This window comes from Amia ocellicauda, chromosome 4 (genome assembly GCF_036373705.1).
Source record: "Amia ocellicauda isolate fAmiCal2 chromosome 4, fAmiCal2.hap1, whole genome shotgun sequence".
Classification (NCBI taxonomy): Eukaryota; Metazoa; Chordata; class Actinopteri; order Amiiformes; family Amiidae; genus Amia; species Amia ocellicauda.
In genome coordinates, this window is record NC_089853.1 from 10,493,325 (window position 1) to 10,615,220 (window position 121,896).

General features: G+C 39.7%; 8 protein-coding genes and 1 long non-coding RNA gene across 15 annotated transcripts in view; 3 read left to right on the forward strand and 6 right to left on the reverse strand.

Annotated features, from left to right (window-relative positions):
• The window catches only part of deaf1 (DEAF1 transcription factor), a 25,021-nt gene extending 271 nt beyond the window's left edge, over positions 1-24,750 (reverse strand). The window contains exons 1-13 of the mRNA XM_066700994.1: positions 24,296-24,750; positions 23,553-23,650; positions 22,541-22,670; positions 22,238-22,384; positions 21,620-21,759; positions 20,936-21,001; positions 20,221-20,262; positions 19,276-19,384; positions 16,689-16,817; positions 9,485-9,729; positions 5,881-5,946; positions 4,333-4,422; positions 1-2,426 (exon numbers count right to left, since the gene is read on the reverse strand). The exon at positions 1-2,426 is cut by the window's left edge and continues 271 nt beyond it. Of these exons, the coding sequence (XP_066557091.1) occupies positions 2,319-2,426; positions 4,333-4,422; positions 5,881-5,946; positions 9,485-9,729; positions 16,689-16,817; positions 19,276-19,384; positions 20,221-20,262; positions 20,936-21,001; positions 21,620-21,759; positions 22,238-22,384; positions 22,541-22,670; positions 23,553-23,650; positions 24,296-24,500 (1,575 nt within the window). The 5' untranslated portion in view covers positions 24,501-24,750 and the 3' untranslated portion in view covers positions 1-2,318. The remainder of the gene's footprint in view (positions 2,427-4,332; positions 4,423-5,880; positions 5,947-9,484; positions 9,730-16,688; positions 16,818-19,275; positions 19,385-20,220; positions 20,263-20,935; positions 21,002-21,619; positions 21,760-22,237; positions 22,385-22,540; positions 22,671-23,552; positions 23,651-24,295) is intronic.
• A 1,262-nt stretch (positions 24,751-26,012) lies between these two features.
• bet1l (Bet1 golgi vesicular membrane trafficking protein-like) lies at positions 26,013-28,553 on the reverse strand. Its single transcript, XM_066700995.1, has 4 exons — positions 28,491-28,553; positions 28,006-28,097; positions 27,619-27,675; positions 26,013-27,359 (listed from the first exon to the last, which is right to left on the reverse strand). The coding sequence occupies exons 1-4, from the start codon at positions 28,507-28,509 to the stop codon at positions 27,192-27,194; spliced, it is 336 nt and encodes a 111-aa protein (XP_066557092.1). The 5' UTR covers positions 28,510-28,553; the 3' UTR covers positions 26,013-27,191.
• Positions 28,554-29,969: 1,416 nt separating this feature from the next.
• ric8a (RIC8 guanine nucleotide exchange factor A) lies at positions 29,970-53,904 on the forward strand. Of its 2 annotated transcripts, XM_066700996.1 has the most exons (11): positions 29,970-30,201; positions 35,057-35,104; positions 35,506-35,523; positions 40,754-41,377; positions 42,105-42,199; positions 44,844-44,994; positions 46,190-46,285; positions 46,661-46,805; positions 47,505-47,649; positions 50,017-50,136; positions 52,584-53,904. In XM_066700996.1, the coding sequence occupies exons 1-11, from the start codon at positions 30,112-30,114 to the stop codon at positions 52,702-52,704; spliced, it is 1,653 nt and encodes a 550-aa protein (XP_066557093.1). In that variant the 5' UTR covers positions 29,970-30,111; the 3' UTR covers positions 52,705-53,904. The 2 variants fall into 2 exon arrangements, with proteins under 2 accessions (XP_066557093.1, XP_066557094.1); XM_066700997.1 differs by lacking the exon at positions 35,506-35,523.
• A 4,037-nt stretch (positions 53,905-57,941) lies between these two features.
• LOC136747789 (NAD-dependent protein deacetylase sirtuin-3) lies at positions 57,942-67,421 on the reverse strand. Of its 5 annotated transcripts, none has more exons than XM_066701002.1 (9): positions 67,184-67,421; positions 66,545-66,662; positions 65,784-65,957; positions 63,622-63,854; positions 62,904-63,004; positions 61,789-61,950; positions 60,173-60,385; positions 58,427-58,513; positions 57,942-58,251 (listed from the first exon to the last, which is right to left on the reverse strand). In XM_066701002.1, the coding sequence occupies exons 1-8, from the start codon at positions 67,269-67,271 to the stop codon at positions 58,472-58,474; spliced, it is 1,131 nt and encodes a 376-aa protein (XP_066557099.1). In that variant the 5' UTR covers positions 67,272-67,421; the 3' UTR covers positions 57,942-58,251; positions 58,427-58,471. The 5 variants fall into 5 exon arrangements, with proteins under 5 accessions (XP_066557099.1, XP_066557096.1, XP_066557097.1 ...); XM_066700999.1 differs by having other exon boundaries at positions 58,427-58,516; XM_066701000.1 differs by having other exon boundaries at positions 57,942-58,513.
• Positions 67,422-67,760: 339 nt separating this feature from the next.
• On the forward strand, positions 67,761-74,398 carry psmd13 (proteasome 26S subunit, non-ATPase 13). Its single transcript, XM_066701004.1, has 13 exons — positions 67,761-67,958; positions 69,039-69,117; positions 69,436-69,470; positions 69,963-70,018; positions 70,352-70,395; positions 70,592-70,678; positions 71,012-71,183; positions 71,545-71,624; positions 71,875-72,000; positions 72,429-72,491; positions 72,952-73,032; positions 73,247-73,363; positions 73,759-74,398. The coding sequence occupies exons 1-13, from the start codon at positions 67,858-67,860 to the stop codon at positions 73,852-73,854; spliced, it is 1,137 nt and encodes a 378-aa protein (XP_066557101.1). The 5' UTR covers positions 67,761-67,857; the 3' UTR covers positions 73,855-74,398.
• A 5,334-nt stretch (positions 74,399-79,732) lies between these two features.
• Positions 79,733-81,558, reverse strand: cox8b (cytochrome c oxidase subunit 8B). The gene is made up of 2 exons (XM_066701007.1): positions 81,298-81,558; positions 79,733-79,979 (listed from the first exon to the last, which is right to left on the reverse strand). The coding sequence occupies exons 1-2, from the start codon at positions 81,406-81,408 to the stop codon at positions 79,887-79,889; spliced, it is 204 nt and encodes a 67-aa protein (XP_066557104.1). The 5' UTR covers positions 81,409-81,558; the 3' UTR covers positions 79,733-79,886.
• A 1,813-nt stretch (positions 81,559-83,371) lies between these two features.
• Positions 83,372-100,515, reverse strand: tesmin (testis expressed metallothionein like protein). 2 transcript variants are annotated; one of them, XM_066701005.1, is made up of 17 exons: positions 100,426-100,515; positions 99,304-99,761; positions 97,953-98,099; positions 95,784-95,864; positions 95,292-95,469; positions 94,122-94,204; positions 93,351-93,479; positions 92,535-92,626; positions 92,362-92,433; positions 91,658-91,760; positions 90,846-90,983; positions 90,303-90,430; positions 86,724-89,708; positions 86,517-86,594; positions 86,357-86,414; positions 86,007-86,081; positions 83,372-83,840 (listed from the first exon to the last, which is right to left on the reverse strand). In XM_066701005.1, exons 2-13 carry the CDS (start codon positions 99,742-99,744, stop codon positions 89,519-89,521), a joined length of 1,782 nt encoding a protein of 593 aa, XP_066557102.1. In that variant the 5' UTR covers positions 99,745-99,761; positions 100,426-100,515; the 3' UTR covers positions 83,372-83,840; positions 86,007-86,081; positions 86,357-86,414; positions 86,517-86,594; positions 86,724-89,518. The 2 variants fall into 2 exon arrangements, with proteins under 2 accessions (XP_066557102.1, XP_066557103.1); XM_066701006.1 differs by lacking the exon at positions 95,784-95,864.
• Positions 100,516-104,203: 3,688 nt separating this feature from the next.
• Positions 104,204-111,858, reverse strand: LOC136747796 (C-signal). Its single transcript, XM_066701009.1, has 6 exons — positions 111,679-111,858; positions 109,978-110,029; positions 106,125-106,312; positions 105,721-105,876; positions 105,153-105,263; positions 104,204-104,404 (listed from the first exon to the last, which is right to left on the reverse strand). The coding sequence occupies exons 1-6, from the start codon at positions 111,823-111,825 to the stop codon at positions 104,291-104,293; spliced, it is 768 nt and encodes a 255-aa protein (XP_066557106.1). The 5' UTR covers positions 111,826-111,858; the 3' UTR covers positions 104,204-104,290.
• A 1,125-nt stretch (positions 111,859-112,983) lies between these two features.
• On the forward strand, positions 112,984-118,562 carry LOC136747793 (uncharacterized). Its single transcript, XR_010816541.1, has 3 exons — positions 112,984-113,623; positions 116,297-116,378; positions 116,918-118,562. It is a non-coding gene; the product is annotated as an uncharacterized LOC136747793 (long non-coding RNA).
• Positions 118,563-121,896: the final 3,334 nt, after the last annotated feature.

Consider the following 121,896-nt stretch of genomic DNA (forward strand, 5'->3'; position numbering starts at 1 on the left):
GTTGAACTCCCCACTATCACCCCTGTGCCAGCGGTTTTCAAACCGGTCCTGGAGTACCCCCTGCCCTGCTGGTTTTAGTTCCAACTGAGGTCTTAATTGCTTAATTGAATCCTTAATTGACCTGACAAAGCAATATACCATTAAATTAAGTAATTAAGAACTCGGTTGGAACAAAAACCAGCAGGGCAGGGGGTACTCCAGGACCGGTTTGAAAATCCATTCCCTGGGCAATTACTTTTTTTTTTTTTTTTCCAGACTGCAAACCCAGAGGACAAACGGCAAAACTAACACATCAGATGAATCTAACTGAAGCAGCTCTGATAAAACAGCTACTCCAAACCCAGATACAGTTTCCATTCCCATCATTCTTCTGTGTGACTCTGGTATACCAAGTCTGTGTAAGTGGCTGTTTCTGCTCAGATTATCTGTCAAACAGACAGCTTTGATGGCCTTGTTGTTTTGCTTGTTTTGTTGTAGGATGGCAAGTCACACAGAAACAACAGGGAATCAGACCACATACATACATAATAGTAGATGTAGCAATAGTAGCAAGGTAGAAACTAAATAAGATGGGCATCACCCACTACATTAAAAAAAATAAGAAAACCCTCTTAGAATGCACTGAATAAGAATCAAGCCATTAGCCAGGTTGGTTTTTAACAAATCTTTTTGCATTCAGAGACAATATTGTGTACACACACATTACTACAGGGTCTAGAAACAGACAGTAGCTGGCAGTGTAGAGGGGGAAAAACAGCTGTTAGGAAAATAACATTTCATTTTCACAAGAGACTAGTTGCTCAAACACTGCTTGTGTGAAAATCATTTCCTCTCACATCCCAGGTATTATCAGGAACATAATAGATGAGGATACTATGGATTCAGGAGCAGCAACAGCGTAAGGTATAAAGTTCAACTGCATTATTATACAACAGAAAAGAAAAGCCTTACACATTTTTGCTTACCGTTGGGATGAAAAAGAAAATTAAATCAACTCATGTTAAATCTTCAGGTAATTAATGATACAAAGCATCAAACCAGATAATAAAAACCTCCAACACTTATTTCTGCATTTCATAGTTTTATACAGAAAACATTTTCCTGTTTTTAAAATAATCAAAACCTCTAAAACAAAAACAGGGCCGGCTGAATGTTGAATTATGGCTTTAAAAGTTAACTACAGTGGACAGTAGTATTCATGTATATTAAGAACTGAGGATGTATACTGGATTTGTTTCACAATACTCATGTCAACAGTCATTAAAAAGCAAAAACAGGGATGGATCTTAAACTGTGGTCACTGAGATTCTCTCCATTTTGCTGCAGAATATGACTGACTTGCACATCTTCTAGGTATCAATCCATAACATTGAAGATTAAAAGAACAGCATCTGTACATGCATCGAAGTACATCAAATGAACTATTGTGAAAGATTAAGGTCCCTGCAAGTACTAACGTGGTCCCCGTCTACACAAAAACTGCCATGCTACCATGTGAAAGTACACAGTAATGAGGTTCTGAATTTGGATGTCAATTTTATTGGTGCAACATTCTTCATCAGGGCTGTGAGCTCAATGGAGTGCAGCCTGCTGAATGACTGACATAACAGAGACAAAGGTTTCTCAGAAACCAATGATCAGTAAATAATTAAATCAATAATTCAAATTCACTATTGACAGCAGGTCAGTATGTCTTTGAAATTAGATAAAATGGGACTGAAAGAACAAAACGCAGGTAAGATATTCACAGCTCATCTTGCTAGCTGCAAGAGCTTTAAAATCACAGCGCTAGCATTTCTTTGCATGTTCTGACAAATCCCCTCAGTGCGACACACAGCTTGATACTGCACCGCTTTATGTGCAGTAGGGTAAGTTGTGGCAGCATCATTTTATCTGTAAGCATCAGCGCATTCATTCATTTGCAAAGCTGACATGCGCTTTTCTCTTTTTCTAGTCTATTTTTAGTTTTAGTTTTTTTCTATGGAACTCCATCACAGTTTTAAAAACAAAGTACAAAACAGGAAAGTTTCAAGTATTTCTAAGGACTTCCTCTTTTCGATTTCAAAGCTAATATACATATTTTCCTTAAAAAAGCAAAAACGCATACAACATTTTAAAACAAAACATACATGTAAAAGGAGAAAACAACACAACGTATTAGCCAAGTCCCTACAAGGTAAACAATATCTTCAGGGGTGTCGCCAAGGAGACGAACAGGCCTGGTAAGTCTGAAGACCTTCAGAGAGACACCAGGCTGCATGTTGTAGCTTAAAACGAACACGAGTTGTTGCTCAGCTTCGTGTCAGACGACCTTGGTGCTAGACTTTTACTTTGTCCATGTCCATGTCAGCACTCTGAACCTCCTCGCTCTGAACAGAGACGGTTGTGGTTTGCTGACCACAGGTGTGCTGGTGGTCCTTCCAGTCCTGGTAAAGAGGGACAAGAGGGACAGCAAAAGATCAGCGCTTCTGCATTAACACAGGAAAGGGTAACACTGAAGGTGAAGGTTTAGTTTTTAAATACAATTATAATGAATAATAGCAATACAAGTAATTACATTTATAATACATTTAGTGATTAGGGCTCTGGACTCATAACTGGAAAGTTGTGGGTTCAAATCCCGTGTGGGGCAGTGTTGTTGTACCCTTGAGCAAGGTACTTTACTTAGATTGCTCCAGTAAAATGCCCAGCTGTATAAATGGGTACAAATGTAAGTTGCCCTGGATAAGAGCATCTGCTAAATGACAAATAATGTAATGTAATGTAATGTAAAAACAGTCATGAACATGTAATATTCACTTCCTTGGTCATACAAGTTAACATGGGATGGATCAGTAAATGTCTGCATTCATTCCATTAAACGAATGGCATTTGCCAATTGCATGTTCTTATTCGGCGGCCATGTTTGTGGTCAGCCAGCTGGCTCCCTTGGTTGTCGAGCTGTGAGGCGAAGGCAGGGGGAAATGGTGCAGATTAGGATTTTTCAGGCCTGACATTTAAATGACACTTGACCCCAGAACGAGCACAATTCTCTCACAGGGTAACTGGAATTAGCTTCCGCAGCCCCACACAGACTTCACTTATCATCCTCAGCGTCTCTCACTTTTGTATGTATATCTTTTCAATAATAAAACACACAGTACTGGTTTATTTAGTAGGCCAGCTTGTATCATGATACAGGGACCAGGGAAGTACATGGAGATATTGTGTTAGATACACGTACCAAAAAAGAAAAAAGATTCTGCAACCCCCCCCGCTAACCCAAAGTAATTATGTACATAAAACACACACATATAAACAATGAGTTCATGGATATGAATACACACATTATAAATGAATGACCTGAATCGAACATGTTTTTTTCTTCTCAAATAGGGTTAATTTAAAACAAGCATTGATTAAAATTCCCCAACATTTCAGATTATGGCATGTACAGTGCCTGGAAGTCTTGGGTATCTTTCACTGAATCTATTCACTTTAAAGCCCTTCATGAGAGAAACTTCAAACACACCTACAGTGAGGGAAAAAAGTATTTGATCCCCCACTGATTTTGTACGTTTGCCCACTGACAAAGAAATGATCAGTCTATAATTTTAATGGTAGTTGTATTTTAACAGTGAGAGACAGAATAACAACAAAAAAATCCAGAAAAACGCATTTCAAAAAAGTTATACATTGATTTGCATGTTAATGAGTGAAATAAGTATTTGACCCCTTCGACTTAGTACTTAGTGGCAAAACCCTTGTTGGCAATCACAGAGGTCATTTTCTTGTAGTTGGCCACCAGGTTTGCACACATCTCAGGAGGGATTTTGTCCCACTCCTCTTTGCAGATCCTCTCCAAGTCATTAAGGTTTCGAGGCTGACGTTTGGCAACTCGAACCTTCAGCTCCCTCCACAGATTTTCTATAGGATTAAGGTCTGGAGACTGGCTAGGCCACTGCAGGACCTTAATGTGCTTCTTCTTGAGCCACTCCTTTGTTGCCTTGGCTGTGTGTTTTGGGTCATTGTCATGCTGGAATACCCATCCACGACCCATTTTCAATGCCCTGGCTGAGGGAAGGAGGTTCTCACCCAAGATTTGATGGTACATGGCCACGTCCATCGTTCCTTTGATGCGGTGCAGTTGTCCTGTCCCCTTAGCAGAAAAACACCCCCAAAGCATAATGTTTCCAAAAACATGGGATCAAATACTTTTTTCCCTCACTGTACTAGCAGGTGAGGATGTGTGCTGTGTGTATGACTGCTGCTGCTGTCTGTTTGTAATAGCTGGGCTGAACACAACACAGGAGATGGGGAGATGTGAACCAGACCACCCTTCAGTTACTCTACCTTTCTCTGGCAGAACGTGGAGCAGTAATTGACCTTGTGGCATCCGGTGCACTCGTTCATGGCCTCCCGGCCGCAGTTTACACACATTTGCTGCAGAAAGAAAGAAAGAAATTTCAGCCTTCCTCTCACGCTAAAATGTTTCAATAAAAGACCCAGCTCAGTAGTAGAATTGCCATTCTCGCTTCAATGCCCCTCTGGCCCTCACTGAGCCATGCAACCCCAGTTAGCTCCCCAATGATTTCGATTTTATATTTTTGTGTCAGAAAGTCTTTTCAGATACAGTGTGGAGAATTCCAGTAGCTTGACCGATAGGTTTTCTTTTTGTTAACATACAATGTACAATAGGACAGATTATTGCATTTCTAATGTAAGAGGCATGCAGAACACTATGAAAATAGTTAAACCCACCATGATCCCAAAACAATACAGACAATTATTTCCATTGAGATCTTGGTAATAATAATAATAATAATAATAATAATAATAATAATAATAATAATAATAATAATAATACAAAATTAGTTTTAAGCTGAACGTGAAGTATAAGTATGAGTTAATCAAGTATATTATACAGACGACCAGGATTGGAGCATTAATTCGGCACATAACAGCTAATTTTCTGTTTCTTTGATTGACTGCATGCAGGAGGGGAGTGTTATCTAGTGTGCAAACCATTTAATAAAGAGTGCTTTGTGGCAAACGTGTGCAGGAAGAACCAGAGCAGAGAAATCGGTTTTGTGTAAATTAGTGTCCAATCAGTTTAAGGCTGCGGCAGAGTGCCTAGTCCAGAAAGCCTGAGAGGAGCCAGACCTCACGACGCTCATGTGCAGTGCATTACCAGCAACACTGAGGTGACGCAGGTTCGAATCAAATATGGCAATTCTAGTATTCACAACCCATACTTGCAGTAAATGAATAATCTTTAGCTAATAAAGATGTCACAGTATGGTTACCAGCCTGGGTCCATAGAGTCAGCGTAAGTTCTTCTATTTATTTATTTTGTTGTGAGACCAGGAATTTAGTTAGTAAGACTTAAACAGGGCTTCAAAACTAATTAAATAATTGGGACACTTTTGCCTTTTGCCCATTTATTTCCATACAGCATTGATGTTTTGTTTTTCAATTGGCGGTCAGTTTTCTCGAACCCCTGGGTTATGTGTAGCATGTTTTTCCAAAGTGACATTAAACATGATACAAGTAATAGCCACTTCCTGTAGTACTCAGACATGGTCCCTTTTGAATGGAGCTCACATAGCAGAGGACGACACCTGCCCCCAAGAAGGTAAAACAAATAGCTAACTGAGCTACTTCTTTTGCTCCTCTGGACTCGCATACATAATCATTCTGTGAATTGCAGTCCCCACAAGGGGACAAGGGAAACTCGGATATGTGGGCAGGCCAGACAATAGATATATTTTATTTATAAATCACAACGTCGAATTAATGAGATATAGATATGGGGATGAATAAGGATGGCACTTTAAACATAAATAAATAAAAAGGAAACAGAAAAGCCACTCTGTTGATACAAGCTCTACCCTGACTTGCCTTAATGATGATCTCAGTTTTTACGTCTGTATCCTCCGTGTGCTGAAATATTTGATTTTGAAACGGCTGCAATGAGAAAGAAGGGGGAGAAATCAAGGTGAGGGAGTGTAGACAAATTTGGCTATTTTAAGCGCAGTAAGAGGGACACACACTGACTGGAGAGCCCAATTAGAGAGTAGAAGCTCACTGTGAAATGAGAGTAAAGAGGGTTTATCTGCTCTCTGCCAGAATTAAAAGAAAAAAGAAATCCAATTTGAAGCTTACCGCGAGCTGCTTCGTCTTACCTGGTGTCAAGTCATGCTTTTTTTTTCCCTCTCCATCACTCACACAGCATTAAAAGGCTTTATGTAAGGCTTACATATGACCCCTTGAACTGCCCCAAGATGACAAATATGGCTAATTGGAACAAGGGTATAAACAATTCCACTGTCAGATTGTTTTTTATTTTTACTGTCAATTGTTCTTCAAACCCATAGACATGGTTTCCGTTTTCAAAGGCCTAGATGCCATACCAGCCTGCCCCTGAGGAGAGGAGATAATGCCTTCCCATGATACCCTGTCTCCTGCTAAACAGAACTGAAGACCAGGGGTGACTGGAATGTGAGACTTGGACATAACTCTGATCGACAGATAAAATCCCACTGCCATTAACATCAGTCACAGAAGGACTATCAGACATGTTTTTGTAATCAAGGCAAAAAACAAACCGAGAGGTTGAGATAAACAGATATATAGATATACAGAAAAGCAGGTAATGGGTTTTTGAGCTGGTAGTACAAACTCACCCAAGTTCTAAGGAAAAATAAGAGGCAGTAGGAATTACTTTAACATGGTCATATATAAATAGGTTTTGACAAAGAAACTATTAGCAAAATAATCTTTTTTTTTTTTTTATCCAAAACAAAAAACTCACAGAGGGGTATTTTGATAAATCCTCTCCATTTTCTTCTTCTAATCAGTTTGAATGTGCTACTATGGCACTGTTACTGAAACAGATTTATATCTCATTTCTTTTAAATTAGATATATTAAATTATTAATAACGATTCGAAGCCTTGGAAGACCTAAGCCAATGGCTGGGCTGTTAATCCAATTTTCAGTGCACACAATATACCCCAAAAAAATAGGTGATAAGAATCCAGTATATCAGCTTCCATTCATGTCTCAGAAGTAACCGCAGATTGTAACAGCGCCTCCCTTAATGCTGAAGATTACTGTGTAATTTAGTTATTCCAAATTCATTTTCCAAAAGCAGGCAAATAAAATAACCTAACCTAACATATTCTACTTCTACATTTATATTTAATCTGAAATTGAAGGCAATAAGGCAATTTAACATTTAGCTTTCAAATGAGGAATGAGCCTGTTGTTGTGAGATGACACTCTCCTGTACCTTAAAGAAAAGCAATGTCCACCTGTTTTTTCTCAAGGCAAATGCATTGACCATTGATTTCCAAAGAAAAATATATATATATTTTGATGTACGTACAGTTAATAAGACTCTTCTAGGGGAATGTGCAAACAGTGGTCAACATTAAGTGCACACCAAAGATCCAATAGAATAGCTTTAAAATATAACAAAAAAAACATTAAATTGACCTTAGATACACATTTGTTGACAATGAGTATCACTTCTTTCTTAAATGATTGTGTTTAGTTCCAAATATAACTGTGGTTCAATACCCCAAAAGAATCAGAGATTTACTAATGCAAACTCATCTGAACAGGTGTGTGTGGTTTGTGAGAGAGAGAGAAATGGTTAATGACAATTTAGTCTTGGATCTTTTAAAACCTGTCCTCTCATCGCAGCCCTTACCAGGGGAGATTGTACCATTAAGCATTCCACCCAAAGTCTCTGAAATAAATTATGAGAATAGGAGCTCCAGGTTACGGGTTAACAAAACGTATACTATCATATTCCTCCCACTTTTGAGACGTATACATCTCAATGGAGGCAGGAAAATAGGAGGTTAAAAGAGGAGCTAAATTAAACTGAAGGCACTCGCTTGGACATCTGCACGGCCACAGTGGAAATGACTGATTGTCAGGCAGCTGGGAGGGGGTGACAGATGTTAAACACAAATCTCTGCTCCGCTTACACAGACAGCAGAAAGCTTTGGAACCACTGGTGCTCGCAGGTGGAAACCAGAGTGAAATAATCAGCCCCATCACGGCTTTTCCCACAGCACACCCTGAGACAGGAGAGGAGAGCGCTGACCGCCGCCGTCAGTGGGCTTAAGTGGCCATCAAAGGCCCAGAGCTTTCGTCTTGCTGACGTTTCAGTAACTTCACTTCATAGCAACAGCAAACTAGATGACTAGCAGCACTTCTCAACCTTTGCCTATATCAGTGTTAGTATACACATCTATATCAAACCCATACAAATGTGTTGAGAATGTGTTCATTGCGGATTTGAGATTGCTGGTATTAATGTAAACTCTAACAGCTTATTGTTTTTAACACTTATTTTACCTGGTTTGTTTCACTTATTAATTCTGAACTGTAAAACATCCTCCCTTTTCCAAACTATAAAGGGATGCAATCTTGAGATTAGGTGTCAGAGGTTAGAATCAGGTTAGAATTTGCTAAGAAACAACTGAATCATTTTCTGAGCATGGTGACATGAGGCGCTCTTAATTTCTAACATCAGTTTGCTTTGGGTCTAACAGCCTTCAAAGCTTAACTACTGTTAGGCACATTGTATTCCTTTTCAAACTTGGTTCATATATATTAAAAGAAAAACTAGTTGAAGCTTTTGTTGATGTAGGTTAACTAAAATCCATTTTAGTCTATGGGCGGCGCCACTTTGGTGAAACATCCAAATGGTGTGAGGCTCACAAAGGGTTAAACTCATAGCCTGCATTAAGCAAACAAATGTAAAACCAGGAAGGGCTGGTATTCAAGCCAAGGGATAAAAAAAAAAAAACATGAACTGTACTATGATTAATAGCTTTCTTTCGCATTTTCATTAAGACACACTGCTGGTTCGCAAACAAGTCAGAAGGCAAGTTGCATAAACAAAAGAAAGACGATAAAGGGGCTGAATTATATGCCATGTTTTGATTGGGTTTGTTTACACTGAAATAAGATAAGATAAAATGTTATAGTCGTCACGTATCCAGCACTAATATATGACTAATATGATTTCATTATTAAGGATGCAAGGATGGAGTTCCTGGAGAAAGTGTTAGTCATTTCAGATGCACCCAAAACATAACTGCTGAAAATAAAAGCAGCGTAGATGATTGGTAAAAGACATCACGGTGTGTTGACACTTCTAGTTCTTGAGAGGCCAGGCTCCTACAGGGACCTCTCAACTGATTATAGAGTAAATAAACACGTGATTTGACTATTATCCTAATAATGACTCAAATAAAGTAAATGAATACCAGGAACTCCTCCAGCCCTCAAGGAATGGTTAGTATGTGAGTGTGCTCTTGAGAAGGGGTTCAAATTTCAAAGCTGGATCAGAATATTCTCCACCAGTGGATACAAACATGAAAACAAAATATATTTCAGTGCAGTGTGGTTATGTGCTGTGTGCTTACATAGTGCCATGGTGAGCCAGGAGTGAAGGCAGCAGGATTTCAGCATCAATTACTCACGTCTTTCCTCTCAGAGGGCGCTTTAACCTGTGACAGGGCTGCCTCTCGGTTAGCCAAGCTGGCCTGCTTGGCCTGCTCGATGAGGACCTTGAGCTGCTGTGCGGTGTTTATGAGGGAGCTGGCCATCTCCTCCAGGTAAAGCCAAGTCCTCTGCTCGCTCACCTCCAGACCATTGACCAGGCCCGGAGACACCGCTTTGGCCGGCAACGATTGACTCATTGCCAGGGCAGGAAGGGACGTCAACACTGTGGGGTGGACGAAAAAATATATATAACCAGTGTGTTTTTTAAAAACAGATATTCTAATTTCAATTCAACAGAATTCAGGACACACTTAAGAGTTGAAATTTTGTCAAGTATATCCCTTTTTTTTTTTCATTCATTCCAAGACAACGTTCTGAAATAACTTACAGTCTCTAATTAGTAATTCACCAAAATAGTGAGGATAGTCTTAATCCAGATATTAAGTACAGTTTATCCCATATATGTCCTCAGGAGTAGGTAGATCAGTCCTACAGGAATCATAAAACCATTCCTAACAATAAAAGGACAATTACAAGTTTATATATATATATATATATATACACACACACACACACACACACACACACACATTACTGTGCAAGAGTCTTAGGCAGGTGTGAAAAAATGCTGTAAAGTAAGAATGCTTTAAAAAATAGACATGTTAATGGATTATATTTATCAATTAACTAAATGCAAAGTGAGTGAACAGAAGAAAAATCTACATCAAATCCATATTTGGTGTGACCACCCTTTGCCTTCAAAACAGCATCAGTTCTTCTAGGTACACTTGCACAAAGTCTGGGATTTTGTAGGCATATAGTCAATTATAACAAACAAGTGCTAATGATCATCAATTCAATATGCAGGTTGAAACACAATCATTAACTGAAACAGAAACAGCTGTGTAGGAGGAATAAAACTGGGGGAGGAACAGCCAAACTCAGCTAACAAGTTGAGGTTGCTGAAGACAGTTTACTGTCAAAAGTCATGCACCATGGCAAGACTGAGCACAGCAACAAGACACAAGGTAGTTATACTGCATCAGCAAGGTCTCTCCCAGGCAGACAGGGTTTTCCAGATGTGCTGTCCAAGCTCTTGAAGAAGCACAAAGAAAAGGGCAACGTTGAGGACCGTAGACACAGTGGTCGGCCAAGGAAACTTACTGCAGCAGATGAAAGACACATCATGCTGTTTTGAAGGCAAAGGGTGGTCACACCAAATATGGATTTTATGTAGATTTTTCTTCTTTTCACTCACTTTGCATTTACTTAATTGATAATCTATTAACATGTTTATTACTGAAAGCATTCTTACTTTACAAGCATTTTCTCACACCTGCCTAAAACTTTTACACAGTACTGTGTATGTGTGTGTGTGTATATATATATATATATATATATATATATATATATATATATATATATAATGATAGATAGATAGATCTCAAGTGGCCTTTCTGCACATGCAGTGGATGATACCAATCTGAGCATGAATCAAGATTGTTCTTTAAAGAGTACCAAGTAAAATAAGCTCTTTTACATTGCCTCCAGCAATCATCCTGCTAAAATTGGTCTTCTTTTTCAGGAACGATTTATTGAGAAAATGAATCGCAGTAGGAAAGACCAATTGTGTGTGTGTGTGTGTGTGTGTGTGTGTGTGTGTGTGTGTGTTTTGGGGGTGGGGGGAGTAATTTTCAGTGGGCTTCCCAGAGGACAATAAACCAAGCTGTCATTCAATCGTTAAAACAGATTGGACACTTTGCCTCTAATAAAACCCATCTGCAGACAGGCCTTTTCTGATTAGCAGGTACACAATTTCAATCTGCTTTCCTAGGGTGCCTTCTAAATTAATTTGGTAATTATTAACAAACTCATTAAATACTTAAAAATAATTTAAACTAGTTGTTGAGAGGTTTTTCAAACTCTGTTAGTGTGTCGATAATTGCTTTTACCACGGACATAAATTATTTTACAGAAACTGGAATACATTCCTTAAAATTTTTTTTTTTTCCTGCTGAAATAATTGTATTATCTTTATTAACAAATGTATTTTCAGAATTATTTCAGTGATGGGGATTTTCTTTGTGTGGTTTTAAATAAACTTCTTAATTTTGGTGCTTTGGGAACTGGAGATTGCTCAGTCAGAATGTATTCAGTAAATACTGAGAGAAAGAAAAACAAAGTTTTCAAGGTCTGGCAATGCATCACGAGGACAAAATCTTCAAACCCTGTAAAGAGCATTCATTAGAGCATCAAGGTCTGTGTCAAAGCCAGCCGTGAATGTTACCAGGAAACCATACATGAAAAGCTTAAGAATAAGGCATTTTTCAAAATTACCAAGTAAATACAGTCCATTGCAGAAACTAAAATTATAGAAGAACATCAACATTTAGATAACATTTAGGATGTGTTTCCCCGTTTGTCTTAGTTTCATGCATGTCACTCACACCAAAACAACTGAACAGACAGTTGAATCCTTTTCATTTATTCAATAAAACTCACAGCAACTGGTCTCTCTTTGAGATGGGCCTTCCTGCTCTTTATCCTACAGTTCCTTATATTCAGAATTTCCTTTTGCAACTTTTTCCCTGTAACACAAGTAAAATGTATTTTTTGTTTGTTTGTTTTTTAGAGAAACTGTGCTGGGCCTGCTTAGTTTTCTTGTAGGATGCAGTGCTGAGGTGTCAAATTAGTCACTACAAATTGGGAATAGTGACTGATGGGAATATAAGATACAAGCTGTACCTAAATACACTAAAGCCGATATAAAGACTATGATCAGGTTGTTGTCAGTTGTCTGTCCCCCCGGTTTCATAAAGCAATGTTTAGTGAAGGAAAAAGATTAAGAGTCTTCCCTGACAGTTGGTTTACCTCAAAGTATAGAATCAGGAAAGGGAGGCTTTAAAGACATAAATCAGCTCCCATTCACATCATCTTCACAGAGTTCAAACAAGAAAATCAGCAAGCTTTAGGTCACACTGACATTCTTATACTTAAAAGGTAAATAAAATAAATAGATACAGAAATTTGGATCATGTTGGAGCTCTTCAGAGAGAAGAACTGAACTGGCCCTTGACTGATCATTTATGCAGCAAAAGGACAGCGATCTGACTTCAAAAAGGAAATTCCCACTGTGTGCCGAGGCGTCCATCATCATAATCAGCTGTGATCTAGGCATGAGACGGACTCAGACAGCTTCAGTCCACAGAGTCTATGAATCACTTTTCACAGCAGCAGTAACATCCACGTTAGACACCTGGGAGCCCGTTCATCTTCTTGCTATTGGTACAGATATATTGAGCTTCTTCAATTCCCTTTTCTAAAATAATTATGACCAGCAAGGCAAACAGATGTTCTTCTCTCATCATTCAAAGTGACAAATGAGAGGAGGGAAAAAAAAGAAACGGAAGACATTCAAAAGACCAGAGAAGTTTCAAAAGTTTTACACAGCAATAAATCAAAGGTTCCATAGTTTCAAACATTTCAACTCCTTCTAGTAACGAAAAGAGGAAAAAGCATTGTTGTAATTGCTGTGTCCATTTTCAGTTGTAACCAACTGCATATGGGGCTGAGCTTTCAAGTCACTATCAATGTCACATCAGTCTGTGTTCAGAATAATGTAGACACCTCACTTTCCATGGCCAACTGAGAATTACCCATCTTCCATATTGTGCGTTACAGAATGGCACTTGAAACAGGAAGTCATTTTGCTGACTTTAAATAAGGAGAATGATTTCCTATACAGCCCTAATCGACTAACCCTGGCAGTGCACCCGACCTCACAATATAGAAAAATACCAACACAAGAAGGACAATTAAAGTTCTCTTTGTCATTCACTTTCCAACAACTAAAAGGTCCCAGAATTTAATTCAGCTTCATCTTTAATGAACTAAGCAAGTGAGTCAGCTTCCAACTACCAACTTCCAAGTTTTATTTTCTGCTCTTTGTGGAAATAAGTGCTTCCTATTTTCAGGTCTATGTGCACTTCTTCCAGACTTTCAAAGTAAGGAACTTTGTAAGGAGCTACTACATTGCACCGTACGCAAGCAGGATCTCAGTGTGACTTGTCTGATTGTACACATCCCAGCTCCCACACGTTCACCGATACTCCAGCTTTTTCACAACTTCACTGACCTTCATCTTATCCAAGGGTTAGTATGGGGTATCTTAGAATCACAAGAACACTAAGGAGGAGAAGAATCAGTGCAGAAAAACTACAAAAATATTTTGGGAGAAATGCTCTATGGTTCTCAAACATGATGTGCTGTTTACAGGACACATTCACCTCAATATTTTCTCCCCAAAAATATTTGGGTGAATTAGAGTGAAAAGGTAGGTATGTGGAGGCAAACAATATATATTGTGGACATTTTTAATGTTGGTAATGAAGCATTCCTGTAAACACTGGGGATGTTTAAACCCCTTAAAATGAAAACACAGTGGTTGCTTCTGCCTGGAAATAACTGCTTTGTATTACTATGCATGTGCTCTCTCTCTCTCTCTCTCACAGTGTTTAGAAATGCATACACCAAATACATCAAAATATCTATAAACACAGTGTCCAGGGTGAACATGCCTTCAAAAGAAACAACATTGTTGCCTCATGGGCCACTTAACCTCACTAACAGACCCTTTGAAAAACATGTCTGTGTTTATCTGTGGCTTTACCCCTCAGAGCTGATTGAAACTAATAGCTCCTATGCCCCTGTCTAACACAATGTGTGCATCCCTCGCTATCTCATTAAAGTCTGGCTAAAACTTGTCATACCCCTTCCACCTTCAATCCCTTCTCTTACATTCAGTAAATTAACTGAAGCTGAGCACGTTTCTCCTCTGACCTTAATGAACACAGCTGCTTGCGGTCACAGACAGCATGCACATACAGGGTTCTTGCAGTTGCTTTGCTGCCACTACTCAACATCAAAAGGAAGCATGTATGAGGGTTGTTTGTTGGCACCAGTGATGTGTGCCACTTTCCTGAAGTGCTCAAAACAACAGTTCATTTCATTTCCACCTGGTGACACTGTATTAACATTGAGGCTTTCGAAAATGAGCTGCCCTTTGTGGCATTCAGAACAGTCAAATCATGATGAAATCTGTGTTAATGACATTGTGTTGGACTAGTCATCCACAAACCGATTTCAGCTCAGAAATCCAAGTCAATCCAGTACCTGGCCGAGACAAACCTATTCAAAAACATCCACCCCAGAGAGTACAATTAAGCTCGCAGTGGGATGAAGAATTTAAAAGGCAGTTTAAAATGCTGTCAGCGTGTGGCCTAGCTATAAATCCAATGTGCCTGCCTGTTTACCATACACCTCGGTGAGGGAAAAATTGAATAACCGAGTGCCAACGCAAAAAAAAAAACAACCTTAAAAACAGACATAGAAAAAAAAAAAAAAAGTATATTTCTTTGGTTATGAAAATCTTTAAGCCCCATTCATCATTTTGAGACGTACCCTTCCTGGAATATTTAAGAAACGCACACAATGTACAAAAACACCTTTGACAGAGAGACGTGTCTGTGAAGGGCTCCGAGAGGAGGTCATTAGATGAGGTAAGTGAAACTGCACTGCATCCCTGTGAGCAGATAAGCTGATCTAAACACAAAAACCAATACAGCATTACATGGAGCGGGCTGTGTGATAAATGGAGGCTTCACACACGCATGTCACATGAGACCGCAGCCGCTGGGTTGATCTACCCAGTGGCACAAAAGCTGCAGAAAGAAACATATCATCTCGACCTCGCCGGTTTCTCAAAACTTGTGTGGGCTTCAGTACAAGAAATGTCTGAGGTAAGAAACTTTCACTGTGCCAAACATGTACAGACGTTGAATGGGCCCGATGTACCTAAGGGACAGTGATCCTCCTAAAACAGGGATATGCAAGCCCATTGATTATATGATTACGGCCCATGTTTTACTTTCATTTCACTCAGGGTTTTGTATTTTAGAAAGAACGTAATGTGCAATAAAGGACACAGAAAATGTAAATACGATACAAGATCGTACAGAAAATAAATGTACACAGATACAACATAGTACTTCATGGTACAAGATACAAATACAAACAAAATGATTTAGGTGCCAGGAAATACAGGAACAACAAGAAAGTACAACTGTCACAGACGTCAGTACAACGTGATTCATGTGCTAACAGCAGTACCAGTAGAAATGTGAAGCTGCAGCACAAATCCTGTCAGTGTCTGCATCCACATACACATGTGTATCAACATGTTGTATATCTGCAATGGGGAGGATTAAAACTAAACTGTGTGATCCCATATAACTGACAAGCATTTGGAGTCAGAGCCGAGATCATCTGTTTCTTCACTTCTTCCTGATTTTGACACAATCACTAGAAATGCTAATGCCCAGCAGTCCCACTGAGCCACAGCAAGTCAATTTCTAACTTGCTTGGTCTTACTGTGCTTTGAGAGTGTTTACAATAAAAGTGAATTCTGATTAAATGTCATGTGTAGCTGAATACAAATACTTTTTAACTATATGGGCCCCGTTTTAAGAAATTGTTAAATCAATATTTTGGATATGCAACCCCTGATAATAGGGGAGTTGCACACCTTTGTCCTAAAACCACCCACTCACCAACTTAAAGGCCTCGAAAGCAGAAGATATGGATATTATTTTATTTTTTTGTAATTAATTCGTTCTCATGATTAACTTGGATTGATTTCCCATAGAAGTTCCTAAATTATGGGTGAGAACACATTCTATAACTTTCATGTATGTGTTAGTAACCTCACTGAGTCATCTTTGTTCTCTAGTCTCCCAAAGGACTACTGCAGTTCCCTCCACATAAATCACCAGGGGTCTCAAGTGGAATTGAGATCACGGCATGTGAAGAACCAAACACAGTAGGAAAGGAAACTGGTGGAATGGAATTCTGGGATTAGTTGGTAATGAAAACAAACATTTAAGCAAGACGGCAAAATGGCCTCCTTTAATTGCAATCTTTGCAATGTTCTACAAATAATCTTTGCAGCTTTCCTTGGTGCTTGCTGACACAGATGGGCAGTCATTTCAGTTGTTTTCCAGCACCACAAGTACAAGCACACATCTAGACTACATCTGTAGCACAGATCGCCATGACAGGCAAAGGTAGGCTACCTAAACACAGGCCCTCCTTAGAGAAGCAGTCCTCCTATTGCTCCAGTCTCACCTGTTGCCCCAGTGAAGACGGCTGCCTGCGGTGGGCTCTCTGAAATGATTGTCGCGGTGTCACCTGTGGATGTCCTGTCGAAGGTCAGTGTCCCTGAGGTGGTGATCTGCCCAGAGGGTGACACTGTAACTAAAGACCAAAAACAAATCATTATTCCAGCTGGAAGGTGGAGTGCACGCATCTGTGACATTTCATAGCGTCTAGGTGAGTCGAATTCTGCCATCAAAATGGGAAGAACCCACACAAGCCCGAGACCTCTTCAGAGAAAACACATTATACTTTACAAAATTAATCACCTGAATAATCAGCAAATTTGTACTTTTCAAATGTATTTATTTTTCACCCAATTACAAATAAATCCATCAAATCAGGATTTAGGTTGAAAGAAATTCTCTTAAAACTAAAAATAAGAAATAATAGTGTGTATCAGTGAAATGGGCTGGATGGCTGATGTTTAGAAGCTAACTGTCAAACTAAACTGCAGTTTGAGGAGGAGGATGATGTAGGGAAGCAGAGAACCAGAAAGTAATTGAAATAGAGCCGCAATTGAATTGTGGTTCTTGGGCCATTGATCCAACAACTCTCATCTGTGGACTTGAACCACATGCTGGATCATCCCAGAGAGCCAGCAGACCTTTTCTGATAATTCCTTCCTTCTTTCCTTTTCGACAGGTCATTATGGGAAGAGCAGTGTGGGCTGCGTTTCTTTCCCCCCTTTTCGACACTCACCTATAAACTGCGTTTGAAAAGGGCAAGAGTGTCGTTAAATTAAATCAGCTGCTTGGTTCAGCAACCCCGCACAGCGGCACTTTCCCGTTGCCATTATTCACTTTAAAACCCAAGAAATGATTTCCAGTGAAAAGGGCAGTTGTGGTGAGAAACAAAAGGACAAGTTTTCAAATCCAAGGCATGCAAGATTGGATGGCATACAATGAATGTTGTATTTCAATAGTTTTTTGAATTTTTATTTATTGGGGGTTATTGATTTGTTTTTAATGGAAAAGCAACTCAGATTAAAAGGGCAGGTCTATGTGATCTCACTGAATGAGCCCATAAGAGTAAGTAGAAGCAGCACGGGCTCAGAAGCCAAAGTTCTGCTTCATTCAAGCCTAATCGAATTGTTCTCAAACATGTTCACAGAGAACCTGAATCACGGGAGAAATCACCATGATGCCCACAATAAACAGCTTAATTTAACAAAACACAATAAGCATAAATCACTGTTAAAAAACACAAACTTTCAATTCTACATTTTAAGTTGTGACATATTTGACACCAACATGAACTGTGGAAAGAACTACACGAGCTGTATATCTTTTACCAGCCAAAACTAGGGAATGGACCACTATTAGCTGTACTTCTACCTTATTCTCCTAATTCCTAATTTTATACAAATGTTTAAAAGCAGAGCATAATTTGGTTAGACAGGAAGATTGGAGGTCAACAGTTACTGACCATGAAATAATCACTGTCATTGCAATAAAGATCACAAACTTGTTCTCTTTCAAACACACATACCAACAAATAGACCTATGAATAATTTACTATGGTGGACAATAGGCGGTAACCCATTTATCATTATGAATTTCATCACGTTGAACATTAAAAGAGAAATAGTAGTATACAAAAATGTTTTAGCACTTAGTGTACTGTGGTTCTTGTACAACTCATTTAAACTCAGCATTTTATCAGGTTGAAGGCTCTTGCAAAATAATTAAATTAACCGAACAAAACATTAACAAATAAATGATTAGATGTTACAATGAGTCAATAGTCTCCAAAGCTTCAGACAAAGGGTCTTTTCTGCTGAGGTCCTATAGTGAAGGGACGCCTGGCGCTAGCTCTCTGGGAGATGCACAGAGTTAGTGACAAGCTGCACAGTGAGTATGTGGAGCAGGGAAGTAGATTAGAAACCACAAACACTTTCTTTCAGATAAAAAATGATGTCAAAAGAGACTTCACACTTGAAGTTAAATTTAACACAGTTCCCATACTTTTTATTTTTTTTAACACACTATGTTGCGCATCCTCAATTAAATGCATGGAGCAGTGCTGAGCAAAGGGCTATAAGCCACACAGTGACAGACACTTATGCTAACTGATTCTTGTTGGCACAGACAACCTGGTTTCTAATACACTTCCAAACATCAGCAGGAGATGTTCAGTGCTTGGTGACATCTGGAGCACATCTTGCCGTCACGGGCATTTATGGATAAACAAATGTCTACAGAGATGCTGTAAAATGGCTGACACCCTTCAGCGGAGACCGTTGCATATTGGGTTAATGGACCAGACAAGCGACACCGCATAAAATGGATCCCAAAACAACAATCACCACCTGCTGCTCACAACAGCAACAGTGACATTTCAAGGAACATAAAAATAACACTTGAATGGAAAAAGCAAAAGAAATGCAGGTTCTTATAGTTATGGCATCTGGCTTCTAACAGTTTCAAGTAGTATGGTAGCATTTGTATTGAAGTTATGTGTTTTTTAAGAGACATTATGCAGGTGTGGTGAAAAATGAATCTGTGATAAAGCAGTATGTTATTGTGCCATGGCACTGACAGCAGGTCACTTCACTCACAGGTTGTGATGTTTTTTGGCGACTGAGATTCTTTTTTCTCGGGCGTAGTTGGCTGCTCGTTGTCTTTCTTTCGCCTTTTGTATGGGACAAACAGTCTTACAGGACCAGTCTGGTAATAAAATAAATAAATAAAAGAAGCTGAACAAATTAAATTTAGCCACAGATTTACCTTCTTGCCAAGACACAAGATGCAGCAAGTCATCACATGACAAAGCAAACTCCTTGGCCACCTTGGTCAACTTGTGAAAGTAATTCCCACAGGCAGGGTGGAGTACATCAGAAGAATCTCTTCCTGATATACTGCTCCCCTAGGAGCTCACCAGTAACACAAAGTAACATATTTATGTATAATTCAAAACACTGCATTTTTCCAAAGTGACAGAGCAATTGAAAACATACAGACACTGACATTGGGCCATTGGAGACTTAACAAAAAAACATCTGCATTCATATTCATTACAGCATTATATAAATTGGTTTTGGACAAGGAAATAAAATAAAACTTGTTTTATCTATTGTTTATGTCTGAAATGTTTGTATTTGTCACATAAGTTACAGTGCCCAAAAGCTATCTACAAACAGTTTGTTTGTTTGTTTTTCTTGATTTTTGGGAACAACTCTTGCAATTAGAACCCAGTTTTCCCATTCTTCCCCAACTTCACAGCAGCATCCCAATTTCTAGTTCTGTGCTCACTTCCACCAAACATTTTTAATGAAAAAGGGATGAACCCATGTGTCTCCTCTCAATTGCTCTGTTCTCCATAACTTAAAAAGACCAATATGGAGGCAGGGAATACATCCAGCCTGCAAATTGCATTCAAGTGTAATTAACTGGAAAAGAATACAAGTTTTAAGACTTGATCGAGTGGCCGACACACCTTGCATTTAATCTAATCTATACATACATATATGAGTATCATTTTAATTCTGGGAGTATACAATTACCATATTTATGTTCTCCCCTCTGAAAGATGCCCCTTCCCCATTCTTGGTGCACTGAAAGGCAAGACAAGACAAAGAACTCAGAACTCAGAAAGAATGCAAGAATTTCACAATTGGAACTTCCAAGACAAAACTCAAACTGATTTTAAAGCATATGTGCATATGTTAATATGGACCGACTATCATTACAGTGAGAATGCCTACATTGAGGATTATTTTTTTCTGTTTTGCAGTCTGTACGGATTCAGGATTCTTAAATTATTAATGTTAATATTTCACCTTTGCATTTATGTTGCAGCTTTTCTACTAACTACCACAATATATTGAAAACTACAATTTCAAACAATGGAGAGGTCTAATGAAAGGAATGAGCACCACCTAGTGGATTCATAGATTTTTTAAAACCCTTTTTATTCTATTGTACCTAAAAACATGAAACCTCAGGAAAAAAACACTGGAATTCATAATGTGGGCACATGAACATGCTGCTAAACAGTGGGTAGTGTTGAAAAACTCACCACAGAACAAGGTGGTTAGCGTTGACAGTCCAGATTCACAGGGGGGAAACACAATCGGGGGTTAAAAGAACAAGAACACATTGGGTAAGTACATTTCTTTCTAATCTTTTAATACCAGCCATACATTACTCCCACCCCCTTTTCTATTAATCTGTTGTTTGAAAGGGAAGAAAAGCATCAGTCGGAGGAGTCGGTCTTACCAAGGAAAGGTCATCACAGCAAGCGGCACAGGTGCAGGATGCAGCGTGTGGGTTCAGGATGCCCTCCTGCAGACACAACAGAGACTACATTACTGCTCAAACTAAAATAGACTGAAGGACCGCCAACACACTAGTGATTAATGTGTTGTTTTTTTAAGACCATTCTTAATTCCCAAATACATTATTGTTCGTTCTGTGAAGATAAACTAGAAATCTTAAACAAGTCTTAAACAAGAAAAGTGATTCTCCTCAATTCATTGATCTTGATCTTAATTGATTTCCAATGCACTGCAATGGTATTTTAAATCAATGTACTTTCAAAATAATACTATAAAAGTGATAAAAGATGGCTATGCACCATCTGAAAAATCCTCTTTTATGATTAACAGTAGCCACAAACAGAATAGCTCTGCCTGGTTTCATAATATGTGCTAAATTACAGCTAAATTAACATACAATTGTAATTTTGGAGTAACAGTAAAATGTTTCCTCTGTCTTACAACAATAAATGCTTTTACCCAGGATAATATTTATAATCAGGAAGATTATATACTAGTGGCTACGCTGCCTTTTCCTTGGAAGTTAAAAACCTGACTTCCTTTATCCAAAAGGAAGCCCAACACAAACAAAGCAAGGCCGACACTTCTGCTTAATGTGTAGGGGGATGCCTTGAGTCGCACGTACCTGGATCAGGCACTGTAAGGGCCTGCCTGCATAACGAATGCTTCTCTTCCAGTCTTTGCTACTGGCTCTCCCAGACATGGCTTCAAACTCAGTGGGGGAGTACCAGTTGTTGTTGTGCTTGATACAGCGCCCCTTCCCACCTGTATTTGCAAAAAGGAAACAGCAGGGGTCACTGCTCTCCTTATGAACTACAGTCACTTTCCATTATGCTAAGGAGTAGCAAATAAAACATGTGAATGTGTAAAAAAAAGCTAAGAAAATGATGATGCTTTCCTTGCATTCACAGGCGTTTTGTATTACATTATATGGGATTTACAGTTCTGAGGCACCAAATTAAGCTGGGAATGGATGATTCACATATAACAATTTAAGACAAATATACTTTATAGACATATAGTATATTTCTCGTCTCAGTTTTCAAATGTTATAGGTAACTATTATTATTTATTTTTTGGCAGATGCCCTTATCCAAAGTGACTTTAGAGCAAGACAAAGTGCAAAAATACACTTGTTTTGGGTTGAAAAAGAAGAGGTTGTCAGAGTTTCATATTGCTGTGTGTAGAAAATATATTTTAACCACCGGTCTGTCATTGTGTTTGCGGTGTGAGGGGAGCTCACCAGAGCCCAGTCTGGTCTTATACAGCAAGCCACTGGTATTTCTGCACCTGACCGGCAGTTCATTGTCATACACTGAGGGGTCCCAGTTATACTTCGTTCCATCTTTCTCAGGGCCGGGTGTAATAGGGGTGGATGGAGTCTGAGGACCTTGGAGGAAAAAAGTAAAGTAAAAAGAATCACAGCTGGATCAGAATACATAATAAAGCAGAATTTATGCATGTATTAATAAAGAGGAGGATTGATTTCAGATTCAGCTTAAAATGAATGCAATATTATACTCCTTTAAATCTAAATTTTCCATACCTGGGGTAATCGGGGTAGCAGGCCCTTTTAAACCAGATGTGTCCACGATGCTGCCATCTGTGTGAACCACTATCAGAGTGGCCTTCTGTGTGTTCAGGGTGTCTCCGATTTGCAAAGTAGTCCGTCCAGTCTGAAATGACCCACCCACCACCCAAAAAAAAGGTAAGCGATGGTAAGCATTAAAATAATTAATTGGATGTGTTGTTGACACTTTTGCATTGAGAAAGAGAAATGTACTCCCCCCAATAGATAGGCAGACAAGAAACACTCAGCACCCTATTAATTAGAATTAAGCCAAAGTAGCTTATTGAATAACAACGAGACGCTCCGGAGACGGCCAGTCGGGAAGACTCATCTAATATTTTTCTAAAGAACATACTATATAGAACATTACCCCCATGGTTGCTGAGCAACTACATTGACGTCAATCGGGTTACTAAGGTACCCCAAATTTTATCACAGACTTCTCTGTCTTATATGACCTATATCCTAACTATATGGCCTTGGAGGAAATTGTTTATCTAAAAATCAGCTACACAAACTGTACTGAAACTGGCCTGCCCAGAGCAATACACAAAGCTGGTATTTTCACATAGGTTATATAATGTTGCTGCAACAGTAGCACAAAGAGAATATATTTGGCATTTAGGGCACTTTCCCACATCAGCACGTCAGTTTACTTCCAGTCACTGTGTATACACTTTGACAAGTGCAATACACATACATAAAAGTCATAAAAAATAAAATAAAAAAAAGTGTCTCATGGCATGGCACTGGTTAAGTCTACAAGTTATGTATGACTATTTGTGTAAATCTAAATAATTAGTGGCACTTTATATGCAAAAATAGATTGGGGGATGCATTCATTCCATATCCTGTATATCAAAAACAGACCAAATCTAAAGCATTTAGTTTTACTGTACAAAATGAGTCAAGGTAATGTCTACAGCTTGTGATGTGTGTGTATCCACGGGTTATTTATGGACAGATAACACTACTAAATAATACTTACAAGAACATGCTCAGAAATGGACGCTGCATTGGCAACAGATGTTGTGAACACATTATCTCCAGTTCCCGGTACGTCTGCTACAGTCACTGTGGTCACTTCTATTAACAAATCAGACAAACATGGAGTTTAATTGAGAGGCTTTAAATAATAAATCTGAATCCTAATTATAAATAGCTATGATTATGATATAGGCCAGTTGTCCAAAATAAATCTGAGAATGTATTTAATAATGATATATTAGTTTTTAAAACTAATGTATATTAATATTGCATATTTTCCATGTATTGAAAATCTAGCATTCCCATGTAATGTGTAGCTTGACCTCAGCATTATATAAGTGACAGTCCTGAATGAAAGTTTAGCTTTCTTAAAGTTACCAAAATGACCACCACTCATTTATATACACACACATACATACGACTATGCATTGCAATTTTCTTTCAACTTTTTTGTGAAGTGTTACTATGTTGCAATTTAAACTACACTGTTTAACCCGTGGGGGAAAGGGTTGTAATATATTACTACAGCCCCTGAACACCAATTATCCTAGGCTGTGCTTTCAAATTCATGTGAATCCTCCAGCATTTAAAACAAAGCATCAGATTGTATACCGTTAAAAACGGCACTACGAGTTCTGGGCATCAATACACTGCAGAGGAAAGCTTTAGGCTGTGCACTGCATTGCATTCCCTCTGCAACTGCACAATGCGTGCGATGTGCGAGCCAGGCAGAAGAAAACTTTCCTGCAAACGCCGTCTCGGCCTCGTCTGGGTTCGGCAAGGACTCGGCTCCAATCTCGATGTGCCCCGGTTCACCCATTACAGTCATCGCTGATACTTCGGCCTCCGATTCAGTATCCGAGTCCTCCCCCTCTCCCGGCACAGCAGCCGCACTTTCGGACGCCTCCTCCAAGCCGAGTCCCTTCGTCGCCGATTCAGACTCATCCATTTCTCCGGCCTCAACCGAATTAGTCCGAATGTGTCCGAGCGAAGCCGGGAGAAAAACGACCCACTTTCGAAAAACGGGAAGGTCGGAGATCTTATTCTTACAATAATAAATAAGATAGTCAACGGGGTTTCAAAAAGCTCAGAATATTTCCAAAATATTAAGAATAAACAAACCGATCGGAAATGGATTCTTTTTTCTATTTTTGCGCGATCAAAACACAGGAAGGAGGGTAAACGGAAATTACCGAAACAAAACGAGTTTGCACGAACGAAGGGCTTCCCCGAGGTTAGCATTCAATGCGATGTTCGTGTTGCGCAGATTTCCGCAGTTCTGCGCACATCTGCGCTTCTCCACCAATAGGATTGGAATTCTGCGCTACACTAACTCGACTGATATAATAGCAACGAGACATCATTTCATGAACTCGTTGGAAATCCATATACATATTAACGTTGCATCAGCCTTTTCAGTCGACTCATTTTATTTAGCGCCGGTTTACGTCACTGCACGAACTATAGTTTATCCATTCATACAAAGTCAGAGACAAACCAAGAACCTCAGATAAGAACCTAAGAAAATTTACCAACTAGAGGAGGCCATTCGACCATCGTGCTCAATCCCGGGGTTTGCACCAATTTACATCTTCCCCAAGGAAGTAATTAAAAAATACTAAAATGGAACAAAAATTCATGTATTTCGTCGTATACTAAAGGACATCTTAATGTCTGGTACATTTAATCACATTTCTGCTGTTCCTTGACCACTGGTCCTTATATCGTCTAGTCTACTCACCGTTATTAATGCACACCTCTACACGTTTAATTTCCATTAATAATAATATCTTACCCTTGAGCTGGACAGCAATTTATTTTTCAGACAAAATCTAGGGTTGTAATAAACGGATTAACCAAAAACGCATATTTTCTACAATGGAATATATTGCATTTTATGTATACTGTACCCTACAGTATTTTATATGAATGACCTATAACAACATCAATGGAAAACATACATCATGCATCCGAATTGATGTTGAAATACATTTCAGGGTGAACATACAAGCTCAGAACAAAGTATGTTATATTTGATAAAGGGGGGGTCAAATACTCCAGGGATGCTTATTTGTTGTGTTCAAGATTTTTATTACAAAACCTTAATAATACATTAAAATGGATATGCTAATTAAAGTACCAATATACTTATTTACACAGTGGATTAATCAATAATCGCAATGTCTTTCACCCAGCTACTGTCTGCATGTATTCAATTCAATGGCACCTCACATTTAGCCTCTGAAAGATACTATGAAATCTTACAAAACAAAATTATAAAAAAGCTTTATGTCTGGTCTTTTTTCAATGTTATTGTTACCAAAAGAATATTAGCCCCTCTCATACACATGTAATATTAATATACATGTGCCATTGTGGGGGTTTTGTATGTTTAAAACGACTACGTAGTTGGGAAAAGGGATAGTTAATATTTAACCAATAAATATCATAGAGAGATGAGTGAATGTACCTTGAAGTTTATTCTGCCAAGTACAAATTCACAAAGCAGTGGTCCCATTTTATTTTTGTACCATTATTACCTATGACCATTGGCAGAGGTACGAGCATGGTAGTGTAGATTGATTATTTGGATAGTGTATTTTAATAAAGTATATTTGCCTGTAGATAGCTCAGAGATCTTTACATTTTCTACAAAGCACCCCCTACTGGACATTACTGAATGATAACATTTCAATCCCATTTCAAAAAACTGTGATCAATCATTATCATTTGAGAAAAGGCATATAAAAATAATGAAAGAACCAAGTGAATTATTTTGTATTATTGTAATAAAGTAAAACCTAAGGAACATGTCCTCTTGGTAATGGGTTGTTTGCTCCAGAACATCAGTGTCTTTTATCAGAATGAAACTTGAAAACACTGGGATAATCTTCAATTCATAACAGCAAATGCATTAATAAAACAAACAAACAAAAAAAAAAAAACACCAAAATAAAACTTGTTTCAGTTTATCATTTACAGTAAACTAGAAGGCTGCAAATATCTACAGTTGGAAGCAGGAATGGAAAATATAAATACAAAAAAAATTAAAAGCAACTTTGCCCATAGTGCATATTATAATAGGGGGGTAAAGAAACCCTTATCTTCTTCACAGTGCATCTCCCCTTAACTCATAGGTAAAGCAGCTTGACACTCCCACCCCCCCGGGACGCACTTGTGCACCATAAGGATATACTTGGATTTGGCATTCCTCCCAGAAAAATCCAGGTGATCTCGAAAGAAAAATAAGCATTACAGGAACCCTTCAGTGTCTTAATCGACCAGGTCTTAAAATCTCAAGATATTAAATATATTAAAGTTTCACATGTGCAAAAAAAGTAATAAACACCCCCCAAGAGAACACCACTATCAAGAATTCTGACATCACACACTTAATTCTACTTTCCAAGACAAGGTTTAAAGTCAAAAGCACAAAGGAAGTAAACCAGTATCAGAAATCTTTGTCTCCCATATTAAAAAAACAATATATCTGGGGGTCGAAGGGTGTCATCAACTTATCATGAATGTTAATAAAGCAAAGTGTTTTTGATTTTGTTTTTAAACTTCTCATATAACTGAGATTTGTTTCAGTCCTAGTGACTATGGAGGATTAACAAAATATGATTTCCCTGTTGCCTTTCTAAGTCTGTGTCCTGGAGACCAGGTAGTAAAGTAAGAAAAAAACCAAGACCAGTCCAATTGAAACGTAGCACAGTATTTTCCGGTTGTCCCTTCCAGATCGAACCATCGTAGAGAACCTCTTCACACTTCCGGTCAGGAGGCCCGTGGCACTCAAAAAGTTTGAATCCTTGGGAAACACACAGTTCAAGTTCAAATAATTTTAGCAATAACATATAAAGATCATGTAGAAATAGCTTTCTACATGTATACATCTTCCTACAATTACCAGTGCATTACAATAAACCAAATATAAGCTGCTGTAATTTAGATAGTAGCATAAAAACCTCAGTGCAAATAGCTGCCATATACTTATGTCTTATTTTGTGTAATTGTTGATGAAAGGAAGTTAGCCTGGTATGAGTATCAGACAGTCAATTAAGACTTACCATGCCATCAAGATATGAATTCTGCTCTTCCGCGTCTTTATCTATATCAAAGGCCAACTGTTAAAGTAAGGTGGAGAAATACGTTTTTTAATAACAGGTGCATCCAGTCTAAAGCCTGCATGACTAACACAGAAAACATGTTTTTTATGCAAGCTCATTTACCCTTTCTATGCAACGTTAAAGGCAATGATTAATGTGCTACAAGTGTAGTGAAACCGGTGACTTAAGGGAACACAGGATCAGGTGCGATCTGTATCTTCTTGTTACAGTGGGGACTTGTTTTATTATAGGGCTCCTTTAGCTGTAATCAAAACGCGTGCAGTTCTTAAGTCAGCTGCCACATTGAACCCCAGTGTTTAAAGACAATTAAAAATATTAATTACAAACCGATTTTAGTCTGGAAACTTTAGTAGCTAGGTTCTCGGTCAAAAGCTTGTTTTCGGCATCCAACATCTCATCCACCGCACCGGAGCCATGTCCTTATGACGGCACAAGAGCACATAACGAGAAAGAAGCAGAGGTTTACCATCTTACTACATGGACACTATCAAACCTATAAGAAACGTGTTGGCTGCTTTCTCCAGTTTTCAATCATCAACAGAGCAACCCTTGCGTATTGCAGCTCGGATTTGACATTTATCGTCAGCCATTTCGTTAAGTTGGAAAATATGAAAGAGTCGCAGTAAAGATGTACTTAGTTTCAGTAGAAAAGTATTTCCTTACTGCACATCTTCTCTATACCAACTGTGTCACCAATTACTTTTCAAAGATTATCAAAGAAGACACATTTCGGTTTCTATAAAGATTAATCAAATGATTTAGGTTAACAAATAAAAGACTACTTAATTTTGACTACGTGTCCACTTTTTTACCTCTATTCCAGTCAGCCATGTTTGTTGACTTCCTCCTTTTCCCTGAAAGGCGGAAGTAAAAGTGATAAATATTCTACGTCACATCCTGTAGCGTGTTTTAAGCGTGGGCTGCCGGGCGCGTTGTTTTATTCACCGCTGCATCAAAGCGCTCTATGGGAAGCACATCTACCGGGTGGGTGGTAACGCAGGGATGAGATATTAATATGGGGACATGAATAGATGAGAGCACAGCCCCTACAGATTTGCTAGAATATACAGAATAACGTTGGATGAGATGTTACGATACACAGTATCTTTGAATATTTATTATATTTCAATGGCAACACGATTTCTAAACTCGGTTTGTTGAATAGACAATATGTTTGAAAGTATTCTACGTAAATAAATCAATTAAAACGTTTTTAGAAAGTCTCAATGATTAAATAAATACTTCAAAATGTTACATATTTCCCCTGCAATATTATTATTATTATTATTAACCAATTAAAAAAATATAGGCCTAATTAAAACCTAATGATCAATACAATTGTGTGTAGAATAATATATAATTATTATGTGCAAATAGTAATGTGGGTCTGGTTATGTGCATATACTGCTACCTCGTGGTAGTTTCCGAAAATATGCATCGTCATACGAATTCACAATAAATTGGCTTCTCTTCAAAATTAGAGTTGCCCATCTAAGCGAATTTTCAATCGCCGATATTTTTAATCTTTGAGTGTGGATTTCATATGACAGTCAATATTTTAAAGTATATAAAGTTTTTCGTTTTTAAAATATAAAATCCATATATGATCAACAGAAATCTATCGATAAAGGCCTCCCCAAGATGTTTGCATTTTTTTCGAAATAAAGTATACAGATGCCAACAGCTGCATGACAAGTAATTCGTGGATTAAGAGGTATTACAATTGTTATGATGCCAAAACAAGTTCTTTAATCATTTGAAGCAACAATTGTATCTGATAAAGTTCCCGTATATAATAAAGTATGATTGGCTTTCAAAACTAATTATTTTATAGCATGCATTCTTTAAAAAATGCATATTGTTTTATGCTATGCAAAAGTCGGTCTTAATTTGTTTAACCGATTTCTGTGAATGCATCCCCTGTAGATCACTTTTTACCAGAACAAACAAACAGACCTTATATAATGTAATTTAAAAAAATGACACAATTCTGGTTATAATATTATTTATTTGTATCTATTATTTTCCAGAAATATCTGTCCTGCCCAGTACAACAGTTCGTTTTCCCCCAGTCGCCAATATCTGTATTTCTCTCCAATGTGCAATACACCTTTTGAAAGAAATCTGCCGTGAATCCTATCCCGGGATTGTAGTTTACTTTCGTTTGACCCGTTTGCTTATAATCTTATAGTGGGGGGAAAAAATAACCTGCTTATGGTAGTCAAAACCAGAGTACTACAACTCCCAGAACCCCTCAGTATAAGCTTACAATCCTCCGCTAATCTTATCATCCCAGGGTTTTCGAGTTCCAGGGCTCAGAGCTACAGGAGTCGAGATAACGCCGAGAGTCCCATCGCAATATTGCAATAAGCTGAGCTGGTGCATGGTGGGCAGGTTGCTTGGAAAACAGGGATCTGCGTTCGAGATACAGCAATGAAAATGGATTTAAATGCCATCATAGAAACGGTGCAAACGGGAGACCAAGATGCCGCATTGACGGCACTGCAGGCATACAATAAAGAGGTATATTTCAATTTTCAATGTTCAATGTTATGATACTCATGTATTTGAGATCTTGTTGGATTTCATATGGCGTTTTTGTATCCATAAAGTATGTTTTCCATGCTGTAGGTTTAAGGGCATTATGCCTGTTCTGCCATAAGTGTATTTACTTGGCTTTGCAGAGTAGCCTACTGTCAAAATAATGTTTTCCCATAACACGGCAGTACTGCCCTGATGTGAGCATCTTAAGTGTGACTGGTTTAATGATATTGATGTGATCTGGATTAGGGGCGGCTGATTTGCAACTGTAATGCGTTTTAATGCTATTGCAACTGTCAATCACCAAGCTTTCTATTTTAATATATATATATATATATACACACGGCATATTGCTCGCCAGTAACTTGTCCGTGTATAGTGCAGTATTGTAAGTACAGCATGATGATTCCAAGTTATTAGCTGTACTGCTCTGTGTTTCTTATATCATTTACATAGCATGCTTTTGGTGGTGAAATTTTTGTGCCAAATGCACCTGTTATAATAATAGCAACAAAAACAACACATAAACTAATAATTATTAGTTGTAGTAGTATTATGGCGCTTTATAACATGATGAATTTAATATCTGTGAATATCTGCAGTGAATGTCAACTTTAATCCCTGGTTTTTAACCTGTGAAATGCTGAGGACATCACAGTACAGTAGAGTGGGAGAGCACAAAAAATACATTTATAGCAATTTGCATAGACTAGGGGCTGTTTTGAAGAGGTGTTGTTCACTCTAAACAAATACACACTTTTTAAACTAAACAAAATAAATAAAGTATTTTGTCTGGAAGCTTTTTAAAACAAGTACAATTTACCAGTAATAATATATATATATATATATATATATATATATATATATATATATATATATATATATATATATATATATATAGTATTGGTTTTATTTCATTAGTTTACAAAGGCATTGGTTTAACAACTTTGAAACTACTGTGGATCCTCCACTTGGAGAGCTATTAATTGCAACTTTACATATCTGAAGAAGAATGGGATTTAAACATAAATAAATAGGCAGATGGCTGTAGGAAACACACCAATAGCTATAAAACAATTACAATTTAAACATCTGTTTCAAGCTTGAAAATCTGTGGATTTATATCAGTTTTGGATTCAGATCGAGAGAAACATCTTTCTTCCAGGGTTATACGGCAAGACCATGGCACTATGCATCCCCCAGTTAGGCCAATCTCAGTAATAATACTTAATGGCAGCATAACTGTAGTCCTACAGCTTTCCCTTCAATTTATGGAGATTACATTTGTTTTTAAGCAGGGCTATGCAATGATTTAATGTTTCAGTGCACATGATTCTTTCAGGGATATTAACAGGGTTACAATGTAAACATTGTTGTTTGCTTCTGTTGTTTTGGTTTAATTGTTTTAAATAGTTATTTTTAGATAAAAGAGCATCAGGCTCCTAGTTTATTTCACAGTACCTACTTCTGGTGTAATTGTGATTGAATCAGGACATTGCCTGAGAGTTGGTTTTAACGGGCGTGCTTATCATTTTATCTGTATCCTCACATGGATGTTCTGTTATCAAGGAAATGTTTCACACCTTGAAATTGTTACAGATATGACTGAATAGTTTAAAGGGACATGACGCTTTGAACTCTTCAAGTTGCTATGTACAGTTTTAGTTCAGTTTTTGTGCAAGTGGCAACAGACAAACTTCATATCTGCTACAAGTCTTTTTAAGTTTTTAAGACTTCTATCCACACATATTTATAATTAATAGAAAATGTCCAGCCACTGCTACTCACTCTATTTGGAGATATTGGGGAAAACACAGATTTCCAGTAAGTGCACAATCAATATGACTACATCTGTACATTTTGGCAGTCCTTTTTTATTTTATATATGTTATTCTCTTTGTTATTGTAGTTTGTTATTATTTAGCTTTGTCATTGTTATTTTGTCCTTGTATTATTTTAGTATTGGTATGATAATTACATTTTTTTAATGTAAAGCACTCTGGGCTGCAAACGTTCTATGAAAGGTTCTCTATAAATAAAGTTAATATTATTTGACTAATGTTATTCTTATGCAACATTTTTTTTGAACTTTAGGCCCATCCCAAACTGTGTCTCTTGAAGTAATTCTTATAGTTAACCATTGGTAACTTGACAGACTCCAGATTCAGTCCAAGGATCTTTTTTAAGTTACTGTCTTAGTTTAGTGAACTGAAAATGTTCTGCATTTTCATGTCTATCATTTTGTTGTCAATGGTTTAGTTGGTTATTCCGTCCATTTATTAACAGAAAGGTGACACATTTCAGGCTTTGAGAAGAAAACAAATACAGCTTAAACTATCACTATCAGTTACACACAGAGGCACAAGTCAGTCAACTCCATTCATACTTACTAACCCAATAGAGACAATAGACAATATTAGATGTTTCAGCCCTTTCACGGCAATGTATGGTACAATGCCCTGCTGAAACAGGAAGCACATCCATTCAATGTTCCCTCTGAATCACAGGTTCCTAAACTTAGCAGTGCAGGATGCTTTGGAAAATGTGTGTAGAACACGTACAGAAAATGTCAATAAATGCCCCCTATCCAATGCAGGAAGTAATCATGCTGGCCTCTCCTGCGTGTCTGAACAATTGGATTAGGCAACTGAGAAACGTGAATAGATTCATGAGGCTCTGCCAAAGCCAGGACATCCGAATGGCCCTGTAATAGCTCGGTAAGTGAGCTGTTACGTCACAGAAGTCACTTGAGATAAATACCTCTAATCAGTGTCTCTCTGTGCGCTTCGGTGCCATTTGTTTTCTGGAAGAGCAACCACACAGTCACCCGGCACAGCCATGACAAGTGCGGAAGGTACAAGCTGGCGGTGCCTGACTGTGATTTGAATACAAAATGTTCACTTCCTGTTCCCTGATTAGGGATGGAGATGGAACTCTCCATGCCCTGGAGTTTGATCAGGTCTTGTTTGTGCTATAGTAGACACTTGCACAAAGTGTAGAGAATAATATGAGATTTATATCATTTTATGTACACCTTCTCAAAATAAGGTACCAATGCATGAGGTATCCTGAACTTGGGGTTAGTTTGTGTAAAAGTGCATGCAGCCAGAAATTGCTCAAACTGCTGAACAGTTTCAGCAGTCACTTTTCTATCCTTGTGATTCAGCTACACTTACAGTTTAGCAGTGCAAACTGACAGAAAAATTGTAGTTTTAGATTAAAAGAAGAGCTGTAGTCTGTGAAAGCCAATGTCCCATCCCCACCTCAGTGTATGCTGTTCCTCTTCCCAAGTATCTTTTCCTAAGTGGCTAGGATGGAAGCTGTCATTTGTAGATGGCTAAGCTTTACAAAAATATCTGCTATCCTTGCTGGTAGGTTACAATAGGTCTCCACAAAGCTTACAGAAGTAAAGTCAGGGCCTTTGCCATACACTGCCACAAATCTTGAAGGTCACAGAGCTAACTATCTTGCTTATTTCAAGAAATAATGGTAATCTTTTTACTCATACTGCCATAATACTGTCATTGTTCCCCTGCCTTTCCTTTCTCTTCTCACTGCTTTCATCTGTCACTCTTCCAGTTAACATTCTACCACACCCATGTGCACTCTTGTTCCTTTCCTCTGCTTCCATTGGCCCTGCATCTTCCATCCTGGTTTCTGGTTCCCTTCTTAAACCCCTCACTGCCCTCACTCAGGGCGAAGTGTCATCAGTTCTACCTGCTTCACCTAGCTGTGCTCCTTGTGCTCCTTGTGCTCCTTGTGCTCGCCTTTTTGTCCTGTTAGCCGCCTCTACGAGCGCTGCGCTTGGGTCCTTAGCTCCCGTGCCCTGCGGTCCTCCTTGGGAGACCATGACAAATACCTTCTAATGACTGTATAACACTACATATTTATAACATCATGTTTACAATTGCTGATCGAAACCATGTCAGCTATAATATACTAAACATATGCTATATTAACCCTTACCTTAACACTTCCCTTAATCTTAACCAAGTCCTATAACAAGTGTTATGAATACATAATGGCTTGTTATGTCCTTATGAATAATGGTTATGAAGGATTCTCAATGTGGCTATGTATAAATGGGTAATGTTGTAACAATATTGTGATATATTGTAACAGTTGTAAATTGCCCTGGATAAACACATCCGCTAATGGATAATGGAGGGGATGTCAAATAAAGTGTGAACAAAAGGAATTAATTAGCAATGTCCCTGGATTTCACTTATTAACTGCAATGTATTGAATTCTATCTAAGATAGTGTAACTCTTTATTCCACTGTTCCACTGTTCCACTGCAGTCATTGGTATTATATATATAATTGGATATCAGGAAATACCGCACTGTTTCATTTTATGGAGCCAGTAAGTTCATAGGTGTGAGGTGAACAGCTTTGTCAGACTTTAAAAAAACAAAAGGAGCATAAAAAAGGAAACAAGACAACAAAACAAGAAATATTGATATAATATATTGATTAATTTTCATCCCCTGAGACAAAACATTAAGATGTAAAGTGTTTGTCATGGCTATAGATTACATTGTCAGTGCTAAGTACAGTAATTGCTTATGACTTAATGAATAATGCACAGTGTACATTACCATAGACTTCCCAAGGGAATTTTCTCTTCCATTAGTGGTTGTCAAGTTGTTCAATATCTCTGCTTATTCATCCAGTACCCCCTAGCAGTGTGGGAACAATAATGCATAAGTAGTTATGGAATACTATCTATAACAAATATGTAATCATATTTACAGTATAAAAAATCACATAAATTACCAGAATCAAAATGATATATACTGATGCTTTCTTTTTTTTTTTTACTGACATCTCTTTAGAAATGCCAGTGTTTCACGTTCGATTCAGATGAGAGAGAAGAGAGACAGGTACGTCAATTAAATTATGTTTTTCATGTCAGCATAGACATTTGCTCAACGATGTACCAAATACGCATATTTCATAACCAGGACTTCAGCTCCTTGGAAAAGTGCAGAGAGACATCATCTATGGCCTTTGCTCACTCTGCTGTTTGCCCTTAAGCTTGTTTCCATAGCAACAAGTACTGCTCTTTAACAAATATAAAACCAAATGATATTTTAAACTAGTTGAATAGGGAAGATTGCCAAAATACATGCCCATTCTTTGATTGGTGCAATAGCTCCTGATTTTAAATCAGTAACTTTTGTGTGTCATTTTAATGAGGAAGTGTTGTGTTCCAAGATCATATTTAATAACATTAACTTTTGTTTATCTTCTTTTTTCTTTTTCTTGCATGCTTTTGTATTAGGAAGAAAAATCCGAAGAGGTATAACTATAGCTAATAGCAATTGTACCCACCCAGGGCTTATTTCAGGTGCCAAATACAGTATTGTAACAATCTTTCTGGCATAACAATCAGTAATAAAGAATTGGGAAAATTGACATATTAAGAGGAAAAAAGGTTGTGACAGTTCAAAACAATATGAATTGAAATAACAACAAGACAATCTAAATAGCATGCATAGAGACGTAATTAGTATTTGGCTTCTGGTAAAAATAAGCACTGGGCCCTTTTATTGTAGAGTATTAGCTTCTAAATTAGGCTATCAATAGACGTTTTCAAGGTGTTAATGTGCAATTGTTTTAGACAATGTTGATACCATAAAATGTAAGATACAGTAAGCTGGGGCAGCCCTGTTTGTTCACTGCCACACCCTGAATTCACCTGTTACAGTTCCTTTTTTCTTAAAACTCATCTTCTGTTTTCTACTGCTATGAAGCTCTATGGGTTGGTATTCTAGGCGAGTTGAAGGAAGACCAAAGTGACTCAAAACAGTCCCTACACGATAGACATGGTACAAAATGACTTCGGTACACCACTGGAGACACCACCGGATATCGGCCTAGGGTTAAATTGTGTTATAAATATGGGAACATGTGCGTCTGTTTTTCACACTGGAGTGACATGAATGATTTGAAGGCAGTGGCATCTTACCACAGGTAGCAGTCCTTGGCATTGGCAAACAATTAGAAGACTTCTGTGTATTGCTGATGAAAGCCATTATGAATGCGCTTCCTTTGAATGCTGTCTTTTTGATTTGCTAATTGTGCAAGTTGTTTTTTATTTATTTATTCCACTAAGCCTTGTTAAGATCTTGTTAGTTTTGTTTACAAAGTGATAAGATTTTCCAAAATTTGAAATTTAGAAAGTGGGATATAACAGTAATTACTCACTTAGCTGTCACTTTTATTTAAATTCAGTTAAAACATATCTCTCTCATCAGGCACACTCTCTCTCTCTCTCTCTCTCTCTCTATATATATATATATATATATATATATATATATATGTATATGTGTGTGTGTGAGAGAGAGAGAGAGAGAGAGAAAGAGAGAGAGCAGTGGATAAATAAGCTCCATTTGAAACAGCAGGATATTTATAGAGCTGATGACAAAATGGAGCAAGTGTAGCTACTGGCACTAAGTCTAATAAAATAATATAGACATCCCTTTTCCGGCTGATTTCAGCACTGTCCTGACATAGCAGGTACACAGCACTCCAGATGGCTTCTGTCATTAGGTTTTGCTTTCCTGCCAGATGCAGTGGGCTAATGAGTGAGTTGGTTTGCCATGTGGTCTTGTCCGCTGTGGCCTATGCTGAGTGCACTGAATTCAGTTCACCTTTCAATTTAATTTGACTAAAGTCCAATGAGACGCTTCCAGTCCACATCCTCTGGAGGCTGCACTGAACGGGAACTTGTTTAATTCCTGATCCATTGCTGCAGTGAGCCCTGTACACTGTGCTAGCAGCAGTTAAAATAATTCATTCAGGCCCAAGATGAAAAGAAAAATAAATACAATTAAAAAAAAACACTTCTCCCCAGCCACCAATCGCAAACTGCAAACTTGGCATTTGATGATAGCTTTTTCTTTGCCATAGACTTCTTGCTTCCACCCATTGGAAACCTGCAACCAAGTAGGTGGCTTAGTATTTATGATTGGCAGGTGGGTGGAATCTGTGATATAATCTGAGCCCTGTTCATCCATTTTCACCCTCCAGACAAGACATGTGCCGGCAACCTTCTGTATTAGAGACAGACTTCTTCTCATATAGCTAAAGGAAAATCTTCTAATAGTGGGTACGTAGCCTGTGCTGTTAAGCCTGCACCATATCTAGTAAGCAGGGTGCCACCTCCTGCAAGGACACCTGGGACAGTAGCTCGCAGTGTGCTCACGTGGCATCTAATGAATTAGGCTCCCAGTAGAGACTGTAACATGTGGAAGACAGTGAAAATCATTACATGTTTTTGTTTAGCTGTTACTCTTGATATCTCAAGATTTCCCAAGTGGCCTGATAGTGTTCACAGCCTCTGCCCCTATGTGAAGCAGGAGGATCACTGCTGCTAATTGTTGTTATTTTGCTTTTCGTTTCTTTCTGCAGGCTTGTTGGGGTAAGCAATAAAAAACAAATCTGTCTGCACGGTCCCTGTGCTGCTTCACTATGCACTTTGTGTCTTTTCATTTTAAGGGTCAATTAAAAGTTGCTGTTAAAGTTTACAAAGGAAGACATGCCTTTGAACATAGACCATATATAAAAAGTTGCATTTAGAAAACATGGCAACTTTTATGTCAATCTTGTATGAAGTAGGATTTTTTTTTTAACTGCCTCCGGCACAGTGGTTAATACGTAATGTACACTCTCAGTATAATAATGAAACCGAACATGAGTTTTAAATAGTGATCTATTTATAGACAAAAACAAGCTAAGGTACGTGATGCAAACTCATTGTGTTCATTTAAGGAATATGTCTTTCATGAAGAATTTGGGAAATTTCTAGAAGACCTACTACCATCCCAAACAGGACTGTACAGAGGGGACAGTGTGGTGACACAGTCTGTGACTCTGCAATGCAACCATGCAAGCAGACTGAGCCGATGTGAAAGAGTGAGGCGACACTGGACATGAAGACATTTTTTAAGAACATTTCAAAACATTCACTGTTTGCCTAATCTCTCCCGCATGGCAGGTGTGACAGTACTGTTCATTTTACACAACCTAAACAAGATATTAAGAGTTATTCAGCATGTGACAAAAAGTGACAAATAGGCATTGATTACAAACAAATGTCAAAGGCGTTAAATTTTTAGACCCAGACAAGGCTGACCTTATTTCAACTTCCCTCTGTCAAGTCTCATGTCATCTATTAGGAAAGTGAGTCTTCAATTACATGGCACCGTTGACACTCGCTCTGAAAAACCCATTAACATTTAGCAGCTATCACGGTGATACATGCTCAGTCCTGACAGAACATTTTCATTTTGCTCATCTGTATCCTAGTGGCCTTAAAACACCTGTTGCATGTGCTTGTGATTTACTTTTTCCTAAGGACCTGCCCTAAAGATCCAGTCTCCTTTTCACAGTGCTTATAAGTGTTAATGAGGCAGATCTCACCAATCATACATCACACAGTTAATGGGATGCCGCTGCTGGGAAATTATATAAAAATTGATCCCATGATCAAAGCGGAAGCCTGCTGAATGACATGCAGTTTCATAATTAAGCTAATCATAATCACTTGCAGCTTTTTTTTTCCCTAGTAGATATCTCCATATACCTAAGCCTTATATCCATTGCAGAACATCCCTGGGAAAATAATTGATAAGGATAGCTTTAGGAGGTGATATGTCATTGAGATATGCTGCTGTGTTCCAGTCACAGAGGGATTCATAATTCCCTTCTTAATCCTGAAGAGCAGGATTGATACAGTTCTCCCCCCAAGGGCAGCAATTCAGTGTATTATCGTTCAAATAAGGATATTCCTGATGGTACTACCAAACCTGCCCTCCCTACGTAACTGTCCATTAGTGTATTTCTTGTTTTTCCTATTTTCTTCTGACAAAAATAGTTACACTTGACCTACACCATAACAAAGGACTTTTTGTTTAAAGAGATGCACTTACAGTAAGTCATTCACTCTCTATGGTCTGTATTATTTTTTCCTGAGAGAGGATATTTTAAAACAAAATCTAAAAACCTCCTTGAAATATCTAAGCGTTTGTAACAACAGTAAAGAGCAGTCGGCGATCTTAAAATGAAGAACAACTGGTTTGTGCTCTGTGCATACAACCACACATAATTGTGTAAGTACTTTCAGGCCTAGCAAAGGATAGATAAATGTGCAGCTTTCAACGAGACAGCAGCTTGTGTTTGTATGGCACTTCATCACAGTTAAAGATCTAGTAACCCAAAAGGAAAGGGTAAACAAACAAACATTCTCACAAGAAGAGCCAAGTCACAGAGTTAATGCATCACTATTTTACACTACAATCAGACAGGCCCTTTGCTAAATTACTATCACGATCAGCAGTAGAAATCGAACATAACTTTACATTGCTTTGTGTGTCTAAGGAAAGCTGTGTGAAGCTATTTGGCATTTGCTTCAAGCTTGTATCTGAGTTCGCACAGAAGGGTTTTAATTTGGAGAGGCCATTAGCTTAGAGTGAGGTGATAGTATACAAATCTACTCCATAAAAATCCCAGCGATAAATTGCTCAGAGCTTGTTGCTTAAAATTAGTGTGAAGCTGACAGACTAAGAATGGTCTTTCCCAGCATCCTGACTGCCTTTGCAACTGTTACGTGGAAACTTGCTTGATCTTTAAATGAGAAAATGACAACATGCTCCTAATATCTTGAGTATTGTTAGTCTTTAGAAGAGCAGAGATAATGGGTTAAACCATAGTGTGTATGATTTGTTTGCGGCAGAATCAGATGCAGCTGCTCTCTGTAGTGCATTATCTCCCACTCACCGGGCCTCAAAAGACAGCTCTTGTTCGCTAGTTTATAAGGTATATTTTCCATTCCTAAACTTTAATCAGGTTTTATATACCCTCGTCTTTACACCCGCTGCCATGATGAATCAGCTAACCCAGGAATCCCTTTATTGTCAAACCAATACATTCCACCTCTGCTAAGAACAAAAAAACAACTCAGAAATACAGTATTAAATTACCAGTATATGATATTATTATTATAAAGAAGCAGCCAGTGCAAATATTTGTGACCTCACATCTACATTCAGCTAAAAGCATTAACCTTGAAAGACATTATAGATTCGGATGAACACCTTGTTAACATGAAACCAAAGCTTAGTTTGGTTTGGACATTCTAATAGTACATACCTTTGCTCACATTATGCCCAGTAGAACCAGAATTGTATTTGGATTTATATCTGTGTATGTCTTGAAACTGGTAAATTTACACACCAACCAGGGAACAGGTTGGGGAAGTGGAAGGCTTGTTTGTGTGCTGCACACAAGGGTCTATCATCCTATTTCATGAGGCACTATCCCATACTCTTTTGGGAACTATCTTCGACTTAAAAAATAGCTGGTAAACCTCCTTCTAAACCTCCCTGCGGGTGTTGAAATGTGGAAATGCTGTTCTTACTGTTTGTATTTCTCATGCTCACTGTTTTTCTTTTGGCGTTCCAGCAGTGTTGGTGTGTTTAATTTGCAATCTGTTTGTGTGTGTGCTGGGGGTTTTGTTTGTTCCCCAGCGACTAGGGGAGCTGGTGATGGCCTTCCTGGAACGGGATCTGCAGCCGTCCTGTCAGCTGGCCTGCCTGGAGACCATTCGCATCCTGTCCCGCGACAAGAGCTGCCTGGGGCCCTTCTCCAGCCGGGAGGCCATCCAGACTCTGAGTCGGCACGCGGGCATCGAGCACAGCGAGGCAAGCGTGACCCCAGAGCTCCCTGACGTGGACGTGATCGTGGAAGCGCTGAAGTGCCTGTGCAATATCGTGTTCAACAGCCCTGCTGGGCAGGAGGTGGGCGCCCAGTTGCGGCTCATTGTGGGCCTGACGGAGCGCATAAAGCTCTGCAACGACCGGCACTGGACCCACGAGGTGCGCTTCTTCGACTTGCGGCTCACCTTCCTGTTCACAGCGCTGCGGGTGGACGTGCGTGGCCAGCTGGCCCACGAGCTGCGAGGGGTGAGTCTGCTGGCCGACGCGCTGGACAGCACCCTGGGCCTGCGCTGGCTGGACACCTTCGAGGTGGCACGGGCTGATGGGGCGGATGCTGCTCTGCCCCTCCCCCGGCAGGAGACAGAGCGTGCTATGGAGATCCTGAAGATTCTCTTCAACATCACCTTCGACGCCAACCGCCGTGACGTGGACGAGGTGAGGCGAACTCGGACATGCCACTGTCAGTCAATTAATTAAATCAATCAGTTTTTATTTAGTATAGCGCCCTATAAAAAAATCCCCCTTAATTTCTCTGCTAATACTTTATATTACATAGAGCCCTGTGTAATCCTCTTTTTCTTTGTGAGTGCAAATGTATTTCTTTCCGTCATGAGATTAGTCAATTTTAAAATATAAGAAGTCAGTGATTACCATTAAAAATATATAGTATAAATTGGTAACGCAAAGCAAAAAAAATAATTAAACCGATTGTATAGGTACTTAATAGGGAGAAATAACCTGAAGAGTTTGCGGAAGACTAACTGCCAAGGAATGGCACGAACTATGAAAGTGAACACAAAGGATGATCTGTGTACATCTTCCTGTTCTCCCTGAAGCTACTCCTTTGTGACCTTTCACTGCATGAAAGACTAAAAGGCTACTTAGCAGCATTTTATTTCCCATTTAAAAAGATAATCAGCTGCAGTTTCACTGTCACTTTTTATTTGCCCTTAATTATGGCCAACACCTGGTCAACCATTGTAGCATTGGGCACAAGGATGCACACTTTTCAAAGTACTGTTATGCTTTAGACCTAATAAGAGAATGGGAGCTTAAATTGTTACCTTGCAATGTCTGCCTTGGTGATGGTGTTGTTGTGGAAAATTAGCCAGGCCAGGGGAACAGAGGGGAGATTTAATGGGCCTTCTCTCTCGATTGGCAGGAGGAGGCGGCTCTGTACAGACACCTGGGAGCCATCCTGAGACACTGTCTGATGAGCAAGGCGGATGGTGATGACAGGACAGAGGAATTCCACAGGTGAGAGAGCCCTGTGCACAAAGTAACACAGACAGCATTTGGTTGTTAATGTATTTTTCAATCTTTGCCCTTGGGGAAACTCATCCATGTTTTTTTGCTCCTTCTGAGATTTCAGTTACTTAATTTGCTAGCCTTAATTCGCTTTTCCTCTTGGAAACATTAAAAAAGTGTGATTAAACACATTATCGCTTATTTTAAGTCATCATCTAATTTGAGGGAGAAACCAGAAAATGTTCTTGAGTAATGGTGTCTCGGGACCTGATTTATGTTTTTATTTTTTTTAGGATGTTTTACTGAGTGAGGAAGCTTTAAAAATGGAAGAAACTCTGATTTTCTTGATTCCATTAGCTCATCTAAAATAAATTGCTGGACAAGTTTTTTGAAAGATCTGTCCCGCAGGTCTCTCAATTTTCCTCTGTTTCTTGAAATTCAATATCCACTTCAGTACAGGGTCACTGTGAGCTCACTTTTCAAAATTCCTAATATCAATTATATAAATTAATATAATTTTACATATTACAATGGTGTATTAAAAAATATAATGGCTCACTAGTCTTGTTGAATAAATTGGTCAATAAATTAGCCAGGAGCTCAATTCTTAGTTATCATTTTCTCCCACTGTAAATAAATAGGCTTTCATTCTCTTTGCTTATGGAAGAATGTCAAACTTGCCCCAGCTAAACTGTGATTGGTATCCTCTTTCTATTCCTAAGTCATACATTACATATTAGGAAACTGGAGCAGAACAAATTAAATGTCCTCTGTGGCTTCTTCTTCAAAACTGAATTATATGTGTCACCAAGAAACAGCTCACGCAACATTCACAAACAAACAAACAACTTGTCAGCTAAACCTGACAAACTTTGTTTAAGAAGTGGGTTTTGTATGCACTGAAATGCATAGGCTGCCTGAAAGCATTTCTCGCTGTACATCATCAGGGACAGAGGAGCTGCAGCTATCAGCACTTGTTTAGTAAGGTCCCTGTGTGCTAAAAAGACTAAAAGCCTCACAACCATCTGTTGGATATGGTGCTGCTGTTCTGGATTGTCTGACCCATACAGAGGAAAATGCATTAAGCTTGTTCTTATAGTTTCCATTCATGTCAACAACCTCTGGCCAATCTCTGTTTCCATGAATTGAGTTAAATGAAAAGGCTTGCTATGCTGGCACACAGCACAACACCTACATGATATTCTCTGTGTTCAATTATTCAGACAAGTTTAAAACAAACCGATATCCCTGTCTTAACACCAGATAAGACTCCAGACCACACTAGTTGGAGAAAAATAACAATTAATAATTCGGTGTTCATTCTCAACCATGGTGAATCTTCATATTAGCAGCCCAGCTATACTGTAGTATTCATCTTAATATTTTCTAGTTTTGATTTTTAGTTCATCAACTCCCAACAGAAAAAAATAGGTCATCTGCTTCTTTCTTTCTTTTTTTTGCCTCAAAAGTTATATTTCTAACCTTGTTTATTGATTTCCTCCACTGGCTGTGATTTAAATACTGTTTCTGTCCTTCTAAATGAAAGAGGCTTCCCTCATTCTTGTTCTGGTTTTCTATTCTCTAAAACGCAACAAGTCTTTCTTTTATATCAGCTATAGCAGTATGGTCGAGTATCAAACTTGCCCTTCCAATTAGGGAATGGACACAATTCCAAACTATTTGTATTAGCTTCATAAAATACATATATTTTGGTGATGAACAATAAAACCCCAAAAGATTGACATACCATTGCTTTTCTTTCCCCTTGAGAGGCTAATATTATTGAATTATCTTTTACCTAAAAACAAAACAAAATTAAGAATGTTTGAAAAATTGGTGAAACATGATCAGTGGAAAATTGATTGTTTAAACAAAATAAGCTCAGAAAGCCTGTCTTGAGGGGTCCATTGGCATTTCATGAGATTAATGGGAATTGAAAGCAAAATCCAAATCAGTGCTTGGCTGTAATCCCAGCCAACTTCCCCTCTGCCTTTTTTTAACCTCATTTTGAAGTCGAGATGCAGCAGTAATTACATTTTTCTTAAAAAAAAGGAGGCTAAGTTGGAGAAAACCTTGTTTAATGTGATATGAATTCCTGGATCTAAGGCTCATTAGAACACTTAGGCCTAATGTTTTCAATGATTTCTAATTGAAACTATTGAAGGTGCGACTCCCCAGTTAATCCCCCACAAGATTAGGATAACTGTTTTAAGATAAATGGTTAAGAGCACTTTTGTTTGGCTTCCCTAACAGAACATTAGTAGATAGGGCTTTTGTTTTAAGAACACCTACTTTGTGGGGTGAGCTTATAGCTATTTTTCCAGACTCCTAAGTTGTCTTCTCATCTAAACATTAATATGTTTCCCCTTTGTATATACAGCTATTTACTTTTTTCAATGGACGGAGATGCACAACATTATGCTATGCAGTCTCACAGTTTCACTTTGACAAAGGCACTTTATTCTTCCCATACAAACTTACAGACATCCACCCTCCTCATTTGAAATCTTATGCAACGTCTGGAAACTTCCTCTTGGATTTGAACCCCTCCCCCTCCAAAGTATTATCCATGGTGCATTCCTAAAAACAAAAACAGTCTGATGCGAGTCCTCTGTGCATATGTGTGTGTGTGTGTGTGTGTTATGTCTTTCAGTCACACTGTCAACCTCCTGGGAAACCTGCCGCTGATGTGTCTGGATGTGCTCCTCATGCCCAAGGTCCAGCAGGCCTCCATCGAGTACATGGGCGTCAATATGGACGCCGTCAACATGCTGCTGGACTTCATGGAAAGGAGGCTTGATCGGGTGGGTGGTAGTGAGTGGAGAACCTCTGGACTTCCATTCTATTCCACTGCAGGTCTTAATGAATCGTATATTTATTTATCAAAAAGATCTTTAAGCCAGATTATGCAGAGTGGTAAGTAAGTATGTTAGGAGCCCAGGGAGTCGGCTTTTTCATTACAGTCTTTATTGACTCTTATCCTTAGTCATTTATAAGATCTTTAGCACCCATTAATTAGATAAGTTAGTAAGTATGTAAGTAAGGCTCAATCAAGTGAACAAATTCCTGCTTCGATCTGTTGGCTGTTTTTTAACTTATGTTATTTCAAAGAGGTGGTGTGTAGTGTTGTCATTCTACTGTCATGCACCCTTCAATATCAGGTATTACTCTTTCAGTTGGTGTATGCTCATTTTCTTTCCTGCTTCAGTAACTGCAGGATGGAGAGTAATGCTGGGGAAAGACCTTTAAACAAGTTCTCTAACCTTTGGAGCAGATCTCTGTCAGGAAACAAGAATGTGCCACTGCATTAACCTCTCATGGAGCAACTGCTTTACTTAGCTATACTGCTTCCCCAATGTTGCCCTGTCATTTGCAGGATAATCACTCCAGCGAGATGTCCCTGCCTGGGGGAATATGGTGTTTTTTTTCTACAGTTGTGTGTGTGAAGGGCTGTGCTTATTATTTGCTTCATTGCCTGCTTTTGTTTTTGAAGGAGAGTGTTATAGCAGAGTGCAAAGGATATTGGGGGAAACAAACAGCAGCTGGCATTTCTTTAATAAAAGCTATTGAACTCTGCTGGGTTGGAGGATAATTGAGTGAAAACCTTAAGCTGAGCTGCTGGTGATGTAATTCTCAGGTTTAAAAGTGAATGCAGTGTAAAGAGACAGATAAGTCATTCAGATCAAATGCTTGTTAGATTTTGAGCCCATATCGAGGTGAATTGTTTGGTAAATGGTTCCAAGCTGGTTGCTGAGGTTCTAATTTTAAAAGGTGACAGATGATATGGAGGGTTGAACTTCTCAGCCTTAAAACCTTCCCCCTCATGAGTTGTAGGCTCTAGTCCAGGTCAGATTGTCTTGATTTTTACCTCTCGTGGGCTCCACTTCCTCTTCACACAGCTCTAAAATGAGCTGTCTCACCAAAATGAAGTTTTTTTTGGTTGATTTAATTTTCCTATTGTGATTTTGAAACATAATCAAGTTCTCTGTGTAATTCCAGGGCCACAAGCCGAAGGAAACCCTGACACCTTCCCTGAACCTCTTGACAGAGAGTGCTCGAGTGCACAGAGAGACCAGGAAATTTCTCAGAACGAGGGTGAGGACTAATTTTCTCAACTACATAACCTTGACAACCAATACAATCCCTCTTGCCCTGTGACATTTCTGGTTTTGAAGAAATAGGCTGCAGGAAGTCACAAGAAGTTACACCATTTCCAAAGTCTCAAGAAGAACTAACTTCCACCATGTTTTAATATCTTGAGCTGTGGGTTTCCCACTGATGGACAAACCATGGTCCTGGAGTCCTCCAGGTTTCATAGTTCTCTTAAAACACTATCTGCTTTAATTTGGCAACAAAGTGGATGAGAGTTGAGCTGGATCAAAAACCCAAATACAGTGTGCCCCTCCAGGACCAGGCCTGCTCACCATTGCTCAAAGTCAAAGCCTGGGTCTGTTCTTTATGTTGTGGCAGGTCCTCCCTCCACTGCGAGATGTTAAGAACAGGCCGGAAGTGGGCAACGCTCTGCGCAACAAACTGGTGCGGCTGATGACTCATATAGACACCGATGTCAAGCACTGTGCAGCCGAGTTCCTCTTCGTCCTCTGCAAGGAGAGTGGTGGGTGGAGATCTGTGGAGAGGGGGGCTAATTATATCTGACAACTTTCAGATTCAGTAGGTCAAGGGGCTGTGTGCCATAAGAGAGAGGTCAGTAAATATCAGGTGGCATAGTCATGTTCATTCTTGGAGTAATGAAAAAACAAAGATATGGAAAAAATAAGTTTGTAATATTTGTAACACCTTTTGGTTTTTCATATTGGAAATCTTAAGATATTGTTTTCAAGTCTTATTTTATATACTGTGTGTAGCTCGTACTGGCACTTAGTTAAGCAGCTCTTCATGTCCCTTTCTGCATACATTAAAGGCATTCATTCATTACGGGTCGTTGGGGGTGTGTGGCCATCACAGTCTATCACTGAGCTTCCATTCTGTCGTTGATTAGATCACAGTTCATGGTAGGTGGACATGGGACAAGGAAGCATATCGCAAGACTTAGTTAAGATGTCAAGGTGTTTTCAGTGATGTAGAAATTTCACAGATGATAAGTGGCAGGGTTGGGAAGGGCACTGAGATTTTTTCCATTGAGCATAAAGGAAATATAGACAAAACATACAGATACACCCATTCACATACCTTTTGATACTTGGCTCACGTAACTCACAGCTGCATATCTGTTCTTTTCTGAGAACACTGAAGGCTTGGTTTCTTAATGAAGTGCAGGAAGTCTCGTGAGGGCTTGTATCTCTCCTGCATTCAGTCTCCAGGTTTGTCAAATACACCGGTTATGGCAACGCAGCAGGCTTGTTGGCAGCCAGAGGTCTGATGGGAGGCGGAAGGGGCCACGGCAGATACTCAGAGGATGAGGACACTGACACAGAGGAGTACAGAGAAGCAAAACCCAAGTAAGGCGCAGATGTGAACCTGCCTTCTGGCTGTAAGAATGTGATACAATAATTGTTTAGTGGTGGCGCTTTGCATTATACAGTGAGGGAAAAAAGTATTTGATCCCCTGCTGATTTTGTACGTTTGCCCACTGACAAAGAAATGATTAGTCTATAATTTTAATGGTAGGTGTATTTTAACAGTGAGACAGAATAACAACAAAAAAATCCAGAAAAACGCATTTCAAAAAAGTTATACATTGATTTGCATGTTAATGAGTGACATAAGTATTTGATCCCCTATCAACCAGCACGATTTTAGGCTTCCAGGTGTCTTTTATACAGGTAACGAGCTGAGATTAAGAGCACTCTCTTAAAGGGAGTGCTCCTAATCTCAACTCGTTACCTGTATAAAAGACACCTGTCCACAGAAGCAATCGATCAATCAGATTCCAAACTCTCCACCATGGCCAAGACCAAAGAGCTGTCCAAGGATGTCAGGGACAAGACTGTAGACCTACACAAGGCTGGAATGTGCTACAAGACCATCGCCAAGCAGCTTGGTGAGAAGGTGACAACAGTTAGTGCGATTATTCGCAAATGGAAGAAACACAAAATAACTGTCAGTCTCCCTCGGTCTGGGGCTCCATGCAAGATCTCACCTCGTGGAGTTTCAATGATCATGAGAACGGTGAGGAAATCAGCCCAGAACTACACGGGAGGATCTTGTTAATGATCTCAAGGCAGCTGGGACCATAGTCACCAAGAAAACAATTGGTAACACACTACGCCGTGAAGGACTGAAATCCTGCAGCGCCCGCAAGGTCCCCCTGCTCAAGAAAGCACATGTACAGGCCCGTCTGAAGTTTGCCAATGAACATCTGAATGATTCAGTGGAGAACTGGGTGAAAGTGTTGTGGTCAGATGAGACCAAAATCGAGCTCTTTGGCATCAACTCAACTCGCCATGTTTGGAGGAGGATGAATGACCCCAAGAACACCATCCCCACCGTCAAACATGGAGGTGGAAACATTATGCTTTGGGGGTGTTTTTCTGCTAAGGGGACAGCACAACTGCACCGCATCAAAGGGACGATGGACGGGGCCATGTACCGTCAAATCTTGGGCGAGAACCTCCTTCCCTCAGCCAGGGTATTGAAAATGGGTCGTGGATGGGTATTCCAGCATGACAATGACCCAAAACACACAGCCAAGGCAACAAAGGAGTGGCTCAAGAAGAAGCACATTAAGGTCCTGGAGTGGCCTAGCCAGTCTCCAGACCTTAATCCCATAGAAAATCTGTGGAGGGAACGGAAGGTTCGAGTTGCCAAACATCAGCCTCGAAACCTTAATGACTTGGAGAGGATCTGCAAAGAGGAGTGGGACAAAATCCCTCCTGAGATGTGTGCAAACCTGGTGGCCAACTACAAGAAACATCTGACCTCTGTGATTGCCAACAAGGGTTTTGCCACCAAGTACTAAGTCGAAGGGGTCAAATACTTATTTCCCTCATTAACATGCAAATCAATTTATAACTTTTTTGAAATGCGTTTTTCTGGATTTTTTTGTTGTTATGCTGTCTCTCACTGTTAAAATACACCTACCATTAAAATCATTATCATTTCTTTGTCAGTGGGCAAACGTACAAAATCAGCAGGGGATCAAATACTTTTTTCCCTCACTGTACTTTGTTTGTTTGGAAGGTAAAGCTGTGTGTGTGTGTGAGAGAGAGTTTGTTTGTGTATGTTGTCACTGAATTTGTAAATAAAATAAGCAGAGCTCTCAAATGAGAGTGTACACCACACCACTGACACCATCTGGTGAAGCAGGGCTGAAGTGGTCTTGTCATTATCATTCAGATGAAAAGCTATTCACTTTTCGTTTATTACGATGCAGGAAGGAACAATTTTGCCTACAAATGTATATGTGCATTTATTTGTTGATTTAAATAAATAAAGGTATGAGATTCCAAGGACCTGAATAGGCTTCCTTAATTCCATGGTTAACAATGTGATTTGACGAAAACAGCACTGTTCAGTTGGGCTGGGAAAAGCATGAGGAGGAAGGATACTCACCACAAAGTAAATTGATTCACTTCATGTTACTATTCATGTATATATTCTTTGTAAAGTGCACTGTAACAATTCCTATGTGAAGGGGACTAAATTAAATAAATATTGATTGATTGATAGTAGAGTGTTTTTACACAATTCTTTTCAGTCTTTAACTTTAGTTTTGTTACTCTATTAAGCTGAGAGAGAGCACCCTGATAACATTTTTCATACTCAATAAATCACAAATTAAGCGTATTTGGGGGTGTGGGGGAAAAAAAGCTGAAAGCGCTATAGCTGACAAAAGCATATCTAAATGTAATAATTGTTTTTTGCAGCATTAACCCAGTGACAGGGCGTGTGGAAGAGAAGCTACCCAATCCCATGGAAGGAATGACAGAAGAACAAAAGGAATTTGAAGCAATGAAATTAGTCAACATGTTCGACAAGCTCTCAAGGTGGGTTGGTGTGTTACTGACAGAATATTAGAGCAATTTTCCTTCACAGTAGTTTTGAAAACAAGAGCAGATGTTTCACAATTCTAGATGTTCAATTTCACAGCCGACAAAACACTGCCACATCCATCTTCTAACCTGCGGCTCACTGTACTTCATCCTGTGCCTGTGTTTTGACTTGCAATTACACTGATAAGATGCTCTGCAGAGGAGTTTTGCTTGTTTGTTCTTTCTTGGTTAAATTGAACCCCACTAAGTGTAATTGTCAGACACATTCCATTCGGCTTCCATCAATTTCTCTGATGTACTAATATTATTTTGAGACGCAGTAACTACTTTTCACATACAGTACTGTGCAACAGTTTTAGGCAGGTGTGAACAAATGCTGTAAAGTAAGAATGCTTTGAAAAATAGACATGTTAATAGATTATATTTATCAAGTAATTAAATGCAAAGTGAGTGAACAGAAGAAAAATCTAAATCAAATCAATATTTGGTGTGACCAACCTTTGCCTTCAAAACAGCATCAATTCTTCTAGGTACACTTGCACACAGTGTTTGAAGGAACTCAGCAGGTAGGTTGGCCCAAACATCTTCGAGAACTAACCACAGTTCTTCTGTGGATTTAGGCAGCCTCAGTTGCTTCTTTCTCTCCAAGTAATCCCAAACAGACTCGATGATGTTGAGATCAGGGCTCTGTGGGGGACATACCATCACTTCCAGGACTCCTTGTTGTTATTTCAGTGCTGCAGTCCTTACATTTGACATTTTTAAGTACTGCACTATATTTCTTTGAACTAACCCTCATGTGAACTCCTGACCCCAACACACTTATTCCCAGTTTGAATATTTCATTTACACTTCAAGGCAGGCATTTCTGAATTCCCTTTCAGAGCTGAGGGGAGGAGGCAGCAACGGGAAAGTGTCAAGGGAAAACTGACACTCTATTTGAAGTTGCTACTGAAGCTCTGTGTGTGGTTGGAAGGGCTGCAGGGTGTTCTCTTAGTGTCATGTGTTCACCAGTGTCTCGCAATGCAATGTGTTGTGTGTGGCATTGCCAGTTGGGCAGAGCTGGTAAAGACCTACCCCACTGGGTGAGCAAGCAGTCTTCATCTTTATGCCTCAGACTCACACTTTTCAAAACTCATGCTATAATTATGGCATAATTTACACCAAAAAAAAACTGAAAGAATCCACAAAAAAGTTTGGACTTAAATACCAACACATAGGGTGGAAAAAAGGCATGGTGGCCACAGCATAATGTAACCTAAAAAGTTCAGATATGAAGAGTCTAAAATAATCCAGAGAGAGATTTAGGGTCAATCAAAAATAATTGTATTCTGAGCAGCTGCACAGAAGAGGTTCGTGGGGCAATATCACTTTTATGCAGGCCGGAGTGGAGAGAGAGGTAATAGGTCATAAGTCTGTCCCGTGATGAGTGAAAGTTTCTTTTCTGCCTGACAACTCATGAGGAATAACCATATATGGTCAAGCATGAGCAAACTTGAGGTATGTGTAAGGTTTTATATTCGGGGGAAATTTATATTGCATTTTATTAGTATTGCTGGTAAAATCTTATTCTTATCAGACCCTGTCCTTCTGGGTATCTAGGCTGAATTATGGCACAATATAGTAGCACAGTAAAGCAGGGATCACATTCACAGACACACCATGAAAAATATGCAGTTCTTAAGATATCTATTACACCATCCTCGACTGGCACCATAAAATAAAAAAACAGATGGGTATAAAGAGAGAGCTCTATCTTGGTGCTGATGTAAAGCCTGACTGTGGGACTGACCTGGCTCTACTATGCTTGTGTCAGCTAGATGTTATAGGCGCATCCCTTTTCAGATGAGGGGCAGCTGTCATCCTGTGACTGGCAATGTGTTTGGCAGATGGAGAGAGCTGTAACTGCAGCTGTTCTTGTGTGCCCAGCAGGATCCATACCCCCATGTCTCTGGGGCTGCCATACATCATTTATACCCATGGTACATTTCCATAGCAAGCTGGGAGTCAATCAAGGAAGGGCACTGAATCTCACAGCCCAGCATATTAAAACTCACTTTGATTATATCAAAAATACTGATAATCTTAAGATCGGGACAGAAACAAAAGCTGCCTTTTATAATATAATATAATTGCATAGCCCTATAAGTTTGGCTTGGCTTCATCCTAAAGGTAAAGCAGCTGAAATAAACAAAACAAAAACTGATGAAATGTAAAAAATGCAGGAAAATGATTTCAAATGAATCAGAAAAGGCCTTTCTGTACTGATATTTTTTTAATCAAAACTTCCACCTCCCCACTAATCACACATTTGAAGCCCAGGATGTTGAGGAAGTTATTCTGTGGTATTCCTGCTCCCCCTCGGTGGAAACCTTCCATGATGTACTGAATTTGTAATTTGTCTTTCTGATTTAATGTGGGCTTGCAATCTGTCTTTGCAGGGACCAGGTGATCCAGCCGATGAGAGTGGGAACTGATGGGAAGCTTGAGTCAATGGAAGAAGACATGAGCAGAATAGGCCAGCAGAGGTCATCCTCCAACTCAGACAGTGACGTAGACTAAGAGGGCCCAGACATATCTGAGTTTATTCCAATTTAGTACTGGTGCTGTATACCTATAGGTCAAAGAAACAATGACTTCCTGAATCCAATTAATGAATTTACTTTTTTTTTCCTGGTTTCATGTCTGCTGTGACAGGTGTACAGTGTGGAGACCATTCCAGCAAGAGGTGAAACACTACTGACTAGTGCTCAACTCCAAACCCATCTGTTTCCTTAGACCCGTACTTGATTCCAGAAAATACTGGGAAGCTGAATTGCTAAGGAAGAGGTGCTTCTGCATTTCTGTAAAGCAAATCACACTTTTCTCCTCTGCTTCATCTCTCAGAAAGATGGGTTCATGCATTGTTCACACCTTGTTTCACTGTAGACCAGTCACCAAACTGGGCTCCAAAATAGAGCTTTCTTCAGCACATGTATTGTAGCTTCTGATTCCTAAATCTTTCCTCTGTTGTGCCTAGTGAGTTGCGTTTTAGCTGCTTAAAATGGTCTTTCCTTGAAAATTAGGCTCTGCATTCCACCATTGAAAGAGTGATGTGAGAGTAAAACCTACTGTTTTTTTCTGTTATTTGCATGCCTCTGTAACTGTAACTTTCCCCCCTGCACTGTGAATTCCTCAGTTCGATTCTGATTGACAGACAAATAACCAAAGAGGAAACCAAAAAAGCAGGACATTTTGGGGACAACATTTGCAGAAATCTCTTATTTTCCAATGTAGACCCTTATGGTGTTGTGCTATATTTTACATTGAAGTTGCTAGAAACGGAAAAGAAAAACTATGTGGTACGGTTTTAGTTGTTTTTCTCCCCATCTGTATACCTATACAGAAATTAATTATTTTAGCAAGCTCAGCAAAACATTTATAGTACTGCAAAAACAATGTACTCCCAAGCTTTACTTTTTGAAACGTTGAGGCTTGACTGGTATCGATGTTGCAGCTCTTAGATTTTCCATGTAGAGATTTTGCACAAACTAGTACCATCTTACCTACATTCTGAAGAAGCCCAGCAATCTTGTCATGCAGCGTCCACCATCCAGAGATGCTCAATCCTCGTAAGGGCCAGGATCTGCCATGCCTGCGTCATTCTTGAGTGGTGGTTTCATTTAGAGCAGAAACAGCCACATTCATTTATTTATTAGTGTAAGATATATTAGGAGATGAAGTTTAATGTGAAATAATTAAATAAAAAGCTTTTAAAATGCATTGCTTATGCTTCCTTACAGTCCTATTATTCTGTTTGTGCTTCATGTTAGTGAAGGATTCTGAAAAATTACTAAGTGATAACATACTCCAAGCATGAAAGCGATCAGTGAAAATAACACCATAGAAATGCTTGTTTTTCCCTCCTATTTCACTATAAATTTCATGGTTGTGCTGCAGCTGCATACACACTGTTTTTTGTGAACTTGAACTATCTTTTGTGAGTGGTGTTCAGAACATTTAATAATGTAGTGTTCTACACCTTACCTATTCAGTCTTCAGTAGCTAATATGAAAACTGCACCTCATACCTTTTTCATGTCCTGCTGCCTTGGCAACATGGATCTGTAAGCACATCCCATATCTCGTCTGTGTTTAATTTGGAGGTTATGAATCTAATCTGCACAAATCACCACCACATACCAAGAGCAATAAACAGGTTGGTAAATCATAGTCAGCGCCAACGCTTTCATTTACATAATTATGATCATCCAGTGGAATAAAGAAGTGGTCCTTATGTTTTGCAGATTGTGAAAAGTAAAACTCCATAAACCTCAGTTCCTCTTGCTAAAGAGTGGTGGACATTTCTAAACATACGAGACAAGGGGTTTAAGAAGGACCTGAAAAGTTGTGTAAACATAGGGCTCCAAATCTCTAAATAATTATATTGTAGGATGGTTCAAAAGGTATTTTTTGGTTAACAGCTGCAGTATGAGAAACAGTCAGCCAGTGCAATACTATTGTGATGGCAGCCTTGTGTTTTTAAAAGTGTATATGTTAACATGTTGAATGTGGGGGGTAACCCTGGAAAACCACAAGAGTGTACACAAAAATAAGAAGAAACAAAAAGTAAACACAAATAGCGTTCAAAAAGATATTTCCTTTCAATCACATGACTATATGTATGTTGATATACATGTAATTTACTTCAGAAATGGATAGGTGGTGAATGCAACCCCGGTTATCTTTCAAGCCAGAAGCACTGCCCAAGGGGGAAGGGTTTCTGCATACTACCAGAGGAACCCAATTGAAAACATCACTCTATCAAAGCTGCCATTGGCCCTGCACTCGTCACTCAGAACAGGTCCCTTCCCACTTCCTGTTCTATAAAATGTGACGTCTGCGCTGGTTCATTCTCTTTTGCCATTTCGCTGGACCCGAGAACGTGAGCTTTCTGTGTCTGTGTGTTGCATTAGACCTTAAAAACTGTATTTTGGCTGGCTGGCTTCATTAATATTGTAGTTCACCACCGTTTCGCTACATCTCTGTCTCTATCATGTGTCTTAGTTATATTTATAGCTAATTTCGATCCTGTCCATCCGTGCACTGGAGCTCTGGCTGCAATTTCGGTTTCAGTTTCGGTTCACAAATGGAGCATCATAAAATAATAATCGTGTTAATATAGTGCCATATATTATCCGCTAGCAGTGGCAGTAAAATCCAAGGCCCGGCCGTCCGTCAGAGATCTCGCCCATGAGAGGTGCTCTTCTGCCAGCTTGCACCCGCATTACAGCCCGCAGCTGCAGCTGTAGGAGATCTCGCTCTCTCAGCTTGCTGGGATCGAGCTCTGCTGTGCTCCACTGTCCGCAGGTGCGGCCTCGGTTCTAGGCCCCGCTTCAGCTGTTGGCCTACTACCCATGGCCCCCCGGACCCCGCATCACCCGGTGTCCCCGGAAACCCTGGCACACAAGGTGTGGTTAAGCCTACGAGCCTATGCGGCACTTGTATCCTGCACCTGTTGTTTGGATAGACAGTGTTCTGTCCGGCAACAACAAGTTTGCATCTGGTTGGTGTTGCAGTGCCCCCGTGTGCATAAACGTTGCGGAGTGGAGACGCACTTACAGCCCGCCAGGCGCTCCACTTGTCGTGGCGGCGTTTCAGTTGTTGTTTGCCCCTTGGTGCAAACACTGACCGGCACCCCCACTGCACATTTTCCAATGAGCTCCTCTCGCCCCTGCCATTTCGCCGCTTGCAGCTGCCACACCTTGCCGCCTGGAGTGGTGAGGTCCTCTGCCCTGTCTTTCTAAGCACCGACAGCAGGCGCAAATTGGCCACAACTTCCGGGTCCACTACAGTGCCACAATCGCCGCCGCGCCCGGCGATCTCCCACTCTGGCGAGTGACGGTAGGGGTTCGGTGGCTCCGGACCTCTGCCTCTCCCCGAGCCACTCCGTCTCCTCCTCCGGACACGCAGCTTCGGAGACAGCCGCGTCCCCCATGCTCGCTTCTCTGCCTGCGTCTGCTGCTGCGCCCCCCCTACCTGACATGCACAAGCACATGAGCAACAGGGAAGAGTGGCGGAGCGATGCCCATGGGCCCCTCCCCCTCCCCCTCCCCCTCCCCCTCCCCCTCACACTGCTGCCAGACCTCCTGGACGTCCTGAGAGCCACCATACACGCGTGTCTCTTCCTCTTCTGACTGAGAGCTCACCTCAGGGTGTCCCCTTGCCAGAGGCTGCTAGGCCTCCTAACAGCAGCATCACAGAACCACCCCCTTGGCCTCCTCCGATTGAGTGGTGCAGCGGTGGTTCGGGTCTTTACAGATGTATCCTCGCCACGATTAAGCATGCCGAGTCACAGTCACTCCGGCATGCTGGAAGGTGTTCCATTGATAGTGAAGCCCTTACAATTTGACCCTCAGTGTGCCACTGGGACCAGTCTGCCACTGAGTGGTGATGATGACAGACGCCTCCAAACAAGGTTGGGAAGCAGTCTGCGACGGACATGGTGTCCAAGGCAGGTAGACAGAGCCCGCACGAGCCCTCCATATCAATGTCCTGGAGTTACAAGCAGTGCTCCTCGAACTGTGTCATTTCCTGCCAGTCCTATGGGACAGACATGTGCTGGTTCGGACGGACAACACAGCGGTGGTTGCTTAAATCAACAGGCAAGGAGGTCTCCAGTCACACAAACTGTACTGTCTATGACGCCGTCTGCTTCTGTGGGCGCAGTTACGGCTCTGCTCCATCAGAGCAGTTCACCTCCCCAGCCTATCCAACACGGTGGCGGACCTCCTGTCTTGGGGAGGCCCCCCAGTTATGGAATGGCGCCTCCACAAGCTTGTAATACAACTGTGGAGCCGGTTCAGCAGAGCGGAAGTGGATCTCTTTGCATTGGCAGAGTCCACCCACTGCCTACTATGGTTCTCTGTCCAAGACCGTTCAGGTACCCTAGGGATCGACATGCTAGCCCAAACGTGACCACACTGTCTCCTTTATGTGTTTCCACTGTTCCCCTTTCTCCCGGTGGTCCTGGAGAAGGTCAGGACAGAATGAGTGGCCCCACGGTGGCCTCGCAGATTCTGGTTTGCAGACCTAATCACCCTCCTCAATGGAGAGCCTTGGCAGCTCCCAGTGAGAGCGGATGTGTTGTCCCAGGTCCAGGGTACGCTTTGGCACCCCAATCTAGGCCTGGCCCCTGAGCAGGAGCGTTTGCTTGCCTGGGGTCTGTCAGATGCGGTAGTACCTACTATTCAGTCGGTGAGAGCGCCCTCTACAAGGTCGCAGTATTCCTACCACTGGCAGACGTTTAGCACCTGGTGCCAAGACGGCAGTTAAGACCCAATTACATTTACGCTTACATTTGTCCGGTTCTGCAGGTTGGATATGAGGGGACCGGTCCCTCCCACTGGGAAACTGGTGTTGGCTGCAGTTGAGCCCCAGTAGCCCACAAGGCTTTGGCTCCTGATTTCTTCTCCCAGTCTGCCCCTGTTAAGCACATCCTGATGGAGCTATTTGAACCTAGTCTTTCCCTTCCACCGGACTATGCCTTTCAGTCGAACAAAGGAAATATGGTTGAAAGGAAATATAATTTTCAATGCTATGTGTGTTAAATGTTTACTTTTTGTTTTTTCTTTTCTTTGTGTACACACTTTTGGTTTTCCAGGGTTACCCCCCACTTCCACCATATGTTATGTTCCCACCAAAATTTTGAGGGCAGAGGAAAATGATCAAACACACACTTCTGATATACCACACACCTTGACATCAGCCCATAAGCTTATCAACCACATCTTAAACCAAAAACAAGGTTCAAAAATCCAAAACAGGGTAAATAATATTTATTGAGAAGTGAGACACTAGTTTGGCATGAGTTAATTACATCTATTTATATAATCTACATTTTCTCACAACTATTTTGATTGATTCATCCTTATTCAAAGTATAGTCATATACAAATTGACACATTCTCCCCATTTCATCCATACAAGAGACCTGATCTATGAAAAATGACACAGCTTTAGCTTATTTGTTCAAATTTGTGCAAACAAGAGTGAGTATATGACCAATTAAAAAGGATCCTTCAACTTCAACCTATATTACAAGCCTTATGCTCATCTGTACACCAGAGGACCTGCAACAACAACAAATATATTGTCAAACACAGCCTTTTTAAACCACCACAATCATTGGATGTAATTTAATCTACTACTTTAATTCTCTATGGCCATGCAAATTCATAAAGTGAAAATCACATGACTTCCTGCTGGCAATCAGAGGCATTTAATGTCAGCCGGTAGTTTGAATACCTCCTTCGGAGACAGGCAGACCCCTGGGAAAGACCTTCAGCGTCTTTACTCCTCCTTCTTCTCTTCTCCTCCCTCTTCTCTTCTCTTCTGCTGATTTAAAACACAAACAAGACTGGCTCACGATTGCACTGCACTGATTGTCTGATTAGAATCTGATTAGTTCCATGTCACTCCCTGTGTACCTGCATCTGCTACTGAAACTGACTTTCCAGTATTCATATGTCCATGAGAAGACAGCAGTCTGAGAGAGATAGTATCACCGTGGGCCACTCAGCTCCCTTAGCTGCCTGAAACACCACCTGACACAACTGTGCTGTTCTTAATTAGGAACTGCATACATTACATTAAACACAAGATGGATAGATATTCTCTATGCAGGCGGGATTTATCTACATGCATTCCAGATAAAAAGACACGTCTGCAGGACACTCAAATCTTCCTTTCTATTCCACTGTTCTGACATTAACATCTCAACGACAACTCGGATTCTAAACCCTGAAAATGTTTCTCTAGCTTTAATTGATATAGGTTTTATTATTTTGCATTGAACAAAGCTGTCTTTAGACACTGTTCAAAATACTACAACAACTGACAATCCCAACCTACAGTTAGGTCATTAAAGCAAGAAAAGGTCTGAATGCCAATGTGGGAGGACACAGAAACCCAGCTTAATTTCAGAAGAAAGCTGTGGGGATGATAAATGTTGATTAAGACACTGAGAGCAGGAGTCTCCTAGCTCAGGCTGAATTCACACAATCACACACCCCCAAAAAACTATTTGGATAGCTTGGCTTCTGCAGCAGATTTAATCAGTTTCTGTTGAAAGACTTCACCTCCAGGGACCAGAGTTCAGGTCTGCAGGGAGGTGAGTGAACGGTTTACAGGCTGACCCCCTCGCCCCCGAACAACAATTAACTATCCGTCCTGGCCAAGACCCAGAGCGGAGTGGCAAAGGATGAGTGGACAGAGGCAGGCACGTGCCCAACACTGTCACGGCTGAGGAGAACTGGGTCTGTAGCCAGCATCAAGTTTTTAAAAAAATTCTTAACAAGCAGGAATATAAATATCTTAAAAGGCTTGCAACCATTCAATACAGATTTGTCAATGACAACATCCCCATTCCCCTTACCTAATATTAAGACCAAAAATCACCATTTATTTTTCAGACATTTTCAATGAGAGTGGGATTAGCACATACTTGTTATACACCATTATACCATCGCCTCACTCGGCCGCATACAGTGCTTTTATGTGCTTGTCGGTGGTTGTGCGGAGACAGACAATAGGGCAATGCAGCTGCCCTAGTTAAGTGCAATCATTTAGAACATGAAATCAAACCTTTCAGCACATTGGTGAACCAGCCATTTCAGTAACTATTTACAATATTAATACCTCAGCCATTCTGGTACTTTCAGCATTTCTATAATATATACACATGCATAATTCTGTACTAATTTGTGCCCTGTTGTGTTTTAATTAATGTCTATGATACTACCATTGTATCTCAATAGAATTTATTCATGAGGAACCTTTTCTAAGCCTGGTGTGATGCTGAACTGCTCTCCTTTCCTCTGCTGCTAAACCACACTCAGCCCACAGGAATTAAATACTCACACTGAAGGAAAACCTCTTTGAGGAACTTGGCAGCCAATTTACCACAGAATACAAAATGAAAACGCATGGATTAAGCTCTTAGGTTTAAACTGTGCAAGAAGGCGGCAGTGTAGGGAGAATGACACATCTTACCTTTTCAGTTTCTGTGCGGATAAGCTTATCCAGTTGTTCTGTCCATCCCAAAGTGTCCACACACCTCTGAACCCCGGCCACCACGTCCCCCAGCAGCACCACGTCGCTGGTCCGGGGCGAGCGGGACACAAAGGGCCCCACCAGGTCTCTGTTGATGAGAACCCGAGGCACTGAGCCCCGTACTGCGCCGGCCAAACTGGCAAAGGGCTCCACCTGTAACACAGGCAAAATGCCTGCTTAGGGACTGCACAATCTGCAAATACTGGTGCGGAGGGGCTTACCCCACTGTCCCGGTTAAATTCCAGCTTTCTCAGTCTGGCACTACCTAATGATCCCCAGTGAACTTTAATTGACTTGATAACTCCTCGTGTCACCCCAGCACAAGGGCTGCTCTACCTCACCTAGGCGGGGACTACATTCCAGTGGTGGATTAAGTGAATCCCCTACCAATTGTAAAGAACTGTGGGGTCCCAATTCCCTATTTTTAATGAAATCTATAGCTTTAATTTTGATTCCTAGGCAGGCTCATTTAACTAGAAACAAATTTATTTACTTATTTATTCATGCTAAAGTGATCCACATTAACCCAGTGATCATGTGTAAAGAGTTAAAACCTTCTTGAACTACATTGAAACCTCCTTTATTGTCCATTAAAGCAGACAGCATTGATTGTGTTCTTTATAAAACTGCTAGGGGATCAAATTAAACCGCATATCACACTTAAAAGGAAAACACGTTGAAGGTTATATTACAGATGAGGTTTTTGTTTGCTGTTTTATGTGACTGGGCACGTTTCCAGCACAGAGACACTGTGGTCTACAGTCCATCAATAACGCCGGGTGAATGTTGGTCTTGAAATGGGAGCAGCCATACCTGGCATTTCTTAGTCACACACACGTCTTCCTGCTCCTATTAGCAGCAGTGTGACAACAGGTCTCTTTTTTTCACACTTTCTGAAAAGGTCAAACTCTACATGTTGTGTCTTAATTTATTCTGGACTTTCTCTAACTTTCATTATCTCTGTCCAACAGAACAGAGACGTGGTGTTAATTTCAGGCTGACTGAATCCATTGACTTTTATTTTGACAACACCACCTCTTCCTCTGTTGGCAACAATGGTTTTCAGGACATCTGTCTTCATTTCCTTGCCATGGATACACTATACAGTAACCTATCCAATCAAAGCCCGTTAGAAGAATCCATGCATAAATTTATAAACCATTAAAACCAAAGATTTGTGATAGTAACATTGTCTCCATAATATTACACCTAAATATTGAAATCTATACCCCATTCAGGTCCAAAAAAAAGGTTTCCTGCTGTAAGTATTAGCGTCTTGTATTAAAAGTTTACTTCATTTTAACAAAAAAGACAAAGCTTTGTTTTTTTAACCACAGGAAACAGAATAAATTAAAGCAATATAGCAATAGGACCAGAATGACAATTTGTATAAATATTATCATTTGAATAAAAATCAACTTCATAAACATAAGTTGTTTCACATCCAGGGAGTTGAACTACTTAATAAGACACTTCAATAATTTCCTGCCACATAACATGTACATATTTCCTTATGTAAACAAAACCCACATCTCAAATGTGCCACCCCGCCTCACCTCCAGGGAGGTTCCCATGACAATGAGCAGGTCAGCCAGAGGGAAGTCAGTCAGATACAGAAAGAACTGCTGCGGGAGCTCCTCCCCAAAAAACACAATGTCAGGCTTGACAACCCCCCTACAGGTGGGGCATTGTGGGACTTTACTCTCCATTATATCTGCCTGCCAGAGACAAACCATGAGAAAAGCAAAACAATTAGAATAATCAGTTAATCTAATAAGACACCACTATGACCTGCCTCTGATACACCATGACAATAAATTACAACAAAACTATCGTTATAATAATCATAAGTAAATTATTGTTCATATTGGACTGGAAAATAAATAGTGAACTTAAACCAAATGTTGGTATAGTTTGGTGATTAGGACTACTATACAACAACATCAGAGGAACTAGAAGCACCAAATGCTACACAGCCCCCATCTTCACAGCTCCTCTCCCCTTACCAGCATGTTTTCAATGATCACAATTTGACTTCCATTTCCTGTCTGCGTAGAAAATAAATAAGACAGTAATAAGTCTCACCTGCTATTAGTCTAAAATGTGCTTTTATTCAGACACCACTTAGCTCTTCTGCTCTCCCTCCCAAACACTGTGTTGGCATACAGCAAGACCTGAAATATTACAGGCTTGCACTATTTCATGCCCCTTTTCCACTGGCATGTCCGACCCAACCCTGAACCAAGCCGGAACCTAGATGAGCAGGCCTGGTACGGGTCGGGTGTGTTTCCATTGCACTACCTGAGCTGAGGTAAATGATGTCACAAGCTGGGGACGTCGAGAGTCGTGTGCATGTTTTTTGATGTTTGCTATGAAAAGAGGTGAAACAAACTGAGACTGAAGCTATGTGATGGAGAGTTCAGTTAACTCCCCCATCTGCAAGGCCGAAACTTCAGGATCGGCTCAACAAAATTGGTATCGTGCTACACTGCACCAGACCAGTTCCAGGTTGGGTCGGATAAGCAAGTGGAAAAGGGGTACCAGTGACCCACACAAAACTACAGATTCAGCCAGCCCTGTCTCCCCAGAGCCCTGATACCCTACTGCTGTGTTGTAAAGCCGCGAGAGGCTATTCACATGACAGGAGGCCGCAGGCTTGCACACAACATACTCTCAGGGCATCTCCTGGGAATGACATCCGACAGACTGTGCAAGTTGCCGTGGCGAAGGTCCCATGGGCTTCCACCAGTTTATTTGGAGGAATGCCTGCCACTGGCAAACAAGAAAGACAGGGAAAGCAATCACTTACATGCCAAGAAACGGTAGTTTTTCAATCACATTATTAGGTTTCTGAAAACAACAAAACCCCATCTAGTTTTGCTCCTGGAAAATATGTGGGCAAGAGGAAAATTCAACTGATTCTGTTGTACACTGAATACTGATGGGTCTACATTTTCTCACGTGACATAGGGGTTCAAATCCAGTGAGAGCTGCATTATGTTCACTATGATTTTGTTTTTATATATATATTTTTTTTAATCATTAATTATCTTGAAGTCTTCAAATATACATATGTATGTTTACACAAAATGGTGCAAAAACCAAACACTACCACACAATGTCATACTGAAAAAGCATATTCAGCTTTCAGACTGTAACATTTGCAGATCACATATGTATCACATGCAAAATGTCTATTTATACTGTGCTTTCAGCAGCACACCATCTTAAAGTCGGATATGAGAAAAGAGAGTAAACTGCAATACTAAAAGAACACTTATTTAAAAGTCTTCTGAAGCCGAGTCCCTCTAAATTATGAAACAAATACTACTAGGCATTGGCCAACACTTAAATGGACAATTGTCACTGTGAGATCTGTGCATACTCACGTCTCTCCAGGCCATCTATGTTCTGGGTGTACAGTCTGTGTAGAAGTCCTTTGTCATGTAGGAGTCTGATGAAGTAGTGAGTTAGATTAGGCTGGTAATTGCCTGGATAGAGCTCTTTGGCCAGGGCGAAGAATGGTTTTGGATTGTGGTGGAAGTAGTTGATCTCAAATATGGCTTCAGCATAGGGTAGATTGTACTGCTGGAGATTATCATACAGACCACTTCCAGGTGACCTGTGAAGGCAAAGAATGAATACATTACATAGTTATAATTATTACTAACGCTACCATAATCTCACACTGTTGCATTTACCATATTCAGTGGACAGTGGAAATGTACTGTCAATAGGATGTGATGGGTATACAGTGAGGGAAAAAAGTATTTGATCAGTCTATAATTTTAATGGTAGGTGTATTTTAATAGTGAGAGACAGAATAACAACAAAAAAATCCAGAAAAACGCATTTCAAAAAAGTTTTAAACTGATTTGCATGTTAATGAGGGAAATAAGTATTTGATCCCCTATCAATCAGCAAGATTCCTGACTCCCAGGTGTCTTTTATACAGGTAACGAGCTGAGATTAGGAGCACTCTCTTAAAGGGAGTGCTCCTAATCTCAGCTCGTTACCTGTATAAAAGACACCTGTCCACAGAAGCAATCGATCAATCAGATTCCAAACTCTCCACCATGGCCAAGACCAAAGAGCTGTCCAAGGATGTCAGGGACAAGATTGTAGACCTACACAAGGCTGGAATGAGCTACAAGACCATCGCCAAGCAGCTTGATGAGAAGGTGACAACAGTTGGTGCGATTATTCGCAAATGGAAGAAACACAAAATAACTGTCAGTCTCCCTCGCTCTGGGACTCCATGCAAGATCTCACCTCATGGAGTTTCAATGGTCATGAGAACGGTGAGGAATCAGCCCAGAACTACACGGGAGGATCTTGTTAATGATCTCAAGGCAGCTGGGACCATAGTCACCAAGAAAACAATTGGTAACACACTACGCCGTGAAGGACTGAAATCCTGCAGCGCCCGCAAGGTCCCCCTGCTCAAGAAAGCACATGTACAGGCCCGTCTGAAGTTTGCCAATGAACATCTGAATGATTCAGAGGAGAACTGGGTGAAAGTGTTGTGGTCAGATGAGACCAAAATCGAGCTCTTTGGCATCAACTCAACTCGCCATGTTTGGAGGAGGAGGAATGACCCCAAGAACATCATCCCCACCGTCAAACATGGAGGTGGAAATATTATGCTTTGGGGGTGTTTTTCTGCTAAGGGGACAGCACAACTGCACCGCATCAAAGGGACGATGGACGGGGCCATGTACCGTCAAATCTTGGACGAGAACCTCCTTCCCTCAGCCAGGGCATTGAAAATGGGTCGTGGATGGGTATTCCAGCATGACAATGACCCAAAACACACAGCCAAGGCAACAAAGGAGTGGCTCAAGAAGAAGCACATTAAGGTCCTGGAGTGGCCTAGCCAGTCTCCAGACCTTAATCCCATAGAAAATTTGTGGAGGGAACTGAAGGTTCGAGTTGCCAAACATCAGCCTCGAAACCTTAATGACTTGGAGAGGATCTGCAAAGAGGAGTGGGACAAAATCCCTCCTGATGTGTGCTAACCTGGTGGCCAACTACAAGACACGTCTGACCTCTGTGATTGCCAACAAGGGTTTTGCCACCAAGTACTAAGTCGACGGGGTCAAATACTTATTTCCCTCATTAACATGCAAATCAATTTATAACTTTTTTGAAATGCATTTTTCTGGATTTTGTTGTTGTTATTCTGTCTCTCACTGTTAAAATACACCTACCATTAAAATTATAGACTGATCATTTCTTTGTCAGTGGGCAAACATACAAAATCAGCAGGGGATCAAATACTTTTTTCCCCCACTGTATAGTCTGTCACACACTGTTTGGAGATTGTAGTGTAAAAGCAGCTGAAAAAAGACTCCAGTAACCTCATGTCTTCACTTCATCCTCCCCACTACATGGCTGTGGCTCAGATTCTGAAACCTGACACTTAGGTCTGGGATTATATTCACCCTGGGTGAGCTTCAGTCAGTTTTAGTACAGCAACATCAAAGCAATGGATTACATTCGACACAGTGCACAGTGCAGAAGACGCTTTTCTCCAGCTTAGAAGTTTTACCTGAAGTCTGGGATCCCACTAGGTGTGCTTATACCTGCTCCAGCCATCACCACAATCCTCTGGCATTCCTGCTCTTGTACAAGCTTTGCAATGTCTTCCAAAGTCTGCTGCTTCTGGACACTGCCACTCCCTCCAAACAGCCCTCGTACCATGCGGCAGGTCGAAAAACATCTCCTACGAGTCATGACAAAGGGGCCGATGTATGTGGGGTAATTTGGCTGAATTAACAAACAGCAATATAAAATGTGAAATCCATACAATCTAGATTTCTGGAGGATGTTTTGGGGTTTCACATATCCTCCACACTTGAGTTGATTAACATTTTGTTTTAAAATGAATCTAAGGCAAAAATTAGCCTTAGGACTTAATCTGTCGATCTTGTACAGCTATCCCCCGCGCTGTACTGTTACCATGCTGTCAGGCCTTCTGCCCCATAGCTGTCACTGCGAGACGTCTGTCCCCTGACAGTGTAAAACAAAAGATTCCTTCTGAGCTTTGAGGACCGCTCACCTGATGCAACAGATGTTTAGCAAAACTAGTACATTTTTGTATTGTTTGTGTTGCCTAAAGACCTTTAACTGTCCTGCCCTTTTGAACTCGTACCCATAAAATATAGTTTTGGCCCTTTTCATTTGAATTCATATTCTGGTGTTACAATAAGGACCTGCTGAGATGGTGATATTTTACAATATTGTATTATTTCTACATTTCTAACTAAAACGTATTCCTTGCACAGTGGGAAAGAGAAGACCAGTACTTACCTACTATACCAAGATATCTGTGGCTGTAGATATATACAGCTTCTAAAACAGTTGCCATTATGCTGGAGGAAGACTGTTGTCTTAGGGGTGACTCCTGTATGTATTTGGCCATAGGGTACTGAAACCAAAAATAAATATATAAACGATATATAACATTCGTGTTAATTAGGTACACTCAGCAGGTCATGCATCACACGTATACATCATTATTCTGAAGGTTATGAAGTCACAAAAGCTCGCATACTAACTGAGCATGCTCTACCTTAGTTACATACATCTGGACGCATAATAGTGTAATACATTTCTACATAAACCTGCAGTGGTTTTATTATATAATTTAACTTCATGAAAGCTTTTATGTTACAAGTTTGACATTCTGCGCTAGATGCTGTCCGGATTCAAAGTCATTGAACTTGTATGGTAGTGCATATATCTGCCCGTTGTTGCAAGTGTCACTAAATAAGTGCGTGTGTAAATCTGGATCTCAGCCCTAAGTAGCACAGTGAACAAGTGCATTAGTTTTAACCAGTCTTCAGCTGAGCAAACATACATCCGGAGAAAACAATCACAGGAAACCATATTAGCTACACAGTGTCACGTTAACTCTTCAGTAGCATGTGAACATTACGCTCATTTTACCTTTCAATGATGCAATTCCTAAAGTTGAGCTATGTTTGACTTTGTGGTGGTATACAAATCTAAGCAACTTGGACATGGAAAAGGTCATCTTTTGTGTTCATAATAACCAGATTTAAAACGAATAATTAACAAAATATTTTAAAACGGTGTATACTATTTTTAAATATGATAACAAAAACCCGTCTTGAATAAATGGTTATTTGCAAGTGACAACAGCTCAGGCGACCTCCCGATGACATCAGAGTTCGCCACCGTATAACACGTAGAGGATGTGCCTACACTTTTGTTCATAACTATTTTAAGATCGAGTCTTTTCGAACATTTAACACATTTCAATTTTTTTTTCAAAATGGACTAATATATATTTACGCGATATTTAGAGTGATTCAAAAGAACGAATCGTTTCAAAAATATATAATAGAGAAGTAATAAAATACATTAATTGACAAAATTATAAAAACTCTTGTTATGATTGTTAATTTTAATACATTCACTCATGCGGGTTCGATTAGATTATTCCAGGTTTCGTGTGCGCGTTTGTTACCGACACTACGGCAGTAATGGCTGTCAGGTCAATACCCAGATAGCTTTGCAAAAGCAGTGTGTATGTTTGGGGTTCAGGCTTTTCACTTGTACATTTCAGTTAGTAATACTGTCACGAATCGGCGATCACGATGAAGGATGTTACCGGTTACCTCAAGCAACAGCAGAGCAAAAGCTCCACTCCCGAAATGGCTACGGAGTGGCACACATTGGAGGAACTTTACAACAAGAAGTAAGAAACAGAAATGCACAAAACGAGCACAGTCTACTAGACATGCGCTGAGTCATGTAGTAAAAACCGGCAGATAGAGCTCAGATGAACAGGCCTCCGGCTCCCCCATACCCTACGAAACACAAATACAGATACAAATAAGCACTCCTTAATGGCTTTTCCACGCGATTGTTTTCGATATATTTATAACAAAATGTATTATCACTGTGAATGGCGCACGAATTGCAGTATCACACCGGATTTCTTGCCTTTCTTACACAATGGTTTCAAACTTCACTCCTCTGTGCTCGTCCCTCGAAGGGTTTTATAGGTACTGTTCAATTAGGGCCGAAGATTTAAGTGAGAATTAATGGCCTAAACACTTATATCTTCAATTAAGTAATTAAGGCGGAATTGTTAGTGAAAGGACGCTGCGGCCCTCGATCAAGCGCAGCCCTTCTTCCCCAACAAGTGTCCAGTTATACAATAGGGTTCAAAACCCAGCAAACGATCTCATAGCAGAGACCTTGAATTACAGTTGCATTAAGATGCCATTTTTTAATTAGGCTTCATCTGATTACATGTTTATTGTCAGATATTCATTTGAAAGAGAAATGCTTAAATGTATCTGGGGGAATTGTCTAGTATCATTCAAAGACATCACTATTGAACATTTTGCTGAATGCAGCCCTATCCAAGACTAGGGCTGATATATATGTGTGTGTGTGTGTATATGTATGTATGCATACATTAATATACATACACACACACAGACACTTGCACAAAGGAAGCTATCAAATGGTTCTCAAGAGATTAAAAATGACCTACAAACAATCAACTCATAAACATTGCAGGTGTGACATGGAAAAGGGAAGCTGTAGAAACATCTTGGGGAGGCCTTCATCCAGCAGTGGATTGATATAGGCTGATGATGATATACACACACACACACATATACAGCCTAAAAAAATGCAACACCTCTTAGACTAATATGTTTCAAAAACCGGATTGTGGATGTAATGCAGACTGATGATAACAGAAGCAACTTCATGTTACAAATGATTATCTGCTTGTGTTTTGCTTTTTGTTGGGTATTGCTAGGTTATGGCACCAGCTGACACTGAAGATCACAGATTTTGTGCAGGACCCGTGCTTTGCTTCTGGAGATGGCCTAATTAAGGTGAGGCACTGACACCTTGGGTTTCCAATCTTCATAGGAATACAGAAGGATGCATCAGGTGTTTGCCTTAAAGTCAGTTTTCATTTCTCACATTTTAATTGTGACAAGGGTTAATAAATCAGATATGACACTTCTGTAATAGATCCATTTAGAAAATTAAGCAGAAACTTGTACATTTAGTTAAAGACGTTTCTGAATCAAAAAGTATTTTAAGTGTCCCGGTGAAAGGTAAGCAAGGTGTAACTGATGTACAGCTCCTGGGCTCCTGGGAATGTAAAAGTTTCATTCAGTCTAACCATCATCTTCTTGTCCTTCCAGCTGTATGAAAACTTCCTCAGTGATTTTGAACACAGGTAAGACAGACTCCTTCTGCGACACCTTAACGACAGGCTGATAATAAAGCAGACATGAATGGAATAATGACGGAATACTTCTGCAGCGTTTTCCTATTTGTAAAGCACTGAAAGCACTCATCGCACTTATCTTGGGGAAAAAAGGAATAAGCCGAGATTGTTGGGAAGGAAGCATAAATATAATAATTGCTCACTGTGCAAGGTATGCTTTAAAAAAGAAGATCAATGTTTGCAGTGTATTAAGATTATTTACCCTGGTTTTTATGGAAACAGACAGAAGAGACAGCAGGGCAGAGACGTCCTGTATTTTGTGTTTCTATAGACAGGAGACAAGATGTGAAGATAGCGTAGTGGCCTAGTGCTTTTGCTTCAGTCAATAACAGCAAGAAAAACAAACAAACAAACAGAAGAGGTCCACCTCATGTATTTCTGATTTTCAGCAGGTCTGTCTTTGTTGCTAGGTCATTAACATTAGTTCTTTGCTTCTTTCAGAATCAATCCATTGTCTCTTGTAGAAATTATTCTACATGTAGCAAGACAAATGACAGGTAAGAGCTGTAAAACAAGTAGCAACCAGACAAGCTGTTTCCAGGATTTTGTTGTTTTTTCTGTGGGGGGGTTGTGTATGCGTGCTTAGGTCATTATTAGTAAAATAGAGTTATCTTTTCATGACCTGTAATTTTCCCAATATGTTATGTTTTCCCTGTCTGCAGAAGCATGAATTATAAATGCTTTAAATGTTTTAATGATTAAAGTTTCAAAGAGTTAGACATTTATTTTAAAAGAATGCAGGACATTTGCTAAAACATACAAGAGAAAAGTACCTAATTCTTAGTATCCAATTTTAAACAAGCCCTTTCCTCATTTGTCTTGCAACGAAGATCCCAATACTGCCATCACCTTCCTTGAGAAGACTAAGGAAAAGGTAAGTGATCTCATGTCACCACATTCGATTCACAATATTTTTCGATTACATTCCAAATGTACAAGAGATATTATTTAATTCTGAAAATCTGTTGAATGAATTTCACTTATTACATTGTCTTGTACTTTAATATATCTTCATACACTTAAAGTACAATAAAGAGTACCATGTCATGTTTTCCTTGTTTTGTTGTTAGGTGAAAAGCAGTGACGAAGCAGTAATACTCTGCAAAACTACCATTGGCAGCTTGAAAATGGAAATAAATGACCTTCCAGCAACAAAGGTAAAAAGGAGAAAGATCTGAGTTTAGGTGTAATTACGATGATTGTAATTAACGTCTTAATTATGTTAAATAATAATAAATTAATGTATTTACTTCCTCTCCTAAAATTCAGAGATGCATAATTAACATTATTCAATTTGTTATTCTGACTCAAACTAGTGTCGATCCCATAATGTGTAGGCCTAATTGTAAACAGTTGGTTTGGAAGCGTAGCAGGAAAATGTGAGAATTGGATACTTTTTGTTGTTTGTTTTTTTAATCCCACGTTGTCACAGAAAGCATTGCTGGCACTGCCCTTTTGTAACGGTGTACTTGTATGTGCTTTGCATGTAGAAATTAATTGAGGAAGTGGAGGAGATGCTGAATAACTTGCCTGGGGTGACGTCAGTCCACGGGCGCTTTTATGACCTTTCCAGCAAATACTACCGCATTGTAGGAAACCACGCCTCCTACTACAAAGATGCTCTTCGTTACCTGGGCTGTGTGGATGCCAAGGACTTGCCAGGTAACTTCCTCACTGCAACTTTTCCTTCAGACTGGTGTGGAAAGAGAGAGCGGTCGATTACAGCAGTCAAATCCAAACAAACCCTTTAAAGGCTGGAATCATGGACATACAATCACACTGAACCATTGGCTTCAGCCTGTAATGGGATAAATGTGGAAAATGACTTATAATCATTATAATTTTTAAATCATAGATTTTTCTTTTCTGTTGGGTAACCAGTTGACGAGGAGCAGTAAGTGTCCAGAGAAGATCGATTCTGTCTCGAGGAGTGATGTATAAGAATTAATTGGCTTATGTGTTTTTATATAAATGTTCTGCAATAAAAGTAAGTAAATATCTAAATAAACATTTGGTCTTGCAGAGGCAGAGCAACAGGAGAGAGCCTTTACATTGGGACTGGCTGGACTCCTAGGAGAAGGCGTTTACAATTTTGGAGAGCTTGTGAGTTACTAAGAGCATTCAAACTGCATCTTTACCATTAACGATTTTAAATGAATCCTACGTTATTCAGACTATTTATTAAACCCTGTCCTATAGATGTTAAGATACAGCCTCTTAAAGCATCATTCAAATATAAAAGCTGCTAGATTTTCATGAGTAGCAGATCATTTGGGTGTTTGTTGTATTTATACTTCTTTATTCTAACTCTTTGCTAAAACATTGTTTTTGCTGATCTTGTATTCCCCTGCAGCTGATGCATCCAGTACTGGAGTCACTAAGGAACACAGACAAACAGTGGTTAATAGACACACTGTATGCGTTCAACAGCGGCAAAGTGGAGAAGTTTCAGGCTTTCAAAACAGCATGGGGACAGCAGGTGAGAAACATGAGTGCGAAGCAGTGCAAACAAATGATACACATTGAGCTTATTCTAGTAATTTTACTACTGCACTTTTGTGATGCTTTAAAATGTTTCTTGTGTAAGTAACTAAGTCACCCTGGATAATAATTATCATGGATATAGACAAGACGCTAATAGAGAGAATCTTCTACAGTGGTAAAATATTGTCTTATCTGCTATAAAAAAACTCTTAGAGACCAGTTTCAATTCTTCTTCTGGGGTCTGATTGTATTCTGACCATTTGGATTTGAATGAAAGCAATTATATAAAATAAAATGCCATTATTAAAAACATTCTTAATAAAAATGAATGATGGGCCTTGGCTGAAACGGTCATAGCTGTTTGTGTGTAGTATGTATGCAGTATATTATAATAAATGTAATGTTTGTTTGTTTTTTTACCAGCCTGACCTAGCAGCCCAAGAATCGAAGCTGATGAAAAAGATCCAGCTCCTGTGTGTGATGGAGGTAAGGGCAGGATTGTGTCAGAGGGCCACTCAAGAGAACCCCTGAGATTGAGTGGTTTTGGGCAGACCCAATGTTGAGTAAACCTGGCATTAGAAGAACTTGCAAAGTGGTTTTGGAAAAGCTGTGGTATATTTGGTGTGCTTGGGTATTACTGAAATACATTCCATATATGGAGAATTGAGTTGGAAATACTACACTTTTAAGAAACAAATTTGGAACCGCATAAGAAGAAGTGGAAAAAGCCATTATGTTTATATAAAGGAATGTGAGAAAAAAATGACATAAAAATACAGGGTTTTGGAGATCCAATAAAACCGCTTCCTGATCACAATGCGATTAGTTTGTGCTTCGTGGTAGCTATATTGTAAAATAGTCCATTAATAATAACATGTATTAATACAAGAGGAACTATCTCGCCAAGTGTTAATTATAAACTTGTTTTGTTTTTCCCCCTTTTTAGATGACATTTACCCGTCCAGCCAATCACCGACAGCTAACTTTTCAAGAAATAGCCCAAAGTGCTAAAATTCCTGTGGATGAGGTCAGTTGGCTATATGGAATTGTTCTCCCAGACACACCAGAGATTGTGGAAATATAGCAAAGAACTACACTTGTCTTTCAGCCTTTCACAGAACTTCAAGATGTCACGCACATTGGAGAAACCAATAGCATGGTCACCAGGCATTGAATAAATGGTAGCATGATGTTAATACGCAGTTATTCCTCACCTCTTTGTTCCTCGCTCCCTCCCTCAGGTGGAGTTGCTTGTGATGAAAGCACTGTCAGTCGGACTCATAAAAGGCAACATTGACGAGGTGGATCAGAAGGTTCACATGACCTGGGTACAGCCAAGAGTTCTGGACATACAACAGGTACAGCTGGCAACCTCTCAGGAGAATACCTCAATTCTCCAGAGACTCTGTACCGTGTGTTTCTCAGGCACTGAGCTAAATTATCTTCCACAAAATTGTTTAATTCCTCACAAAGGGTGCACCTCATTCACTGCAGTAGAAACATCACAATATGTACAGCAGACACTGATGTAATGGGAATACTGCACTAGTCCAGAGACTTTGTGCAAAGGTAACTGAGAGATTTGTTCACACCAACATTTTCAGAGCCTTGTCAAGGAGCACTACATTGCCTACTGCAGCAAACACATGGCCACACTTCACACCCAGAACGGTCCATTTTGCTCACTTGCAAAATTCCATTGATGTTATTAAGCAGCATCTCCGAGCCACTGACCTTTGCTGTGGTGTTTCAGATCAAGGGGATGAAGGACCGGCTGGACCTTTGGTGTGGAGATGTGAAGAACATGGCCATGCTGGTGGAGCACCAAGCCCACGACATCCTCACATAAAGCTCTGAGCCACGCGTGGAGAATGTGTGCGTCTAGAGCTCTCATCATGGCACCGTGGGGTGTTTTAAAAACTCTGTGGGGGAATTCTCTCATACAGTATGTATGTTTTGGAATAATGACTGTACATGGTAAAGCATAGTAGCACTCAGTACCAGGTAAAATAACAGAACCTCTTTCAGGTTCATCGTTTTATATTTTACTTTGGGTGCCATGATATGGCTTTTTATTTTGTAATAATTTCTTTAAAAAAAAAAAGTACTATTCTGGACCATATTATTATGTTTCTGTTTGGTTGTTTTAATTTTCACAGGGGCTCATTTTATTGCGTGTGAAAAGGTGTTGTATTGTTGCACCTTACTGAAAGCCCCAAACCAGCAATAGCATCCTCAAATGGTGAGTACACACAATGTACTCTTCTTGCTTTTGTACCATTCACAAACCGTTTCAGGAATCATGACTTATGCTACTATTTAATTGCTAATAGAAAGGATTTTGGTTCTAAACTCAATACAAAAAGCCCATTAAATCATCGTCATCTCCATAATCTTTGGTGTTTTTATTTAAAAATCAGTTTTGCTGCCATCTTCCAGTGCTGTGTTCAGAGCGCTCTGTAACACAGTGCTGCCCAAACCCAGTCCTTGAGAGACCCTATCCAACTGGTTTTATAGGTAACCTTTAATCATGTATTTCTAAACACCTGAAACAATTTAATTGTGATCAATTAATTAGGTGATTTGTTAAAGGAATTTATTCAGAGATTTTGAAATCTTTTTTTTTTTATTCAGAGAAAATTAAACACCCTTTTCAGCTCTCATTGACCATAGTTCCCTTAATTGAACAAGTTAATTGCTTAATTGATCAGTAACTTCCATGGGTTCCCAATCTTTAGAAATGATCGATTTAGGGTGACTGAGGGAACATACTGGACAGAGGCTCTCTGGGACTGCTCTAATGTGTTCATCAACTCAGTCATATACGCCCCTGCAGCACCCTTTCATACCACCATAAGGGGAAGTAGTCCGTACAGGAGGACATCGCAGGAGAAAAGCTGCTCTATTTGTAGGCTAGATGCCAGTTTTCAAATGTATCACACATATATAAATAATATAAACCTTTCAATTAAATATGCATTTCTTAAAATGAATACACATTTCTTCTGCACCACAGCAGAATTTTAAATCATTTTATTTGGATTCTTTCAAACCATAAAGAGTTTAAACTTTCCAATCAGATGCTGGTCTTCTGAACAAAGCCACCAGCATTTATTTTCCTGCCAAGCCAGTGTGTGTGGGCTGCACTCTCTTGACCATGATGAGCGAGGGGCTGATGTATTTACTCTGCCTTAGGTTTGTTTTTGCCACTGGTCAACAGTCTGTCTCAGAAAAATAAATAAATACACTTGCAAAATACAAATAAAATGTATGCATGTTTTCCAATGTGTTAGTAGTCTGTGTTAAGAGTTTACAAATTATCCACATTCATGAATGATGTTTAAGATTAGTAGTGCTATGTTTCTGTTGGATATGTGAGGAGAACATGACAATGATTGAATAGATACAGTGAGGTAAAAAAGTATTTGATCCCATGCTGATTTTGTACGTTTGCCCACTGACAAAGGAATTATCAGTCTATAATTTTAATGGTAGGTGTATTTTAACAGTGAGAGACAGAATAACAACAAACAAATCCAGAAAAACGCATTTCAAAAAAGTTATAAATTGATTTGCATGTTAATGAGGGAAATAAGTATTTGACCCCTTCGACTTAGTACTTGGTGGCAAAACCCTTGTTGGCAATCACAGAGGTCAGACACTTCTTGTAGTTGGCCAACAGGTTTGCACACATCTCAGGAGGGATTTTGTCCCACTCCTCTTTGCAGATCCTCTCCAAGTCATTAAGGTTTCGAGGCTGACGTTTGGTAACTCGAACCTTCAGCTCCCTCCACAGATTTTCTATGGGATTAAGGTCTGGAGGCTGGCTAGGCCACTCCAGGACCTTAATGTGCTTCTTCTTGAGCCACTCCTTTGACCCAAAACACACAGCCAAGGCAACATTGTCATGCTGGAATACCCATCCACGACCCATTTTCAATGCCCTGGCTGAGGGAAGGAGGTTCTCACCCATGATATGACGGTACATGGCCCCGTCCATCGTCCCTTTGATGCGGTGCAGTTGTCCTGTCCCCTTAGCAGAAAAACACCCCAAAGCATAATGTTTCCACCTCCATGTTTGACGGTGGGGATGATGTTCTTGAGGTCATTCCTCCTCCGCCAAAGTGCTCGATATTGGTCTCATCTGACCACAACACTTTCACCCAGTTCTCCTCTGAATCATTCAGATGTTCATTGGCAAACTTCAGATGGGCCTGTACATGTGCTTTCTTGAGCAAGGGGACCTTGCGGTCACTGCAGGATTTCAGTCCTTCACGGCGTAGTGTGTTACCAATTGTTTTCTTGGCGACTATGGTCCCAGCTGCCTTGAGATTAACAAGATCCTCCCGTGTAGTTCTGGGCTGATTCCTCACCGTTCTCATGATCATTGAAACTCCATGAGGTGAGATCTTGCATGGAGCCCCAGACCGAGGGAGACTGACAGTTATTTTGTGTTTCTTCCATTTGCGGATAATCGCACCAACTGTTGTCACCTTCTCACCAAGCTGCTTGGCGATGGTCTTGTAGCCCATTCCAGCCTTGTGTAGGTCTACAATCTTGTCCCTGACATCCTTGGACAGCTCTTTGGTCTTGGCCATGGTGGAGAGTTTGGAATCTGATTGATTGATTGCTTCTGTGGACAGGTGTCTTTTATACAGGTAACGAGCTGAGATTAGGAGCACTCCCTTTAACAGAGTGCTCCTAATCTCAGCTCGTTACCTGTATAAAAGACACCTGGGAGCCAGAAATCTTGCTGATTGATAGGGGATCAAATACTTATTTCCCTCATTAACATGCAAATCAATTTATAACTTTTTTGAAATGCGTTTTTCTGGATTTTTTGTTGTTATTCTGTCTCTCACTGTTAAAATACACCTACCATTAAAATTATAGACTGATCATTTCTTTGTCAGTGGGCAAACGTACAAAATCAGCAGGGGATCAAATACTTTTTTCCCTCACTGTAGTTATAGGGTGCATATGAGCAGTGGTTGCCTCCAGTCCTCAAATGCCTCTGAAACATCTCAACTTCTTCCTTCTAAGTTAAACATGATAACTGTCCACACTATTTTAAGGGAAGAATCGTTGTTTATTTCAAATTCTGTTTAAAACAGAAATTTCTTCATTCAATTTATTAAGCACTACAGACAAGTGCTGTACTTATAGTCTGTTTTCATTATATATATATATACACTCACCTAGAGGATTATTAGGAACACCATACTAATACTGTGTTTGACACCCTTTCGCCTTCAGAACTGCCTTAATTCTACGTGGCATTGATTCAACAAGGTGCTGAAAGCATTCTTTAGAAATGTTGGCCCATATTGATAGGATAGCATCTTGCAGTTGATGGAGATTTGTGGGATGCACATCCAGGGCACGAAGCTCCCGTTCCACCACATCCCAAAGATGCTCTATTGGGTTGAGATCTGGTGACTGTGGGGGCCAGTTTAGTACAGTGAACTCATTGTCATGTTCAAGAAACCAATTTGAAATGATTCGACCTTTGTGACATGGTGCATTATCCTGCTGGAAGTAGCCATCAGAGGATGGGTACATGGTGGTCATAAAGGGATGGACATGGTCAGAAACAATGCTCAGGTAGGCCGTGGCATTTAAACGATGCCCAATTGGCACTAAGGGGCCTAAAGTGTGCCAAGAAAACATCCCCCACACCATTACACCACCACCACCACCAGCCTGCACAGTGGTAACAAGGCATGATGGATCCATGTTCTCATTCTGTTTACGCCAAATTCTGACTCTACCATCTGAATGTCTCAACAGAAATCGAGACTCATCAGACCAGGCAACATTTTTCCAGTCTTCAACTGTCCAATTTTGGTGAGCTTGTGCAAATTGTAGCCTCTTTTTCCTATTTGTAGTGGAGATGAGTGGTACCCGGTGGGGTCTTCTGCTGTTGTAGCCCATCCGCCTCAAGGTTGTACGTGTTGTGGCTTCACAAATGCTTTGCTGCATACCTCGGTTGTAACGAGTGGTTATTTCAGTCAAAGCTTGAATCAGTCGGCCCATTCTCCTCTGACCTCTAGCATCAACAAGGCATTTTCGCCCACAGGACTGCCGCATACTGGATGTTTTTCCCTTTTCACACCATTCTTTGTAAACCCTAGAAATGGTTGTGCGTGAAAATCCCAGTAACTGAGCAGATTGTGAAATACTCAGACCGGCCCGTCTGGCACCAACAACCATGCCACGCTCAAAATTGCTTAAATCACCTTTCTTTCCCATTCAGACATTCAGTTTGGAGTTCAGAAGATTGTCTTGACCAGGACCACACCCCTAAATGCATTGAAGCAACTGCCATGTGATTGGTTGGTTAGATAATTGCATTAATGAGAAATTGAACAGGTGTTCCTAATAATCCTTTAGGTGAGTGTATATATATATATATATATATATATACACACACACAACTCTGGAAAAAATTAATAGACCACTTAAATCAGCATCTCTACCTGTATGGCAGACATTTCATTCCATTCATTTTTATTTGGAATTTGGGAGAAATGTCAGTAGTTTATAGAATAAAACAAAAATGTTCATTTTACCCAAACACATACCTATAAATAGTAAAACCAGAGAAACTGATAATTTTGCAGTGGTCTCTTAATTTTTTCTGGAGCTGTATATAAAAATGTATTCAATATCAGACCCATGAGAATGGCACTCAGTTCTGTGCTGACAGCTGCAATTCACCCCGACACTCGATCAATGGGACAATTGTGTAGTTTTGTGCGGAACATAGTTTAGGCCGCGAGGAGACAAAGCGTCTTTTCTTTATTACTAACACGTGCAGGGGGTGAATAATAGCATATAATCATGCTTACATTAACAAAAATGTATCATGCAACTGTCTCATTACCACCACCACTATTGGGCTATACAATGTGCTTTGGCACTTGCCCTCAGTGGTTCCCAACCCTTGTCCTGGGGGACCCCCATCAGAATCATCCAAATCAGATCATGGCACACATTTCTGTTTTAGTGAGGGTTTCATGGCACACTGTGGCTTTCATTAAAACAAATTACCATACAGCAATTGTGACTTCAAGTCTAATGTGTTGTATGACTTTACACCAGTTAACCTTGACTGCTCATTCCTGGACACTATTGTGCCATTGCGCACGTACCACATTATACCCGTCGCAGGTTAGAGCCCTACAGGTTTTCCAGGTGTGTGTATTTAAGCAGTTACTAAGGATTTTATTAATCTTGATGCATTGAGTCAAAAGATTATCCATACATCCATACATAGGCTTGTTAGTTTTAAAAAGTGCCAGACCCAGGGTTTTGGTTGGAGACCCTGTCTGTGCGCATTGCAGGTTTTTTTGTTTGTTTTTTTACCGCAATTCTTATACTAAAGTTAACAATAAACGAAATAGTAATTCAGTACTGTGGGTTAATTTGGTCTCTAATAAAGGTAACCAATTAGTTCATATTTGGAAAGCTAAACGCCACGGATTGCTTGGTTGGATGCGTTTGTCCGGATGATGACTCGAACGGTTTTCCTGGATACCTACATGAACCTCAGCATCTCAAGTTGGGAAAGATTGCTATATTACTCAGTATTACAATATTGCAAATATTTTAAGGGTAACTAAATTTAGTCTTAATCTGTACAAAACATTGTTCATAACAGTAATAACAGCTGTTGAGAAAATGTTGTGTTCAATAGATAACTTAAAATAAGACATTGCAAATGGTAATGTTGTAGGTATTTTTTAATAAGAAAATTGATTGTTTTGTTTTTACATTTATTTTAAGAATGACGGCTGTGCGGGTCATTGAATTTCCCGGGTCTCCAGGCATGATATAAATGCATTTCTCTCGGTCCGGCTTGCTGGCCCGTAAGGACTTTCATCGTCGTTTGTAGTTTTCCAGGTTGGCGAGGATCCAGCCAGAGGGAACCAAGATGGTAGCAAACATAGCGACCAAGGCGATACCTTGTTCCTGAAATTATTAAAAGATTTCATCATACCTTATTTGGAATAATTTGGTTATTTTGGAATACAGTATTTGATTACTTCATGATTACAGAAAGGTAAAAGGTAATTACTGACGGGGTACAACTGCGAGCCTCATAGACCAGCAGTTTATAAAAATGCATTCTGGTCCATCTGTGTATTAAGTTAATACAAATGTATATAATACAAAGAAAATTAGGTCTAAATTAAACAGGTCAGTAGTTATATGTTTTGTTAAAAATATTGCATAACATTAAGTAGCCTGTAAAGGATATAGGTTTCTATGAAAGTTTAATATTAGATGTAAAGTGCAAAACTTGTGACATAGGGAGAACTGATTAATAAGGAACACTATTTATTAATTTGTTTGTTTCCTTATTTATATTTCCCATTTTAATTGCAATTACCATGTCTGCTTTCTGTACCGAACAGAAGTTTCACTCTGAGTTCAATAAGTCCAGTTGTACGACTTTAATGCATTACAATCTACACAAGCTACACAACTGGTCTCACCACATGCGCGTTTTTGGCAGGGCTATATTCACTTTGTTGAATATACAGCTTAATGAAGTGAAACCAATCTATTTGCGGTGCACTTCAGCTCACATGTTTCCTTGTGTTGAATGGCTACGTGAACGGACTTTTATTAACAATGGCGCTGATCAACCTGCTACCTAGTGGTCATTCTGCCTGCTATTGTAATGCAACAATGCAATATATGTATGCAATAATAGATAGATGGCCAAACGAATGCATATATTTAATTATATAGTTCCTCTAAATGACTATAATAAGTAATAATAAAAGATGAAAGTATAGGGACCGTATACACCAATTTAACACATTCTGTTTGTTCAAGGACAATACAACTTTGTGTTAGAATGTATTACATTTTACACATTAGTTTCAAGAGTGTACAATTTAATTAAAAATGTGTCGACACAGTGCTCAGAATTGGTCAGCCCTTCAGACTGTTTTTCCTTTCCTGGAAAACCCAAAAGGACGATCTATAAGCTAGACAACTAGTTGCTCAAATACATTATTTTCATGAAACATATATTGAAATAAATACATACAAATCAATTGAAAGTCCAAAATAACCATCTCCGAGTAGGTTATCAAGTCATTTTAACTCCAAATTGGGCTTCTACTCGACGCTTCAGCACTTGCACTGGTGCAGACAATTGGTCCCACGTTAAAAAACAATATTTGATCAAATTCGTGAAAATTAAGTGCACTTGTAACAGCTTTTGAACTAAACTCATGTGCAATATGTGAAATAATATGTCGCAGGCTAAACTTACCACCGGAGTGATGACTTCCTTCGCAGGCTTTTCAGTGAGGCGAGCTCTGGGGATGATCTGGTGCCTCAGAGAGCTGCTGAGCAGTCTGAAGGTGCGATTAAAGCCCGACATTATTATTCCCTTTATAATTGAATGTAGCTTTTGTATAAGCTTTTAGCCACAGGCCAGGGTAGGAGCAGTTGTGTATCTGACTGCCTGGAAAGTTTTTGAATGCCCTTCAACGGCAGATATCTCGTTCTCCTGCCAAGTGTAACATAAGTTAGAGATACTGAAAAAAAAAAGAAGAAAGTTGCGCATGTGTTATTCAAATGCGCAAGGACTAATATAGTCTTACCGCTTTTTAATTGGCTGCCTGCGCTTGAGCTACACCTCCAACACATCTGCGATCAATCGTTAACTACAACACAGTTTCACTTTGAGCTCATTTCCAATGGTATTCAAGTATGTTTTTATTTCTCTATTCTACTAGATCATAATCAAGGGGAAATAACATTTTAAAATCATGAGTATCCTTTCATAGTTTACCATCTTGAAACGGTTCCTAGCAGAATTAAAATATGTTGCAACTGCTAGAGTTCTTTCCAACAGATCGCAGTGATTTGGTAACGATATATCGAATTGTATCCGTGCGCAATAACAGACTCGGTCGCATGTGTTAGTTGCCAGTATAATTATTTTGAATATAAACACATATGTACAGATTATAGGATATTTCTAAATTTATTTCTAAGTTTATTCATGTAGACCTGCATGTGTGACCAACAGTGAGGACTTCATTTTGATCGAATGGGTTTGTTGCTCAAGCGAAGTCCATTCTTCCTTTCTGGGTTAATGATTGCCGGGCAGTAAAGCATCGGACTCCTGAGCAAAAAAAAAAAAAAAAAGCAGGAGCACTTGACACTACAGGGATGCATGAAGACTGAAGCCCCAGGCAGCACTGTGGTATCTGTTCTGCATCTTGACTTGCTGGCTTGACTGGAGTTACGGTGCAGCTACTTTTCCAAAATTTCAAACAGTCCTTTTCACTGGCCGCTACACACAGCTGTAATCTACAGACTGAGCAGCCCTTGTTTTCTTTAACTTCTCAAGACTGACAACAGGTGCAGAATATAGACTACAACAACAACGGTACTTGGATCTACCTATGCAAAGACACCACATTGTAACTCAGGAGAGAGTGATACGTGTTTGTTCCGATGCAAGACTCGCAGATTACCAGTGACAATTAGGTCAAATTTGTAAAAGTAGCACATATTCCTGAGCGCATCTCTCACAGGCTGTCCTTCAGGGTCTTGTGATGGCCAACACGGAGGCCGGGACGTCACTACTGCCTTTTTTCCCCCCCAGACACGTCTCCAACACAATCATCCATGAAGAAGACATGTGGACCCACTGTCCTGTATGCATTTCTGTTCCTCAGCTCATCCAGAAAACAAGAACCAGACTCATATGCTCTGTGGGTGCTGTAATGTTTAATTTCTTAGTTGAATTGACTTTGACTTTAATTTACTTTTCTGCTTCACTTTATACCTTGTTTGCTAGACGAACGCAGGATGATTGGGAGAGGGTTACACACAGTTATTTAAAAATGGAAACCAGACCCTAGACTTCCAGGCTGTGTGCCAAACTTTTTTTTTTCTATTTATGGTAATAACAGCTGTACCCGGAATAATGTCGCAATCTCAAGGAGAGTGTCTGTGACTTCAACCGTGAAAGCTGCATTTTGTAAATATCAGACTTTTAGATTTTACTTGAGGGAGTGGTGTAAAGTTGGATCTAGTCTAATACTTCATTCTGCAGTGTAGCATTTCATTGTTGGCCAAGTATGTTTCCTTTACTTTTGCCCTGTGGGTAATGGAGTTTTCTGTGTGTGAGAGCCTTTTTTTTTTTTTTTACATTTCATGCAGTAGGCATCTGTAAACTGCAGACAATTGTTCAATGTAATTCTCATTAGTACCATCACATACACATTCATCAATATAACTTACACAACAGTTATCTAGCCAAACACATAGGCCTACCTATCTAAGATGGCTTAGAAATATGACAAGCTCATTTATACAGAGTTCTAACATTCTACATGCTTTTTGGAATTTATTTAAGATTTGGACATTTGATATTGAGATATTTTCGCTTCATATAGCCAGAATGAAACACAGAGTCAGTCAAGCATTTAGACACATAAACACAAACAAGTTGATAGACAGATGACCTGAAGAACAGGTTTGTGACCCATTATCAATAAAGGCTTAAAACACACACAGCAAATTGTCAATTAAGTTTTGCAAATTTAACAAAAAGACTTGGGAATTGACTGTTACTAGCCATTGTATTTGGAAAACATGGCATTTTCTGAGACTATTTACTGACCCCATGCAAAAAACAAAACAATGAAAAAACAGCTCCAGATGATGTGTTTTCAACTTGATTGTGACAGGTGTTCGGCCTCGTTTGCAATGCTATTCAAGGTAGAATCTCTAGATTGTCAGCTGTCAACATTCTCCGGATGTTTCTGAATTCCACTGATCTTAACTTCTGGTATCCTGTATCAAAATTTAAGGCAATATGTCATTACCATAGAGCAAGCTGCATCTGTAGCATTCTGGTGCATCCATAGAGGGATTACATCACAAAAACACATTTATACACCCTGTTACACATACTTTCCCTTAATGAACTGCATGCATATCTACACATCAAATCTACATGCACAAAAGGTTAGTTTTTCTTTTGTACTAGTTGAGAGGACAGTATGTATGCATGTTGTTTGTGCAGTTTATGATTTCATTACAGCTTGAAAGTTAGCAATGAGTTACCAGGAACAGCACAAGGGGAGTTAAATTGGCATTACGCCATGCCGACAGAAGAAACACTAAAATCCACAATAGAAGCAACAACACAGAATCAAACAAAATATCTACTAGCAACAAAATACATTAACAGCTGGATATACAATATGCATTTATACCCACAAATAGTAGGCCTAGATAATGCCCCCAATCTTTAAAAGCATACACTGTACATCATGATGTAATGTCCTTCCTATAGTTAAACCAATGAATAAATACTTGCTTTATAAAGACAAACGGTCAGATGCATATTTTGCGTATTAAATTCAATTGACATGGAAATGTAGCACATACAAATTACACACAAAACAGCTATGTTAGCTTATATATACAGTTAGGTTCATACATTTTTGGACAGTGACACAATTGTCATAATTTTGGCTCTGTATGCCACCACAATGGATTTGAACAATCAATATGTTCTTTAAGTGTAGACTTTCATCTTTAATTTGAGGGTAGCTACATCCAAACTGGGTGAACGGAATAGGAATTACACACATTTTTATATGTGGTCCCCCAATTTTAAGGGCTCAAAAGTATTTGGACAAACTAACATAATCATGAATTAAATTATGAGTTTCAATACTTGGTTGCAAATCCTTTGCAGTCAATGACTGCCTGAAGTCTGGAACCCATAGACATCACCAGATGCTGGGTTTCTTCCCTGGTGATGCTCTGCCAGGCCTGCACTGCAGCTGTCTTTAGTTCCTGCTTGTTCTTGGGGCGTTTTGCCTTCAGCAAGTGAAATGCATTCTCAGTTGGATTCAGGTCAGTTGATTGACTTGGCCATTGTAGAACATTCCACTTCTTCACCTTAAAAAAGTCTCAGGTTGCTTTCGCAGTATGCTTCAGGTCATTGTCCATCTGTACTGTGAAGCGCCGTCCAATGAGTTTTGAAACATTTTGCTGAATCTGAGCACATAATATAACCCTAAACACTTCAGAATTCATCCTGCTGCTTTTGTCAGCATTCACATCATCAATAAATACAAGGGAACCAGTTCCCTTGGCAGTCATACATGACCATGTCACAACATGCAGATTCACAGGTGAGGTGGTATGCTTTGGATCATGAGCAGTTCCTTCCCTTCTCCATACTCTTCTCTTCCCATCATTCTGGTACAAGTTGATCTTTGTCTCATCTGTCCATAGGATGTTGTTCCAAAACTGTACAGGGTTCTTTAGATGTTTTTTGGTAAACTCTAATCTGGTCTTCCTGTTTCCTATTTCCATCTTGTGGTAAACCCTCTGTATGTACTCTGGTGAATTCTTCTCTTGATTGTTGACTTTGACACAGATATGCCTACCTCCCGGGGGGTGTTCTTGATCTGGCCAACTGTTGTTAAAGGGTTTTTCTTCACCAGGGAAATAATTATTCTGTCATCCACCACAGTTGTTTTCCATGGTCTTCCAGGCCTTTTGGTGTTCCTGAGCTCACCAGTGCTTTCTTGCTTTTTCAGAATGTACCAAATAGTTGATTTGGTCACACCTAATGTTTTTGCCGTCCCTCTGATTGGTCCGTTTTGATTTCTAAACTGAATTGTTTCCTTTCAAATCCATTGTGGTGGCATACAGAGCCAAAGTGATGACAATTGTGTCATTGTACAAATATTTATGGACCTAACTGTACATCTTTGTGTATCTGAAAAAAAAATACAACATATTTAATTGTTTGGTATATTAGCCAAACATATTACTTCTACTGTCAATAATATGAATGTACGTCGTATCTAATTTAGTGATACATTAACATGTAAATTAAATGAAACGTTATTACGTCAGATCTTTACAGACAGCGCAAACGATAATGTATTATCCATTCCACCCCCTCCTCACAAATATCAGCTAATTATGACATACCTTTAATATTCAAGTCGTTCAAGCTTAATCCGTGATACTGGTCTTCATCATAATCAGAAGCGTATCTTCTGCCATCTGTAAAACGTGACGTTAGTGAAAGTTTAAAGGGTGCAAGTAGCCTAACCCAAGGTAATCGGACACCATCGGATAAAATGCACGTTTTCCAATTCCTGAAGGAAATACTTCCTAATTGACCGTATATTGGACACGCACTGATTTACTGATCTTCTTAGGTTCACAATAAAGACTAAAGTGAAATATAGTACATTCTGTTGCAGCAGTGTTAAGAATGCACCTGTTATAAACGTCTGGAAATGTACAGTGTGAATAAAGAAATTGGAAACACTTACATTTCCCTTTAAGGTACAACATGGACTGTGGGCCCCAGTTTCTAGAATTCAATTTATTCTGTTGAAATAATGTAAAAATACAATTATGATTATGATGATGATGAGGAAGATAATTAAATCAAACCAATCAATCAATCAAACGAACAATAAACAAACGTACCTTTGGTGCGCAGCGTGATTCCATCACAAGAAAGATAATTACAAAAGTGCAAGTACAAACGATTGCGATTCTGGTTTTCTGAAAAAGAAAAAAAAAATGATATATATATTATATATATATTGACCAAGTCATTCCTTCTACATTGCAAATTGGTATAATTTAAAGTGGTATTGCTTTGTTTCTTGTACTGAAAACAAGTTTCCTTACCATTGCATCGAAATGGACGGAGGCTTGGCTGCAGGTGTGCGTGTCTGTCCGGCGCTATTTCTCAGCTTGGCTCGTCTCTCGGAGGAGGACAGTGGGATGTCAGGGTCGGCTGTGCTTCCCTGAGACGCGCATCTCTGGCAGGTAGATTGTGACTCCGTGCTGGCGAAGGCATTTATATTAACTTGAAAATAAAAGCTTACGTCAGGCCTTGGTCAACAAAACTGGTGTAATTAAAATAAATAGCTCACTGATGTGTAAGTTACACTGGAGCGCTAAACCTTTCATCTCCTGGTTTTCATTATTTTTAACTGTTTAATTAGGATTTTCCACCACATTTACTGAAATACGAATTAGGCATACTTCACAGGCACCTTCCCATTTAATATGATTAATGGCTACTGATGTGTGACTTCAGTAACGGGCTAAAGGCAAACCTTCAGAAGACACTGCATGTAGTTCTTGTTTATTGCTAAGACAGACATGCACCTGCAGATATTCATAAGGGTTGAAGCCATATTGGGCGAAGTTATTTAAAATATGTGTCGCACATTCAATGGAAGTCATAATGGTTAGATACAAGGGGAAATATAATTAACAAAATGTTACTCAGTTTCTGATGCTTCAATTTTCTTGAAAACTTATTTCCACATACGAACTATATATATGCCTATACACACACACACATATATGCATGTGCATCTACATGTGCATTTATCTGACATTATATGCTACTCCAAGTAATCTGAGCTATTTTTTTAGTTTTGCTGTATCTAACAGTAACCATGGACACAGTATGAATCACTGATGTTCTTATTCTACGCTGGGACTATTGTAATTTCCATTCATCTTTTATTTTTTCTCAATTACTTACATATACACACACCATTATTAAGACACTGACATACAAGACAATACTGAGAAAACACTTTGAAAACAGCCTTTGACTTTGCGACTGGAATGGAACAAAAAACATTGCGCTCCGCGGGTCTAAGTACAGTCATTACATTCATTTAGGATGTGTGTTTGTCCAGTAAGCAGCAATTACTTTAATAATTACCTTGGCAAAGCGAGGAATGAGCTATTATAGCTTTACTTGTATTCCCAGATTGTCTGCTCTGCGCATTGACTTTTACACTAGCATATGAATGAAGCTGAATCTAATTATGAGTAAATGATGCTAAATTGCTCCCTCCAAAATGAGATAAAAATAATTCATACAAATATTATTTTCTTTCTGACCTTTACCATTAATTTGTTAATACTTAATTTCATGACTGTATAGTTTGACAATAACCAAAGGAGCCCACGCTTGTCTAACTAAAGGGGTAGGGGACGCAAAATAAGTTTAATGGACCGTGAACAAAGATGAAACATGTACTTCTTAATAGGCCTACATTCGCCTTATCTTCTAAAAGATTGCTCTTATGCCTACACACAGGCTATAACGAACACCAAAGATTTGAGTTCAGTATAGAAGATTTGTACTAATTACCTTCACCATGTTTCATTACTGTTATTATACATAGGCCTAACACTGTTTTCCCTCGTTAGATTTCGAAAAACGTTAATCCTAAAAATAATCAAAAATAATCAGACGCACATCTACCCAATTCTGAAACATCCACTTAAATACCTTGTCGTGAAACTATATTCTTGTTCACATATGACATACAAGTTTGTATTGTCACCCAGATTAGCAAGATTATATTATTATTATTATTATTATTATTATTATTATTATTATTATTATTATTATTATTATTTAAGACCTTAATTGATGTTAATAATAAGTATTATTATTTTAAATAATTAAGGTTAAATCAAGAAGTGCAAATACAGCTTTTGCCCGTAGAAGGCGCCACTGACCCAAATAATATCGTATTTCCGTCCACATCTTTATCTTAACTGGAAGTAGGGCTTAATGCTGTAACGTTTGAACACTAAACAGCTAACACAGGGTTCTAAGATTTTCCTCTGGCAGTGTCTCCTACCACTTCTATGCTGACGATGCTCAGATCTTCTGATCTCTCCAATCCTAAATCTTACATTTCTTAATCTTCACTGACACCAACATCTAATTATCTTTCAGCCACCTCCTCCAGGATGCACTGAAACGCACCCTAGCCAAATTCCCCTTTACTTCTCTGTCTTCTTCTGCTATATCCAAATCCTGACCAGAGATGAGAGGTTCATACCTGATCAGAATACATTTGTGTGATTATATTACACAGGCTTTACATTAAATTAAGCCAGAGCTCTGTATTTGTCAACGTAATGAACCATGTTTTATTATGTAGCATAGACTGACAAACTAACACTGTTTATGAAGTATCATTTATACAAAGCAGCTCAAATATTCTATGAAGAGCTTATTAAAAATAACTTAAGACTTACAGCAATTTACACTCCTACACTTTAAATAACTAATGTACATTATGCAGTAGTGTACTGGTAGTATAAGTAACTACATTTATGTTGTCCTGAATAGTCATCCACAGCTAAATAAATATATAAAATAAAGCCAAAATGGAATCTGTAATTTAACATCCGTAGAGTAGAACATTTTGAAATGTTCAGGTACTTGAAAGAACTTAAAGATTTTGTACAAAAAATCTAGACTAAGTGTTTCAGGTAGAGGTTATGTAAAATGTTCAAATGACAAGAAACAAAAATAATGATACAGATTTTTTAGGTGCATATAATTAAATCTAAACCAGGTTGTCCTGACTAAGAAACATTACCACAAAATAACAGAAAACATATAGATCTGCTTATCATGGTATCACACAATGGTACTAGGGATACAAAGTCCCAGATTTCCATATTGACTGAACAATTTGCGTCAGACATTGACCATACTCCTGGAGAATCATTTTCTCAGCTTGGTGCAAAGAATAACTTTCCTTTTCTGCTTCTTCAGCTTGAGCAAGAAGACAACTGCATGTGGCTTTCACTACACCAAGCGTGATGCATGAAAGAGGATACCTATTAATACAAAATTAAAAAATCTATGGTAACCGACAAAGAACAAGGACACCTCTGATATTATTCTCACCATTTCTAAAACAAGATCATCCCCAATTTTCTAAAAGCAATCCCAAACACAGAGCAAAACTCAGTATATGCATTGAAACATGTAACTGCCCTTTTTGTACATTTACAAATTATAAATATCAAATTAAATATGGTGTAAAACCCAAAATAATAACTGCTTTACAAGTTTCTTTGGGAAGAAGCTGGATCTAAATAAATAGGAGCTAGCCCCTCAAAAATGTGTTCATAGTCCTTTTTATAAGTTTCAGGCTACTTAATACTGAAACTCCCATGGAAACTCAACTCAACTTTTATTAATTTGATTATTTAAGCAAATTACTGCTTTTGGGGTGGGGAACGTGGCTAACAATGCAGACAGATTTTCATATATTTAAGTCGCTGAAATTCAATGATATAATAATGGTTAAAACTGAACAGCACAAAACATCAGACAAATGAGATTTATGGCTCATCTGTAAAGTACATCACAGACCTGTGTATTCCTAAGCCAGCAATGCAATATTTTATTGAAGTATATCATCATACCTGTTTTTTTGGCATGGCGATGTTTTAATGAGACTTGTATTCGCTGACACCTTCATCTTTCTTCGAGGGCTCTCCTCGTAATTCTTACACCCAAGGCATTTACAGGTAGAGGAACACATTATCTTGGCCTAAACAGATTTCCAGAAAGAGGGGTGTATAAAACCAAGTCACCTGGAATGGGACAAGTGGCTAATAAATCTTGCACACCAAAACAAAACCAATCATGCTGAATATTTATTTCAAACCCAGATATCAACAAAACTTCCCCAGTGGTTGCCTGCATATTTCAGTTTCTGTAAATTGCTTTGGATTAAAACACTCTCTATGATGGATCATGATTGAATTCAGTCATTCTGTTAATATACATTAAGTAAAAGAAGAAAGAACTTCAGAACAGGATCATTGGAAAGGAAGAATGGGAGAAGGGGAAGGAGAAGAAGAGATGCTGATGCCGTTTACCTAAAAAATGTGGCCTTAAAACTCAATGCACTCATATGACTCATGGTTAAATACACCTGTGTTCAGTCGTTCTTGTGTCCTCACCTCATAGCACTCACAGTAGTTTTTAAGGCAGCCGGAGCGTTTGCAGTTGCAGCCTTTGGTGTGTCGGCCTTTGATCCCTCCGAGTTTGCCACTGCCAATTTTTGGTCTAAACGCCTCAGGATTTCTGTCGAGACAGGTCTTAGGGCAACAGAATTTTCCCCCCAAGGAAAACGTTACTAATGTGCAGTACTAGATATAATAAAATGCAAATACATATAGCATTTATTAATGCGGTCCTCTCCCATGCGTTTGAGAAATAATAATTAATTATACATGCAAAAGGTGTAACATACTACAAAAGCACCAAAATCTGTAATTGCATGGTGTGTTCCATATCCCCACACATAGAGAGCACTCTTTTTATTGTCACTGCAGACCACAAGCTTTGAAGCAGCATGAGGCTTCAGCAAGGCTTTGGAAGAGTCAAATTCATCAATGATCCAATTCTTTGCAAATGAAAGCACATTTTAATAACTGGGCCTCCCTAATTAAATTACCATCTCCTCAAACAAATTCCACCAAATGACGACTGACAAAAAGAAAAAACAAAGCCTAACAACTGGTGAGATACTTGTGTTTCCCAGTCTTTTAAAGTACTTCAAAATGTATTCTCAAACATGGCAAAATCCATAGATTCTGACAGTGACAAACAGCATGGCATGCTGCAGGCCACTAGCGTGGCTATATCATTTAATTAAACAGGTTTATGAATAATACAACTAATCTGTCAGCTGCAAGGGAGCAATATATTCACATTTGCAAAGAAGTAAAAGCACCTTCCTACAGTGCTTGTCAGTTTAAGGCAGAAATACCTTAATGGCCTTGAATCTTTCAGCCTCATGTTCAGTGTCGTTGCAGCAGTTGATACAGTTGCAGTTATTACAGATGTCACCATTGGCAAAGCAGTCACAGTAACTTCAAAACAAAACAGTCACACAAATGATAATGATGCAAATAAAAAGTGTTATGTTTCTGAAATCTATGACATAGATAAGTTTATCTCTGCAAAAAACAATCTCTTGTCCTGAATTCTGTACAAAATATATAGACCTAACAAGCTTCTGCCATCAAATATCACATTTGTAAATTGTGCATTGCAAGATTACTCTATTGCAGACCATTGTTTTAGGAGTTTTCTATGGTGTTTATAAAATTCTGCCAGATTCAATCACTTTGCAGTAACTTTAAAAACTTGGAACAAACAGAACAAATTGCCACAAATTATATTACTTGTGATTATTATCTACAGATAAAGGTGGACAATAGTCATTAACTTTGTGTGCGTGTGTGTGTGTGTGTGGAACATGTATACCAGTTTATTTTGTATTTTGTCCATTGTTTCCATTCATGTTTTCAAAGTTTCCACATTTAAGAGTCCAGATCAGTAGATATAGTAATATTAGGGTGGCAAATGCACAGCTATTTTCAGGTTGGATTGTGATTGCCTTTGGTCACTTATTGCTTTGACCATTTGAAGTCTTCCCATATTCAACAGTACAGATAAGCAGCTGCTCACAGTTTGAGGCACTGGGACTTTGTGCAGTTGCAGGGCTTTTTGGACTTTGAATCCCAGATGGTTCCAGCAAACCTTTTATAAAGAAAAGAATATATATTATTACTATTAGTAGTAGTATTAGTAGTAGTAGTATTTGTAGTAGTAGTAGTATTGACATTCTGCTTTATTCTTACCCAGAGAGAGACATTTCAGACTGGCCTTGTATGCAGCGGTCTGATATAAAACCCGCAGCATCTGGATGAAGATGGCAGGGTGTCTGATGAAACTGTTTACAAGAGAACAATGAATAATGTCTTTGACAAACACGAAAGCACAACCTGTATGAGAATAAATAGTCTGGCAAAAATCCCTGCCCTAATGACTGTTTCATGGGTATCAGGTCTTGGATGTTGCTTTCATCCAAGTGATGTCATCAACATGTGCCCTCCATCTTGGTTTTGCTATTAAAATTTCACACTGTGCCAACTGACCTGGTGTGAAGTATTTTGATGTAAGTAATCTCATCTGACTGGTTTTGAAATAAAAACACAGTTATTCACATCCCAGGCTCTCTTTGTTTACTTCAGACCAGCATTACTTTGTTAGGCTTTAAAAGTTTAATTTTGCCTTCAGGAAAGAAATCCAAAGACACTGAAGGACGTCTACAGGCAATTCAATTAATTTTACGTAAGATCAAGACAAATATACAACCCTAAGAACTCTGGGATTTCTTTTCTTCAAATGAGCAAATGGATTTAATACCTAGAAATTCACTTTAGACAAGTTTCCTGTATTTTTTGTAAAGACCTTTTATAAAGTGCTTTGGTCACTAGGTGTTGGAAATGGAGAACAGAGCAAGCATCCAAAAGTGCGAGCTGCAAATGATCACATTATTCCAGAAAGCCATGTATAGTATAGAAAGAAAAAACATAGGCTACATTTATTCTCTCTCTTGTGCAATCGACTGTGAAGAGCACATGTGGACAATTTAAGTCTTGTTTTTCACCCACCTGTGGGAAGTAGGATGATGATAGGGTGTTGTAGCCATAATCACTAATCAAGGGTGGAGGGGATATCAGACAGGGGCGGGTGTGGAGTGCTGGTCTGAAGATTGGGAGACCAGGTGCAGTCACACACGGCTGAGGCAACAGGGTCCCCATACCCAGAGGAACATCAACAAGAAAAAGAAAAAGGGCTCTATTCACACCTATGCTGCACTAAACAGAAGGATGTCAACAAGAGTTTGACTGATATAAGTCAAATTCATTCCAAAACAAGACATTTAAAGTAATTTAATGTCTGGTATTTAACATTTTGCCTTGGCAGTCACATACCGAGAACAGCTCACATGACAGACACTCATTGTTATGGCATGTTAAATTAGTGCAAACATGACTGTTGCATTGTCCCGCATTGCATGAGATACATTTAAAACCTTGTACAGACATCATGGGATAATCAGAATTAAGGTGCTTTTTTTCCCCAGCTGCAGCTAAAAGGAGACAAATTGTGATGAGCGCATCAAAATATATTTCACAGATCCTTCTGTATTTGATGTTTCTGCGATATGGCCAAATGGTGGGTACAGATGTAAGCTACTTCATGTTTTACTAGAAGTTACACTAAAAGTGAAATAGATAATTAGAGCTCTGTGACACACCAAGCTCTAATTATCTAATATAACCTTGAGAGTCTGTGTGTTTGTTTAGATTCACCTAAGAGTCGTTATTAGTTGCCGATGACAAATTGGATAAGCGGACACAAAAATGAACTGGGCCTACCTGTGGTATATTCTGGCATGTGGTTTGGACAGCAGCGCTTATGTTCTTCCTCACTGGTGCTGAAGTCACTGGGTGAACAGCTTCTAATTCTCACATCAAAAAAGGAAAAGAAACAATAACACAACACCAATCGCACATATCCCTGAAGCTTAAGCCATCTGATTTATTTAAAGAATACTGAAGTGTACACCGATCAGCCATAACATTATGACCACTGACAGGTGAAGTGAATAACACTGATAATCTCATTATCATGGCACAAGTCAGTGGATGAGATATATTAGGCAGCAAGTGAACATTTTGTCCTCAAAGTTCATGTGTTAGAAGCAGGAAAAATGGGCAAGAGTAAGGATCTGAGCGACTTTGACAAGGGCCAAATTGTGATGTCTAGACGACTGAGTCAGAGCATCTCCAAAACTGCAGCTCTTGTGGGGTGTTCCCGGTCTGCAGTGTTCAGTACCTATCAAAAGTGGTCCAAGGAAGGAAAAGCAGTGAACCGGCGACAGGGTCATGGGCGGCCAAGGCTCATTGATGCACGTGGAGAGCGAAGGCTGGCCCGTGTGGTCCAATCCAATAGACAAGCTACTGTAGCTCAAACTGCTGAAAAAGTGAATGCTGGTTCTGATAGAAAGGTGTCAGAACACACAGTGCATCACAGTTTGGGCACGTGAGCATCAGAACTGGACCACTGAGCAATGGAAGAAGTTGGCCTGGTCTGATGAATCACGAGTTCAAGCTGTTGACTTGGCCTCCAAATTCCCCACATCTCAATTCAATTGAGCATCTGTGGGATGTGCTGGACACACAAGTCCGATCCATGGAGGCCCCACCTCGCAACTTACAGGAGTTAAAGGATCTGCTGCTACCGTCTTGGTGCCAGATACCACAGCACACCTTCAGAGGTCTAGTGGAGTCCATGCCTCGACGGGTCAAGGCTGTTTTGGTGGCAAAAGGGGGACCTACACAATATTAGGCAGGTGGTCATAATGTTATGGCTGATCAGTGTATATGTTTGTGTGTAGAAATTGATATATAATTATATTTCTTAGTGGACGCCCTTTGAACCCACGACCCTCAGCTCCAGAGTCCAGAGCCCTGGCTACATGCCTCCATTAATGAATTTTGTACACCTCCAGAATTCTGTCATGCATGTTCTCCAGAGATGCTGACCTTTTCCGCTCCCAGCAGGGTCGTTTGCCTCAGTGTCAGTCAGGGGGGGAGTTTGATAGTGCTGCTCTGGACTGGTAAGTTTGTGGTTCTGCCGCACAGTGTGTAGTGTGTTCATCTGGTCCTGGTTAGAGTTGTTTACATCCAGCATCTGTGCACCTCCTTTGAAGTCATACAAGACCTAACGATAATATCAAATAATAACTGAGAATTTATCGAAAATCTGGATATATACTCTAGCCAACTCAAAACATACGTCAAATAGATGTAGCATTCAGAAGAATAAGAAGATCACTACATTCGAGTTAGATGTGAATTGAAAGATGTCATCTCAAATTTGCAGATGAAGCCCATGTAAACTTTGTCTTGAATAAAATTATCTTTCCAGATCACGTCAAATTCATAAATTATGTTTTGTATTTTTACTTTCATTCTGATAAAGTTATTATTATATTTAATGTTGAAAGACTTTCGAAGCAAGTGCCAGAAACTCACCTGGTACATGCTGGGTGCCTGGAAAGAGTTGTCTCCAGGGTGACTGAATGGTTGCAGCACAACCGGCCTGTTCGGCTGCTTCTATAACCACAGGGCAATTATAGAGGAACCCTTTTCAAATCTTACTTTCAGCATGTGATCAATATACAATCTACCATACTTATTAACGGCATCTTACATTTGTACACCCATTCCTTTTGGCAGTTTTTCACATTAATATTTAATACTTATTTTTAATTTGTTTTGTTAAGTTCACTTAATGGAGGTTAATTTGTAGAGATTCTCAATTAAAACACTATTAGTACCTGACAGATTCAATTGATAGAGGCGCCTAATACAGAAATATTTACAGCAGAAAGCTCCTAAAAACAAAAAAGCACATCACTGAATTCAAGTATCCTAAACCTAGTTATTAGACAATACATTATAATTTATTTGTACATTGAATGGCAGATGCTTCTCCCCAAATATATGATCACAAGTACATTCAACAGACTTACCAGGCAAAGGAAAACAACACTGTTGAACATTACACATTGAACTCAATGGTATCCTATTTTAATTGAAAAGTCTAATAGGAATCAATAAAGCAATTTTTTTAAACCTTTTTCAGTACAATCCTGCCTTCTACAACAGTGATCTCCATCCTAAATAAGTATCTGTCCCACTACTGTAAATGTTGTCTAAAAACAGGACACACATCTTGTTTCTAAAGTCTCAAGTTTGATCCCACAAGTCAAGAGAAACATTAATAATGAAGTGTAGGGCCATTGTCAACAAGAGTATCCAGCTGCATGAAGGCTAATTGAACACATTCACTCCAATTAAGTTTGCAAATACCTATAGTTTTCACAGCAATGGGCTTTTGGAACAAAGGAAAACAATTGGTATCAACAGTCATAACAAACATTCCTGACAAACCTCTACTGCATTTATCTGTGCAGCCGTTATGACAATAAGTCAGGCCTGCAGATTCAATACTGGAATGGAAGATCCCATCAAGATCCTCATCTGCTATACTACTGCATTTCAGACTTCAGTTTTCTTGTTACTTTAGGAGTTTTGTATGCTCTGTCATTTGAACATGGAAATGATCACAGCAAAGGGGTTTCAGCTGAGAACTCTTACTAGGCACTGTGCCCATATTGGCAAAAGGTTTTAAATACATGCATATAAATCACAAGAGTAAGAGTAATTTACACAACAGAGGGTATGAATATGATGTTGAAAGTTGAAAACCTACAGAATGCTTTATAAGGATTGTAAAGAAGGTCAATGAGTGACAAGAATCAGTGGAACAACTGGAACATGAGACAGATCACATGTAGCAGTGCCTTTCTGTCATCCAAATTGATTTCCCCTTGACATCAGTAAGGTAATTTATACAACCAACTGGCTTGAACCATACAAAACTGTTAAAAGTGTGTGTTAAGGCATATTCTTTAAATGTCTGATTAAAAGGAGACCTTTCTGTTCATAGGCTGACATAATTTATATTGCTGTTCAGGTTGTTTATCTTTGTTGCAAGTTTAACAGGGCATTTTATAAGGCACTGAAGAAACCTGTATAATGTTTTATATTCATATTATGATGATCATAATTATTAATACTGTATTTATCAGTCAGCCATATTAATTGTCAAGCAAGCAAATGATGCTAGTCAAGCAAGGCTGTTCTACAGATAAGGTTTTGTTGATTCTGTCTCAGTGTCTGTTCGTGGGTGTCCTGTTTTTCCACTTAAGGCCGGACATGTACTGGAGACAATGAAACATCTGTTTGATGAGAAGGAACCTTTGAGACTCAACTGAAGTTGGGGTCTCCCATGCCCGCATGTCAATAAATATATTATTCTGTGTACTTCAAAAGCCTGCTTCTTACAAAAAGATTCTTCAGGCACCATATGATTTTATCTTCTGAAATGTTTATAAAAAAACACATGCATTCAAGTATATGTATATGAAGCCTATAGCCTATAGAAGTGTTGGCATATGTTTTATGGATATGGATGCCAAAAGTAGACAGTAGCACATCAGAAAGATCAATATTTTGAGATGAAAGTGGCTGTCACTGTCATTTTAATGAAACTACCAAAAGAACACAAATGACTTCAGAAGGGGATCAACAGATGAAAGAGCTTGTAGCAGTTTTTATTTGAATGGTGGGTCGTACCTGTTGGCTCATGTCCACTCTGCCCTGGCATAGTTGTCCTGCTCCCGTTTCTGGTTTAGGGAAATGCTTTTCATATGGCTGTCTATCACGAGAGCTCTCCTCTGTGGGGTCAGCAGTAATGATGGCAACAGCTTCTTTTTTTTCTGCCTTATTTAAATAACAAAATGTGTAATAGGGAAAAAAACAGAAGCAAACAAAACCAACACTCATTTAGTAAAATCAGCCAAAACACAGTTTACATTTTTATTTAATGCCTTAATGAATATCATACACATTTAGAGCATTTGCCAAAACAAGACTTCTAGATCTAAAAATCACAGAAAATCTGACTAAAGTTAATGTTTTCAAAATTGGGTGTGTTAAAGTTTAATGATTATGCAATACACATTACACAGTATGAGACATCACACTGAACACCAAAAATGGTTTCATACAAGTGCTTTGTAACATGAAACAACACTGGGGGGAAATGGTTAAGTGTATGAGACAATTAATACTATCCATGGGAAGTGTGTCTATCGGCCAGGTGACTTCACAAAAGTCCATGCTCAGGACTGCCTTGTGATTAAAGAGGATGTAACATCTGGACAAAACCCATCTAATAGGACACACATGGACTGTCTTCTTCTGTGAGAGGTTAGCAGTGGTTTGCAGTGGTTAAGAGGTTGAATAACAAATGTCTACTAATTTATGAAAAAAGAAGAGCTTAATAACCCCTTCTGTCATTATGTGCATGATTGCGTACACCACTTCTATCAGGTATAAAGGGGATAATAGGATAGACTGTGGAGAATATTGGCGACAGTTGGGTTTTTGTTCCTGATGGTGGAGATGTAATGTCCAGCCTTTCCCACAGTTTCAAAGTGTACGTTTCACATCCTGCATGGCCTATGTTGCATGTGTAAAATTATACTCAATATAGTGACTTGTTTTTAACTTATGGCTAAAGAATTTTCAATATCCTGTGTGATATCCCCCAATCATATTGGGATGGCCATGAATAATTAAAAAACAATTCCTTGCCTCTCCCCCGCTTTAGCTGTGCTTGTGTCAGGAGGGAGGTAAGAGGTCAATGGGTACAGTATTTAAACATACTCATCACCAACAACAAAAAACAAATATTAGAACCAAGTCTGTAATTACATAGATTTTATCTATGATCCACCCAGGCCCACAACAAGCCACAGTCCTTTCAATAATACACTGTAAAGAGACTGACGACAATGATAGGAGTACTCTCAAGGTGCTCAAGTGATCAATCTGCTGATTTCCTGAAGCACAGTGCCATGAACACTCATCACACTGCGGAGCGCACAGTTAATGGGATTTCAGACTGCTGGATTATACTCACGGACATTGCCCTGCCATAACTGCCCCCCTCCGATGTCCACGACCCCCTGCAGGGAAGGGGAGTACTGGTACCCATTCTGTGCAGAGGGAGCTGAAAGGGGCCACTGTTAGAGTGTAGGCAGTCGAGGAAGGCAGGCGGACACAGCACAGGGGGAGGGGGCCACAGGTCTGGCAGCAGTGTACTGTGAAGCCCGTAAAAGGCAGCAGCATCATCCCTCTTGTAGGTGCTGTCCGGCATGGCTTCCACACTGGCATAGCTGCTCTCTGTGGCAGAGGCGATATCTGACAGCAACTGGTTTGCACAAGAAGAGTAGGTCCCATCGTTAAAAAACACTTCTAGACTGGTCAGACTTCGGTCAGCCTGGGAATCGGGCTCATCTGGGTTGTAGGTGGACATATTCTGACTGGGAAGCTGCTCTTGCTGCACTGTGTTTTCCTCCATGTCATTCTGTTTGAAGACTGCAAGCAAACCAACAAGCACAACCACATCATTCAACTGAGCTAAGCATGCTGTTAAGGGAGGCTTACTTCAATTCACGTTATCTGTAAAGTAGCTGTAAAGTATAATCCAGCTTATTGGATATAAGTGTCAGCAAGGACAATGAAATATAACGAATTGTCTAGTTGGGTTTGGCCAATAAGAATATGTTTTTAAAGTGATGTAAATCGGAGTTGGATCTACACTTTGCTGCCTGGCTAATGTGTATTAACTAATTTGTATCCACAAATCGATACTACCGAAATTTAAACGGTGTGCCAACTTGCAACTTGTGTATCTAGCTGGTAGTACATCATTGTATTTCAGTCCCTTTAAGATTACTTTTGATTCAAGATCGGTGGGGCTATATCGGTCGCTTTCCTTCCAATGCTGATTGTAAAAGGAAAACTGTTAAATTAATTATAGGCTCCTTATAGGTTTCTTCATACAAAAAGCCTAGATCAATCGTTTTGGAAACCTATGCTGCATTATACAGGAGTTAAAGATTAAAGTAAGTTGAACATCCAATCTTCGTCGTGTTAATATACAAAAAAACAAAAACACGTTTATTTATGAACTAATCATGAGGGTGGGGTGTTAACACAATCGCATGATGGTGCCATTATCATTAGCAAAATCGCAAACCTTGTTAATCCGGCGATGCAGTTCAGCGCGACCTTCACAGAATAAACGGCATCTCCTCGTGGTTTTCTTGACTTCCGGTCAGCATTCCCACGTGCTAACAGGTCATATGATGCATGTACAGAATACCAACTCTGACATGCGATCAACATGCTTCACCACACGAGCTACATACAGCGATTGCATCTTAGGTTAACTAATAGTCTACATTTTGGGCTGTTTAAAATTTCACTTCAAATAAAGTCTAAACCTAAACTAAAATACATTCATAGGAATTAAGGGACGTAGTTGTTTGGTCTCATTTGTGGTTCATGGAGGAAGGGTAACATTGTATCAAACGAGCAGTGTGTGAGATTTAGTTCAAATAATAAGAAGTGTCCATGTAATTGTAACATCTTCGACATTCTGGTTAATCGTTTGGCCTGTGGGGCTGCCCTGCACGGCAATGGAAAACTGTTCAAATAGTATAGCATACTAATCTGACCTACCTGAACTAATTAAAATACCGCCACTGACATCAGGTTAGTTCAAGGAATTCACCATAGCTCATAACCCACAATATTATTAAGATAGTTGGATAATATTATGTTTGTGTGGTTAAGCATTGAAACGGTTTTCCACAATGACGGGTGCTATACTGGAAATTGGGGTTTGAGAACCATTTTAAAGCAACACAAATGTGTTACTCTTTTAAACTTACAACATATATAAAATAAACTAAGTCATTAAAGAATAGCTTACTGAGTATGCTTCTGATGTATTTTCTGACTAAGGTTAACGTTTTAGCTAAGGTGCCTTTAACTCTCCTCTTGTTAGGTGTGCATTAGTATGCAGTATACGAAATTAGGATTGTTCCATGATGCTTACAAATACTATGGACTATGGTGCATATTGATCAGTCTGATATATAAAATACTTTCAACATTTGTATTTATTGCCTTTGAAATCTGCAACAGTTTTCAAATCTGAACCAGTCAAATACATTTAAAAAAATCTCGAATTTAGGTTTGTTGGAGGAGTGCAGTTTATAATTACTTAAATATTAGTCATATATAAAATGGGAGGGAGAAAGACAATTAAATCTGCAGCCTGGACAGCTTCTCACCTAGATCAGTGCATTGACTTGATGCTGTTGCAAAAAATTAAGCAAACTACAAGAGCCAAAACCTAATGTCCTGTGCACGGTCCTGACTACAATATACACAGACTTCATTGTTTTCACTTTAAAATGTTATGTTTTATTGTGTTATTTTGTGTACATATAAATAGAATGGTTCACAGCCTTTTCTTTGTTTTTTCAATCGTTCCTGGAGTCCCGAGAAGTGTTTTATTAATTATCTTCCGTCTTGGTTAGTTTGTTTAGACCTTCAGATGAAAAGAGCACAGCGAATGCAGCAAAAGGGGTGGATTCTGTGACTGGGGAAAAATAAGTGAATTGACTGATTCACGGAACTGGCAACTGTTTTGTAAATGCTAATCTGTACATTAATTGCAAATACTTGAGTGTGTGTAAGGGGAAATAAAGCCAGAAAGTCAGTTTTCAGCATAGAATTCAGCTACATAGATTATTATTAGTAGTATTAATAAGTAGTAGTAGTAGTAGTAGTAGTAGTAGTAGTAGTAGTATATGCATATATGACTGGTTCCAGGGTAGCAGAGAAGCATTTTTGTGCATCCTAAACTGAATAATATAGTATGAGACTTGCTTGGAAGAAAGGTATAAACTGAAAAATAAAAGTGACTTAATTGGTTAGTTTCTGTGCTTGTACACCGTACAAGCGACGACATTTGAATTCCTTAATTGAACCAGCACTGCTTCCAAAACAGCGTGATAGCACCCATAAAGTAAGTATTGTCGAAATCGCTAATTTCGAATGACTGGAAAAACGTGGTTATTGATTAATTACGCCAATAACGTATTCAATTAAGCGAACTCTTGTCATTCAGAACAGAAAAGGGTAGTACATTGTATATACCAAATGATCTCTAAATAATTTTTAGAGATTTTAACCAGTCACTCTTTTCTCATACATTTATTATTATTATCCAGGGCGACTTACAAAATATAAACGCAATACAAGTGCAAAAAGTGCTTGGTGTTATACAGTGATTACGTGTTCCCTTAATTGATTTGAGCAGCGTCTAAGCGCAATACAAAGTACAAAAAGTGAAAAAATACAGTGCAGTTCAAGGCATAAAACATTGCAAATTCCAATGTACACAAGTGTATACAATTAATGCGGTCTAACATCCTAGATTGTATCAGATGAGAGCAGACAAGATGTTAGGTCACAGTCAAGGGCCAAGGGAAAGGGAGCATAGGGGAAATCAAAATAACAATACGAGTAATTACACAAGGCAAGTATTATGATATCTTACAGGAGAGTAAATGACTAAATTACAAGTACTGTCTGAAAAGATGTGTCTTGAGTAAGCGCCAGAAGGCGATCAAAGACTGTTTTGACTTCGGTGGGAAGGTCGTTCCACCATTTAGGGGCCAGGGATGAGAAGGAGGCAGGGGAGTGGAGAGGAGGCAGAGTTAGTCTTCTGGCACTGGAAGACCGCAGTGGGCTTGAGGTGGTGTGAGTGCATCCAGGCGGAGATAGCAGACAAACAGGAAGAGATGGAAGAGAGGATGAGAAGGTGAGAAGAGGGAAAGGACAGGAAGATATGGACATCATCTGCGTAGAAGTGGTAGGAGAAACCATGGGATGCAATGACGGGGGCCAGGGAGCGAGTGTAGAGAGAAAACAGGAGGGGGCCCAGGACGGAGCCTTGGGATACGCCTTGTGAGGAGAGGTAGGGGGGTGGATGAGGAACCTCGCCATGTCACTTGATAGGTCCAGTCATTTAAGTAGGAGGAGAACCAGGTGAGAGCAGTTCCAGAGATTCCAAGACAAGAGATGAGGATGGAGTGATCGACAGTGTCAAATGCTGCGGAGAGATCAAGGAGGATGAGGACTGAGGAGGGGAAGGCCGTCCGAGCACAGCTGAGGGAGTCAGTGACTGCCAGGAGAGCCGTCTCAGTGGAGTGAGCTGTGCAGAAGCTGGATTGCAGAGGATCCAGGAGTGAGTGATGGAAAAGAAATGCAGAGAGCTGGCGGTGGACAGCACGCTTGAGGGTCTTTGAGAGGAAGGGGAGTAGGGAGACAGGGCGGTAGTTCTGAGGAGAGGTGGGGTCGAGGGTAGGTTTCTTGAGCAGTGGGATGACAGCAGATTGTTTAAATGCAGAGGGGAAACAGCCAGAGAGGAGTGAAGAGTTGTTGTTCAGCTTTATGGTGCACCAAAATTAATACCTTGCTCCTTTTTACATTATAAATCTATAGCTACATTTACACAGGTCTGGACAAACTCATATCCATATGTAGCCGGTGCAGGTCGGAGCACCCCACTCGGGATTCAAACCGCAAGACACAGCAGCTCCTCCTTTTTCTTTAGTTGGTGTTTAATAAATGCCATACTGAATACAACTAGGTAATGCATTTCCTCACATTTGTTTTCAGTGTTTTTCTAGTGTTTTTGTTTTTAGCCAAGCAACTTGTAAAACTATAATTTCTTATCTATATATCAGAATATTTTCTTATCAGAATTTCTAGCCTGAACACAAGAACATTTTCTTATGGTTTAAAAAACACACAAACCTGAGAAGTCTAAAAAAGATACCATTTTAGACAATAACCAGTTTTCCTGAGCTGAGGCTAATATGATTTTATAATGTTATTATTAATATAATATGTGTATGTATATTTCAGGCAACACAAAAAACACCACACAAAGAGTGTCACAGTTAAGTCAGGAAAGGTTTAATCAAGAAAAGGTATCTTGTCTAGTAGAATCTTCCTGAGGAACAGACATCCATAATACATCTCTACCAAGGCAGGGTGTTACCCTTATAGTCCAGAAATCCTCCATGATCCTTTTCAGACAAGTTGTAAATCACAGGAAGGAGTGCAGAAATGCTCTCTTCTGTACTCAGTTCACCCTTGACAGAAACACGCATATATACAAGTTATTTATGTAAATGAATAGAACATGAAATAGAACAGGTAGCATTTCTACCATATTAATGATTTAGAAGTCATTTTGATGTGTGAAAAGTACAATATAGTTGCTGATCAATACTATAAATTCTCAAAGTATTTTAACACAGGAAGCACAGCAATGATCACAATAGTGCACTCAGGGGCACGGGAACAGGGGACCCAAGTGCAGTGCTGGATCGCAGGATGGTCGGACAGGCGTGGTTCGGAAAACAGCAAAGCAGGACAAACAAGGACTGGGCACTGGCGAAGGTCGTGGCACAGGCACAGGCACAGGCACAGGCACAGGGCTAGGGCTAGGGCTAGGGCTAGGTATTGCAGATGGAACTGACAAAACATTGCCATGACTGAGGGCAGTGAGGGGTTTATAAAGGGAACAGAAACTGGGAAGGCAGGTGCAGGGCCAATGGAAACAGAGGGTGGAAGCAAGAGTGCACATGGTTGACCAGAACTGATTGCTGGGAGAGTGCTAAGAAAGGCAGGGAATTGGCGGCCCCTAGTGGGGATAGAGGGGGAGTGCTAGGGGACCATGACAGCACTAACATCATACATTTTATTAATCTACATAGTATTATTCACGGGGTAGCTTTCACATGTTATTTTAATGTGAAGTGAGGAAACATGTGCACAAAAATAATCAAATATTCCTGCAATTTAACACACTCAGTACACTGTTCTGAATATACTCACTTCTGGGCCCCCCATATCGGTGCGCACCCAGCCCGGGTGCAGAACTGTACACAGAATCCCCTCAGCCATTAAGTCAGCAGCAAGAATTCTATTCACCAGGTTCAGGGCTGCCTATGGGATAAGTCATACAAAAGAAGAAGAATAGTAAACAGAAAAGTAAACAGTGATAGTGAGCATAATGCTAAGAATTTCAAAACTCTGAGCTGCACATATAAAACATAAGAAATTGGACACTTAAAATATAGACACTCGTTAACTAACAGCATGTCAAATGGGGGGCAATACACTGGGCCATATATATAAGAAAATAAAGAATATATTTGCTTTTGTTAACTAACAAAAAAATCACAGTGCGCACATGAATCCCAATAGTAAGCTATCGGCAGTGGAAGTTTTTCCGAAACCAAAAGAGCACAGTACAGGAATGCAAGGCTGAATTACTCTGAAAGGATGATGATGCTAATTGGGAAAATTAATCACTTAAAATACAGGAAAACCTGCTCAGATAAATGTCTGACAACAACAATAAAAACAAAAAATCTCTAAGGCCCTGTCAAATGTCATGTACCTTTGATGCTCTGTAGGGGTAGGACTTGTTGTCAGACACAGGTCCCAAGTTAAGGTGAATGGAGCCCAGGATAGAGGAGATGTTGATGACAGCCGCTCTGTGGATGCCCATTCCCGTGCCCTGTTTCGCTGCTTTCCTCAACAGCGGCAAAAACGCCTGTCCCAGAGAAAAAAGCAGTTCATAAACACACCCTGCCAGAGGCACGTCTATCTCAACACTGGTTTTCAAGTTAATGGTGGAATTTCAGAAGCTGCTTTCTGAATTAAGAATATGGCTCAATTTAATATATTGTTGTGTACCAATCGCCACACATTTACAGTCCATACATTTGGTGCACTTGAAACCTACAAAGGTTCTTTACAAGATGCCAGAATGCAGAATTTGCCATTTTTGCAGGAGAGTACCTTAGTTATCATAAGGGGAGAGACTGTATTGGTTTCATAGGTTTTCATCATGGCTTCAACTGTCGCCTCTTCCAAAGTTTGATTCAGGTGTATCGCAGCATTGTTGATCAGACAGTTCAGCCCCTCATCTCCAAGCAGGGCCTCCACCTCTCGTGTTGCTTGCTCAATGCTGCTTTGATTTACAACATCTGGAAACAAACAAAAATAGTCTTCTATTGCAGTCAAAAAGTGAACGCTTGAACATTCGTTTAAACCACTTTCAAATTTACAGGGCAAAATGACCTGCTACAATATCTCTTTAGATAATATCCAGCCACTTACAATCTGCTTCTCCTGGTGAGGATCACGGCTTTACATCACATAGGACCTTAAAATTGTATAATTGGTTGTGGGGGGCTGCACTTATATAGTCAATAAGGGAGCTTTTTAAGAAGGTAAAACCAGGGGTGGCGGCAGGGTATGGCTTGGTTGGGCTACAGCCCCACCAAGAATCGTGTTAGCCCCACCTTAGCCCCACCATGGACCAACCAGGAATATCACTGAGCAGAATAAGCTGGCTATGCTAGCTAGCCACGTAATTTGGGAAATTGTAACATTGCTAACATTATTATGGATCGATCCAACCACAACAACTGGCGGATTGTGCTCCTTTGAAAATGTACATGGTGAGTTTGAATATATTTTAAATAATAGGGTCGATTTGAAAACTGTGCTGACTTTGTTGTGTTTTGTGTGGCCTTGGCGGCCACCTGTTGTGCTCCGTTAACTGCTGTAGCTCTCTGTCTCTGTCTCCGTCCACGTCTGTTGCTCTTGATGTAATTTTGCATGTGAAAAAAGGAGTGAGTGCAATCATCTAACCCAGCATCGGTTTTCAAACTGTGGTGCATGTATCCAAAAATGCGGTCAGGTACTCCGACTGTTATTATTTTAAATTGATCTATTTTATGTATGTTATTTATTATATTTAATATATTTTTTAGTTCATACAATTTTTTTATAATAAAGTTCAACCTGTTGCAATTTTACATTGAGTGCTATGTGTTTTAGGGGGAGGGGTTACTGTATAACAAAACGGTCGCAAGGGAGGAGGGCAGCAGACTGGTAAGGTACAGCAACTACTAAGAAACAGCTCCTGCAGGTGAAGCCAGTGTGGGTCGGAGCTCCCCACTTCGATCCTCTCCGCACAGACACTCCTCCAAGTGCTCCACACCATAGAAGCTCCACCCAGTAGAGCAATAAGCCCGTTATACCAAAAGACCGGACCTCCCGTCACGGGAGGTTTATCACTGTACTGATTTACATTGGGGTTATGTCACAAGCTCATACACATAATTAGCCCCATTACACAGGCATCCCCGATAGGAACAGCTCCTGCAGGCATCACCTGAGGCCACAGCCTGCTAAGGGGATGGTCTTAACCAAACCAATAATAATGTTTACATAAGGAACCCCTTAGGGCCACACCTGGAACAGCCCAGGAGCAAAGACAACAGTCACACTCTACTAGGATAAAAACCAACAACAATACTTATCAGGGCAGAGCACAGCTCATGCAACACCATCAGACATTTCCAGAAAACAGACACAATGTCCATTATGGTGGAATATACAGTGAGGGAAAAAAGTATTTGATCCCCTACTGATTTTGTACGTTTTCCCACTGACAAAGAAATGATCAGTCTATAATTGTAATGGTAGGTGTATTTTAACAGTGAGAGACAGAATAACAACAAAAAAATCCAGAAAAACGCATTTCAAAAAAGTTCTAAATTGATTTGCATGTTAATGAGGAAAATAAGTATTTGACCCCTTCGACTTAGTACTTGGTGGCAAAACCCTTATTGGCAATCACAGAGGTCAGACGTTTCTTGTAGTCGGCCACCAGGTTTGCACACATCTCAGGAGGGATTTTGTCCCACTCCTCTTTGCAGATCCTCTCCAAGTCATTAAGGTTTCGAGGCTGATGTTTGGCAACTCGAACCTTCAGCTCCCTCCACAGATTTTCTATGGGATTAAGGTCTGGAGACTGGCTAGGCCACTCCAGGTCCTTAATGTACTTCTTCTTGAGCCACTCCTTTGTTGCCTTGGCTGTGTGTTTTGGGTCATTGTCATGCTGGAATACCCATCCACGACCCATTTTCAATGCCCTGGCTGAGGGAAGGAGGTTCTCACCCAAGATTTGATGGTACATGGCCACGTCCATCGTTCCTTTGATGCGGTGCAGTTGTCCTGTCCCCTTAGCAGAAAGACACCCCCAAAGCATAATGTTTCCACCTCCATGTTTGACGGTGGGGATGGTGTTCTTGGGGTCATTCCTCCTCCACCAAACACGGCGAGTTGAGTTGATGCCAATGAGCTCGATTTTGGTCTCATCTGACCACAACACTTTCACCCAGTTCTCCTCTGAATCATTCAGATGTTCATTGGCAAACTTCAGACGGGCCTGTACATGTGCTTTCTTGAGCAGGGGGACCTTGCGGGCGCTGCAGGATTTCAGTCCTTCACAGCATAGTGTGTTACCAATTGTTTTCTTGGTGACTATGGTCCCAGCTGCCTTGAGATCATTAACAAGATCCTCCCGTGTAGTTCTGGGCTGATTCCTCACCGTTCTCATGATCATTGAAACTCCACAAGGTGAGATCTTGCATGGAGCCCCAGACCGAGGGAGACTGACAGTAATTTTGTGTTTCTTCCATTTGCGAATAATCGCACCAAATGTTGTCACCTTCTCACCAAGCTGCTTGGCGATGGTCTTGTAGCCCATTCCAGCCTTGTGTAGGATCAAATACTTATTTCCCTCATTAACATGCAAATCAATTTATAACTTTTTTGAAATGTGTTTTTCTGGATTTATTTGTTGTTATTCTGTCTCTCACTGTTAAAATACACCTACCATTAAAATTATAGACTGATCATTTCTTTGTTAGTGGGCAAACGTAAAAAATCAGCAGGGGATCAAATACTTTTTTCCCTCACTGTATATATATGAACACATATTTACAACAGCCACATGGTAAGGCAACAGCATCAGACAGGAGCCTATTCCACTAGTCACACATAGCCAGGAGAGATGCCAAAGTGTGCTCTGCTATTTCTAACATTCATAAACATGCACATGTACATGTTTCAAACTAACTATGTACAGTGCTGGCAGGCAGGGCAACAGCACCTGTACACATCCACTTAACAACAGGAGGAGATGCATACCTTCTCTACTAGCCAAAATAGTCAGGAGCAGTGCCATGGGCATGCTCTATTGCAGGGGTTCCCACACTTTTTTGACCCAGGGACCCCTTTGCCACCCAGATTTTGGCTGAGGACCCCCACCTACCAAAGGATGGTGGTGGAGGCGGAGAGGGGAGGGGATTGCTCACGTTAAAAACTTACAAGAGCGGTGGGGAGGGGGGTGCTGACAATAAAAACGTGAGAGAGCGGGGGGGGGGTTGTTTGGGTGGGGACTGACGGTATTTTCGCCGGAGTGCCAGACCGCATTTAAAAAAAAAACTTCTACAGACTCAGGAGCAGAATCTTCAGACAGCTCTACTGGGCACTATTCACAAGACTGCATGGAGTCATAATCGCTGAGCAACAAGGTAAGACAGTAACCTACAGGGCCCTGAAAACCCATTCATTATGGCCGGGAGCAAGGACATAGGTCTCGTTCAGCAGTCTAGGGGTTCAGGTGCTGCCAAGGTTGCCATACTAGGGAGACAAGGCCAGAGAATCACAGTCTGTGAGTCCACCTCGGGGAGATCATTAGGAATACTGTACTCTGCCTAAAGGCAGCTTTGATAGACACAAATGTTGAGGCTCTATGGTAACAGGCTTATTTCAAAACATAAATATTACTCACCCAGAGGTATAATATATACACCTTGGTGTTTATCAGCCAAGTCCCTTAGCTCCTATTATTAAAAAAGGACAAATTATTAGAATGACAGTCTCACATGGTAAAAGAAAATTGAGACATTTTCAGTTAATTAAAACTTAAATGGCTTAAATGTACATTTGGATTGTATGCATTCATTATTGGAAATTAATGTAATATTTTATCTTTGAATTTACATAATCATAACAATGATCCATCTTTAAAATTTCAGTAAACATACTAGTTAGCCTAAATGGTTTGTAGCCTAATCCTAATATAATGTCTGAATACTGCGACACAGCGTTAACCTAATGTGCAATTTGCTATTATAAAATATTTGCTATAAATTATTTTTTAGATGTTATTAAATTCAATGTAGCATAGCATGTTTTTATAACATATCAGTATATATTCAATGTATATTGACCCATATGTTTCATGTTCTTTTTCATCTCTTTTTATGTGTTGTCAGATGGTAGACATTATAACTACAGTGTTGGTCTAAACTTTCAAAAAGTGTGTGTGGTGAGGGGGGTTATATATATAAAACAGAGTTTGTTTTTAGGTTTATTTATTTTTTCGGGGGTGGGGAGGGGGTTGGGAGATATCAGGGATATAAATAACATTTACATTTAGATTTTAAATTTACATTTAAACTAAACATTTTTTTTAAAGGTATATATTTATTTTTTGACTCAGAGATTTAAGATTTAACTTTAATATTTGTTTCAAAGTTAAATATGTAGTTTGCAAAGCGCATATGTAGGATTTAGCTAAATATTTTTTAAAATGGAGATTTAACATTTATTTTATTTTATATAGCACTGTTTATTTTAACATTTGTTTTTTTATCATATGATATTTATTTGGGTGTTTTACGGGAGGGTTAAAGTTAAAGTTTTAAATGTGGGAATCTAGCGTGATATTTTAGGCAAAGTCTGCAGTTTTAATCTATTTTATAACTGCATTTAAAAATTAAAAATATTGATTTGTACTCCTTGCCTCCTGATTGCTCCTTGACCCCCATATGTGTAAATACTGGACCTCCCTGGGTAAACAAATTTGGTGGGAGCAGTAAAGTTATCCAAAATAAACTAGACGGAGGTCCATGGACATGCAGAGGGCAGAGGGGGCAGGGGTGGTGTGGGTAGGTAGTTCATATTGTATTTCTCCATTTCTCCACTCTCATCAATACATAAAAAACACAGGGAACTTCTAAATATTCTATACAGATAAAAAGGAAAAATAATGACTTACTTATTTTCTGAAAACCTTGAAAAAGAAATAAGGAATAAGTAACCATCACTTTTTTTAAAAGGGAATGAGGAATCAAATTCATGGTCCAGGACCTGGGGGATTTGCACACTTCAAGAAGTAAATTATGCCAATTAACAAGTTTCAGACATTTTCTACCAGTAATTGACACTGAAACCATCACTAACAGAAGCACATTGAATGATCAGTGTGAAATACGACAAAATCAAAATATGCTGACTGCATTTGTGCCTTTTCAAACTTTAAAAGAAACATCAACACATTATTATTATTATTATTGGTTATGATTTATTTGTTGTCAAATGTCCTTATTGAGGGCGACTTACAGTTTACACATCCTATCTTAAATGTAGTGAGTTGAAGCATTACATGCTAAACCCACTTTAGCTCTATTCCTCTATCACATTTTACCTGGGCTCCTGCTGGGTCTCTTGCAGTCGCGATGACTTTCTCCGGTCTCCAGCTGGCTCTCATCAGGTCCTTGACCATCTGCAGTCCGAGGCCCCGGCTGGCCCCGGTGATCAGGACTGTCTGGCACTTGGGAGATCCACTTTCCATGGTGGCTGAACAGGCAATAGTGGATTCCTATAGTTGTCAGACTTGTTTTATATGAAAAGAATGACACCCATTTGTGAGAGGGAGGGGTGCTGCTGAGTTTTCGTCTGGGGGATGGTGGTGGGAGGGGTATTGCCAAGTTGTCAAAATAAAGATCCTGCTACCAAAATAAACATCCAGTTTATTATAGACATTGGTTCCAAAGTATTACTCTAGGATTTATTTTTTGCTCTTCTGGATAGTTCACAGATCAGGATGACTTGATTAAAATGAAACTATATAAATGTACCACCAGGGGACTCTGCTTTTCATAAATAGAGAAAATAACTTAAACATCTCCACCAGTGCTGCCCAAACCCAGTCCTGGGAGAGGTCCCCTTTCACTGGATGGTATCTCTCCAGGATGGTGTTTGTACAGCAGTGTTATAGTTCAATGAAGGAATTCATATTCAGTCGCTGCTACAGAAATTAGGTGCAGATTACGGTACGTAATTCAGGTACGCGCTGGACCATAGTGCAGAAACTAACAAATTAATTCACTCTTTTCCAGATTATACCTTTTGAAGAACCCATTCTTGATGCATAGATGATAAAATGTATTTATTTAACATGCCAGGCCTGGAAGGGGGCCGACATGGAAGCTTCCCACCTCAGTAGGGACTCTTACTGAATAACAAAGTATACAGCTTTTATACATTGCAAGACATGTGGGTCTGTGGGCTGGGTCAATCACTGGTTTCCCAGAGTGTTATCTTGAGGTCAGATTTCTGACCCTTGTAATGTTCATGGTAGTCTTCCTCGGAAGAGGTGTGTAATAATGGCTAATTAATAACAGCTCTTCACCTTTCTTCCAAGCAAGCCTCATACATGTTGATGTGGGACAATGCCCTGTCTAGATGCCAAATATATTACATTCACACCATTGTTGCAGCAAGATTGTGTAATTTCAGCTTTGTGTATTGCTCCGGAGTGGTCAGCTGCAGTAGTTTTGTTTAGTTGATTTTCAGAAAAACATTTTCATCCAAGGTCATAGAGAGGACAGAAGACAAAGCGTGTGATAAAGTTTGGGATACCTCATTGACGTCATGTAGTTGCCCGGCAACCGAAGGGAGTCATCTTGTCTATGATAGCATGTTCTTTAGAAAAACTTCAGATGTGTCTTGCCGACTGGCCATCTCCGCAGCGCTTTGTTGTAGCTGAATAAACTATGCTGGTATTATTTCAGTGAAATCGGCACTGAGTATTCCTTGTTCGCCCATCTATTGAGGGAGTACATTTCTTCCTATCACGTTATTATTCAGCTTATGGTGCACCAAAAGTCTTACCTTATACATCTATAGCTACACATAAGTACACATAAAGCTCTGCAATAAGTCAAATACTTATGTAGCCAGTGTAGTTTGGAACTCCTTGTAATGAAAGGGTTAACATACAGATGACCTTTCTGATGTTGTTTCGGTTCTGGTTGACTTCAGAATTAACCATGTTATTTATGCAAATACCTGTGTCTGGGTGTGCTCCGTTCATACAATGTGTGAAATACAACATTGTGTCAGAATAGACTGAACCTCACCACCATTAAGGAAAATATAAACAGGAATAAAGCCAGTCGCTTTGAAAGGAAGCAGAAATTAAATAAAACAGAAGCATAACACAGAAGTTACGAGAAGAAAAAAAAAGATTCTACTGAGTGCGCAGCCTGCTGCAGCAGCACACTGAGGAGCAGGACCATTGCCAAGAGAACACCAGCACCTGCATTTAACTCCACGAGATACATGAGTAGAAAGAAAAAACTGCAATGGTAAGAATCTGTTTAAAAATGTAATCAAATAATGAAGTTATGGAGAAAATAAGACAAGCACACACATTAACAGATAAAGGCAGATTTTCTTGATGTAAAAAAACGTGTCACCGGGAAGCTTGAACTTTGATGACACGGCAGTGTGACCTCAATGGGTAAGACGTTTTGAGAGGTTTCATACTTCTTCAGGACTTAATGAGCAAAATGAGGAATATCAAGTGAACACCCTTGTTAATACAATGGGAGACATGGCTGATGACATCTTGTATGTATCAAATCTGACTGCTGAGCAGAAAAAGCAATATGACACAGTAAAGGATGCTTTTGAAGAACACTTTATAGGGAAGTACAATGTTATATTTGAGCGAGCAAGATTTAACAGGCGCTTCCAAGAGCCAGGTGAAAGCGCAGAATCTTTTATTCCTGATGTACACAGACTGACTGAACACTGCAGATACAGCACACTCTTAGAAGGTATAATAAGAGATAGGATTGTGGTTGGCATTACAGATCATCTTAACACCTACAATTAGATCCAGACTTCAGGCTTACTAAAGCAAAAACACAAATACATCAGTGAGAATAAATAATTAAACAACAGCCAGTAGTCTGTCAGACTGCAAAATCTGAGCTCTGTGATGGTAATTTAGATGCTGTATGATATAAGAAAAACTCAAAAGGGAAACTATTGTGGGAAACAAGAACAACACATGAGACAACAAGTGGGAGCAAACTCTTAAGACCACAAAAACAAATGCAGAAGGTATGGCAAATCACCATCACATCAACAACATGTGTGGAGTAGTGGTTAGGGTTATGGACTGGGAGCATAGGGTTGTGGGTTCAATCCTGGGTTGAGCAAGGTAACATTACCTTACAGTAAATGCCCAGCTATATATGGGTAAATGTAAAAAATAATATGAGTCACCCTGCTACAAAATCCAGTAATAATAATGTGTGCCCTGCTCAAGATGCAGAATGCTGAAAATGGCAGGAATCAATATATTGCACAGACATTCCACAACCAGATGATTTTGTGTTCCTGGGCTGATGTCCACACCTGACTCAGAAGTGTGCTAACAATGGTTGTATTTGAATGGAGAACAAGTTTCCTTTAAACCTGATACAGGAGCAGCGGTGACAGCAATTCCTAACAGCCTGTATTCTACAGTGACCTACAGAGAGCAGAAAATGCAGTGTGGACCAAATAACACACCATTGCAAGTGATGAGATAATTTCCCAAATTCATTAAGAAAAACAGTAAAACTGTCAAAAAAGAGGTCTATGTTGTTCCTGGGTTACTGGTTCTGCTACTAGGTCTGCCAGCTATACATGGTCTTCAACTATTGAAATAAATTCATTTGATTCACGATGCTGAAACACACTTCAAGCAGCAATACCCAGAGGTCTTTACAGGCCCAGGGCAAATACCATATCATTCTGAAGGAGTCAGTAAGTCAGTGAAATGGAGAGTGCCATTGCCAATGTTGGACAAAGTTAAAGAAGGGGGAATGGGAATGGTTGGCCGCATCAAAGAGCCCACTGACTGGTGTGCTGACATGGTTGTTGTGTCAAAACCTATTGGCAAAATAAGAATTTGCATCACCCTCACACAATTGAATGAGAGCATCTGCCGAGAGAGACACATTCTTCCAGCAGTGGATGAAACGTTGATCCAACTAGAGGGAGCCTCAATTTTCACAAAGCTAGATGATACGACAGGCTTCTGTCAGATTCCTCAAAATTGATTTTTTTTTATCTCAAGACAATGCAACCATTGGGTTTAAATTAAGATTTTGGGTTGTCCTGTTTTCCATAATGTCTTTATGTCTGTAATGTCTAATGTCTATAATTATTTATAATAGCTTTCTAAAACCCTTTTTGTAATTTGTACACATAATATTGGGTACATCATATGAATTTCCTGTTATGTGTATATTAATGGATAACAGTTATGAGATATCATTGGTTATTTATTTATTTAATCTATTTATTTATTTTTTGATGTATATTTATGATTTATGTTCTGATTAATTACATGTGATATTGGTACTTTAACATTATTAACTAAACATTTGATTGTCTGTATTAAATTTAGAATGTTATATTTGGTCTGTTTAGATGAGTGACTAATTGATTAGTCTATCTTTTGATGAGGCAATACAGGTGTGTGCCCAAGGCTGTTGCAGCTGTCCACAGATTTAGGTAATCTACATTGGTAAATTCTCACCCCATTTGGCAGAGCTCCCTAACCCCATCAGAGACCTGCTGAGAAGTGAAAACATGTGGACCTGGGGTGTCCAGCAGCAAGTAATCCAGAAAATTTTGCAGGAACTGAGTTCACCAGTAGTATTAGCTCATGTTACAGTCATGGGAAGGAGACTACAGTGTCAGGAGATGTGTCCTCATATGGACCCGGAGGAGTCTTATCTCAACTTCAGACATCAGGGGAGTGGAGACCTGTGGCATTCATCTCAAGAAACCTGAACGACACTGAATGTCGCTATGCTCAAATCAAAAAAAGATGCACTGACTGTAATGTGGGCATTCAAATGTTTAAGTGCATACCTTACAGACCTCAAGACCTCAATGGTTTCACTCTTGGGGTCCAGAGCACTAGACAATCTGCCACCATGCATACTGCGATTCAGATTGTGTCTTCTCCATTTCAGGTACAAGATTGCTCACATGCCTGGGGAAAACCTTGTGACTGCCGATACACATACAAGAGCTCCCCTGCGCAGGCCACTAATGGTAAAGCAGGAATTACTGGAAAGAGATGTCAAGGTTGTAGAGGAAAATAGAAATAATTTTGTGCCTCTTTGCTTTGTGTGCTGTGACCCTGGAGTTTTCTAACAGTAACTATTAATTTGCCTTTTTTTTATTAACTTCTCAGTTACTCCCTTCTAGTTTATCAGCAACTTGCATTCCATAATTGCTTCTTATTAAAGTTGAATTGTTTCAAACCTATCTTTGCTATCGGCAAATGACCTTCCAATGTAGCTGGCAATTAGTGGATAATAATAATTATTCATGAGTAATAATTGTAATAATATTGATGAGATGGGTAGGCTTATTTTAGAATGCCAATGAAATTACTGCTATAGTTATTTTGATGACCAATCAGACACTGCTTCCCAAAATATCTCAAGATATAAGCTTTGTACTTCCTTGAAAAGTTTGAAAAATAGTACGATCACTTGCTTAATACTTTTTGGTTTTGTGTCTGAATATTTTTCCCATGCACAAAATAAATTCTGATTAGAACTTCTGACTGTAAATCTTTCTTCCAGCACAAGGTCTACATTGACTATGTCCCCACTAACTTACCTGCTACAGCCTCCAAACTGGAACAGATACGACAGCTCAAGAAAGTGATGCTATCTGCAAACAACTGCGGGTGTTCACAGAGATGGGATGGCCAAACAGAGGAACAGTCCATGAATGCCTTACTGGCATCCACTAGTACTGACCACATAGGTCAGATCTATTCATTACAGATTACTTGCTGTTAAAAGGAAAATGGTTGTCATTCCAGAAAACATGCATGCTGACATGTTAGAGAAACTGCATCAGGGACACCAAGGGATCACTAAATGCTTATCAAGAGCACAGCAATCCATCTGGTGGCCCGGTCTATGAAAACAAATTACAAACATGGTTAAAAACTGCAAAATCTGTGCAAGAGAGGCACAGAGCCGACTATAGTTATAGTAATTACACTGTAATTATACAGTTACAGTTTCAATTCTAATGTCGCCATCACCCTTCCCTGTCAGTCAGTTCTCCAAGCTCCATTCATTCAATCAACATTCCTGAACCCCCTGTGCACTTCCACGATCACCCTCTGCTCACATTAGTCCTCCACATTTAAACCCCTCATTAACTCTAAGTCCTTGCAAAGTTTTGTCAGTTTACCTGCATCTCCGAGCATTGTCTCCCTGTGCCTTGTTGTATCTTTGATTTCTCGACCACTCGCTTTTACTCCCGACCACAACTTTGGACTTCCCCTGTTTGCCTGTTTGCCTGATCCCCAGACCTTGCCTGTTAGCATGACCATGTCTTTGCCTAGCCCTTGTTTGCCCTGTCTTGCCGGTATTTGACCCATGCCTGTCTGACCACCTCTACCAGGGCCAGCCTGTGCTAGGGGTGCCATCCATCCATAGGGGTGCCCAAATGAGTGAAGTTTTTTTTTTCTTTTACTATTTTTTACTACTAGTATTTTAATACAATTAATTTGAAATATTACCAAAAAGTGAAAGCCTCCACAACAACATAACTACATAGGTTATTAGGCCATATTTTCTGTGTTGCCCACAGCGTCACCCAGGCCTGGCGTATCAATTGCCCCCCCGCTGCTCTCATAGTTAGACTTACCCAATTGTGGGGGAGGGGTGAGTTCAGTTATCTGAAGCAGTGAGTGACACTGAACGCAACACATGATACTTTAGCATCAGTAGCATACTTCTAACGATGTCAAAAAGACCAAAGCCCTCTGGTGCCCAGGGAAGAAAAAGAAGAAGAGAAGAGGAGGAAAAACAGGATAAGGACAGAGGTAATGTGATGTGATGAATTAATAGTTTATCTAATTGCATAGTTACCGTTGGAGCTGTGTTACTACTAGCTGGCATAGTTTGGACGATACTAGTAACGTTCACTAATTTAAATAGCTAGCTAGCTAGAGTCAATGTCAGTTACTTTTACCTTAAATTCATTAGGGAATGTTGGAAAGACTATTCAGGTGTTTGGGGAATACCCTAACCTATAAAATAATTTTGAGAAATACACTTTTTCATTCAAGTGTGCTGCACGAACGATCCACTTATTTATAATTCGTTTTATGTCACTTGTTTGCTGCAAGAAAGGAAAGGCGAGTAAGGCTGTAGAACAATGCTACATTATGCATATTGCACTAAGGTTTCTGTAATATATTTTTTTCGTGCAATACTCTTATTTATATTGTATTCATAATGTGTTTTATGTCACTTGTTTCTTTAATACTGTTTTTATTTTGTGTTTTTTTTTTCTAAAATAAAGAAAATCTCAAATACATAAAGCTATGCAGTTTCTGTGAGAGTATATGAACACAATGATCGGTGGTGGAATTGGCTGCGATGCAAGGGGCACCAGCTAAAATCTTGCCTAGGGCACCAAATTGGTCAGGGCAGGCCCTGAAATTTACCACGCACCACAACTGGGTCCCCTGTTCCTGTGTCCTGGACCATTACCTGTCCAATACATATTAAAACATGGACTAAGCACACCTAATTGCACATATAGCAATGGCAAATCTCCATGCTTGGGATAAAACATTCCATGTAATGTGAGGAAAACTAAAAACAACACCAATTGTTTCCCACATGAAAAATACACTCACCTAAAGGATTATTAGGAACACCATACTAATACTGTGTTTGACACCCTTTCGCCTTCAGAACTGCCTTAATTCTACGTGGCATTGATTCAACAAGGTGCTGAAAGCATTCTTTAGAAATGTTGGCCCATATTGATAGGATAGCATCTTGCAGTTGATGGAGATTTGTGGGATGCACATCCAGGGCACGAAGCTCCCGTTCCACCACATCCCAAAGATGCTCTATTGGGTTGAGATCTGGTGACTGTGGGGGCCAGTTTAGTACAGTGAACTCATTGTCATGTTCAAGAAACCAATTTGAAATGATTCGACCTTTGTGACATGGTGCATTATCCTGCTGGAAGTAGCCATCAGAGGATGGGTACATGGTGGTCATAAAGGGATGGACATGGTCAGAAACAATGCTCAGGTAGGCCGTGGCATTTAAACGATGCCCAATTGGCACTAAGGGGCCTAAAGTGTGCCAAGAAAACATCCCCCACACCATTACACCACCACCACCAGCCTGCACAGTGGTAACAAGGCATGATGGATCCATGTTCACTTTCTGTTTACGCCAAATTCTGACTCTACCATCTGAATGTCTCAACAGAAATCGAGACTCATCAGACCAGGCAACATTTTTCCAGTCTTCAACTGTCCAATTTTGGTGAGCTTGTGCAAATTGTAGCCTCTTTTTCCTATTTGTAGTGGAGATGAGTGGTACCCGGTGGGGTCTTCTGCTGTTGTAGCCCATCCGCCTCAAGGGTGTACGTGTTGTGGCTTCACAAATGCTTTGCTGCATACCTCGGTTGTAACGAGTGGTTATTTCAGTCAAAGTTGCTCTTCTATCAGCTTGAATCAGTCGGCCCATTCTCCTCTGACCTCGAGCATCAACAAGGCATTTTCGCCCACAGGACTGCCGCATACTGGATGTTTTTCCCTTTTCACACCATTCTTTGTAAACCCTAGAAATGGTTGTGCGTGAAAATCCCAGTAACTGAGCAGATTGTGAAATACTCAGACCGGCCCGTCTGGCACCAACAACCATGCCACGCTCAAAATTGCTTAAATCACCTTTCTTTCCCATTCAGACATTCAGTTTGGAGTTCAGGAGATTGTCTTGACCAGGACCACACCCCTAAATGCATTGAAGCAACTGCCATGTGATTGGTTGATTAGATAATTGCATTAATGAGAAATTGAACAGGTGTTCCTAATAATCCTTTAGGTGAGTGTATAATGTACATGAAACAGGCCCGAAAATGCCTTGATATACCTTGTTCTGTGTCTGGCATAGGAACAATTGTACAAACTACTGCTGATGGGCACACATCTAACCAACATTATCAATTTCACTTAATCTATGAACATAAAGATAGTGAATTATAAGTCCTAAAAAAGGTTACTGATTTGGAATATTAATCATTCTTACCACACAAAATTACAGACCAGTAGGTTGCAGCAGTGAAGTTGAAACTCATAGACTTTGTTTGTTTTGATTTGCGCTCTTCTCACAATGTAACATTATGAATTTAAACTGTATACATAAATTCATAAATGCTCAGATTATAAATATATTCAACCTGTTTTGTAATGTGAGCAAATTATTTTATATAGGCTACACTTTTTATGCTGCCATATAAAACATTAAACACTAAAACATGTTGTGAAGAATAATCTAATACAAGTTAAATTTTGCAATTTTAATGTTATTAAGGTGACAATAATAGACAATCCATGCAGGTAAACTCAAACACAACATAAACAGGTGGTATATGTGAATGCACTATGAAACACAGTAATTACATTACACTGAGTATAATACATTAGGAAGAGAACTGTAATATAAAGTATAAAATAAAATATAGTGTAACCTATAAAGAAGCCCTTCGAAGACCCAGGTGCGGGGTAAAATATAAAGCAGATAGAAAAGTTTGGAAAACAAGCAAGAGAGTCAAGAGTCGGTAACCAGAGGAAAATGGGAAATCCGATATTCAAAGTCAAAAGACAGGCAAGAGTTCTTGGGATCAGGCAACCAGGTTAACGTAAGGAATTCCAAAAATCAAGAATGAGGGACAGGCACTAGATCAAAATACTCAGACAGGCAGATCTTAGGAAAAAGGCTCAGAATATCATAGAGGCATACACAAGACTTCGCAATGAACCTGTGTGTAAGCACTCCGGTCACAGGGGCCGCAGGATGGACTGAAGGACTCAGGTGCGGGAAAAGGCAGGTCAAAAACAGGCAAGGGTCGGATACCAGTGAACTTGGGCAACGTAGGCAAAACTGGAGAATGTGGTTGAAATATCAGGTGTAGGGTCAATCGATCAGGCAAACAGTATAGCAAAGGGAATCCAGAAAGTGTGGTCTCAAAAAACAGGCAAAGGTCAATAAACACGAAAGGTCAAACACTACACAAGAAACAGGCTCGGAAATGCTGAAAACTGCAGACAAGACTTTGCAATAATGGAGTGGCTGGAAGAGGTTTAAATAGACAGAGTTGATGGGCAGGGAAATGGGAGGCAGGTGAAAGTAATGATTCAATAGTGGAGACAAAAGCAAGAGAAACTGAAAGGAAAACTGGGACTGGGGCGACATCTAGCGATGGACGTGGGAATGGCACTCGTGGGCATGACATTACCCCTCCCCCTACGGAGTGGCTCCGGACGCTGCAGATTGCCGACGACGGGGATGGCCGCGAGATCTCGGTGCAGGATCGTCAGGGTGATTGCGGTGGAAGGCGGCTATTAGGGACGGATAGAAGCCTTCTTCTGGACCATATACCTCCCAATCCACAAGGTACTGGAGATGACCTCCACAATGATGGCACTGGAGCAGGGAGTGTTGATGATCCATGACGACCAGAAATGGATGTGTAGCGCCCTTGAGCCAGTGTCGCCATTCTTCGAATGCCA

Excerpts from the sequence above, each read along its gene's own strand:
- LOC136747789 (XM_066700999.1), bottom strand. The coding sequence starts at position 67,271 with ATGACCTTTTCCATGTCCAAGTTGCTTAGATTTGTATACCACCACAAA. Across the intron at positions 63,855-65,783 it reads AGTGGGATCCCAGACTTCAG|GTCACCTGGAAGTGGTCTGT; the intron begins GTAAAACTTCTA and ends TTGCCTTCACAG. Across the intron at positions 58,517-60,172 it reads TCCGCACAGAAACTGAAAAG|CAGAAGAGAAGAGAAGAGGG; the intron begins GTAAGATGTGTC and ends GTTTTAAATCAG.
- bet1l (XM_066700995.1), bottom strand. Across the intron at positions 27,676-28,005 it reads AAGTTTCCAGACTAAAATCG|TTGGCCTTTGATATAGATAA; the intron begins GTTTGTAATTAA and ends TTACTTTAACAG. Across the intron at positions 27,360-27,618 it reads ATTCATATCTTGATGGCATG|GATTCAAACTTTTTGAGTGC; the intron begins GTAAGTCTTAAT and ends GTGTTTCCCAAG.
- ric8a (XM_066700996.1), top strand. The coding sequence starts at position 30,112 with ATGAAAATGGATTTAAATGCCATCATAGAAACGGTGCAAACGGGAGAC. Across the intron at positions 42,200-44,843 it reads AGGACAGAGGAATTCCACAG|TCACACTGTCAACCTCCTGG; the intron begins GTGAGAGAGCCC and ends TATGTCTTTCAG. Across the intron at positions 47,650-50,016 it reads TACAGAGAAGCAAAACCCAA|CATTAACCCAGTGACAGGGC; the intron begins GTAAGGCGCAGA and ends TGTTTTTTGCAG.
- psmd13 (XM_066701004.1), top strand. The coding sequence starts at position 67,858 with ATGAAGGATGTTACCGGTTACCTCAAGCAACAGCAGAGCAAAAGCTCC. Across the intron at positions 67,959-69,038 it reads GAGGAACTTTACAACAAGAA|GTTATGGCACCAGCTGACAC; the intron begins GTAAGAAACAGA and ends GGGTATTGCTAG. Across the intron at positions 72,001-72,428 it reads AAACAGCATGGGGACAGCAG|CCTGACCTAGCAGCCCAAGA; the intron begins GTGAGAAACATG and ends TTTTTTTACCAG.
- cox8b (XM_066701007.1), bottom strand. The coding sequence starts at position 81,408 with ATGTCGGGCTTTAATCGCACCTTCAGACTGCTCAGCAGCTCTCTGAGG. Across the intron at positions 79,980-81,297 it reads AGGAAGTCATCACTCCGGTG|GAACAAGGTATCGCCTTGGT; the intron begins GTAAGTTTAGCC and ends TAATAATTTCAG.
- LOC136747796 (XM_066701009.1), bottom strand. The coding sequence starts at position 111,825 with ATGGAAAGTGGATCTCCCAAGTGCCAGACAGTCCTGATCACCGGGGCC. Across the intron at positions 106,313-109,977 it reads TGTATATATTATACCTCTGG|ATGTTGTAAATCAAAGCAGC; the intron begins GTGAGTAATATT and ends GTTTGTTTCCAG. Across the intron at positions 104,405-105,152 it reads CCGATATGGGGGGCCCAGAA|GGTGAACTGAGTACAGAAGA; the intron begins GTGAGTATATTC and ends GTTTCTGTCAAG.
- tesmin (XM_066701005.1), bottom strand. The coding sequence starts at position 99,744 with ATGGAGGAAAACACAGTGCAGCAAGAGCAGCTTCCCAGTCAGAATATG. Across the intron at positions 95,865-97,952 it reads GAGTGGACATGAGCCAACAG|AAGCAGCCGAACAGGCCGGT; the intron begins GTACGACCCACC and ends CTGTGGTTATAG. Across the intron at positions 92,434-92,534 it reads TCTGAAATGTCTCTCTCTGG|GTTTGCTGGAACCATCTGGG; the intron begins GTAAGAATAAAG and ends TCTTTATAAAAG.